Here is a 144179-nt window from a genome sequence, read left to right as displayed (position 1 = left end):
CTCACCACAGATCTGGAGGTTCATTCATTTTGATCTTGTGCTTTTATGGATCTAAACTCTTGATCTCTGTCAGTGATATGTCTCTGCTTTAGTCTAGTAGAACTTCAAGCATTTTCAAACCTCCCCTTGACTTTCTCAGCATATTAGCATGTAAATAAAAGGAAATGATGTGTGCAGACTGGCAAACCCAAGAGTGAGACTGATGTGTGTTTGAGGATTTTTTTCCCCATTACACCGTAAAAATAACCTTTCTCATCTCCATAAAGCAGAACAGATGTGAATAGGTCACTGCTTGGATGGCGTACAGTATGTCTCTGTGTCAAAGCAAACACATTAGCAATGCTTTTGGCCACATACAGTATGTTCCGACCAGACAAAAACTGGAAGTGTCCAATGCCCGGGACTACCCATTCGTAAAATGTATGCATGCATGACTGGAAGTCGCTTTGGATTAAAAAAAGTCTGCTAAATGGCATATATTATATTATTATGCCCAAGTCTGTGAATACAGTGGTCTATCCCACTTTCAAACAGAAATGAATGAATCATGCCCAGATTGAGAAGTTGAATGAGAAAACAGGACTTTGTTTGTTGTCTTTCTTATAGCATATTGGATGACTTTAATGGTAAAGGCATTGAATACAAATCATGTTTTGTTGGTCCTCTCTGTGAACTGGGCTAGTAAATCTTCCCCAAATGGCCAGGTATAGCAGGGTGCTGTCATCTCTGAAGTAAAACGCAATGAGTCACGCTGAGCAGTGACAGCTTTCTACTCATCTCCTCATTCTCTGACATAAAAAGAGATTAGCAACATACAATATATTTCAGATGACAATGACCATTTTATGAGAGGAGACTTGTTTTTGTAGAATTGATCAGCAAATAGAGAATTTTTGTACTGAGAAGACCATATTTTCTTTTACTTTAATGAGTTTGAGTGATTCGAGGGTACTCCCAGTGAGGCATTTGCATTGTAAAACCCATTAGATTTGAAAGAAAGACAATGGACATCTAAACATTGCCCTTAGTTTATTAGAAATTAACTGAATAATTAATGCCTTTAATGTAACATCATATGAGCGGAGTATGATAAAATATCAATTAAACTTCACTTTTAAGTCTGGTTAAGAACCATACTGTAGAATATTTTGCGCAGTATTATTCAGATCCAATACAGCATCTTTCCTGCCAGGGTAGCATCAACATAAACCACATGAAACAACAGGCTGGCAATGATCAGGCCAGGAGTCTGAGCAGTTAACTTATTTTCCAGAGAATCACATTGTGTGTGTGAGGTAATATCTCATTCTTTGAGCATTTTGTACCTAATCTAATTGGTACTTAATGGTACTTTCAAAATTTGCATATCAAGGACTTGCATAACTGCTTCTTCAACTCCCAGTCTCTTGAACATCAACCGTGAATGCTGTAATGATCATATAGGCATGTTGGCCATTTGCAAACCTATATATCACTATTTATGAGCCTATGATCATCACTTTACTGTGTATTGTTGTGCTACTTTATGCCCCAGGGAGGCACAGGATATTATGAAGGAATGTGCTTCTGATGAGATTCTATTCCATAATATCCTCTTTGAGAAAAGGTATTTTATCTTCTATATCCACAGATTATGTCACCCATAAAAGCAGGTGTCTGGTACAATGTCCTCACAGAGATGTAGAAAGCTTTGTAATATTGTCTCATTAAACCCTCAGAGAAATATTTAGCTGTTTATACAAAGAGCATATTGCAATATCTTCTCTACTTGTGCATACAATTTCAACAATGCATCATTGTTTTCTCTGCTGTATTTCAGTTTGGACATCCAGAAAATAATCAAGAAATGAGGCAAATATAATACGCACTCTCATTCCCTGAATGGCAATTCTTGTATCATCGCAAATTGTACCTGTTTCCACATAAAACATGATAAAATGCAGTATTGCACATGCACGCTGAGGCGTTCACATAAAATTTAATTGAACCAACACTTTAATCTCTGTATGCTAGATTGAGTCACCTACGCATATATGCGGTTTTGTGCGCCAACGCAGTCCTAGGAAAGCTGCCACCAAGCCATCAGTTATTTAAATGGAAAAGACTCGTTCCATAAATATCTCTCTCTCTCTCTCTCTCTCTCTCTCTCTCTCTCTCTCTCTCTCTCTCTCTCTCTCTCTCTCTCTCTCTCTCTCTCTCTCTCTCTCTCTCTCTCTCTCTCTCTCTCTCTCTCTCTCTCTCTCTCTCTCTCTCTCTCTCTCTCTCTCTCTCTCTCTCTCTCTCTCTCTCTCTCTCTCTCTCTCTCTCTCTCTCTCTCTCTCTCTCTCTCTCTCTCTCTCTCTCTCTCTCTCTCTCTCTCTCTCTCTCTCTCTCTCTCTCTCTCTCTCTCTCTCTCTCTCTCTCTCTCTCTCTCTCTCTCTCTCTCCTCTCTCTCTCTCTCTCTCTCTCTCTCTCTCTCTCTCTCTCTCTCTCTCTCTCTCTCTCTCTCTCTCTCTCTCTCTCTCTCTCTCTCTCTCTCTCTCTCAAAGACAACGAACAGAGTGCCAAAAAAGCTGGGACTAGTCAAGCCGACAGATGCCCTTGTAACAGAGTACATAAACTGTGCCAAACAACTTGGATCTAAACTAACCCACAATTAGAGGAGGAGGCCTTATCAGAGAAAAGGAATTGGCATGTTGTGCCCTGAAATTAACAACAATAGTGGCAGTAATTTAAAACACCATTGCACTTTGGGAATAATTTAGTTGTTTATATGCAAAATATAATTTACCAAGATAATCTTTGATTCAAAGTGGTGTTGTTAAAGTGGAGATTAAAATAAGGCCTCCAGGCACTAGGAAAAAAATTATGTCTTTGCCTTTCTCACGAAGAGAAATACGTTGAGATGATAGATAGCGTACAGCCTGAAGTGAAATGTATCTTTCATTTGGCGGAATTGCTATGAGCATCAATCAACTGATGTAATTCAATAAAACAGCATCAATTTAAAAAAAAAATGTTTATAAGGACTTTGGTTGCCTTAACAGTTATTTTCCGGTTCATGTTCTAGGGAGGCCATTTTCCCAACAGAGAAAAGTGTTTGACTGTGATACAGTTTCAAATCCTTCATTAATATACAAGACCTGTTACTGGAGACTCCCAAGTGTAACCAATCATGATCCAGTTGTATGGAATGGGTGCAATTAAATACTAGAGCCTTTCGTCAAAGGTGCCTGCAGGAGTAACCTGATGAAATAATTGTTTTGCCAGAGCGACACTGACAACACTGCATATTCTCCTAAGTGTGGACACCCAAAGAGCCAAGAGAACCCCGGCTCTGCTTATTGTTTCCTCCGGTCCTCACCCTTGAATGATGATTTGGGGGGATCTGGGGGCATGCATGAGAACATGGAGCCTCTCAAGGTTCCTTTCTAGTATTATCGTGGTCAGATAATTTTTTTCAACAAGGCTGAATGGATGCGTTTTGATTGCTCCGCTTTATCCCTGTTGTAAATGCATGAGGTTGAATCACTTGCTTTGTATGCTCTCTTATTCCCTACCAACACGGAGAGGGGAAGACGACACAATTGCCTCTGGGCCCGTTCCATCAGGAATTGTTATTTAATGCACATGCTCTGTTATATCTCTTAGCAGGCTGTTAGGAAAGAATTTAGTCACTGCAGGTTCTATAAAATCCCTACATATGGGTTTGTCATTTGTGTCCCATGCATGAGAGTGGGTAGAGCTTTCAGCTAAACGCACGCTGTCCTGGTCCTTCTCTTCCTCACCATAAAAACCCACACTTCCCTCAATATACGTGCTCCTCTACCAGTCACATCTCTCTCCATGCCTCTGATGACTTCCATGTGTTGTCCTCCTGAGACACACCGTCTCTAAGTCATTGTCTCCGACCGTGTCTACGCGCACTTCATCTTATGGATTCCGGAAAATTCCGGGCCAAGGTTGATTCACCCCATCTTTCCGCTTGTCCATGTGGCCATAGCTCACTTTAGATCCACATCTTGATCCAGAGACATGGATCGTTATCCTCTCCTCCACTGGAGGGTTTGGTGTGAAGATGTCCATTTCATGTGGCTGTAACTCTATACAGTAAATGTTGTTAACGTATGAGTGTTATGTCATCCTATATCCTAGCTACCCCAGTTTGTGTGTCTACTCTACTCTTACCATTTAAGTTAAAACATGAGGCAGGTAGCCTAGTGGTTAGGAGCATTGGGAAAGGTTGGAAAAGGTCGCTGGTTCGAATCCCGGAGCCGACTAGGTGAAGAGTTTGACGATGTGTCCTTGAGCAAAACACTTAACCCTAATTGCTCTTGATAAAAGTGTTGGCTAAATGACACAAATGTAATTGTATGGGGAGTTTAAAATATCTACAGTTGATGCAATTTATACTGCAAGCATGTCTGCGCATGTGTAATTGTGTACACAGCATGTGTGTACTGTAAATCATAGCTACATATTGTATGCACTGATGAGCAAATATGAACACAGCATATCAACCTGATGCAGGATTGTGTGTAATCAAATTATTCATTCTCACAAAGGTGAGGTCACGTCAATTAACACATTGAAGTAATTGTGGAAAACAAGTCCACACAAACCTTTGGTGTTGCCACAAAAATTATTCTAATTAAAATAATGACTGTTGATGTGGATGACGTCTGTGGTCATAATGTGTGTACCACAAGCTTGTGGATAGACTCATAATAAATGTTCTTGGCCCTTTCATCCGCACATTTATTAACTGCCTACTCTGTTGTTTCAAAGGTGACAGCCTTAAAATGCCTTCCAGTGGTGAGAATAAAATCCTTTCATATTCATCCATTTTAGATGAGGAAAAGCTCACTCTTTCATTTATGCCTAGTCAAACCCCACTGTACTGTACAAGGAATTAACTCAAACAGATACAAGACTTGCAGATTCATTCATTCAGATTTGAGGTGCTCATGTTTTCAGTCACGTCATGCTTGTTCACATGAAAATACTGAACTCATATTATCTTGCATTCACTTATATTCACTCATATTAAGACGAGTTAATGCTTCCTAGTTTTTGAATGGTGAAAAACAGAGCTCTGCCCCAGTTCAGATGTTATCTCCTGGGTTGTACTCTGCACTCCTTCTAATGGGAGGGCTGCTAAAGTCATCATGTGTGATACATGATATCACTTAATCTCATCCACATGTTTTTTTAAATTCCACCCCCGACTCTGCATCCCAGGCCTGAGTGCTCTGGGGTTGATGTGTGAGTACTGGGAGTGCCAGAGAACTCTGATATGAAAACTTACACTGTTGGATATGAGAGCAATGCTCCTTATGCCACAGCCGTTCTGGTAACATACTGTAATCCATTTATCTTACAATAATTCATTTATCTTACAGTAATTCATTTATCTTACAGACAGTTTTATGAGCAGAGTTTGGGAGTTGAAATTAAACGTCATATCTTCAGATTTGCCAACTGCAGTGATCTGAGGAAAAGTGAAAAGTTCAGTAATTTCCACTTCAAGTCTTATTTTCAATTACAAGTTGTTGGATTTACCATCTACAGTACATAGAGAACATTATTGAGAGGATAATACTGTACTATACATGGTCCAAAAAAATATTTATCAGGGTTTATCTGGTGACTAATGACTAAGGAAATACCACATTTTAGGGGGATTGCATGCTTGAGAGAAAATCATAGTCATCCTGATAACCTCATGGCCAACTATTCAAACTATTCCATTTCGATTTTGCTGGGCAGCAGAAGATATAAAAAGAGCTTTGGAAAAAAATGGCGCACCCTGCTGGAACGGATCATGGACCATACCAGGGCTTGACACAGCGGAGAGAAACACCTGCTTGAGTTTAACCAGGAACTATTTCTTGTTGCATTTTGTTGCAAGTTGCATTTTGCTTTTCACAATTTAGAAAAAAATCTAATAAGGTCATAGATGACTTGTAAATGGACTAGTTTGCTTTGATGAGTCAATTCGTGTCAATGTAAAACTCTGTGAACTTGAAAACCAAAGTGTCACTTTATACCATCTCTATGTACTTGAAATTACAAACTGATGGAGTTTCAAAATGATTAGCATATTGTCACAAACACAAATAAAAAATATTGAAGGCTACTTCATACATACAATGCCATCTGTGAGAAGATTTATATCTGTTACCTCTCGATTATGATATGTTATATCAACATTTCCAAATTGTTAATATATTTAGCATGTTTAACGCCTATCAACCCCAATAGTCTGTAATATTCGTGCTCCATTCTATCTCTCCAAAGTCAAATAAATATCTGGTGTGTGTTCTTGGAAGGCTATGCTATATTCTGGTCTCCCATGCTGGTGTATAAAGACCTGGAAGCTATTTCTGGCTGCTGTATATAGATAGCTAATTTAGAACACATGGTGACAGAAGGGGAGCAATCGTAAAAGACCCTACACAAAAGCATCCATCTTGGAGGATGTGTGAATTATGTTCTGCATTATGGGATTTTGTTTACAAAAACACTACCACTGTTTTCAGCCTAGAAACAAGGACAGAAACATGGCATGGAATACTTTGCTCTTCCCTGTAATTACTGAAGACACAAAATACACAAAATCACTATAGCCCTATCCAATTACTTGAAGTTATAAGATGCTGAACAACTCCAGGACCATCTCAATCAGAACAACCTATTTGAGAAGATCAAGTCAGGTTTTCGTCTGGCCCACAAAACTGAAACAGCCCTACTCAGGATCACCAATGACCTGGAGTAGTGGCTGATGCTGTCTCCTGATCCTCCTGGACTTTAGAGCAGTCTGTAACGATTCTCTCCTTGTGAAGTAGAGGCGGACCAAAGCGCAGCGTGGTGGTTGTTCATTGTAATTTATTGACGACACTATACATGAACAAACTAACGAAAAAACAAGAAACGTGAGAACTCAAAACAGCCCTGTCTGGTGCAAACACAAAAACAGGAACAATCACCCACAAACACACAGTGAAACCCAGGCTACCTAAGTATGATTCTCAATCAGAGACAACTAATGACACCTGCCTCTGATTGAGAACCATACTAGGCCGAAAACATAGAAATGCCCCAAAACATAGAAAAACAAACATAGACTGCCCACCCAACTCACGCCCTGACCATACTAAATAAATACAAAACAACAGAAATAGAGGTCAGAACGTGACACAGTCGGCATTGAAATCTCATTCCTGTATTTTATGCACTTTGATGTTATTTTGTACAATGAAAAGTGCTTTACAAATGTAATACATTATTATCAATTATTATTATTAAGTATTATTATTATTACTTTATATGAATTATTATTATTAAGAATAGTATTGTTAATAATAAGATTCATATGCATTTCTACATTCACATAACTTCAATTACATAAACTACTGTACAATCATCACACAACATTAAAATGTTTTTTTTTTTACATGTGCCATTAACTTGTAATAATCAAAAGGTGAAAATCTATTATCCTCAAAGTACTGTAATTAAAAGGAGAAAATCAATGTCCTTGGTTTTCTGCAGTGCAATAGACTTGAGATGTCATCTTCTGCCTCTGAAAGATCATGAAAGATGCAGTTGCAGCAGGGGACCCCAAAACTTTTTGAAGCCCCATATGGCAGGCACTCTGACAAACCATGAAGGACATACATTATTACCCCTGCTCCTCTCTAACACACAGACACAATAATGCACACGTGCACTGAGAGAGGGGGGGGGGGGGCAAGAGAGAGACACATACACCTGGCATGTCCTTCATGCTGGTGTCCTAGCACGTCTGAGAACAGTTTAATTAAGTGTCAGTCTGATCATGTTCACGTTCAACTGTGTTGAACCTATTTTGGCATGTCAACAAAACCGTTTACCTCTCTGTATTGACGTGTTGAGGTGAATGCAATGTAGCTCTCCCATCACAACAATTAAAGCCTCAAAGGACATTATCTTCAAGTGCGTGTTTTGGTTGTTCACTACCACTATACTCATTCAGCTAACATCAACCATACTGTCCATCACCTGCACATAAAAGAATAAACATGTTAGAAATACCTCTGAAACAAAGTCTATATTTGTAGGTATAGTTACGTACAAATTGGAAAGTGAAACAATTTGGCTAATTCATGTGGTGGTTGTGGATGAGTCTGTAATGCATCATCAGTCAGTCTGCTGCTGCACAATATCCAGGAGAAAGTGGAAAGCACATTATCATATATACAGGCAGAGACCTCCGGAAATTATCGTGTGATGAACAATACGGTGCAGCAATTTGTGGGCTGTGTCACAGTATTCCACACATGATGTGAATGTCCCAGATAAGCTTCTGATTTTTGTTCAAGCCATCAAGGCACAAGGTTCTAGACGAGAAAGTGTTAATGGATCCTATTCAATGTGATATGCATTGTGAAATGATGTACTACAGTTGAATAAAATATACTGTAAGAAAGAAGGCTGTGAAAAACGGAAAGAATCTCACACTTATGATCACACACACACACACACACACACACACATAAACACACTTAATTCACAAGAAAGCAACTTTTCCTGCCCTGCAATTGGAGCTGTAAAAACGTTTTTTTTTCTTGGTCATTTTTTTGTTCTTTCTCCCCCGTATATAATGTCTGCAAAGCTCCCTGACAGACGTTCTGGTTATTTGTCTTAAGCCAAGGCTATTTTGCTCCGGTCGAGAGTAGGAAGGCAATATTAAACCTGACATTCCCAAACATCCTCCCTCATCGCTTTGTGCGTGTGTGTGTGTGTGTGTGTATGCATGAGTGTGTGTGTGTGTGTGTGTGTGTATGCATGAGTGTGTGTGTGTGTGTGTGTGTGTGTGTGTGTGTGTGTATGCATGAGTGTGTGTGTATGCATGAGTGTGTGTGTGTGTATGCATGAGTGTGTGTGTATGCATGAGTGTGTGTGTGTGTGTGCATGAGTGTGTGTGTATGCATGAGTGTGTGTGTGTGTGTGTGTGTGTGTGTGTGTGTGTGTGTGTGTGTGTGTGTGTGAGTGTGTGTATGCATGAGTGTGTGTGTATGCATGAGTGTGTGTGTATGCATGAGTGTGTGTGTATGCATGAGTGTGTGTGTGTGTGTGTGTGTGTGCATGAGTGTGTGTGTATGCATGAGTGTGTGTGTATGCATGAGTGTGTGTGTGTGTGTGTGTGTGTGTGTGTGTGTGTGTGTGTGTGTATGCATGAGTGTGTGTGTGTGTGTGTGTGTGTGTGTATGCATGAGTGTGTGTGTGTGTGTGTGTATGCATGAGTATGTGTGTGTGTGTGTGTGTGTGTGTGTATGGGGGGGGGGGTGTGTGTGTATGCATGAGTATGTGTGTGTGTGTGTGTGTGTGTGTGTGTGTGTGTGTGTGTGTGTGTGTGTGTGTGTGTGTGTGTATGCATGAGTGTGTGTGTGTGTGTGTGTGTGTGCATGAGTGTGTGTGTGTGTGTGTGTGTGTGTGTGTGTGTGTGTGTGTCTGTGTCTGTGTATGCATGAGTGTGTGTGTGTGTGTGTGTGTGTGTGTGTGTGTGTCCGTGCGCGTGACAGAGGGAGAGATAAAAAGAAAGTGACAACCTACAAACCTCATAATACAATGGCTGTTAAGCAGCAGGCTGTTTGGGCGGCAGGTAGTGTTGGGTCAGTAAACAATAGGTTGTTGGTTTGAATCCCTGAGCCGACTACGTGAAAAATCTGTCGATGTGCCCTTGAGTAAGGCACTAATTTGTCCTGTAAGTCGCTCTAGATAAGAGTGTCTGCTAAATGACTTAAATGTAAATACTAAGACAACAAATGGGACATTTTTCACACACTGGGACTTTTAACGATGTGTGTATGTGTTCAGTAAATGTGTCAAAGCTTGCTAATCGTAACAGGTTTCCAAGAGCCTCAGGCACCTTAGTGTTAGTGTTTCTGTGGGGAAAACTCCCATGAATAAGCTTTTCGAGGTTTGTTTTTTATGCAAGAAGTAAGTGTGGGATATTTAGCTACTGTACATAATTCCTCCCAAACCAATGAGAAATATTTTAATTGATACCAAATGTTAGTGTGCAGAGATGAATTGATTGAAATGGTGAGGCTTATTGAGCGGCTTGGATAAGGGGCCTGGGAATGTCAGAGGTTAAGTCTAATTGTCTGCAGATGTAGTCATGATGCAGGGTTCATAAGCTAAAACCAACTGAATGCCCTTGGTTTTTAGTTGCATTTAAATAATCTAACGCTGCAGGTTCTCTATCAGAGAGTTAGTTAGTTGTTTATGAGAATCCTAGAGGGAAACATTTGTGGTTTATTTAGGGTCATTCAAGGTGTATTATCTTCTCAAACACACACACACACACACACACACACACACACACACATAACTGGAGGACTGTCTCACACATTAGCTAAAGGCTTGAGTAAACCACGACTGTCTTATTTCTCAATGTCTGGTTGACTCACAGAGGAAGCATACTGTTAGGAGTAAATTGCCATTTTGTTTAAATATTCTGAATAACATGACAGTCAGCCCTCTTGGCAGCGTTGATTTTGATTTCTCAGGGCGTGTACTTTATTGTCATGGGATTTATAATGAACCATTAACATTGTCATTCCACTGTCATCTGTAAAGGACCTCCCATCTGCAATAGCTTTAACGCTAGTATTTAAGTTATGAATACAGTACATGGAGATTACTCTGAGCTGAGACGAATGGGGTGTGGGACAGACTTGCTTTCTTTTTCCAACATGAATATTTACTTTATCTTCATTTTCAGGCGGAGTGGAGGGTTGCGTATGGCTACTGTTGCTTGATAGAAAACAAATGGTTTCACTGTATATGAAGTGAAAAGACACGTGAAAAAAATATATGAATCTCCTGTATACCTTTTTTAACAAACATATACTGTATACCAGTATACACTGGGTCACACTTCATTCAGATAGTCCGGATAGTCCATCTGTAGATGTTCTACAGATAGCTTGTTGATAATATGACCATCTGTTGATAAGCAACTGCTTGCTAGGATTACGGTTTGGTTTAGAATAAAGGTTAGGGCAAGGGTTAAGCCTAGGCTTGGGGTAAGGGTTAAGTTTAGGGTTAAGGTTAGGGTTAGGGTTAGTAGATAGTTAGTTGAAATGTTACTGCAGGTCACAAACATATACTGTATGCTTTTCACATTGCTATGGTCTTTGATCAGATCGCACCATTTTAGCTGTAGCTTTAGCTAGCTGTATTAAGAGCCGTGGAGGCCCCTTGCTCTGGCCCTGGGGTAGAGGCACCATTGAATGGGCAGTGGTCCAGGTCCTAAAGCCATGACTGTGCATGATATTCAAATTACCATTTCCCTCTGCTCTCTCTTAAGATTGTAGGATAACATTGCTTAGCCTTAACCAAATCAACCCGCCTCCCTTCACAAAAAAGAACATGTACAAAATCGCAGACTAAATGATTCCAGTTCTACTGTAGTTAGCATCCCAAAAGTAGATCCCAAATATAGATAATAACATATTAAAGCCAGAGAACGGATGATTTATCTTTCTGCACAGAGACACTCGAATCAGAAGCAATGATTCAAACCACACGAAAATAAACATCTGAAGTAGAATGGACATGTTTCCACTCATTGTCCAACATACTGTGCCCATCTTCTATAAAAACCAAGAAAGAGCTGCAAATGTGTTTCCTCTTCACTACATATTTCTAAATACAAAGGAAGGTGTCACAATAGATTAAATACTGTACCTTTTCCATCTAGACTTGAGTGATGGCCATCAGATATGAAGATTGGCATTTATTGAGATGACTCATGTACTGGAGGCCGCTCTGCAGAGTGGTCACTAGCTGGAACAGCCACAAAGTCATAAAATCTGATTTTAAACCTAACCCTAACCTTAACCACACTGCTAACCCTAATGCCTATCCTTAACCTTAAAATAAGACTTAAAAGCACATTTTTGTTTTAATACGTTTTTACGATGCATCTGGCTCTTCTAGCGAAAATCGCTAAGTTCTGCCTCAACCTGAATGAGATATGGGGGATGTCGCCTTTGTGACAGTGAGTGGGAGTGCTGTAGGTTGGTGATGTGTTTAGATGGTATTACAGTCTCCTCCGCCCTACCTCTGCCCCTACTCTGCCACCGTCTGCACATGGCTCCTAGACTTAGGTCATGACTCAGATATCGGGGCTGCCGCTTCGCACTTTTCACATGACACAATTGACAGTGATAGAACTGCACTGTACATTATGTACGAGGGTGAGGGGATTTTGGTAGCAGTTATGCAATGCTCAGTCTATGAAGCGTTAGACAACCCCTTCAATGGCTGTTTGATGATGTTTACTTTACAGCTAAAAAATAGTAGTTCACATTTTGCATTCAGAGAGTATTCACACCCCTTGACTTTTTACACATTTTGTTGTGTTTAAGCCTGAATTTAAAATGTATTAACTTGAGATTTTGTGTCACTGGCCTACACTCAATACCCCATATTGTCAAAGTGGAATTATGTTTTTCAGAAATGTTTACAAATTAATACAATACTAAAAGCTTAAAGTCTTGAGTCAATAAGTATTCAACCCCTTTGTTATGGCAAGCCTAAATAGGAGTAGAAATGTGCTTAACAAGTCGCATATTAAATTGCACGGACTCACTCTGTTTGCAATAATAGTTTTTAACATGATTTTTTAATGACTACCTCATCTCTGTACCTGTACCCCACACATACAATTATCTTTAAGGTTCCTCAGTTGAGCAATGAATTTCAAACACAGATTCAACCACAAACACCAGGGAGGTTTTCCAATGCCTTGCAAAGAAGGGCACCTATTGGTAGATGGGTACACATTATAAAAATATTGATATTGAATATCCATGAGCATGGTGAAGTTATTAATTACACGTTGATGGTGTGTCAATACACCCAGTCAATACAAAGATACAAGCGTCCTTTGTAACTCAATTGCCGGGGAGGAAGGAAACCGCTCAGGGATTTCACCATGAGGCCAATGGTGAATTTAAAACAGTTACAGATTTGAATGGTTGTGATGGGAGAAAACTGAGGATGTGGAACAACATTGTAGTTACTCCACAATACTAACCTAAATGACAGAGTGAAAAGAAGGAAGCCTGTACAGAATACAAATACTACCAGAACATGCAACCTGTTTGCAATAAGGCTCTAAAGTAAAACTGCAATAAATGTGACAAAGAAATTAACTTTATGCCTTAAAATAGAAAGTGTTATGTTTGAGACAAATCCAACACAACTCAGCACTGAGTTGGGCTTAGTTGGTAGAGCATAATGGGCTTAGTTGGTAGAGCATAGTGCTTGCAATGCCAGGATTGTGGGTTCAATTCCCATGGGGAACCAGTGTATAACAATGTAGGCACCCACTACTGTAAGTTGCTCTGGATAAAAGTGTCTGCTAAATGACTAAAATGTCATGGGAGTATTTGTCATTGACAAGGACTGGGGAGTTTTCTTGGATAAAAACAACAGAAAAAGCTAAGCACAGGCAAAATCCTAGAGGAAAACCTGGTTCAGTCTCCTTTCCAACAGACTGTTAGACAAATTCACCTTTCAGCAGGACAATAACCTGAAACACAAGGCCAAATATACACTGGAGTTGCTTACCAAGATTACTTTGAGTGGCCTAGTTACGGTTTTGACTTAAATCGGCTTGAAAATCTATGGCAAGACTTGAAAATGGCTGTCTAGTAATGATTAACGGTAACGCTTGTCGTCTGGGGAAGGAGAGGAGGACCAAGGTGCAGCGTGGTAAGTGTTCATATTTTAAATATTTTAATGAACACTGAAAACAAAAACAAAAACAATAAACAACCAACGAACAGTCCTGTAAGGTGCACCACAACACTAAACAGAAAATAACCACCCACAAAACACAATGGAAAACAGGCTACCAAAATATGGTTCTCAATCAGGGACAACGATTGACAGCTGCCTCTAATTGAGAACCATACCAGGCCAAACACAGAAATAGAAAATCATAGACAAACTAACATAGACAACCCACCCAACTCACGCCCTGACCATACTAAAACAAAAGACAAAACAAAGGAACTAAGGTCAGAGCGTGACATTAACAACCAACGGAGATCTTTGTGGGCTATACTCAGCCTTGTCTCAGGATGGTAAGTTGGTGGTTGAAGATATCCCTCTAGTGGTGTGGGGGCTGTGCTTTGGCAAAGTGGGTGGGGTTATATCCTTCCTGTTTGGCCCTGTCCGGGGGTGTCCTCGGATGGGGCCACAGTGTCTCCTGACCCCTCCTGTCTCAGCCTCCAGTATTTATGCTGCAGTAGTTTATGTGTCGGGGGCTAGGGTCAGTTTGTTATATCTGGAGTACTTCTCCTGTCCTATTCGGTGTCCTGTGTGAATTTAAGTGTGCTCTCTCTAATTCTCTCTTTCTTTCTCTCTCGGAGGACCTGAGCCCTAGGACCATGCCTCAGGACTACCTGACATGATGACTCCTTGCTGTCCCCAGTCCACCTGGCCGTGCTGCTGCTCCAGTTTCAACTGTTCTGCCTTATTATTATTGGACCATGCTGGTCATTTATGAACATTTGAACATCTTGGCCATGTTCTGTTATAATCTCCACCCGGCACAGCCAGAAGAGGACTGGCCACCCCACATAGCCTGGTTCCTCTCTAGGTTTCTTCCTAGGTTTTGGCCTTTCTAGGGAGTTTTTCCTAGCCACCGTGCTTCTACACCTGCATTGCTTGCTGTTTGGGGTTTTAGGCTAGGTTTCTGTACAGCACTTTGAGATATCAGCTGATGTACGAAGGGCTATATAAATACATTTGATTTGATTTTGATTTAACTTGACAGAGCTTGAATCATTTTTAAAAGATTAATGTGGAAATACTGAAAATTCCAGGTGTGCAAATTCCTTAGATACTTACTCAGAAAGACTGACAACTTCCAAAGGTGATTCTAACATGTAGTGACTCAGGTGTTGCTGTATTTCTGTATTTAATTTTCAATAAATACATGTTTTCCCTTTCTCGTTATGTGGTATTGTGTGTAGATTGGTGAGAAAAACATAGATTTAAGCCATCTTGAATTCAGGCTGTAACACAACAAAAAGTGGAATAATTTAAGGGGTGTGAATACTTTCTGAAGGCACTGTAAACACATTTAGCCCCCACCCCCAAAAAATATGGGCATATTTTATATCGGTGTTACCATATGATTTGATTCACAGTAACAAAAATAATTCAATAAGTAGGCCAACAGTGAAACATGGAGAATCATGAGACTAGCACTTTGTATCATTTATCATGTGCAATTTGAGATGATGGGACAGGGATTAGAGCACATGTTTGTCCTCATATGTTGTCCTCAAAAACATTTAATATGTTTTTTTAGAATTTCCCGTCATGATGTAAAGTAATCTAATAGACAAAACTATTAAACCATCAGAATGTTTTATTTCCTTTGAGTATTCAGTATCGGCTGTGTTTTGGCCCATAAACCCAAATTTACAAAAATTCTATCTTATTTTTCCATTTCATGACATAAGCCCATTTCCTGGACATATTCACTGAATTTAGTCTTCAGAAATAACGCCAGGGTTTGATTTTTTTTTTTATGCTGTTGGAATTTCAGGGTTCCCATGTCCACCAACAAGGTAATAGTGTAAAACAAACCACAACCTGTCTTCATCTCCACACTTATAAAACAATCCGGTGGCTTTTCCAAAGACATGTATCAGCCAGCCTGTCATGTACTGTACCCAGCTATCAGATGGCCGGAGGAGATATGTGTAGCCAGTAAAGGTTTGAAACTGGCAGAAAAATGTAGTGCTCTCAGCCATGATGTACATGCCTTATCATTTTCAAGGTTATAGGAAAATGAGCTGACTCACCTTAATATAATTAGCAGTTTAATCTGGAACACCATATGAATCTTTAACATGAGCATCTCCTGTGTTGGTTAGTATTCACCCCATGCAGTGACAGAGTGTGTGTTAGGATCCGGTCCAGTGCATTACCTAGACTGTGGATTGGTCTGTTGAGGCTTCCAGGGGAAGCAGTGGAAACTCAGATTTGTCTGCAATTGTTTATCTCACCTGTAATGTGAAAGGATTCACATTATTTGTCAGTAAATTACAGTAACTACACTCATTATGGCATCCTGTCCTGTGTATCTTGAATATATGTATATCACAAGTATCAACACAAGTATCAACACCTGCAATTTATTGATGTATTCAATCATTTAAATGTTGGTTTAACAGAAATTAAAGGGCAGTAATGATTAAATGGTTTATAAATCTCAAAGTATGATATTATGGGGGTAAATTAGACACATTTCTTAGTGATAACTAAGAATAATAATTATTTTATTAATCCAGAAATTAATTATTTTATTAATCCAGAAATTATGAATCATTACTGCATCACCAAGATGGCATAGCAGTCAAACGTCTTTTGTCCTGTCATGTCGTGTCCCGTATATATATATATATATTTACAACTTTCTTAGCATACCATTTATATATATTTTTTTATTTTCCATAAACTCATCTTCAAAACACTCTCCTGCAACCCGTCTCACCAATTTATATTTTATTTTAAAAAAGAAAGTATTATTTACCTCATTTCTGTAATCCTCCATAGAAACTAACCAGAAGCTAGCCAGAAGCTAACCAGAAGCTAGCCAGAAGCTAGTTAGCTTCTTTACTGGCTAATCGTCAGTATTCAGCTAACCACGGTTTGTGGTCATCAGCTATCCTTTAGCTCGAAAATCTATCGCCAGTTTTGTTAGGCGAGGCTCGTACCGGAACATACCGGATCTATTTTTCTCTCCATGTCCCCGGATTTCAACCGCAAGCGCTGGACATTTATACCAGGATCTCGCAGCTGCTATCCGTGTGATTATCCGTTTACGTCGATTCCGGAGCAAACATCAATTTTTCCGGAGCTAGCCAGCTGAAGGGTTCCATCAGTCACTCCTGGGCTATAATCACCTATCCGGGCCCGTTTTACTGCCAACGCGGAGCCCCACCGGGCCTTCACAACTGGACTACCGATGTTATCTGCCTGAGGGAGTTATCCAGCTGGCTCCTCCGTCGCGACGTTACCTGAACGCCCATCTGCGGTACGCTAATCGTTAGCTGTCTTATCGGCTGCTATCTGAATAGACCTATCGGACAATTTATTTTTCTTTTTTCTTGGGCCTCTTTAACTTGATCTATTTATTTTTTGTTTTTTGCGAATTGGATTGATCCCCTCTACCACACGGAACCCCACTAATCCTACCGACGGAAACGCACGAGGTGGCTAAAAACAGACCTCCATCCTATGCTAGCTTGCTACCGATGGCCCGGTTAGCTGTCCATTGCTGTTCTGGTTAGTGTTTATTGGCTTATTTCACTGTAGATCCTCTAGTCCTGCTCACTATACGTTATCCAACCTATTAGTTCCACCACCCACACATGCGATGACATCTCCTGGTTTCAATGTTTCTAGAGACAATATCTCTCTCATCATCACTCAATACCTAGGTTTACCTCCACTGTATTCACATCCTACCATACCTTTGTCTGTACATTATGCCTTGAAGCTATTTTATCACCACCTCCTTTTACTCCCTTATCCTACTCCTCCTATTTTCCTCTGGTGATGTAGAGGTGAATCCAGGTCCTGCAGTGCCTAGCTCCACTCCTATTCCCCAGGCGCTCTCTTTTGATGACTTCTGTAACCGTAATAGCCTTGGTTTCATGCATGTTAACATTAGAAGCCTCCTCCCTAAGTTTGTTTTATTCACTGCTTTAGCACACTCTGCCAACCCGGATGTTCTAGCTGTGTCTGAATCCTGGCTTAGGAAGACCAGCAAAAATTCTGAAATTTTCATCTCTAACTACAACATTTTCAGACAAGACAGAACTGCCAAAGGAGGCGGTGTTGTAATCTACTGCAAAGATAGCCTGCAGAGTTCTGTCCTACTATCCAGGTCTGTACCCAAACAATTTGAACTTCTTCTTTTAAAAATCCACCTATCTAAAAACAAGTCTCTCACCGTTGCCACCTGCTATAGACCACCCTCTGCTCCCAGCTGTGCTCTGGACACCATATGTGAACTGATTGCCCCCCATCTATCTTCAGCGCTCGTGCTGCTAGGCGACCTAAACTGGAACATGCTTAACACCCCAGCCATCCTACAATCTAAGCTTGATGCCCTCAATCTCAAACAAATTATCAATGAACCTACCAGGTACCTCCCCAAAGTCGTAAACACGGGCACCCTCATAGATATCATCCTAACCAACTTGCCCTCTAAATACACCTCTGCTGTCTTGAACCAAGATCTCAGCGATCACTGCCTCATTGCCTGCATCCGTAATGGGTCAGCGGTCAAACGACCTCCACTCATCACTGTCAAACGCTCCCTGAAACACTTCAGCGAGCAGGCCTTTCTAATCGACCTGGCCGGGGTATCCTGGAAGGATATTGATCTCATCACGTCAGTAGAGGATGCCTGTTTTTTTTTAAATGCCTTCCTAACCATAAGCATGCCCCATTCAATAAATTTAGAACCAGGAACAGATATAGCCCTTGGTTCTCCCCAGACCTGACTGCCCTTAACCAACACAAAAACATCCTATGGCGTTCTGCATTAGCATCGAACAGCCCCCGTGATATGCAGCTTTTCAGGGAAGCTAGAAACCATTATAAACAGGCAGTTAGAAAAGCCAAGGCCAGCTTTTTCCATCAGAAATTTGCTTCCTGCAACACTAACTCAAAAAAGTTCTGGGACACTGTAAAGTCCATGGCGAATAAGAACACCTCCTCCCAGCTTCCCACTGCACTGAAGATAGGAAACACGGTCACCACTGATAAATCCACTATAATTGAGAATTTCAATAAGCATTTTTCTACAGCTTGCCATGCTTTCCACCTGGCTACCCCTACCCCGGTCAACAGCACTGCATTTCTCCTCCCAGCTGATCTTCTGAAAGAGCTGCAAAATCTGGACCCTTACAAATCAGCCGGGCTAGACAATCTGGACCCTTTCTAAAATTATCTGCCAAAATTGTTGCCACCCCTATTACTAGCCTGTTCAACCTCTCTTTCGTGTCGTCTGAGATTCCCAAAGATTGGAAAGCAGCTGCGGTCATCCCCCTCTTCAAAGGGGGGGACACTCTTGACCCAAACTGCTACAGACCTATATCTATCCTACCCTGCCATTCTAAGGTCTTCGAAAGCCAAGTCAACAAACAGATTACCGACCATTTCGAATCTCACCATACCCTCTCTGCTATGCAATCTGGTTTCAGAGCTGGTCATGGGTGCACCTTAGCCACGCTCAAGGTCCTAAACGATATCTTAACTGCCTTCGATAAGAAACATTACTGAGGAGCCGTATTCATTGATCTGGCCAAGGCTTTTGACTCTGTCAATCACCACATCCTCATCGGCAGACTCGACAGCCTTGGTTTCTCAAATGATTTCCTCACCAACTACTTCTCTGATAGAGTTCAATGTGTCAAATTGGAGGGTCTGCTGTCCGGACCTCTGGCAGTCTCTATGGGGGTACCACAGGGTTCAAATCTTGGACGGACTCTCTTCTCTGTATACATCAATGATGTCGCTCTTGCTGCTGGTGAGTCTCTGATCCACCTCTACGCAGATGACACCATTCTGTATACTTCTGGCCATTCTTTGGACACTGTGTTAACAACCCTCCAGGCAAGCTTCAATGCCATACAACTCTCCTTCCGTGGCCTCCAATTGCTCTTAAATACAAGTAAAACTAAATGCATGCTCTTCAACCGATCGCTGCCTGCACCTGCCCGCCTGTCCAACATCACTACTCTGGACGGCTCTGACTTAGAATACGTGGACAACTACAAATACCTAGGTGTCTGGTTAGACTGTAAACTCTCCTTCCAGACCCACATCAAGCATCTCCAATCCAAAGTTAAATCTAGAATTGGCTTCCAATTTCTTAACAAAGCATCCTTCACTCATGCTGCCAAACATACCCTTGCAAAACTGACCATCCTACCAATCCTCGACTTCGGCGATGTCATTTACAAAATAGCCTCCAATACCCTACTCAACAAATTGGATGCAGTCTATCACAGTGCCATCAGTTTTGTCACCAAAGCCCCACATACTACCCACCATTGCGACCTGTACACTCTCGTTGGCTGGCCCTCGCTTCATACTCGTCGCCAAACCCACTGGCTCCATGTCATCTACAAGACCCTGTTAGGTAAAGTCCCCCCTTATCTCAGCTCGCTGGTCACCACCCACCTGTAGCACGTGCTCCAGCAGGTATATCTCTCTGGTCACCCCCAAAACCAATTCTTTCTTTGGCTGCCTCTTCTTCCAGTTCTCTGCTGCCAATGACTGGAACGAACTACAAAAATCTCTGAAACTGGAAACACTTATCTCCCTCACTAGCTTTAAGCACCAGCTGTCAGAGCAGCTCACAGATTACTGCACCTGTACGTAGCCCACCCATAATTTAGCCCAAACAACTACCTCTTTCCCTACTGTATTTATTTATTTTATTTATTTATTTTGCTCCTTTGCACCCCATTATTTTTATTTCTACTTTGCACATTCTTCCACTGCAAATCTACCATTCCAGTGTTTTAATTGCTATATTGTATTTACTTTGCCACCATGGCCTTTTTTTTGCCTTTACCTCCCTTATCTCACCTCATTTGCTCACATCGTATATAGACTTGTTTCTACTGTATTATTGACTGTATGTTTGTTTTACTCCATGTGTAACTCTGTGTCGTTGTATGTGTCGAACTGCTTTGCTTTATCTTGGCCAGGTCGCAATTGTAAATGAGAACTTGTTCTCAACTTGCCTAACTGGTTAAATAAAGGTGAAATAAATTTAAAAAATCAAATCAAGTGTGGTTTATACAACACATTTCAGACATGGAATGCAATATGCTTTACAGGAAAAAATATTGAAAAAATGATTAAAATAAAAGCTGAAATATTAACTACATAACAAACATAAGATTGAAAACAAAAGAATGACAGAAACTAAGCAACTAAAAAGCACCATAAGGAAAAACAAAGCTAAAAATGTGTTTTAAAAGTTCTTTTAAATGTGTCCACAGTTTTAGCCCCTCTCAGGTTTTCTGGCAGGCTACTCCAGAGGCTTGGGGTATAATAATTAAAGCCTGCCTCTCCATGCCTCTTGGTCCTAGGCTTTGGGATAGTTAAAAGGCCAGTGCCAGAGGATCTGAGGGACCTACTGGGTGCATAACTTAAAAGCATGTCTGACATTTATTGTGTTGCACAATCGTGAATTGATTCAAAAACTCACAGGTATCCAGTGCAGAGACCTTACACACCGGTGTAATGTCTGCTCTCCGTATGGTCTTGGTCAGTACCCGTGCTGCAACATTCTGTATGTTTTGCAGTTGACCAATGGTTTCTTGGGTAGACCAGACAGGAGAGCATTACAGTAGTCAAGCCTGCTTGTAATAAAAGCATGGATGAATCTCTCTGTATCAGCCTGAAAGAGAAATGGCCGCACCTTGGCAATGTTCCTCAGGTGGTAAAAAAAACTATTTTGTTCACATTCTAAAGCAAAACATTCTATTTTGTTCATATCCTAAAGCGTGATTCGAAATTTAGTTTTCTACCTGGTGTTTTGTCCATTAATTCAAATGTGTGGCTAGATTCTCTCTCTGTGCTTTGGCTCCAACAATAAGTCTTGTCTTGATTTAGCTGGAGGAAGTTGTGAGCCATCCAAGTATTTAAATCACTAATTCAGTCTAATAATTTATCCGTGGAGGAAAAATCATCTGGTGACACAGAAATGCAAAGGTGTGTATCGTCTGCGTAGCAGTGAAAATCAATGTTGTGCTTTCTGATTACGCTTCCAAGGGGTAACATATATGAACTCAACAGTAACAGACTCAAAATCCAACCTTGTCGAACATATGATATGTATTTTCTCTGGGTTATGTTCACCAAAGGTGACAAAAACTCTTGACTGGTAAAATAAGTCCTAAACCATTATAGAACTGGACCGGAGAGGCCAACCCACCTCTCCAGTCTGCCCAGAAGGACATCATGGTCAACAGTGTTGAATGCAGCACTTAAATCAGAGAGCAGTTTGGCATCTGTGTTGGCTCTAAGATAATTTATCACTTTAACTAAGGCTGTCTCACAAAAACCAGATTGGAATTTTTCTAAAATACAGTTTGCAAAATAATTTAGCAGTTTGAACACCAATTTCTCCAGAATTTTGCTGGAGAATGGAAGGTTGGAGAATGGCTGAAAATTGCTAAAAGCTTAAGAATCCAAATGACTTTTCTTCAGAAGGGGTTTCACCAAAGCAGTTTTTAGTGTAGTAGGGAAAGTGCCTGTGAACAGGTAGTGATTATAGCTTGAACTTCTTCAGATACACAATTAAATATTGTTTTGAGGAAGGTGATGGGGACAGGATTGAGAAGGCAGGTAGAAGGCTTAAATTGTGATGTCACTTTCCGGAGCATGTCTGTGTCAACCAGGGGAAATAAATCCATCATGCCTTTGCATGGTAGCTAGGGCGCATATCATGAAACTTCTCATGAGGTCTTACTTGACTGACACCCAGCCTAATGTTGGTTATCTTATCTCTGAAATATTCCTCAAACTCATCATATTTAGAGGTGGAGGAAAGTTCACATAGGTTTGCTGGGGTAGGATTTATCAGGCCATCAATGGTCGAAAAGAGCACTCTCTAATTATTTTGATTAAGAGTGATCAAGAGAGGCCGTCTGGCATTTCTAATTGTGTAGGAGTGTGCGTTAAGACCACCCCTACAGTCTTTAAAAAAGGGTTATTCATTCGGGTGTCCCTATAGGATAACCCTTTTTGGTTTCAGGTAAAACTCTTTTGGGTTCCATGTACAACCCTCTGTGGAAAGGGTTCTACCTGGTAACCAAAATGGTTCTACTTGGAACCAAAAGGGTTCCACCCGGAACCAAAGATGGATCTTCAAAGAGTTCTCCTATGGGGACAGCCGAAGAACCATTTAGGTTCTAGATATCACCTTTTTCTCTAAGAGTGTAACATGCAGCTCGCTGAGTGATGTCATGAGGGGGTAAAGGTCGAGAGTCAGCCCTTTTCATGTCACAGGAAGTGGTTATTTTTTGTTCCAGTCGCAGCACAAACATTCATGATATGTATGAGAATTCACAGTGATGGGGAGATCAAACACTCCGTCATACAGGAGAGGGGGGGGGGGGGGGACTACTTTTCCTCATGACATTAAAATGCACTTCAGAGTGTCTGCAACAAACTTTCCACAGAAAAGTAATTTCACTGTGAATTTGAGCACCAGTATGACAGCACAAGCCAGATAATCAGAATTTGTGGGCAGAGTGTTATCTCTGCAGGCAGTGTCAGGAAATTTACTGCTGAAAACATTCAGTGGTAATACATTTGTTGCTTATGGTCATTCCTAAAAGAGTGTTTCTTCCTCCTCACTGACCAGATCTCTGTCTCTCCACTTTCATCTTTGATGAGAAAATCAAGCCAAAGAGAGAAATGTCCTCCACACTCTATATTACAGACATGATGATATACAATCATGAATGCGTGGCTTGCAATGTGAAAAGTTGAAGGAGAACTGTATATGAAAGTAATACTGTCTAGATGAGTATCATCTAGAAAGTATCATGAGTATCATTAAAGCTCTTATGATGTTAAAATAATTAATGACTTCTACCGTCTCCTCCATGATGTTAGTACACTACTGTTCAAAAGTTTGGGGTCACTTAGAAATGTCCTGGTTTTTTAAAGAAAAGCTGATTTTTTTGTCCATTAAAATAACATCAAATTGATCAAAACCACCTTTGTAGACATTGTTAATGTTGTAAATGACTATTGTAGCTGGAAACAGCTGATTTTTTATGGAATATCTACATATGCATACAGAGGCCCATTATCAGCAACCATCACTCCTGTGTTCCAATGGCATGTTGTGTTAGTTAATCCAAGTGTATCATTTTAAAAGGTTAATTGATCATTAGAAAACCATTTTGCAATTACATTAGCACAGCTGAAAAATGTTGTTCTGATTAAAGTTGCAATAAAACTGGCATTCTTTAGACTAGTTGAGTATCTGGAGCATCAGCAGATGCTTGTGGGTTCGATTACAGGCTCAAAATGGCAAGAAACAAAGAGCTTTCTTCTAAAACTCGTCAGTTTTACTATAACTATTCTTGTTCTGAGAAATGAAGGCTATGCCACACGAGAAATTTCCAAGAAACTGAAGATCTCGTACAAAGTTGTGTACTACTCCCTTCATGGAAGAGAGCAAACTGTCTCTAACCAGAATAGAAAGAAGAGTGGGAGACCCCGGTGCACAACTGGGCAAGAGCACAAGTACATTAGAATGTCTAGTTTGAGAAAGAGACGCCTCACAAGTCCTCAACTGGCAGCTTCATTAAATAGTACCCGTGAACACCAGTCTCAACATCAATAGTGAAGAGGCGACTCCGGGATGCTGGCCTAGGCAGAGTTGCAAAGAAAAAGCCATATCTTAGACTGGCCAATAAAAAGAAAAGATTAAGATGGGCAAAATAACATAGCAACTGGACAGAGGAAGATTGGAAAAAAGTGTTATGGCCAGACAAATCAAGTTTGAGGTGTTCAGATCACAAAGAAGAACATCCGTGAGATGCATAAAAAATTGAAAGATGCTGGAGGAGTGCTTGACGCCATCTTTCAAGCATGGTGGAGGCAATGTGATGGTCTGGGGTGCTTTGGTGGTAGTAAAGTGGGAGATTTGTACAGGGATTTCAAGGGAGCTTGAAGAAGGAAGGCTATCACTCCATTTTGCAACGCCATACCATGTGGACGGCGCTTAATTGGAGCCAATTTCCTCCTACAACAGGACAATGACCCAAAGCACTGTTCCAAACTGTGCAAGAATTATTTAGGGAAGAAGCAGTCAGCTGGTATTTTGTCTATAATGGAGTGGCCAGCTTGACCGTATGGTATGTAAGAAGTGCCCATCAAGCAAATCCAACTTGTGGGAGGTGCTTCAGGAAGCATGGGGTGAAATCTCTTCAGATTACCTAAACAAATTGACAACTAGAGTGCCAAAGGTCTGCAAGGCCGAAATTGCAGCAAATGGAGGATTCTTTGACGAAAGCAAAGTTTGAAGGACACAATTATTATTTCAATTAAAAAACATTATTTATAACCTTGTCAACGTCTTGACTATATTTCCAAATCATTTTGCAACTCATTTCATGTATATTTTCATGGAAAACACTGACATTTCTAAGTGACCCCAAACTTTTTAACGGAAGTTTACATACACCTTAGCCAAATACATTTAATCTCAGTTTTTCACAATTCCTGACATTTAATCTGAGTACAATTTCCTGTCTTAGGTCAGTTAGGATCACCACTTTATTTTAAGAATGTGAAATGTCAGAATAGTAGTAGAGAGAATTATTTATTTCAGCTTTTGTTTATTTCATCACATTCCCAGTGGGTCAGAAGTTTACATACAGTCAATTAGTATTTGGTAGCATTGCCTTTAAATTCTTTAACTTGGGTCAAATGTTTTGGGTAGCCTTCCACAAGCTTCCCACAATAAGTTGGGTGAATTTTGTCCCGTTCCTCCTGACAAAGCTGGTGTAACTGAGTCAGGTTTGTTGGCCTCCTTGCTCGCACACGCTTTCTCAGTTCTGCCCACAAATTTTCTATAGGATCGAGGTCAGGGCTTTGTGATGGCCACTCCAATACCGAGACTTTGTTGACCTTAAGCCATTTTGCCAGAACCTTGCGGTCATTGTCCATTTGGAAGACCCATTTGCGACCAAGCTTTAACTTCCAGACTGATGTCTTGAGATGTTGCTTGAATATATCCACATAATTTTCACCCCTCATGATGCCATCTATTTTGTGAAGTGCACCAGTCCCTCCTGCAGCAAAGCTCCCCACAACATGATGCTGCCACCCCCGTGCTTCATGGTTGGGATGGTGTTCTTTGGCTTGCAAGCCTCCCCATTTTTCCTCCAAAACATAATGACAGTTCTCTTTTTGTTTCATCAGACCAGAGAACATTTCTCCAAAAAGTACAATCTTTGTCCCCTTGTGCAGTTGCAAACCGTAGTCTGGCTTTTGTATGGCTGTTTTGGAGCAATGGCTTCTTCCTTGCTGAGTGGCCTTTCAGGTTATGTCGATATAGGACTCGTTTTACTGTGGATATAGATACTTTTGTACCTGTTTCCTCCAGCATCTTCACAAGGTCCTTTGCTGTTGTTCTGGGATTGATTTGCACTTTTCGCACCAAAGTATGTTCATCTGTAGGAGAGAGAACGTATCTCCTTCCTGAGCGGTATGTAGGCTGTGTGGTCCCATGGTGTTTCTACTTGCGTACTATTGTTTGTACAGATGAACGTGGTACCTTCAGGCATTTGGAAATTGCTCCCAAGGATGAACCAGACTTGTGGAGGTCTACAAATCTTTTTCAGAGGTCTTGGCTGATTTCTTTTGATTTTCCTATGACGTCAAGCAAAGAGGCACCGAGTTTGAAGGTAGGCCTTGAAATACATCCACATGTACACCTCCAATTGACTCAAATTATGTCAATTAGCCTATCAGAAGCTTCTAAAGCCATGACATCATTTTCAGGAATTTCCCAAGCTGTTTAAAGGCACAGTCAACTTAGTGTATGTAAACTTCTGACCCACTGGAATTGTGATACAGTGAATTATGAAATAATGAAATAAAAATAAGTTAAATAATCTGTCTGTCAACAATTGTTGGAAAAATGACTTGTGTCATGCACAAAGTAGATGTCTTAACCGACTTAACAAAACATTTGTGGAGTGGTTGAAAAACAAGTTTTAATGACTCCAACCTAAGTGTATGTAAACTTTCGACTACAACTGTATATATTTAAGCAAAATGGCATGAGGGGGTGTGGTATATGGCCAATATACCACTCGTTTTTCAACCACTCTACAAATTTCTTGTTAACAAATTATAGTTTTGGCAAGTCGGTTAGGACATCTACTTTGTGCATGACACAAGTCATTTTTCCAACAATTGTTATATGGCCAATATACCACGGCTAAGGGCTGTGCTTAGGCACAACGCATCGCGGCACAGCCCTTAGCCGTGGTATATTGGCCATATACCACAAACCCCTGAGGTGTCTTATTGCTATTATAAACTGGTTACCAACGTAATTAGAGCAGTACAAATACATGTTTAGTCATATTTGTGGTATACTGTTTGGTATACTGTTTGATCTCCAACAGTAGTGGAGAGGGTAGCAAGTTTTAAGTTCCTCGGCATACACATCACAGACAAACTGAATTGGTCCACTCACACAGACAGCATCGTGAAGAAGGCGCAGCAGCGCCTCTTCAACCTCAGGAGGCTGAAGAAATTCGGCTTGTCACCAAAAGCACTCACAAACTTCTACAGATGCTCAATCGAGAGCATCCTGGCGGGCTGTATCACCGCCTGGTATGGCAACTGCACTGCCCTCAACCGTAAGGCTCTCCAGAGGGTAGTGAGGTCTGCACAACGCATCATCGGGGGCAAACTACCTGCCCTCCAGGACACCTACACCACCCGATGTCACAGGAAGGCCATAAAGATCATCAAGGACATCAACCACCCGAGCCACTGCCTGTTCACCCCGCTATCATCCAGAAGGCGAGGTCAGTACAGGTGCATCAAAGCTGGGACCGAGAGACTGAAAAACAGCTTCTATCTCAAGGCCATCAGACTGTTAAACAGCCACCACTAACACTGACACTGACTCAACTCCAGCCACTTTAATAATGGGAATTAATGGGAAATGACGTAAATATATCACTAGCCACTTTAAACAATGCTACCTTATATAAATGTTACTTACCCTACATTATTCATCTCATATGCATACGTATATACTGTACTCTATATCATCGACGGTATCCTTATGTAATACATGTATCACTAGCCACTTTATACTATACTATGCCACTTTGTTTACATACTCATCTCATTTGTACATACTGTACTCGATACCATCTACTGTATCTTGCCTATGCTGCTCTGTACCATCACTCATTCATATATCCTTATGTACATATTCTTTATCCCCTTACACTGTGTACAAGACAGTAGTTTTGGAATTGTTAGTTAGATTACTTGTTATTACTGCATTGTCGGAACTAGGAGCACAAGCATTTCGCTACACTCGCACTAACATCTGCTAACCATGTGTATGTGACAAATAAAATTTGATTTGATTTGATATACCACAGCTGTCAGCCAATCAGCATTCAGGGCTTAAACCACCCAGTTTCCAAATATATATAAATAAATGTTTGTATCACATTATTGGTCTTCCTGTGAATCCATTGGTTGTTGTCTTATTGAGTCTTTCACAGTATTTAAGAATATATATACATTTGACCTTTATTTAACTAGGCAAGTCAGTTAAGAACACATTTCTAGTGTCAACAAAGGCCTAGTAACAGTGGGTTAACTGCCTTGTTCAGGGGCAGAACGACAGATTTTTACCTTGTAAGCTTGGGGATTCGATCTTGCAACTTTTCGGTTACAAGTCCAACACTCTAACCACTACGCTTCCTGCCGCCTAGTGTAAGTAAAAGCAGACCAGATTCTCTCAAACACTAGATAATACATGTCCCTCCTGAGATGTGGCCCTCCTGGATTAGTTTTATAACAGCATAGATCTCTTTATTCTAGTTCTCATATTGAAGTGAGGGGTCATGAGAGGTGCAACCCTTTCTCTAATGGGAAGTCGGCTGCCTTTCCAGATCACATGGCCCAGCACCACTCTCTAGCTCTGCTGTTCTGTTCCTAGATAAACAAATTAAAGTGGCAGGAAAGAGCGGAAAGTTTCCAAGTTATCAGCGTTAGCATTTACTTTTCACTTGAAGGGGTTGCATGAAACGATTTGTCCCTCCAGTTTTTTTCACTCCTTAAAGCACTAAAAATATTTTTTTTTAATATTCATGACAAGATATTCGCTGACAGTGGCTTTTATGAAACTTTTGAGACGCCAAAGAAATATGTGCTGAATTTTCACAAACTGAGTGTTAGAAAGAGTTGAGGATGAAATACGTTTTGTGGGGTGCCTTTGCTGACAACCAGTACCCCTGGTACTGTTTAAGAGGCAATTCAATGCTTCGTACAAACATCTAGCAAACCATATGAGAGGCAGGATACTATACAATTCAGGTCATATTGTGAAAAGGGAGGAGAAACATTGTTTTATATTTTTCATTCCAATTAATACCATCCAAAACTTGTGTTTGATTGGATTTCGATTTGAAGTGATTGTGTTTTAGATTAAAATAATCAGCAATATCTAAATAAATGATCACCTTGGAGAATTTTTTAAAATGCTACCGTATACAGTAGAAATAATTGTTGTGGAAACTGAGGACTTCAGGGAGCTAATAAGGATCACCACAACAACACATGATTTGTTCATTTGGATCAATCTGCAGTTAGGTTGACAAAAAGCCAGGATTTCAAATGACAGGATTTCTCAACAGCATTGCTATACATACAGTAGTTAGCGACCAACATGCAAATACACATTCATTACATGACCTCCTGTACTAGTTCCAGCCACGAGTACAACATTTGCTCATTACATGTGTGCTATGCGCTGAAGCTCAGAACAAATGGATAGCATCAAAGAAGCAGTCAGTGGAGAGGAAATGTACAATAAAACTCTCTCTTTCACTTTCTGTCTCTCTCTCATCGGCCCTGCGATCTGTGCTGGCTGGAATTGTGTGGAATACCAGCGTTAGCCTACGTATGCCGGCCAAAGTTCAAAAAGTTTGGAGTAATGGAGAGGACAGTGTTTCACTATCACAGGTGCGTGATCTTTTAAATCACCAACATGATGTCTACAAGCAATTGTAACTGCAACAGGAAAATAGCTTCAAAAGCTTTGTCCAAATACTGGTGGACTTAACTAACAAAATAATGGATCTGAACAGAGAAGGCCAAGACCTTTGTAACAGTTTGCAGTTCTCCAAGGGGAAGGTGGATGTCATGAAAGAGACTAGCAGCAAGATGGCAACAAACTGTAAGTCTACATGAGATGACAATAGCACTGTCTGTGAATCATTATTAGAGATGACGTAAAATAGACTAGAGCCCTCAAACTCAACTCTGGACCTTGAAGCCAGTTCCAATGCATTTTTTCATTGTTCCCTTCTAAAAGCATCAGCATGCTTCAGTTCGGCTTACGGCTGGCCGAGGTCGGCTAGGCGAACATAATGAGTGTTCTCAAATACTCCCTTTAAAGATCTTCACTTGAAAGAAGAAAAAAAGCAGCAATAGTACTGTTTGTCTAGTAGTACTGAGATTCCGTAGCATAGTCAGAATGAATCTAAGATAACTCAAGAAATCTAACATTAATTGTGACATTTCTGCTGAGGAGATCTTAGTCGCTCAATTTTACATCTAACTAAGATTTTTGAATGGAGTATTTCTCAATAACAATAACAAATTGCACGAAAATCAGTCTCTCACTGGCAACAAAGGCTTTATTGAAGAATCCCTACAGTTGAACAATCACAGGCGAAGGAGCGTCGACGTCGGCTCCCAAACTTTGGCTGGCCTAGAGTAAAAATCTGTGCCCGAACAACCGAAAAAAACTCTTACCAAAGTCAAAAAAAACTAACAAAAACTAACAAAATGTTGTCATAATATATGCATAAACTCTTCCGAACTCTTTCAGCTGGGATGCATGCGGACGCCTTAATCAGGGACTGATTTAGGCCTGGAACACCAGGTGGGTGCAATTAATTATCAGGTAGAATGCAACACCAGCAGGCTCTGGACCCCGTAGGGTAAGAGTTGAATATCCCTGATCTAGAGGGACAATCCAGCAGGAATAACATAATTATGGATGGCATACCAGCCTCCAAATGAGACCTTATGACGGAGAAGTCCTTCATTGGCCGCAGGTAGCATTTGGTATGATAACACACCCGCACACACATGCTCATCACCCCTCCCTGCTCCGTTCAAGTTCACCTAGCGATCTCAGTTCATACATTGTGCACATTATTCTTACCTCTCTTCAGTAACCGTTGGGTATGGTTTAAACCAGTGGTTCCCAAACTTTTTTAGTCCCATACTCGGTCAAAAATTCAACCTCAAGCTGTGTACCCCCTCTAGCACCAGGGTCAGAGCAGTCTCAAATGTTGTTTTTTACCATCATTGTAAGCCTGGCACACACACACTATACAATACATTTATTAAACATAAGAATGAGTGTGAGTTGTCGTCACAACCCGGCTCGTCGGAAGTGACAAAGAGCTCTTATAGGACCAGGGCACAAATAATAATATAATAATAATCAATCATTTTGCTCTTTCTTTAACCATCTTACATATAAAACCTTATTTGTTCATCGTCAATTGTGAATAACTCACCACAGGTTTAATGAGAAGGGTGTGCTTGAAAGGATGCACATAACTCTGCAATGTTGGGTTGTATTGGAGAGAGTCTCAGTCTTAAAACCTCTTGAAACTAGGGGGCACTATTTTTATTTTTGGAAAAATAACATTCCCAAAGGAAACCGCCTATTTCTCAGGACCAGATGCTAGAATATGCATATAATTGACAGCTTAGGATAGAAAACACTCTAAAGTTTCCAAAACGGTCAAAATATTGTCTGTGAGAATAACAGAACTGATATTGCAGGCGAAAGCCTAAGAAAAATCCAATCAGGAAGTGACTCATGTTTTGAAACCGTTGTGTTCCTATGCACCCCTATTGGCCACTGAAAGGGATATCAACCAGATTCCTTTTTCTACGTATTCCCTAAGGTGTCTACAGCACTGTGACATAGTTTCACGCCTTGATGTTGAAGAATGAGCGTAAACGACTACATTGCGTAAGTGGCCAGCTGAGGGCTCTCAGAGTGATTCTTGCGTAAAAGACAGTCATAGGTAGTCATTTTTCCTTTCACTCCTACTGAAAAGCCAATTTTCCCAGTTGATATATTATCAAATAGATATTTGAAAAACACCTTGAGGATTGATTATAAAAAAGTTTGCCATGCTTCTGTCAATATTGGATATAATTAGATTTGTTTTCCGCCGTTGTCGTGACCGCTATTTCCGGTGGATTTCTGAACATAACGTGACAAACTAACAGAGGAATTTTGGGTATAAAAATAATCTTTATGGAACAAAAGGAACATTTGCTGTCTAACTGGGAGTCTCGTCAGTGAAAACATCCGAAGATAAACGGTTAATTTGATTGCTTTTCTGATTTTCGCGACCAAGCTTCCTGCTGCTAGCTGGACATAATGCTATGCTAGGCTATCGATAAACTTACACAAACGCTTGTCTTGCTTTGGCTGTAAAGCATAATTTCAAAATCTGAGATGACAGGGTGAGTAACAAATGGCTAAGCTGTGTTTCACTATATTTTACTTGTGATTTCATGAATATGAATATTTTCTAGCAATATCTTTTGACCGTTGCGCTATGCTAATTAGTGTAGTTGATGACAATTCTCCCAGATCCGGGATGGGTAGTTCCAAGTTAAATAATTTTCCACACAGTCTGTGCATGTATTTAGTTTTCATGCCAGTGAGGGCCGAGAATCCACTCTCACATACTGTAGGTATGTGGATGCAAAGGGCATCAGGGTCTTAACAGGGTCTTAACAGCGTGATTTGCCAAGGCAGGATACTCTGATACTCTCAATCCAGAAATCTGGCAGTGGCTTCTGATTAAATTCAATTTTCACAGAACCGCTTGTTGCAATTTCGATGAGGCTCTCTTGTTCAGATATCGGTAAGTGGACTGGAGGCAGGGCATGAAAGGGATAACGAATCCAGTTGTTTGTGTCATTCAGGCGAGAAAAATAGGCCAGTCGTGTGAGAAACACATCATCATGCAAGCTGTCAGACAAGTGAAAATTGTGGTCAGTAAAGAAAACTTTAAGCTCGTCTCTCAATTAAAAAAAACGTGTCAATACTTTGCCCCTTGAAAACCAGCGTACTTCTGTATGTTATAAAAGCGTTACATGGTCTCTGCCCATATCAATGCAGAAAATACACGGGAGTTCAGGGGCCTTGCTTTAACAAAGTTAACCATTTTCACTGTAGTGTCCAAAACATCTTTCAAGCTGTCAGGCATTCCCTTGGCAGCAAGAGCCTCTTTGTGGATGCTGCAATGTACGCAAGTAGCGTCGGGAGCAACTGCTTGCACGCACGTTACCACTCCACTATGTCTCCCTGTCATGGCTTTTGCGCCATCAGTACAGGTACCAACATGAGCAGCAGTTACATTTGGCTACATACGGACCGTTAGTGGAATTCCCATGAGAGAGTAATGGTTAATGTGATTGGATGTTAATTATTTGACTAGGCTACCTGTATTGGACATTGTGTTGTTATTTCACTGAACACTAGATGGTTTAATTGTATTTTTGGCAGTGAAACGAGGCTACTCAGGCGAGAAAGAAACCTCACCCAAATGTATAGCCCCGTTGGAAAATATAAATGGACTATTTTATCAATTTTTTAAATGTGAATCACATTTTTATCTGGTGTACCCTGAAGACATTGCTTGTACCCCAGTTGGGGAATACCTGGTATAAAGAATACGCATACAAGCTTTGATGTTTCATTTAAGGATGTTTATTGTACTTTTGGATGAGCACTCTGTTTGTTTCTGTTCCCCTCTCTCCGGCTCTGTAGCTTCCGGGTATGCTGGAATCGGGCTGGCTTTGTATTGCCTGTCCCTAATTGCATGTTCATTGTCCTCCCTCCCTCCCAAAAGCCAGAGAGGACTGAGAGAGCCAAGCTTCCGGGTCAGTAGCTTCAGCCCAACATCACATATACACACAAAAATACACCAACTGACACTCACAAACACCTGATTGACTGACTCTATTACTGTAGCTAAACAATGTTTTTATTTATTCATTTTATATTATGTCTATCTCAGATAAGTTACCCAGGAAAGGGCTAAGAATAACCCATATTAATATATCTAGCCTTATAAATATGCTTCATGAAATCAATAACTTGCAAACATCGGATAAGATTCATATACTGGCCATTTCGAAACTCATTTAGATAATTCCTTTTGATAATACAGCAGTAGCAATGCAAGGATATAACATCTACAGAAAAGACAGGAATGCCTATGGGTAGGTGTTGCAGCAAACAGCGCCTTAAAAAGTATTCGCACCCCTTGACTTTTTTTACATTTTGTGTTACAGCCTGAATTTAAAATTGATTAAATATAAATTGTGTGTCACTGAGCTACAAACAATACCCCATAATGTCAAAGTGGAATTGTGTTTTTTTATTTTCTTTATTGACATAACAGAAAAAATGAAATGTCTTCAAGCCTAAATAAGTTTAGAAATAAAACAATTCAAAACAATTAAAGTCACACAATATGTTGCATGGACTCACTCTGTGTGTAATAAGTGTTCAACATAATTTTTTCATGACTACCTAGCTTCAAAATGATGTATAATTTCATTTTACTGTGGATATAGATACTTTTGTACCTGTTTCCTCCAGCATCTTCACAAGGTTGCTGTTGTTCTGGGATTGAATGAACCAGACTTGTGGAGGTCCACCATTTTTCTTCGGAGGTCTTGGCTGATTTCTTTTGATTTTCCCATGATGTCAAGAAAAGAGGCACCGAGTTTGAAGGTAGGCCTTGAAATACATCCACAGGTACACCTCCAATTGACTCAAATTATGTCAATTAGCCTATCAGAAGCTTCTAAAGCCATGACATTATTTTCTGGAATTTCCCAAGCTGCTTAAAGGCACAGTCAACTTAGTGTATGTAAACTTCTGACCCACTGGAATTGTAATACAGTGAATTATAAGTAAAATAATCTCTGTCAACAATTGCTGGAAAAATGACTTGTGTCATGCACAAAGTAGATGTCCTAACCGACTGGCCAAAACTACAGTTTGTTATTAACAAGAAATTTGTGGAGTGGTTGAAAAATGTGTTTTAATGACTCCAACCTAAGTGTATGTAAACTTCCGACTTCAACTGTATGTCTGTTATTAAAAGATGTTCTGAGTTTTACACAAAAATCATCTGTACTAGTTGTTCAGGCTCTGATCTTGATTACTGTCCTGTAATATGGTGTAGCAAAGAAAGACCTAGCAAAGATACAGCTGGCTCAAAACAGAGCAGCACGCCTTGCCCTTAACTGCACATACAGAGCTAACATAAACAACATGCATGCCAGTCTTTCCTGGTTGAGGGTTGAAGAGAGATTAATTGCTTCTGATCTACTTTTTATGATTAGTATTACTGTAATGAAAATTCCAGATTGTCTGCAATTCATATCCCACAAGACATGCCACCAGGGGTCTCTTCACAGTCCCCAAGTCTAAAACGAATTCATGGCAATGCACAGTATTATACAGAGCCACAATCGCACTGAACTCCCTTTCACCTCCAATTACTCACGCAAACAGCAAGATTACCTTAAAAACAAAATCCAACAACATCTCATGGAACAGCGGGACTGTGAGGCGACAAACACACACAATTTTTTTATTTTTTTTATTATTTGTAAATAATAATTTATTTATTTTCATATTGTTTGTATATCACGGTATTTAAAGTTTGTGTTACTGCCCTTGTCTAAAAGTGTATCAGTGTTTTGTTACTTGTCATGTTTTGTGTTTTTTTGTGGACCACAGGAAGAATAGATGCGGCCTCTACAAAAGCTAATGGGAATCCAAATAAACAAACAAACTCTCTCTGGACTTAGTGGCAGATGAGCATATCTTCCCCCAGGCTGTTGCCTATATTGCATTGCTCTCAGATAGAGGTTGGGAATCTCATTCCATGCATGCCGTCCAAGTGCCACTCCATGGTTGCAAGATGTCTGGAGTATCTCTCAGAGAACATCCTGAGTTATTGAATCCCTGGCACAGGGCAAATGACATGCCATATGTGCTTCATATTGGACCCAGTCAAGTATTTACTAAATGTTTTGCATGTTAAAGAGGAGAGAAACAGAGGATCTGTGAATCCAGCAGCACTCTCTAAGCCATCGATTTAAAACATAGGCTTCAGATGGAATGCCTGTCTTACAGAGACAGATCAAAGTTTTGGATGTAAAATAATGATAACCTACATTTATTTTGTTCAGCTAAGAAATGTGGCTGTTGAAATATACACTGTATGTACAAAATATTAGGAACACCTTCCTAATATTGAGTTGCACCCCCTTTTTCCCTCAGAACAGCCTCAATTCATCAGGGCATGGACTACAAAGTGTCGAAAGCGTTCCACAGGGATGCTGGCCCATGTTGACTCCAATGCTTCCCACAGTTGTGTCAAGTTGGTTGGATGTCCGGTGGGAGATGGACCATTCTTGATACACACAGGAAACTGTTGAGCGTGAAACACTCAGTAGCATTGCAGTTCTTGACACATTCAAACCAGTGCACCTGGCACCTACTACCATACCTCGTTCAAAAGCACTTAAATCTTTTGTCTTTCCTACTCACCCTCTGAATGGCACACATACACAATCCATGTCTCAATTGTCTCAAGGCTTTAAAAAATCATTCTTTAACATATCTCCTCCTCTTCATCTACGCTGATTGAAGTGTATTTAACAGGTGACATCAATAAGGGATCATAGCTCTCACCTCGTCAGTCTGTCAGGTGCTCCTAATGTTTTGTACACACAGTGGTGCCTTGCATAAGACACACATTCTACTGTGCAGGGTCAATGCACCATATGCTATCGATTTTTCTAATAAAAGACGACACCAGATAAATCCATAGGAAAAATTTATTTATCAATATGCAATATCAGGATTTCAAACTTGGCTCATGGAATTTCCATTCCATAGTAACTGGTTATGTTGAACGTGGGTTGAAGCTGTGTGTGAATGAAAGGCGAAATATATGAACATGGAGCAGACGCAAAAAAAAATAATTCACTGGGATTGCATACATGTACATTGAAAATAATACTGAATCATGAACAGAAATAAAACAATGACAATAATGACTTACTGAGGGCAGGGAAAGTGAGCAACCAGCCACACTGAACAAGTCATTAGTGTTTAAACTGTATTGAGCAGGAAAACCAAACCAAATAATGTAGATATTTTCCTTCTTACTCCAATAGCATGGAGATGTTCACACACTTCAGCTTTCAGGTTGCTAAGCACTGCTGTAATATTTTTCAACTATGCGAGTGGCCTGGCCTCCATACACAGCACAGCAGAGGTGGGCTGAATTTGGCTGTGTGGCTGATGGCTGAGGAAATGTCTGGGGCTTGAGCTGCTTTCTCATTACAGCGAGCCAGAGATAATATCGTGATAATCTGTGGAGGTCAAGAGAGCGTGTCCATTTCACCTTGAGGGGTGTCGAAGGACTGAGATAGAGCCATGTATGTTGGCCTTATTTATTTCCCAAAGTCGCAAGCTCAGCAGACCTCCTCCAAGCACGATGCTTCTTATTCACCTTGGATTCTCACGACTAGAGATGGAATTACTGTATCCTTAGTCAGTGAGACCATACAGAGTTCAGGGAAACTTGCATGGAAAGATGCCCGGAATAATGTATTGCTCATCTGACTATTTCTAATCAGCATGGGTAAAACATTTTTTTTTTACCTTTGTAGCATCGTATTATACTCAGACTCATCTTGATCAAAACATCAAGGCATCAAGTATTTAGTTGGTTGCTCACCATACCCTGTTTTTAAGATCACTAACATATCCATCGATTTTAAGAGGTGACTGTGTCACAGAGAACATCTATAAAATGTATAGGAGAGTATCTGGCCCTTCTCCCAATCCAGTCCCCCACCCACCCACAAACAGTCTGTGACAGCAAGAATGAAACTGAGGGGAAATAATGTTTCTCATGTTGTATGTATGTGGTGAACAATGATACAATTGTCTTCTTTCCTTGCAAGGCCTGGCACTTAAAACACCTGCTCTAAGAGATTTGTGTCTATAAAAAAATCAAGATTTATACAAAATGTCTTTCCAGAAACACACCTATTTACAAAATTCTGCATAAAAAAAAAACACATTATGCTCATAAATGGGTCTCTATTAAATGTAACTTTAAAATGGTACTTTTTCACATATTTACATTATTTTAGGCCACTGTATTACCAAAAATAAAACAAACAATAAACAAGCAGTAAAGGGACATCACATGTTACTTCTAGGACTACAGGGTATTGTGTTACTGTAAATAATTGAAGATCACACAGTGGTGTACACATTATCCTTAAACATTGTGAAGATGATCATTGTGTAATAAACTATACCTTTACCCAATGACAAACAACACACAACAATAAAACAATGCTTGTTCAATAGCTAAAGAATTAGGATTCTGTTTGTCACCAGTTTGTCATTGACTTAATTTGAGCTTTATTCTTAACACGTTTTTTTATAAAACTTAGTTACAGTATAATTCAGTTCAAAACAAACAAAATATGTTTAAAAAATTTCAAATCATGGTTAGAGTCATATTTGCATATGTTGTAGACATAATTTATTTATGCAATGTAAGTGATAATGTACAAGACACCGGGAAGGCAAAAGTCAACTTTGAGGCTATTTTTCAGCGAAACAATGTTAATTTATCCAAATAAATCCAGACTGAAAAAAATATTTATATAATGTTTCAAAAGAAGAGTCAATCTGCTCTAACCCTCAAAGCAGAGAAATATGTCAGTATACAGTCACATCCATCTAAATAACAGTGAATCTGCTCTCTTATCTGAAACAATGCCAACAAACTGGTGTCCTGCTCTCGCTGATAAACTTCTTAATAACTTAAAATAATCTCAATGTTATCAACATGAAAAGTATGCCAGAGTAATTCTACTGTAAATACATGACAGTATCTATCTTGTTTCAAAATAAACACACAGGACTAGACTATGGGACCCACTTAAGTACATGGAGATAAGATATTGAAACAGAAAACATGTGTGATGATTCATATTGAAAATTGATTTGGTACCAGTGTAATCTTGCCTGGTCTTTGAGGATGCCAGGTGATAGGAATGGTAAATCATTAGTCCTCCTCCTGAAGACACCAGAGATGTTTTAGCGCCATCCCGTTGCGGTTGTAACAAGGGTAAAACTCTTTAGGAATTAAAAAAGCCTTTTTGTGAGTAGGAACAGTTTAAGATAAATATGTACTGTACTGCAATTATGTTTGTACAACAATTTATAATGGAGCAGAATCATGACTTACTTTAAGTGTCCACTCTGTACCTCTCTTGTCTGCGCTGTATTTACATTTATTTTAAAGGTTTGGTTTTCCCATCATCGCACAGCTGAGGAGAATAGGGATTGGAGCTGGTTGCCAAACTCTTTCCATTGTCCTCAAACAAGCTTTTATGGAGATGCACAGCACGTTGGACATTACCTGCATTCCTTCTCATTCTGAGCACACGACTGATCCAGGCTCCATGCCTAAGTGGCTATGAATGAATTCAGACTCAAACATGAATGTGGCAAACAATAAAACCATCCCTAGTATTCCACTGTCTCCAGGAGCAGAACTATCACTACAAATGTCATACCGTTAGGTGAACGCAAATCATTCCCTCCGAAGTCATCCAATTCTTCTGAGAACACGGCCTTTAGGTGGGAGCAAAAGGCTCTGCTCCTTTGATAACATCTTAATTGCTTCCACACTTTTTTCTACTCAAACAAATTTGATCTTGTTATTCTTTTTCACAAAGGGGAAAACTCGGAGTGAAAACCCTCGAGGCCGCTCAGACACAGAAGTGACCTGTCATTTTGAAACATAACCTTTTAGTTTTCTTTAAATTTATTTCAGTCATGATGACCTCTCACCGCAATTGAGTATGAGCTATTTGTCTTTCATTAATTCACATCCAGGGTGAGACATGTTCATTGCTAGTTTTTTCCCACCACAGTTGCATACCTGACTTTGCCTGTTTGGACACGCTTAAAGAAGTATAACAGGAGACACATACTGAACACAATTATGAGACCTACATATGTAAGTGTTTGTTTCTTTTATAAACAGAAAGTGGACAACCTCAAAATAGCCATTAATGACACAGATCCTCCTACATGTGACAAAGTATCAGTAAAGGATACATGAAAAATATTAATATTTACCATAATATAGTATGTTTTAACTAGATATTCAGTAGAAATATTAATATTTACCATAATATAGAATGTATTAACTAGATATTCAGTAGAAAAGAAACACAATGTTGAAGGAGCAGACACTGGTGAAAAGGAAGCTACTGTAGGTGACTGATAAAAAACAATAGCGCAGGTAAAACACATTTGTTGTGAAAGGGAAGTGTATTTTGCTGTCATCACACTGTGCCTTTTTCTGTCTCTGAGCAAACAATGGAGGCTTCATTACAGGAATGGAGCCCATGAGTGACAGCCCTATTGCAGGGTCCTTTGTTTGTGTAGTATACCCTGTTTGCAACTTGTCTCCATTGTCAGAGTGAAGGCATCTCTACGCCATAGGCTTTACCGTCTTACAGTCTTCTCAGACACAGAGTATAGCAAAACTTGGGTGAATTAAAATTTCTAGCTTGAAGCAGGAAGAGAAGATGACACAATCTCTCCAAAACCTGCCTTTGGCCTATCCGGAAACATGTTTCATGTTTTATGTTTCAACTACTGTATCCAGGACAACCTTCTTTCATTTCTGTTCTTGTGTCACTATTTTGAACATCAAAAGTGTCTTTCAACATCAGACGGACAAGGTAGTAAAAGGTAGGCCAGAATTCTCCCCTACAGCAAGCATCCTAGACATAGTCGTTGCCTCAGACCTTGTAGTAGATGTTGGCTGGGCTTTGCGCTGGCATCTCTTGGACTATATAAACCGGATGGCCATATTCCCCGCTCACCTTCTCGTAATGGGGACAGTAGTTGTTTTCTGTAGTCCGTAGCGGGATGATGATGTCACTGGGTTCGGAGCCGGCGTTCCCAGAGCACTTGGGGCTGGCCAGCGTGCTGAGTGACAGAGCGGTGGTCCGCTGCTGGGTGTGCTTACGGTTCCTCTTCTTCAGCTTGATCAGCAGGACGATGAGGATGATGATGATCAGGAGGAAGATGACGCATCCCGCCCCGATGACTGCAAACAGCGCTGGCTTGGAGGCAAAGAAACCCTCCGCTGAGTCGGACGAGTCTGACTTGTTGTCCTGGTTCATGGTGTCTGTTGATGGAAAAAAAAGGAATCAGTTAGCAGCAGGGAAAGAACGAGCGGTGGTCTGCTTGGCAGACTGTCAGACAAAGCTGTACTGTTGCTGATCATGATAGAGGTGGAACCCTGCGAGTGTGCAAATGGGTTCTCAAAGAGAAAAAAGGCTTCTTCCATTATTTCTCTGAATTGAGTGAGTAACTAGGGGCTTCCTGACTGTGTGGCCTTTGTGAGCATGTGGGGGTGTCAGTTTTAGACAGATGATAGCTCATTTCTTCTTGGCATGCATCTTGAGAGCGAGGGGAGGATTAAACTGTGTATGTTTAGCCATATGTTATAACTCCACATGAGGGGGTAAAGGAAGAGAAACTGTTTAAATGTATATTACCGGCTTGAGGGAAAAGAAAACACCAGTCTCTCATTAGACACAGAGGATGAGGACTGAGTCCAATTAGAGTGGCATGCCTATTTCCTGTGTGGTCCTGAAGCCTCCCTCCCTAACCCTCCCTCCCTTTCTTCACTATTTATACTCCACTGCATCCCAGCTCTGCCTGCCTGGAAGCACAGTTTCCACTGCTGCCTGGGAGCATAGTGTCCATTGCTGCCTGTCTGCCTGGGAGCATAGCTTCCGCTGCTGCCTGTCTGCCTGGGAGCATAGCTTCCGCTGCTGCCTGTCTGCCTGGGAGCATAGCTTCCACTGCTGCCTGTCTGCCTGGGAGCATAGCTTCCACTGCTGCCTGTCTGCCTGGGAGCATAGCTTCCACTGCTGCCTGCCTGCCTGGGAGCACAGCTTTGAGGGCTGCCTGCCTGGGAGCATGGCTTCCACTGCTGACTGCCTGCCCAATGCTGCTGCCGCACTGTCAAACCGGAGGCTGCTAGCTACAGTGCCTTGCAAAAGTATTCATCCCCCTTGCCGTTTTTCCTATTTTGTTGCCTTACAACCTGTAATTTAAATTGATTTTATTTGGATTTCATGTAATGGACTTACACAAAATAGTCCAAATTGGTGAAGTGAAATGAAAAAAATTACTTCTTTAAAAAAATTCAAAAAATGAAAAGGTGGTGCGTGCATATGTATTCACTCCCTTTGATATGAAGCCCCTAAATAAGATCTGGTGCAACAAATTACCTTCAGAAGTCACATAATTAGTTAAATAAATTCCACCTGTGTGCAATCTAAGTGTCACATGATCTCAGTATATATACAAACCTGTTCCGAAAGGCCCCAGAGTCTGCAACACCACCAAGCAAGCGGAACCATGAAGACCAAGGAGCTCTCCAAACAGGTCAGGGGCAAAGTTGTGGAGAAGTACAGATCAGGGTTAGGTTATAAAAAAATATCTGAAGCTTTGAACATCCCACGGAGCACCATTAAATCCATTATTAAAAAATGGAAAGAGTATGGCACCACAACAAACCTGCAAAGAGAGGGTTGCCCACCAAAACTCATGGACCAGGCAAGGAGGGCATTAATCAGAAAGGCAACAAAGAGACCAAAGATAACCCTGAAGGAACTGCAAAGCTCCACAGCGGAGATTGGAGTATCTGTCCATAGGACCACTTTAAGCCGTACACTCCACAGAGCTGGGCTTTACAGAAGAGTGACCAGAAAAAAAGCCATTGCTTAAAGAAAAAAATAATCAAACACATTTGGTGTTCGCCAAAAGGCATGTGGGAGACTCCACAAACATGTGGAAGAAGGTACTCTGGTCAGATGAGACAAAAATTTTGCTTTTTGGCCATCAAGGAAAACGCTATGTCTGGCGCAAACCCAACACCTCTCAGCACCCCGAGAACACCATCCCCACAATTAAGCATGGTGGTGGCAGCATCATGCTGGCAGGGACTGGGAAACTGGTCAGAAATGAAGGAACAATGGATGGTGCTAAATACAGGTAAATTCTTGAAGGAAACCTGTTTCAGTCTTCCAGAGATTTGCTGGTGGTTCACCTTCCAGCAGGACAATGACCCTAAGCATACTGATAAAGCAACACTTGAGTGGTTTAAGGGGAAACATTTAAATGTCTTGGAATGGCCTAGTCAAAGCCTAGACCCCAATCCAATTGAGAATCTGTGGTATGACTTAAAGATTGCTGTACACCAGAGGAACCCATCCAATGAAGGAGCTGGAGCAGTTTTGCCTTGAAGAATGGGCAAAAATCCCAGTGGCTAGATTTGCCAAGCTTAGAGGCATACCCCAAGAGACTTGCAGCTGTAATTGCTGCAAAAGGTGGCTCTACAAAGTTCAGACTTTTTGTTTTATTTCTTGTTTGTTTCTTTGCATCTTCAAAGTGGTAGGCATGTTGTGTAAATTGAATGATACAAACCCCCCCCCCCCCCCCCCCCTAAAAATCAATTTTAATTCCAGGTTGTAAGGCAACAAAATAGGAAAAAATGCCAAGGGGGTGAATACTTCCGTAAGCCACTGTATGTTTACACTGGGGATGGAGGGATGGATTCCACAGTGAACCAAATCTCAGCTCTTATTATTTGTTCATTTATTTGGCAGGGTAAGATGACCTTGATGAAAGCGGAAGGAAATCCCATTTCAAAGTTGGCAGATGGAAAACAACAGACTATTGATCGTACATGAGACCATAGAGCCCAATGTGTGTGTTGAAGGCAATGGAAGTCTGTCGGTCCCCACTGCTTTTATTTTCCTGCTTGTCAAAAATATGTTGAGTGAACAAAAGACTAGTTTGTTCTCACTCACATTAATGAAGACCACCTGCCAGTTAATAAGAGGACGTTATCGTGACACGGAACATTGGCTTTCCTCAAGATCGTCTGAATGATTATGAAACACTAGAATTATTCAAATTACTTCTGGGTGAACAAATTTTCACATTTGCACCTAACTGTAGGCCCATGCCAACACTTCAGATTGTTCTGAATAATTTATAGAAATCTATTCTGGCTATCTCTCTACCCAGTTTAATTTAGATGTTGAGCATGAATGACTGTACAGAACGTGTTATTTATCATGTGTTTTCCTCACATTCTACGGAGACCGCTTCTGCTTCCAAAGAACTTAATTGCTCAGGAAAAATGTGCATACAAATTAAAGAGGTTTAACCTCTTTGTATTACAGAGAAAACAACATTTTACATTTAAATCGATTGAATGATTGGCAGAAGGAAGCAGTTTCCCTTGTTAAAAGCATTTTTCTGAATGCTTAGTCCCCTCTTGTACTCCCTGTTCACCCACAACTGTGTGGCCGCACACGACTCCAACACCATCCATAAGTTTGCTGATGACCAGATGGTGGCAGGGTCTACAGTCAATCACAGATTACAAAAAGAAAACCAGCCCCGTCACAGACCAGGATGTCTTGCTCCCAGGCAAGTTAACTTTTTTGCCCACTTTGAAGACAATACAGTGCCACTGACACGGCCTGCTACCAAAACATGCGGACTCTCCTTTACTGCAGCCGACGTGAGTAAAACATTTAAACGTGTTAACCCTCGCAAGGCTGCAGGCCCAGACGGCATCCCCAGCCGCACCCTCAGAGCATGCGCAAACCAGCTGGCTGGTGTGTTTACGGATATATTCAATCAATCCTTATCCCAGTCTGCTGTTCCCACATGCTTCAAGAGGGCCACCATTGTTCCTGTTCCCAAGAAAGCTAAGGTAACTGAGTTAAACGACTACCGCCCCCCGTAGCACTCACTTCCGTCATCATGAAGTGCTTTGAGAGACTAGTCAAGGACCATATCACCTCCACCCTACCTGACACTCTAGACCCACTCCAATTTGCTTACCGCCCAAATAGGTCCACAGACGATGCAATCTCAACCACACTGCACACTGCCCTAATCCATCTGGACAAGAGGAATACCTATGTGAGAATGCTGTTCATCGACTACAGCTCAGCATTTAACACCATAGTACCCTCCAAACTCGTCATCAAGCTCGAGACCCTGGGTTTCGACCCCGCCCTGTGCAACTGGGTACTGGACTTCCTGACGGGCCGCCCCCAGGTGGTGAGGGTAGGTAACAACATCTCCACCCCGCTGATCCTCAACACTGGGGCCCCACAAGGGTGCGTTCTGAGCCCTCTCCTGTACTCCCTGTTCACCCACGACTGCGTGGCCAAGCACGTCTCCAACTCAATCATCAAGTTTGCGGTGACACTACAGTGGTAGGCTTGATTACCAACAACGACGAGACGGCCTTCAGGGAGGAGGTGAGGGCCCTCGGAGTGTGGTGTCAGGAAAATAACCTCACACTCAACGTCAACAAAACTAAGGAGATGATTGTGGACTTCAGGAAACAGCAGAGGGAGCACCCCCCTATCCACATCGATAGGACAGTAGTGGAGAGGGTAGTAAGTTTTAAGTTCCACGGCATACACATCACATACAAACTGAATTGGTCCACCCACACAGACAGCATCGTGAAGAAGGCGCAGCAGCGCCTCTTCAACCTCAGGAGGCTGAAGAAATTTGGCTTGTCACCAAAAACACTCACAAACTTCTACAGATGCACAATCGAGAGCATCCTGTCGGGCTGTATCACCGCCTGGTACGGCAACTGCTCCGCCCACAACCGTAAGGCTCTCCAGAGGGTAGTGAGGTCTGCACAATGCATCACCGGGGGCAAACTACCTGCCCTCCAGGACACCTACACCACCCGATGTCACAGGAAGGCCATAAAGATCATCAAGGACAACAACCACCCGAGCCACTGCCTGTTCACCCCGCTATAATCCAGAAGGCGAGGTCAGTACAGGTGCATCAAAGCTGGGACCAAGAGACTGAAAAACAGCTTCTATCTCAAGGCCATCAGACTGTTAAACAGCCACCACTAACATTGAGTGGCTGCTGCCAACACACTGACTCAACTCCAGCCACTTTAATAATGGGAATTGATGGAAATTGATGTAAAATATATCACTAGCCACTTTAAACAATGCTACTTAATATAATGTTTACATACCCTACGTTATTCATCTCATATGTATATGTATATACTGTACTCTATCATCTACTGCATCTTTACGTAATACATGTATCACTAGCCACTTTAAACTATGCCACTTTGTTTACATACCCTACATTACTCATCTCATGTATATACTGTACTCGATACCATCTACTGCATCTTGCCTATGCCATTCTGTACCATCACTCATTCATATATCTTTATGTACATATTCTTTATCCCTTTACACATGTGTATATAAGGTAGTAGTTTTGGAATTGTTAGGTTAGATTACTCGTTGGTTATTACTGTATTGTCGGAACTAGAAGCACAAGCATTTCGCTACACTCGCATTAACATCTGCTAACCATGTGTATGTGACAAATACATTTGATTTGATTTGATTTGGTAGGCCTGATCACCAACGACGATGAGACAGCATATAGGGAGGAAGTCAGTTACCTGGTAGTGTGGTGCCAGGACAACAACCTCTCCCTCAACGTTATCAGGGCAAAGGAGCTGATCGTGGACTACAGGAAACGGAGATCAGAGCACGCCCCCATCCACATCAACGGGGCTGTAGTGGAGCGGGTCGAAAGCTTCAAGTTCCTCAGTGTCCACATAATTAAGAAATTAACATGGTCCACAATCACCAACACAGTCGTGAAGAAGGCATGACAACGCCTCTAACCCCTCAAGAGGCTGAAAAGATTTGGCATGGGCCCTCAGATCCTCAAAAATGTGTACAGCTACACCATTGAGAGCATCTTGATTGGCTGCATCACCGCTTGGTATGGCAACTAACTGTTTGGCATCTGACCACAAGGCGCTAAAGAGGGTGGTGTAGACAGCCCAGTACATCACTAGGGCCGAGCTCCCTGCAATCCAGGACCTCTATACCAGGCGGTGTCAGAGGAAGGCCGGAAAATTGTCAAAGACCCCAGCCACCCAAGCCATAGACTGTTCACTCTGCTACAGCATGGCAAGCGGTACCGGAGCGCCAAGTCTGGAACCAAAAGGCTCCTGAACAGCTTCTACCCCCAAACCATAAGACAACTGAACATTTAATCAAATGGCCACCGGACTATTACATTGACCCTTTTTTGCACTGAATCTCTTACACTGAATCTATGCACAATCACTGCACTCACACACTCAGACATTATTATACTGACACTCCAACACACACTACATATGCTCACACCCACACACACACATGCACATTGATGCCACACACACTCACACACACTTTCACATGCTTCACATACACTGCTGCTACTCTGATTATTATCTATCCTGACTGCCTAGTCACTTTTACCCCTACCTACATGTACATATTACCTCAACTACTTCGTACCCCTGCACATTGACTTGGTACAGGTACTCCTTCTATAAAGCCTCATTATTTATTACGTTACTATTTCTTACTTTTTAACTGTGCAATGTTGGGAAAGGACTTGTAAGTAAGCATTTCATGGTAAAGTCTACACCTGTTGTATTTGGTGCATGTGACAAATAAAATTTGATTGGATTTACCTATGATATCTGTGCTCCTCTGTCAAAGCAGCGCGATGCTTCAACACAACAAAGGCAAAGCATTGTAACAAATATCTCACAGTTTCTTTTAACTTTATAGCAGAGGGATACATCTCCCAAAAGTATCCCTAAATGTTTAAATGATGAAGCATTTGTAAGTTGAAACGTATCATTTTGGTCCTGCTGGCAGCTCTGACAATAAACCCATGCATATTTTGTCTGCTGTCCTGATTGGCTTTGGATCAGTTGTGTACGTTTGGCCGCGTTCAGCTGTGGAGCTGTGCAGACAGGCATGATAAACCATCGACCTTTATTACATTCCTTTTCACCCGAGGTATGAGAGCTCTCGGGTAAGTCTGACTCAACAGGTTGTTATGGCGGCGCTCTTCTTCCTTCTATGCAGTTAAAGGAATAGGACAGAAACAAAAGTTCAAAGAAACACACATCAAGAAAAATGTCTGCCAAACCTTCATATTGAAAGAAAACCGCACTGTGGGAGACTTGGCAGCTGTCCATGATGTGAGGGAAGGCCACTTTTTCCAGAACATCTGATTTTATTTTGTCCTGCAGCAGAGCCAGAACCCTTGGGCCCAAATGACTTTCTAAACCTATATAAACTTCAGCATTTTCTGCTTCCCCGTAAAAAAATACCATTCTGGTGACTGAAACCCTAGCAAAATAAATACAAATGGATCTATCCAATATGCAGAAATCCTGCTCTTTATCTGCGGCTTGATCTCAGCCTAACAGCTAGGATTTTAATTTTTCATTGCCACACTTGAGCACCGTGTCTATCCACATTACTACTCAGCATAATTAAAAAAGTGGTTCAGTGTAACTTTCTCAAACCAAAAGGGAAAAACATAATGTGTGTGTGTGTGTGTGTGTGTGTGTGTGTGTGTGTGTGTGTGTGTGTGTGTGTGTGTGTGTGTGTGTGTGTGTGCATGAGTGTGTGTGTGTGTGTGTGTGTGTGTGTGTGTGTGTGTGTGTGTGTGTGTGTCTGTGTCTGTGTATGCATGAGTGTGTGTGTGTGTGTGTGTTTATGTGTGTGTGTTTATATGTGTGTGTGTTTATGTATGTGTGTGTGTGTGTGTGTGTCCACAAAAATTGTAAAGGCACTAACATTGTGTTAGTCCCCACAAGGTCAAATGCTATTTCTAGTGGGTTTAGGGTTAAGGTTAGAATTAGTGTTAAGCTTAGAATTAGGGTTAGGTGCTAGGGTTAGGTTAAAGGTTAGGGTTAAGGTTAAGGTTAGGTTTGGGGGTTAGGGAAAATAGGATTTTGAATGGGACTGAATTGGGTTTCCCCACAAGTTTAGTAATACAATACTGTGTGTGTGTGTGTGTGTGTGTGTGTGTGTGTGTGTGTGTGTGTGTGTGTGTGTGCGTGCGTGCGTGTGTGTGTGTGGTGGAGCATTGTACAGAGAACAATGGTTTCACAGAGTAGGATACAGTATTGGAAGCAAAACGATGACCTTTTGGCATTGAAGGTTACAGTCAAATCTTGAACACTGATAATAAAGACTAGAGCACAAAACCAGGAAACAGGGGTCATACTGTGGCAAATACTCCTTTTCCCACAAGTCTGAGCATCCTCACCTTTGTTGCCTGGCTCCACGGCCCCACCACTGCCCCCCTTCTTATTTGGTTTTGTGGTAGTCTCCTTCACAACGTTTTCCTCTTGGCTGGGCTTCTCTGTTATCACTGGGTCCGGTACAACTGTGTTCGGGTCTGCAATTTGGACGAAGAACGTTAACAAAGTTAGATTCCAATGTGAATATTGTAAATGCTGTTGGTCCTTTTAGTATCATTTTCCAATAAAGATTTGAAATGGGGCGTGGAATGGGAGCCATAGTAATCAGTTCCTTTGACCCCAATTTTATGTCCTAATTAAAGCCAATGAATATAAAGTCTGAGGCATGCATGACAGTGTCTGCTATAACCTGACAAATGAAGCTATAAAATGACATTAGTCGTTTTTTGCGGTAACACTTTAATTGACACATAGCTTCATAACACGTTATGACACGATCATAACCATGTCATAATATGTCATAACAGCTGACAACCTGTTATAATGTGGTCATAACAATGTCACGACACATATTTAGACCTATTGTGACACACAGTATATTGTGTTATTTTATGGCTGGTTATGACACCTACATAAGAGTGTCAAAACCAAAAAAAACTACCACACAAGGCAAAATATTCCATTACACCATAGCCTACGTGTCAACTGTATATTTATGTTTGTTTTTTATTGACCATATTCAATTATATTAATTGCACACAGATTGATGTCAGACACGCACCTACCCCAATGTTCTGTTGCTGATGACTGGGATGAATGCAGGAGCAGATTTCAGGAGCAGGACAAGACACCCTCTTTTTGACTGATATAACGGCATGCAGGTGATAGGCCTATCTGGCTTATATGATTATATTGGCCATAATGCTTCTTGAAACTGTCACAAAGTGAATTTTCTTAGTCCAAGTAAAGTGACACAGGATGGTCATAATGCTTCTTGACAGTGTCATAAAGTGTATTTTCTTAGTCCAAGTAAAGTGACACAGGATGGTCATAATGCTTCTTGACAGTGTCATAAAGTGTATTTTCTTAGTCCAAGTAAAGTGACACAGGATGGTCATAATGCTTCTTGACAGTGTCATAAAGTGTTTTTTCTTAGTCCAAGTAAAGTGACACAGGATGGTCATAATGCTTCTTGAAAGTGTCATAAAGTGTATTTTCTTAGTCCAAGTAAAGTGACACAGGATGGTCATAATGCTTCTTGAAAGTGTCATAAAGTGTTTTTTCTTAATCCAAGTAAAGTGATACAGGATGGCCATAATGCTTCTTGACAGTGTCATAAAGTGTATTTTCTTAGTCCAAGTAAAGTGACACAGGATGGTCATAATGCTTCATGACAGTGTCATAAAGTGTATTTTCTTAGTCCAAGTAAAGTGACAAAGGATGGTCATAATGATTTTTGACAGTGTCATATTTTCTACAAGTTATTTAAAATATGATGGGAAAAAAACATGACTGTAAAGAATTCATTACAAACAAAGGATTTTATAAACAAACTTTTGAACAAAAGGAAACTTCTTAGCAGGGAAAACAATTATCTGAATAAATAATTTGAATAAATGTAGGTCTCATAACCAGCCATAAAATAATGTAATATACTGTATGTCACCACACGTGTAAATATGGGTCATGACAGTGTTATGACCATATTATGACATGTTATGTCAGCTGTTGTGACATATTATGACATGGTTATGAGTGGTGTCAAGTAAAGTGTTACCCTTTTTGCATTGTTCCCCTGAGTGCCATCAATGTAGAAGCATAAGGGGAGTAGTCTGAATACACTGGCATTAAGGGAGATTTCATCGACTGGAAAATCATTGAAGTGTACATGGGAGGCTGTTGGTAGGAGTTAAAGGAGGACAGGCTCATTGTAATGGCTGGAATGGAGTACATGGAACAGAGTCAATACAATATATAGAACAGAGTTTCTATATGCTTGATGTGTTTGATACCGTTCCATTTATTCCATTCTAGTCTTTACAATCAGACTTTAAAATGTAATCTGGAAAACTATTTTTTATACTAGATTGATAGTAAATGTACCAATTATATGACAAGGGAACAACAGTCCCAACTTTTTCATTGTCAATAATTCCATTTTGCCCATATTCTTGATAAAGAATGTTAAGCTCTCTGGCTTGAGACCACAAAAATCAACCAAATCTGTGAAATAGCACTGCTAATAATAACTATCTTGAAAATACTGTGATTGAAAAAAAATTTGTTTAGAGGTTAAATTATAAACAAATATAGGTTCATTATAATTTCTACACACTTTCTACCTGGTTTTAGTCGCTACCCATTCAAAACCTAATTTGGGTCGATACCCACCAGTTGAGAATCACTGATCGAAATGGCACCCTCAGTTTTCTCAGTTTGATTACAGTTAAAATAACTATTGTGCCAGAAGCATTGGTGGTGTGACGTCTGCTACTGCTGACTGCTGGTTCCTAATGTGCAGCACAACATATGGGGCTGTCAACAACAACTGAAGTATCTCCACCCCCAAAACAATATCACACATCTTAAAATGACAGCCTGTTTAAAAACTAAATGTCACATCCATAGCTATAAATATCAAAGTGGTCAATTCAGCAGTTTCAAACATCGACAGGCCTTGCTCTAGCTCATTATACTAACATTGTAAAAGCTTTGGTTAGAGATGAGAGAGAGGCCATCAAAGCCATCAGCCTCCATTTAAACTAACCAGCATTCGGTGCCACACCATCTAATTTCATGGGTTAATTGACATCTGATAATTACATAAAATTCAATGTTCACACACAAATCAATAAATTAAATCTCAGTGTGCAGTAATACAAGAGTGACTCAGTATGAGGAAGTGCATCAGCTGACTCTGACACAGTCTGTTGTTACATGGAAAAGTCTAAACGGGGTCCTTGGGACATCCCAACTCTGAAGTCATCCCATTGAAGTTGACATTACAAAGGGTTAGGTAAGATATATGGTTAGGGTTAAGGTTAGGTTTATGGTTTAGGGTAGGGACGTCTCAAGGATTCCGGATAGCACTAACTGTCGTTACATATTCAGATATTAGTCATAATCTTCTCCAATCATTGACATTTTGGTTAACAAATGCATTTTGTTAGAGACAAAGTTCTCTCCATGAAAAATATATGCATACCATTATTCTTTATTTTTACCAAGGGATTAGTACTGTGCTGTATATCATCTTCTAATAATATGTTGTTTTGTTCATTGTTTTGTGTGTTGTTTACAATCATACTTTAGTGACAGTTGTCCTGGATGAGTCAGTGTAATAAAAACAAAGGGGCGATACTATTTCCTCATTACTTCATTGTATGTGATTTGTTTCTCTGTGTCCACATTATTTGTGGCAATAGAGTTTCTATGACTCACTGGTTGAAAATAAGACACAATCCTTCAGCAAACACACAGCTGAATGTACTATGACCTAGCGTCAGTAACGTCATTGCTCCAAATCATAAAGAAATAAACCGTTGCATTCCAACCGTAACAGCCTGCACAAGACAGCAATGTTAATGACATAGCCTATTTAATCTTTTAACTGTTTCCTAGCTCCTATCATAGTGGTTACCGTGTATTAAACACAGCTTTACGCAAACAAGTCTTGAGAAAGACAAAAGGAATGTCAAACCAATGATGATAATTATTATCTCAAGTCAGCTATAAAAATAATCCCCAGCCTATTTCTTAACAGCCCATATGTGTAGAATCAGAGTCTTATCGGCGGACCCTCTCTTTGTGGTTTGTTTGTTTTGGATGTGACGGGGACTAGGGCAGGGTTTTAGACCGACCTTGACACTCCTAGCCTGACGCCAGACCCAGATGAGTGGGCCAATATACCAGTGAGGGGTTAAGGAGAGGGAGAGTGCACGTGATGATTGATGGTATCTATATGGGGACCCCCGTTTTTTTCTCCAATGGTCTCATCTGTTTTACACGGCTGATAGTGCATTCGGTATATGTCTTTATTCCTTCATCACATTGATTTCTGCTGAAATGGTTTGTGTTGGCCTCGTAATACACTGTCAGTGTGGTAATGTATTGAGACAAATGCGTATACATGTTGCACAGTGTTATTTATAAAAGCTAGTGGGGGCATGCCATGGCAGATTAGACAGCCCACATCACATCAATGTAGAATGCCTGGGAACTCTTGCCCCACTTATCTCAATGCATTGACATTCTGTTAAGGAGCACTCGGAGGTTGCTGCCTCATTTGGATAACAATGTCAACACTTATTTGAGTTTGTGACACTGTGTGAGAGACGAGGTTTAAATATGTTAAAGAGAGTGACAGTGTGTGAGAAACCTGGACTCTTCAGGCAAAGCAATCTCATTCATGTTAGACCGACAGGCTGTCTAAGTAATAGGACAACAGGTAGCCTGTAACATGCTCTCCGAGAATGTCCTGAATATTTTCCACAGCTTTCATTTTCTCATTGTGTGAGCGAGTTCTTTTGATATGTGTGAGAAAGTCTTCAGTGTGTCTCTGTCTGTATTTGCACAAGAGCTTTTCTTTATTTTCATCTTTCCCTTCTCAAAAAAAGAAAAGTAAAGAATGGAGTGAAATGTGATGTCTGAGGCCCTTATTTTATGAGCGATGAAGTCACTAGACGACTCTCCACACACTGTGAGTAGCAGAGCGGAGTAGCCCACTGTAAAAAACAATGTCTGGTTGTCTGGCTAGATAAACAATAGTTAATGAAATGCTCCTCGTAATGACATTCCCCGTACAAAGCTTTCATTATCACTCATCCATAGTTATATCCTGCCTGGCTCTATTGTGACTACCTTTTACTCTTTTTCTGGTGTTCCAGCCAGTCCACAGAGACGCTTACTTACCCTGGCCCACTTTCATGACGATCTTCATGGAGAGGGTGTTGCAGACCCCTCCTTCCCTGTTCTCCAGGCCCTCCAGGGTCCCATTGGAAGTGGCTGTGATGAGAGACAGGAAACAGCATTGGAACATAAATAATAATTACAGACACTCAGAATTAATGTACAGCTTGATTGTTCATTCATGAAGAGATCTCTATAAATCTATATATATGGCTATATCACCGCACACTGATGGATGCAATTATTTAATAGATAATTCTAAAAACTAGACAATGGTTGCTGTCCATGCCTCATAAGATATCATCTAACCACTTGTGCTGAGAAAACACTTTTCTAACCCCATAATATAGATACAGGTATAAACCTGTTGATGCTTACAACAGGTTTTCATATTTTAACTGCACACTGGTAATGTCCGCTTGGGTTGTAGTTTGAGCACCACATAAATACAAGGCTCTTTATACATTCTTCTTGTGTGCGCTGCGTATATCTGTACACGAGGAAGGAAATGGATGATGAAAATGGATGATGAAAAGCCCTTGAGTGGGCTCTCATCTTACTAAGACATGGCTGTGATAGTAATCTGATCCCAGGGGAATGTGGTGCTTTCAAAACACTGCTGAAATCATACATGTGGAGAGAGGAAGGTGTACACACTGCACAGTTCAACATTTTTACGTGTGGTAATCACATTTTTACCCACCTTCCCCCCCTGACTCTCTACCCCTCCTCTCCAAAGCTTAAAGAGGTTTTTGTTCTTTCCTTTTTGCTGAAGAAATGTACCAAACATTTGGCAAGGCAAGTTATGCCAGAAGCAATTATGGCGAGCTGCAAATGCCAGGGGCTTAGCTTTCTCTTTCGGCATGCCCTGTAATTAGAGACTGGGTGGCACAGTGGCCTGCAGCCCTTATCTCGGAGGGGCTTTCCTTCAAATCAATACCCACTGAGGGGAGCTGAGGAGGCCAGGGGAAAGGGGAAGCCAATAGGGTCTCTGTCTCCCTGTGTTGCTCCTGTCAGCTCTGCTTCCCAAGGACTTAAGTCACAGAAACGGGGCGCAATTGGAACTCTCTAGTCTAAGTTGGGACAGAAAAGACCAAGGAGTGTGAATATGGATCGGGTTCTGGATAATTCTCTCAGCCCATAGATACAAGGGGGCGGTTTCCATGCCAGTGAAAGCCGGTGCCCCGCCCTGCCCCGTTTGATTCTTTTCAGACCTGCTCCGTGGGTATTTTCACCTTCAGAAACCTCCGCTTTTTTCTCCATCTGCTCCATTCTCCTCCTCACAAGGCACTAAAGGAACGGCCACCTTATTAGCTGGTCCAGATTCCCCCCTCATTAAGAGTCATGAATGAGTTGCCATGTAGGAGAGTGTTTGACTAATAAGGTCCCTCTCCAGGAGAATCAAAGCCCCTCTCAGTGGAGCCCAGTCACAATGGCGGTGGGCCGGTGAGAATGGGGCATGTGGCGCTGCTCCAGCAGAGGTATCCCACCACACCACTGGCTCAAATCACCAACTGCTCAACAACACAGAATGGGAGGCCTGTGAACCTGATTTCTCTCTTTCTTTCCCACATTTAGTTTTTCATTCTTCAAGGATGCAATTAGAAGACAGAGGACAAACCAAACTGGGTTCATTACAAACATTTTGGATTAGCAAATCATTCTTATGGCGTAGCCAGATAGAACAAACGGAGAATGAGTTATTTTGTTTTACAGGCAAAGCTTAAAAGGAGCTTACATTGACGCCAATGTACTAATGAGACCCTGCATATATTGGCAGAAACATTATAATGGAAACTGATTCATTAAGGTATGGAGCTTGAGAGGTATAGTGAGAAGACAATCTCATTGACTATTGGCCCATGCAGGGATTAAACGTGGAACCTAGCCTTATCAATCTACAAGCCTTGACCTTAGCTGATTACATTACCTGCCTGTCTCCTTCACATTTCATGCTCTATCATGCAGGGTAATTTCTGTTACTCTCTCTCACTACTACTACCAATTGAGACCTCTCCATCAGCCGAGAGAGGCCCCAGCAAACTAATGTCGGCTTTAAATAAAAGTGACAAGCTAACCTTGAATGGTTTGATGGAGCAAGGGAAGAAAAACCCTAGACAATTCATTAGTCTTTTCTGATTGCATTGACCACGAAATAGACTCAGCATGTTTCTCAGAAACCAACTGTTTCAGACATCCTATAGTTGTCCTGTATTCCACAAATAGAACCCTTCACTTGATAGGTCAACTTTTAAATAAGGTTCAATGGGAATTCTGTCATCGAACATGTGGAATTGTCTTATTAGGTTAAGAGCACTCATGAAGTGAGAACGGATGCGTTAGAAACAGGAGCAATCAATAGCTTACAGCACTTAACCCGAAGAACAAATTGTGTTTTAGTTTACAGAATGGATCCTTAACACTCTGTTAGTGGAAGGTTGAGGCGGTGAGTGGAAGAGAGCTCTGCTGCCTTGAATGATGTCACAACTATTAAGATGCATAGGCCTGGGAGAGGTGCCAGGCTCCGACCGAGTCATCATGCACAGTGTGAGCATGCCACCGTGCCCGCGAGAAGCAGGGCAGAGAGACAGACAAGACAACTCTATCCAACAAGGCCTCCAAATATGGCCCACTCTGCTGCCCATCAGAGGAACACTTTGTTAGATTCTAGGAAAGGAAATCACAGCATCACTGAGGAAGGATAAGGGAATTATATAACATGCAATAACAGTTGTCTGCTATTGTTGCAAACACTGTATACTGTTGTTCACCATTGCAATGAGGAAACAATTAGTTGGTTCAAGGACAACCTTTGAACTGAGAAAACATCATTTAACACAGGATATGAAGCAGGGTGTGGTCATCAGCAGTCCCATCTCTTCCACAGCTGCTGATACTGACTTCTGTTTTCAAGTGAACTATGGGGTCCTGTTTCACAACTTATGGGGCTCTGAGATGTTGGAAAGATATCTCTGTCTTGCAACAACACCGTTCTCTATGATTCACCTTCAGCAAAGCTACTGCTCTCGTGCAACGAAACAGTCTGGAAAAATAGTAATAAGGACAATACTCAAACTCGTCCGTTTTGGGGGTACTAGGAAAATGTAGTCGTTTGTCCCTAACTGTATTGTAGTGTACCAAAAACATATTGAGGATATCTTGAGATGAACAGATTAGTTTAGGGACTGGGGACACGTCTTGCCTGACAGCCTGTAGACAAAAAGATCCCTTCTTATCCAATAGATCGATGATTTAAGTTTATTAAAACACCTCTTTTCCGTTATCTGTAACATTACTAAACTACTGGTATTTTACTACCTCAAATTATCAGGACAAATGTTTATTTATATGTACAGAATGTGGATCAAATAGTGCATAGTCCAGATCTGAGAATTATTTTAATTCTACTATTATAGCTTTTTCAATTCCATTGTGTGAGACCCCAACTAATGTATAACACAATCTAAAAATGATCTACTTCGGTTTAGATAGAAGCATCATGAAACCTCTACCCCAACAACTTGGTGTAATCATTGTTTTGGACCCATCTTCCTTCACAGACTCAATGAAATGATGACCTCTTCCCCACTCTCCCTACTGTATAGCTACCACAAGATAAGGACACAAATGATAAAAAAATACCCTTCCGTTTGAATCATAGCATGGTTGTTTGGCTCCTTACCACTGGGGGAGGAAAGCAACTGGCATTAGCACATAATTAATTTGCCAAGAATATGCGCTATATGCTTTAGTGTGTTGCTCTGAGGTAGGCTTCTGTCATGACTGTAAAATAAATGGTGTGCCGTTCTAGGTTTTTTCCTTTAGCACCTCTAATTAACTCCAACATGTTTCCTCTTGAATTATGGTTTCTGTCTTCACTCCGAGGACAAAAAGTCCCAGACAAGCATGCATCATCTAGCAGGCTATCATACAGTACTTGTATGCAACTGCAACAGCACGGATACTGTGCTGCTTGTTTAAACGTAAGCCAATCTGAAGGGAGACTTGTTTACTCATTGTAAGACTGTGGGTGAGGTTATGAAGCAAGACAGTTTGTTATAGGGTTGACATTCTCTGTGGTTTATCCTCATTTAGCCAACAAACAACATACGGAGATATCTCCAAGCTTAACTGTCATTTCAGTTTGTATGGATGTTCCTCTGAGTGCAGCCAATACCACATCACCACATATACACCAATGCACGTAATATTTAGAAGCAAACACGATGCATCCAAAAATGGATCTTCTGTGTGTACGTAGATCAAATAACAAAGACACCGTCCAAAAACAAAAAATCATGCAATCCATTTTGAATTCTCAATGTGCTCTGTAGCATGCTTCTAAAAATGCGTAGACAGGCACATGTACAAGGTCCTGTACAAGTGTTCACTGAGCAAGAACATGTACTCATGCATGCATGAATCAGCATGTGGCATACAAGGTCCATATGTACTGTAATTATTAAACATTTGCAAAAATGTCAAAAATGTCTCAATAAACAATGTTTTATTACATATTAATTTAGGGGTATTACAGAACTCTCCTATATACTGGACCACATGCCAATAATGTTTAGGCCACAGCTTCTGTATTATTTCCTGTAACTTACTGTAACTACTAGTGGCATCTTTGCCCCAAACACCATCTGAGATGTTTGAGTTCTGCCCCATCTGACAGAAACACAGTTAATCTGTTCCAGTGGTGACAGGACCTTCACTGACCCATCGCTTTAAAACCTTGGGACAAACGGCCAGGAAAGGCACAGAGAAAACAAAGCAAGCAGATAGGTGATAGGCTTAGGGGATAGAATGGGTCGTTGTAAACTCAACTCCCAGATGAGCACTGACAACTGTGTTCCAAGGACTACGCCAGGCAGCCACCCTGACAGAAACTGGAGTGGGATTCAGCATTCTGAGACAAGGACACAGCTACTCTGACCCACATCATACAGACACACAGGGGACACTGGAAACATTGGCAGCTAGCTACTCTGTCCATATAGAAAAACATATGAAAATCTGGAAAAATAAGAAACTGGTATGTTATGCAGATTATAATTATAATTATATGCTTGTGAAATGTTGAGAAAATTTTGGACTCACTCTATCTTTAGGGAGAAGCTTGGTTTTGGCCGTGTTTACGGTCAGTAAGATATTAAGATGCTAAAGATTTGGGTTAGGACTGGAAGCAGTTATTTTAGGGCTTCAATGGAGAGTGGCTAAGGCCTAAGGCTGTCCCATCAGATCAGGCACAGTTGACCAGCCTGCTGCCAAATTAAGCTGAGGGTCTGGAGGGGAGATTTCAGCGCTGTTGTGAGATTACAGCACACTCAGCTCCGCCAATGATATTAAGGACGACCTTTAAATCCCGGGTGCCAGCTGCACCATGGGAGCTGGGAGTCCCAGACCAGGAAGGGGGAGGGGGAGATCAGCTGCGCCGCTGCCACCGTCTCCCTGCCTCACATCAGAATGCGACCGCAGGCTCACTACTAGACATCAGAACCAAAGCAGGGCTTTGAAAGAAATTAAGGGAGAGACATTTTTTATTTCTCCCGCTGAACCTGTCAGCAGGATCTGTGAGGGTCCCCATGGCTGCTAAGATGGCTGTAGGTGTATAGAGGGCGCCTGAGAGGGTGCCAGTGTTTGAACAGACATTTAATTGTGGGTTATGAGTGTTGTCTTTCAAGCACATCCGGGAGAGACATGTGCTCAATATTTCCACAACAAGGTTCTGTATGACTATAAACACTCCAGCAAGGTAGCAATAATGAAAAGCCCTCAGATGTGTCTTTTTTTCATTTTGACAGCAGTCAAGTGTAAATTGAAAAGTCAACATTTACTTCGGTTCCATGTGACTTCATTTATGTATTGGGTTGGTTGTCTGAGCTTGACAGGGACCAGGGAATGACTAGTTTTGCCCAAATCCCCAGTTTAACGGGCATAGCTGTAATTACACACAGAGCACAGATCAAAGCTGTAACCCATGTTTAAAGATGATGCACAGGCACTGTAATTGTTTACCGTTGGTGAGGCAGCGTTTTTCACAGAAATAGTGAGTTGGAGAGACCCCAAAAGACTTGTTCTGGGTAACTCTCTACCACTGTTCACTGAAACCCAAACTCGGGTGCTGCAGAGTGACAGAGGAGACGATGCCTCGAAGGCTCATCCTGCAAGCTGTGATTATTTGATTTCGCTCAAAGGAAACTACAGAGATAATATACAAGCCTTCAAGAGACACCAGAAGGGATTCATTTGAAAACTACTGAAAACTAACATTTGATACTGCTGAATACAGCTTTCAAAGATCCTTCATTCTCAAGGTCATACTAAAATAGGGATTTTACAAGGTTTACAATGGTTGAGAGGGGATGTCATTTTTAATTCTTGTCCAAACTGATTCACGTCGAGTGGGATCAAATAGAATGGGATCAAAACAGTTTCAGATGTAATTAAAACAGAAATCGTGACGTGAAAAGTAGAACGTAATGGCAACATGTTTATTTAACCTATTATTTTCTGTGCACATATTTATCTCCGTGCTGCATACTTCCAAACAAGATGAAATCCCTCAAATGAAAAATGAAACAAAAGATTTTCTTTAAGTAGGCAGAATTTAGGTGTACACAAGAACCTTTGACTTAGGTTGTGTTCTCTAGGGACAAAGTTAGATCTTTCTTTCTTTTCTTTTCCTACAGAAATCTTGGCGCAATGTAGGGATGGAAATGGCATATTACTTGAATGGTGTAGCCTCACATATCGCTTTTCCTCCAGTGGAGAGAAGCCTGCCAGCATTCTAACACTGGAACTGAAGTGCTTTAGCGTCTATTCACTCCCTCTCCAATGCGCAGATGTGATATTTAGTGTACTGTGGGACTTTGTAGCTAATTTGGTAGAGCATTGCTAGAGCACTGCGCTTGTAACGCCAGGGTTGTGAGTTTGATTCCCGGGACAACCCTTAAATAAAATGTATGCTTGCATAACTGTAAGTAGATTTGGATAAAAGCATCTGCTAAATGCCATATATTATACCGTCAGATGGACTTTACACTCTCCAAACTCTTTTTCCATGGGACAACTCAAATATGGGGACAACCCCCATCCTACTGTATATACAGCATAATTGTAGCGCCATGCCTCACCACATCACATCCTGTGAACATACTGCAGTTCATCTTCAGTATAACAGGTGAGACAAACGTTAAAAAAAGCCTTCAGATGTATAGCTTTATGGTACACGTATATAACTTGGTACTACCACAGGCTAGAACACCTACAATATTTCATCACACACACACTCACAAACACATTTGTATTACTATCCTTATGGAGACCAAACGATTGATTCGCATTCAAAATCCTATTTTCCATAACCCCTAACCCTAACCTAAACCCTAGCCCCAAACCTAACCCTAAGTCTAACCCCAGCCCTAAACCTAACCCCTAAGCCTAAAATAGCCTTTTTCCTTGTGGGGACTTGCAAAATGTCCCCACTTGTCCGAACTTTCCTTGTTTTACTATCCTTGTGAGGATTTCAGGGATATCCGTGTGAGTTAAATAAAGGTTAAATAAATAAAACAATTCTGGTCGCCACAAGTATAGTAAAACCCCCCAAAAACACACTGCTATCCACCGATATATGGGTTCTTCAAACATTTGTGTCCTCACTCCTCCTCAACTACTGTGCTGCAGAGTGTTTGTCATTTGAACTCATGCATCGTCTATGATAGGAAACACATAAAAGTGTCATGCAGTCCCCCACCCGGCAGGAGGTTCATCGAACCAATAGACTCCACTAATTTCCATAGACAAATCACAGCCTCCCAGGACTGTGGTCCGGACTATATCCTTATCTTTTATTTATGTTAAAGTGATGAATGTTTAAATGAGAAAAATGGCATCTTAACTTGCTCCCTGTAAAGTCACACCATCCATTCTGTACAGGATTGACAGCCCTGGGACTAAACAGCCCCCTTACAATCCAATAGATGTCAGGAGCATTTATGGATCAGTGCAAATGGTGCAATGAGATAGCAGTGGGACAAACCTTATCAGACCCTTATACACTGGACAAGATGGAGCTGCTCCCAAACTGGTATAAGGAATACATGGGGTAGAACTTAGGACATATTACATAGTTTGGTGGTGTGTATATGTACTTGGTTGTGCTTGTTGGGTGGGCGTGATAGATATGTTTTGTTTCTCTCACTGGGCTTCTCTACTTTTCTTGATGTTTTCTATTTCTAATAAAACAAATGGTCTTTTGAAGGACAAAGTACTTACCACACAAGAGACACTGTAAAAGCAGCTCAACGTGTATTCCCACAGCAGCCTGTACCAGGTCTCTGGACACAGAAGTACCACTTAATATTGATTGTCTAACTGTGTGGGTGGTATACAAGCCACTCCCTATCATACAGCCTGAGAAGCCAGGAAACCTGACATGGCTGGTTTTCCAGCACACAGAACACACAAGGAAATTCATGATGAAGCATATTTTCACAATTATCTCATAGTTATTCTTGTCTGAGTGACTCTGAGGTCTGAGTAAACATATCTCAAATATCTTCTCCAAGGACACGCTATCATCTACTCTACAGGGATATCTAACACTTTGAATTACTGTTCCAAGACGAACTCCAGTATATTATGATAACGTCAACAGAAACTTCAACTTAAGACATTTTACTCATATCAATGATATACAAAACAAATCATGGCTCTTAGCACCATGTCGTTTTTTAAAAAATATTTCTAAATATTTCTACTATTTTCTAAACAACTTTGAGAAGTAGATTCATAGAATGAAAGGTGGAATGCCCACTGAGTGTTTGCTTATAGTTTTATCTCAGATGTAATGAGAAAGGAAGACAACATTAATATTTGTAAGGACCTGTGGAGAGGTGTTAGACATTTTCAAATTGAGAGCGACTAGCAATATCCATGTTAGCGCATCTATTTGTTTTAGAGCATCAATAGAGAGTTTGCTGAGACATCAAAGACTGGGAGAAAGGCTAGTTAGGAGGATGTTTTGCTTCCACACTCTATTGTTGCTCATAACCAAAGACAAATGACAGTAGATTGAAGAAAACTAGGCACGCCCCAATGTGCAGCCCTGTCTATGATGGATCTGACAGCACCAGCACTGACCTTTTCATAGTGCCCTTCTGATTTCATCGATTGATGGTTAAAGTCAACAGTGACTTGTGAAACCCTAACACATGAAATACTTTCCACAACAACCGATCCTTTACCCAGGACTGAGATGGATGGTTTAAAAAGAGGAATTTCGCATCCAGCTAGAAATCCCATTAGCAGCAACACTTTTCTCTGATTATGATTGCTCTCATTTATCTTAATGATATATAAGTGAACACAACTACTGCAGTCATTTTCAAATTTCAGATCTTAATGGACTATTATTCAAAATTACATTGTTCCAAAATAGTGAACTGTAGCCTACCATTTATAATCGCGGTGCGTGTTCTAAGGCTTCTCCTAGCAATTTTATTTAAATGTTTTAAAAAATATATCTAGGATTTTTGGCCAGTTTGTTGGAACACTGCAAGCTTGATCTTACATGGTGAGCTTTCTGAAAGAACATTGACTTAATACCCTCTCTCCTCAGCTCCCTAAAAGCAGGAATTGGTGTTAAATTAGCCTTAGTTTCAGCTGTGTATGCACAGGGAGCAGGGGGCGCACTCATTACCCTACATAACACGCATCATCACTACGTCCCATCATGCCTCACTCTATGGCCCCCAAAGGCCAAGGTGACTACCTTAGGGACATCGCTATGGCAACAGGTAGAGGATCTGATCCATGTGGAGGCGCAGATGGTTCAGTGTTTTGAAGAAGCAGAGACTGACCAATAACTGAAAAAACAGCTACTCTCTGAAGAAGCAAAGGTCAACTTTAATAATCTCCACAGCTCCACACAGGAATCTCATAAAAAGCTAAACAACGCTAGTTCATTCTCATCTTCACCCCTACACAAGTGAAAGGAGAGAAGAGGGTAAAAGTAAAACAGAACTGCTCTAAAGACTAGTAATGTCGAAAGTAGTTTGCTGATTGGGCCCCTTTTAAGAAATTCAAGCTTTCAATGAGGTCAGTTCATAATTTTTTATTTTTTTTTAAATGATCTAAGATTGGATGTATACCACGAAAGCAGAGGCTTCTGGAAACAAAAGGAAAGCTTGGCTTATGATCTAGACAGCGCCTATGTTTGCAATTAGATAAAAAATCAAAAGCACATGCTTTGTTGGAACTCCAAAGCCTGCGATCAAATGTGTTGTCTGGAGAGCGAACGATAAATATGCGTCTTCTAACCAAAACGCCCATTACATTCACATCAAGAGAGTAAACAAGTCAAGAACAGGGAAGTGGATAAACCAAAAAATGCAGATCTGGTAGATATACGTTGCTATTTAACACACAGGATCACACTATTTTATGGGACAACTGACTCCTTTACATTTCATATGACTGACAACTCTATGACTGATTTCTATTTTCAGTTTAAAAAAAGGTTATTCACTGCACACTGATTCTGTCTGATATAACTCAAGCTGTTGACACTGTGGGTCACACAGAGATTTAGGAGTTTAGTTACCACCTCACATCATTTGAATAAACATCTGAATAGGATGTTCTCAACACTATAACAGCGACCACTATGGAAAGCCCCTTGGTTCCACCTCAGGGAAACTTGACCCCTCTCACATGGCAGCCACTGTAAAAGAAAATGAACCCGGTAATTCTCATTCTTCATCTGTGGCATATGAAAAATGTTGGCTCGGGCCAGCTCCAAAAGCTGTGGCTGCATAGCGGTACATCAAAGCCAGGGTTATGTCCTCAAAATCAGAATCATCTGTTCTTTATTCCAAAGTGACCGGCTATTCAACTTCCTTATGCATCCCAGTCAGCTTCGGAAGGGCTCTGATCTCACCCTCAAGGTGCAGTCTAGGCCTGCGATAACTATCAATAAATAATCAGAGGCTCTTTTAGAATAAACCAGGCCCTAGATAATTAAACCCCGAGCAAAAGTCCTACACTCCAGCACCATTGTTGTGACATGTGCAACACAATACACTTAGGCATTACAATTTTCATTACGCCTACATTTGGATCTATTCCTGATTTTTTAAAAAACATTAGGAGTATCCAGGGACCAGTTGAACTAGTGATAAAAAGAGAACCTTTCAAATGTAAATTTCCTGTTCTTCATTTTTCAGTCTTTTCCAGCTTTTTAATACTTCTCTAGAGAGCATGACATTAATGTTTCCAGGATCATGCTTTTCACATTATCTTCTCTCTTAGACAATACCAGACCCTTTTTTTTCTTTTTTCTCACATTTACGCCTTTCAAAAGTCAAGGGAAAGCCAATTTCATTTGATGCCAAATGACAGTAATTACACTGTATAAGACATGACAATTAACTCCCAAGTTTCGCAAGGAGACATGCATATTCTCCCATGGCCTACAGCCCGCACTGCATACATATGAAGAATATTGGCCCAGTTGTGTATCTCTCGTTGCATCTTGGCCCGTGTGCGATGAGAGACTGTCACTTTAAGGTCTTAGACTGGTAGACAGTGGAGATGTCATGGTGTGTCAGAGGTAAGATGGAGCGCAGCAGATGACATCATTCCTGGGGCTGGGCTGAAGATTAGAGTCAGCTGTCGGAGGGAGCCTCCATGACAAATCTCCCCCTTCCCCTCCTGCATCCACAGTGCTCAGGGGGGAAATGGTGCTATATCTGGCCCAATTACACTGTGATTCCCTCTAACCTCAGTGACAAGGCTCATGCAGCTCTCTGGCTGCTTCCTGACTAAACTGCTATGAAGGACACCTCGAGAGAGGGTTTACGCCGGGAATGGAAGACCAAGAGGAATCAGGACAATAGATACGAGGCAACATGGGGAATATATGATCGGTGCAGTCTGTCATAAAAATGGAGTAATGCCTAAGCAGCTGTTTTGCTGTGTTTGTGTTTCACATTGATTTAAATTCCTAGAGGAAGGCTTTTGAGTCAAGCTCAGTTAGCGAGCTGGACCAGTAACAGAGACCAGTTAACTGGATACACAAGTAACATGGCCTTGTGATAGAAACCAGTTCACCAAGCAGCAAGCCACGGAGTCAAAATTAACAAGAGACTAGTCAGCCTGTTGAACCAATGACTAAGCATCAGTGATGTTCTGCTTGAATAGCTCATTTCTGTCATCTTTTTCTTGATAGACAGATTTTTTGTGTGTAACGTATTCTAATGTTGCGAGTACTATAATCAAGGTTCCCAGTGGGTGTAACATTTTAGAGAAGTTATGGCAGCGAGAGAGGATGCTAGCGGAACATGATGAAAGAGTTTAATTGTAATCGGGCCCAGGATTGAAGATCTTCAAAGCTACTGTGAATTCTACAGACACAGAGCTTTATGAACTGAATCGAGAAGAGGCAGATTATGGGAGAAGCAAATGCACTACACATGGTGTGAGAGCCATGGAAGTAACAGATCCAGGAAGACGCTGCTTCGGAAGGCTTTGTTGTGTTTTTCTGGAACAGCAGGGGCCATATCAAATGACTCGGGAGACATAATGTGGATAACTAGTCACATTTTAATGTTGAAAATCATTCAAATGGTTTGTTTGCTTGAAATTGTACTCATTATATTTATGTAATTGTTCAAATCTGTGGTTTTCTGAGGAGCTTCAAGCATTTCTTTCACAATACCTCGCTTGTAAGTGTACTATAGTGCATAAGGTCTTGTTTTTATTATCTTGTAACATCTCCATACTCAGCTTTTCTTGCACACATGTCCTCTTCTGCCCCTACAATGCACTGGATGGAAATTCAGGCTGTGGTGCCAATCAGCTCAGTTTCCAGAGACATTTAGTAGATTATGGCCATGTCCTGCCAACAGCCCACCATCCCACCCAGTACACACACACACTCTCCCACTTACACACACAATTACATATGCACACACGTACGCATGCAGACTCACGTACTATATGTGCACACCCCCACACACACTCACACAAACAACACCACGCACATCTCGGTCTCTCTTTCTCAAACCCACTCATGGGCCTCCAATCCCCCACCGAAACTGGAGTGGCAGCTGTCACAATGTGTCACCATCAGCCGTGGCGGGTAACAGGGAATCAATCAGTGTGCAGATTAGAAAATAGGTTCTCCCAACAAAAAACCTCCATAGACATACACATTGTTCAAAGTAGGGGGATGTGTTGTCTTTTGAAAAGAGCATGAGATGATTAGCATGGAAGAACTCCATGCTAAAATGGATTTTTGTTTGGGGGATTGTTTTTTTTCTATCTGGGAGTATAATCACTTCAGTATGTCTGTTTCTTTCTACTGCAGCCCTGTGGTCTGGCCGACTGGCCCTGCTGCCAAATGGTGGTCAGGCTGGAGTTGACATCAGTGGGTTATCACTGACACCCCTCCTGCTGAGACTCGCTGACCCTCTGCACAGGGGCACACAGGGAAAGACCCACCACCACAGGGAGGGGGGTAGGTGACCACCACAGGCCCATACGGATCATGTCGTATGTTTACTGTGGGGATGAACTATGTGGTGCAGCCAGTGCAAGAACTGACTCCCAAAGCACGGCATATGAGAAAGCTATACCAGTGTGCATACAGTCAACAAAGATAATCCTCTCCATGTCCGTGTACACAGTGTGAGGGAACTATACCAAAGAGCATATCTTTTGATTCTGAGGTGAGAGTGAGATAAAAAGTTTATGCTTAGCCTCCTCCGTGTGTTGCATTCCCACCCATCACTGGAGCAAATTAGAGGCATTATCTCTGGTCTAATGATGTTTACAGAGGAGTATAAAAAAATGTGATGAAGCACTATGGCTCCTCTGCCACAGAGCAATAACAAGTATGTCATAGAGCAACAGTTATTCTGAGCGACAGAGTTAAAATGCACACAGAGCTGGAGCAGCTGGGTCACATTGCCTTGAGACATTTATATAAAAGTGCCAAGGAAGTTTAATCTTATCAGCAGAGTGATACCTAATAGAAAAATCGTTATCCCAGAGTTAGATTGAGACGTTTTGGCATACCAATTGAATATAGTGTATGATGAATCTGTTCTGTCTGAGGAGTTTTCATGGTCAGCTGTTTTGAGTCAAAGGAAACAAAGATCTGACCTCAATAGGGAAACTCTTCAAGGTACTTTATTTTCCCTAACGTCATAAGAACTACTTGGGCCCATAAAACAGCTTTATATGTCCTTGATACAGTCTAAATGTAACCCCTAAGATATCTCACAATTTTCTGGTGAAAGAAAATGCAGATATTTTTCACATTTTTGATTCAATGGTATTTGACGGTATTTTATGTTTTTAAATAATACAAGTTTTCAATATGCATTATGACTAGTAAATTACCCTAGGCTGGCAACAAATACATTATAAGTGGTTTCAATGGGGCTTTCTCTATTCTGACTGTTCTATACTGTTCAATCCAACTTAATTTTCAGCATTTTCATAAATGTCAGCATTTCCTGCACTTTTGTTATCATTTCCAAACGGTGCCACGCAGGGCTGCATGATATGGGAAAACAAATCTTGGCATAGTTAACTGGTGAACTGCTGGAATCATGGAAATACAATTATTATTCAAATTCTTTAGTTGGAATTAGGGTTGCAAAGCCACCAGTATTTACCAAAGTTACCAGAATCTTCAGTAATTAACAGACAATCTATGGCAAACTATCGTAACTTTGGTCATTTATACTTGAATAACTTTTAAAAAATGTATTCATATCTACTTTTATTGGTTATATATGTGTCCATATTGTCCGTGAGTTTGTAGTAGAAAGAACCTTTGGTTAAAGAGAAAATAGCCTAATTAATGCAAACAAGCATCTAATCAACAACAGGATTATTTTCTATTAACTCTTCCAAATATTGACTTTTCTTCACAACTGCCACCAGTTTGACGCCAAAACATTGACAAAAAATACATATTGACATAGTAAAATAAATGTGCGTCAACAAAAGGAATGCTGAAACCCTCATAATAAACACTAATTGTATTCACTAAATAGATGGTTTATATTTAGGATAATGTTTTACAGCTTTGTCATTAAATATTTTGTCATTCGCCAAACATGTTTTTTTATCATCTTACTTAATTATTTTATATATTTTACATGTGATAAGGCCACACAGAGGACCTGAGATAATTAGACAACTGTGCTCATCTGAAGCACCCAAAAGGCCACTAGATGTCTTGTTATAGATTACATAAAATCCTTAAAAGTAGCAAAATTCTGGTAGTGTACTGATAACTTCGAAAGTTTCCAGTAATATATCCTCCCTTTGTAACCCTAGTTGGACTGTAGTGGGCCGCACCTTGAATACACTGAGTATGTTTACATGCACACTAATAATTCGATATTAAACTGATTATACCAGTAGGCAAAGTATCATAATAGTAATGTAAACACCTTACTCTGCTAATTGATTTAACCTTCATTCCATTTTATCAGAGAGTCATACTGAGACCAAGGTTAATTTTACATATGAGCCCTGAATTACATAAACTACAGAAGATACACACATCAGAATATAAATACAAAATGCAAGCAGGAAGAAAAACATGGTCATAAAAACAAACACATTCTTCAGTAATAAGGTCCTCAATCAACTTTCTGAATTGCCCTAGAGGCACCAGAGCATCAAATTTAAGAACATTTTGAAGATAGTTCCACAAATAAGGTGCAAGAAAACTAAACGCTGATTTACCTAACTCAGTAGAGACCAAAGGAATTTCCTTTTTCTATCCCTGAGACCGGCTTTTTAAATGAAAACATGGCAATGTATCAACCCACGTGACATCAGAGGGACAACCAACTTTCTGCTAGAGAATGCAGTGATGAGTACTAAAATTGTCTCCCGTAATGAAGCGCAATGTGCTATGATAAACTGCATCTAAGGGCTTAAATGAAGTGGCAGCTGTGTTCATATACAGTCGATGATGTTGCCATAGTCTAGGAACGTAAACGGAATGATCTGCTTTCTACTATTTAGCGAGAGGCAGAAGAAACCCATTTTTATTCTCAGCTTCTTAACTAACTCATCAATATGCTTTTTTAAAGACAGCTTTTCATCTATACAGATTTTCAGATATTTGTAAGCAGGGACACGATCAATATGGACACTATCCAAAGTACACATGCTTAAATCATCATACTTATATTTACATATACTTAGGTTTACCTGCATTCAGTACTAATTTCAGGTCAATAAAGTTTTTCTGTAATACAATGACCTTATCTTAATCGGTGTAAGGTGAAAATCAAAGTAAGCACTTGCCAATTAAAACACTTGGTTTTCTGAGCAATCTTTCAAATTATTAGGACATGCAAATAGCTTAATCGGCGTTCCAGTGGTGTATTTTATCTGCGCATGTGCAAACACAGGTAGCGCAAAACTCTCTCTCATGCGCAAGTGAAGTGGGTTCGGATAAACTGAAAGTGAACATTTTAGAAATAGTTGTTCAAACACAAAAACAAATAGGCTTTGCAAAAATAACATGGTCACTGTGGTAGAAAGTTTCTTTTGATTGCTGATTTTCTGCATTTATTTAAGTCCCATCAGGTAGCCTGATTTCAGATATGTCCATGTAAACAGGATTATTAGGAAAATAGTTATTCTCGCAAAGCATGCAAACATTTTAATCTAAACATTATATTAATCTGATTATCCACAATAATCATATTATTGTGTACATGTAACCGGGCTCATTGTTGTTCGACGTAACAACATAACAACCAAAATTGTTGGCCAGTGTTTCCAGGTGACACTAATTAGATGTTACATTAGACGTTTTCTTACCTCATGTAGCTAGCTAACATATACATGCTTCGCCTATTCCTCTCTGATTTAGAAGACACTGCCACAGATAGAACAACGAGACAGCATGTTCTGTCTCGTGTATAAATGTGAAGCATCTGGTTGGCGTTTCCACTCACTACCAAACTAGGTGATGAGAGGATGCCCAGTGGCCCTTAGTGGGAGAAGATGGAGTGAGATGAATTTTGGCCGACATTCTTCTAATTTTCTCATCGATGAAACATTTGATTTCCATACAGTTTTCTGTTTCCAAAATTATAATCTGTAACAAACAGAGTGGACTGCGTTTTTGTAGACTTTACCCTTTGCCAAAGTTTACAAAACCGGTGTTGTTTAGAAGGAGTGCAAAGGCAAATTGAGTTATTGCACACGCGTACTTCACAGAGTAGTGATGGGTCGTTCACGAACGAGTCGGCTCTAAGAGCCAGCACTTGTAGGTGAACGTTGGGAGCCGACTCGCATATCAAAAGAGTCAAATATATTTATAAAAATATTTTAAAAATTAAGATCTGAATAATCAAAAGATTTAAATGAATAGAATTAACTAATTCAAAGAACAAAAAAAGAAATAAAATAATATAGGCCTAAATGCTCAAGCGCACACACATTCATTCTGACTGTCTGCTCAGACTAACAGCCTCACCTGTTGTTCCTGTCAATCAGACACGCATTGTCAACCAATGAACCAAAGATGCGTGAGGGAGGGCCGAGCCAACTCACTCACAATCACACACTTAGCAGCCGAGGAGAGAGATGAAGGACAGCTGTGAAAACAACAGCTGGAAAATGAGTCGGAAGCACAGTAGCATTTGGATGCATTTTAATAATGTACACAATGTTAGAGCACAGTGTAGAATTTGCCAAAACAAAATCTCATATAAAGCCGGTTCTACGCACAACCTACACCAGGATATGTGAACTGTGCACCCAACTGTGAAGCTAGCTGTAGCGGAGCTTCGAGAAACTAACGGGCCTGCTAGTGATAGTGCTGGAGCCAGCACCTCCACACGTGGAGATGTATCCACTCAGTCAAGTAGGCCTATTCCGCGACCCACAGCAACGCAGTCTTCTATGGACCAGTTTATGCCAAGGTCTATGTCTGTAGCAAAACAAGGCCAAATTGATATTGCATTGGCTAAAATGATTGCCACCGATTTCCAGCCATTTTCGATCGTGGAAGACAGAGGTTTTAGAATTTATAGCAATAGTCTAAATCCAATGTACATAATTCCAAGCAGGAAAACCCTTTCAAAATCACTTATTCCACAACTGTACGAGAGCACACAGGTTTCAGTACGGGAAAGAGTCCAAAAAGTTGCAGTTTTCCTTACCACTGACTGCTGGATATCAAGGGTAACCACGTCTTACATGTTGGTTACATGTCACTTCATTGAAGATTTTTCGATGTCTAGCTGTCTTCTGGACTGCTTTGAGTTCAGCGATAGACACACCTCAGAGAACTTGGGAGAGGAACTGTTGAGAGTGGCAAGTAGATGGAAATGCCGCTAACAATGCCGCTAACATGACCAAAGCCATGAACATTTTAAAATGGACCCATCATCCATGTCTTGCCCACACAATCAACCTGATTGTAAGAGATGCTCTGAAGGTGATGAAGCCCACTGTGGACAAAGTGAAAGCAGCTGTAGAATACTTCCACAGGGGCACAGTAGGTGCTGAAAAACTAAAAAGTCTACACAACGCCAGATGGGGATGCCTGAGCTGGGGCCTAAACAATGGACAATGGTGGAATTCAGCATTTTATATGTTGAAGCAGTTTCTTGAGTCAAAGAATGCCATCATCTCTACCCTGGACATTGTCAATCCACCTGTTGATGCTCTGACCCAAGAGGAATGGGAGGTGGTGGAGGAGGTGTGCAGAGTCCTGGAACCCTTTGAGCAGGTCACTATGGAGATCAGTGGAGAGAGGTACAGTAAGCAGTTATTACTACATCATTACTACATCAATCCAGTATTATATATGTATATGACCGGTAGATGAGAATGTAGTATCAGTCGACAAAACATGAACCTGAACTAATAAGTTACTGATCTCTCTTTTCAGCTATGCGACAGCTTCAGAAATGATACTCCTGTGTAAGGGTCTGCAGCGAATCACAGCCAGTCGCCAGAGAGAAGCAAATGTAACCACAGGACATGTGACAGAGTTGATGGACACACTATGTTCATCAATGGACCGAAAGATCCACAGAATGGAATATAATCACGTGCTATAAGAAACCGCTGCACTTGACCCCAGGTTTAAGAAGTTAGCCTTCAGTGATGCCAGAGCGATTGATGAGGCTCTTCAAAGAATAACCTCAGCAGCAGGGAGGGACAGCCCCAGCAGTCAGTTGGCTCAGGCACCAGGGCAGCAGGAAGAAGAGGGATCAGATGGAGCAGAAGCACCAGCAGTAGTGCCACAAACGTCTGCTGTTTGGATGCTGTTTGACGAGAGAGCAACTGGGGATGCAGCACGAAGGAATCCCTCAGCAGATGCCATAAAGGAGGTCCGTCCCTATTTGGAGGAGCCCCTCCAAAGGTCTGCAGATCCTCTGCGCTGGTGGAAGAACAAGGCCTCTGTCTACCCATGGCTTACTAAAGTCATGACAGGGAGACTCTGCATAGTGGCCACATCTGTTCCCTCTGAGAGGGTCTTCTTAAAAACGGGACAAATAATTACTGAGTGAAGAAACCGCGAACGCCCCTCGAAAGTGAGGTAGCTTGCATTTCTGAATACAAATTTCTCATAAAAGCTAAATATGGTCAGCATTGCTGTGTGCTGCTGGTTATAACATAAATAATAAGAGCGGGAAAAGATGGACCAGTTTAATGTTTTAAGTCGGATGCTGCAGTTTTACACATTGTTATTTATTTTTCTTTGATATGGTGAAATATTCTATTATTGTGTTGTTCAGATTCGTTTTGAATTGTTACATTTATATGCACTTTGTTTATATACATTACAAAAGTAATTTGGAAATGTGCAAATAAATTCTAGAACACGCCAATAGGATCTCACTAGCTCATGCTTGGCTCTGCCCACCTCCTTGCTTGTTCTGCCCACTATGATTAATTTATTTGATATCGTTGCACAAATAACATACTTATCTATAGTATGCATACACTATTACTGGTACCATGCTGTATTCGATAGCTATGTTTGCTCTGACTCTTACTACATTTAGCAAGCTAGCTAGCCAGCTTACTAGCGGTTAACAAGATTTATTTGAGCCACAACTTGCTATGAAAAGACAAACTAGCAGACAGTAGTTTGCAGACAGTAAGATACACTAACTAATAGTGTAATAGTGGAAAGCAGCGTGTCACCAACATCTTGTTGCATCTATCTGACCATGCAGGCTGCAGAATGAACAGCAAGAAAGTGGTTGTGATTCTGTGGTCGAGCAACTTGAGTGACAGGGAGCAGGGCTTTGTGTGGGAAGTAGCATGCACCAGGATAGAGAGAAAGATGATTCAAGTAGAAAACGTAGTAAAATATAAAAGCGGACATTACACGCACCTTTGCGTTTCAAATGTAACAAACCAAACATGGAAAGACTGTTACAGAGGGTAAAGTAAGGACCGAGTTTTGGAGACCCTGGATTAGATCAAAGACAAAGTCAGTCAGATCTCAGAGAGATATTCTCACAGACAGCAGCACTCTTGGCAATGGAAGTTGTGCGTTTTTATCAAACCTCTCTTTGATTTATGAAGAAACAAGTGAATCAGCAGTGTAGAGTGCACTGTGCCTTGCCTCTCATCTTCATCACTAATCCACCAATACTCAGAGAGCTGCAGAGTTCACTAATTAAACAAGCGCTTGAGCTCATTTCCCCTTTAAAAAGAGTCACTGTCACAAGAATACCGGATACCTTATCCAACGTTCTGTACGTGTGTGGCTGGGACTGCTCTTACACATTCAGTCTGCACACATGTTTTGATAAATGTGGCCCATTTACTCTTGCAACCACATCATAAATTGTTCTTTTTGGAACAGGACTAAAGAACATGAGGAAAATATACAGACTACTTTCAAGGATAATCAGAAATGTAATCAGTTTGTGGCAAAGACACAATATGTTTGCTTTCCTATTAGAGAAGTGTCAAAGCTGGAAGCACTTTTTCATGCTTCACCAGTCATTCAGTGTGTTTTTATGGGCCATCCACGTTGGGTTGAAGACCAGTTATCATTGAGACTGGACATTATGGTGTCATTGATGTTCTGATGCTAGATCTGGACAATAGCAGAGCTCCTTCCCCAGCCAGCCACCGGTGATGATCTAAAGACATACCATGTGGATCAAAGGGTTAAAGAAAAGAAGCCTTGGGCCTGTGGACCTGTGGAGTCGGGTGAAGTCGATTATGTGCTGGTGTTAGGGTGTCAGAGCCAATGGGCTCGGCTCAGCGATGTGTAACAGAACAAATCAGGCCTGCTTGACTGGAGCTGACCCCTCTGCCAGAGTTTAAGTGTTATTGCAACTGACCGGATCTGACAGAAACGATTTCGCCTCAGAAAATTCAGAGACCCCTCTGCGCTTAGAGTCGTGCTGAGCAGGGAGAACTAGGCTAGTAGTGGCTGCACTTAAAAACAACGGGTCAAAAGATACTCAAGGACGCTCAGGCATTCCCGACCAAGGACTACCTGATAAGATTTTCATTCAACATACATTATAGTCAGATGACCTTAAGAAAATGTTCATGTTGTGCTGAGGGAGTTTAATGTGAGCTGTAACGATTTCAGGCTCAGCAGAAGGATAATCAATTCAGTTGTACTAGACAGGTCTCTTTCAGATCACAGCAAATATTTCAGAAGCCTTGTATTCCAAGAAAAAGAGCCAGTATCTATATATGGCATACTAAGGAACGTTAAAGGGATACTTCAGGATTTTGGCAATGAAGCCCTTGATCTACTTCTCCAGAGTCAGATGAATTCACGGATACCATTTTTATGTCTCTGCATCCAGTATGAAGGAAGTTAGAGGTAGTTTCGCAAGCCAATGCTAACTAGTGTTAACGTAATAGCTGGAAGTCTATGGCATCTACTACCCTGTTAGCAGTTACCATAGACTTCCAGTCATTGCGCTAACACTAGTTAGCAATTGCGCTAACTCTAGTTAGCAACTTCCTTCAAACTGCACGCAGAGACATACAAATGGTATCCCAAGACTCACGAGTTCATCTTACTCTGGGGAAGTAGATAAAGGGCTTCATTGCCAAAATCATGAAGTATCCCTTTAAGCTCATGGAAAATACAACTGTTTGATCTTATCGCAGCACTACAATACCCATTTCTAAATGACAGATTAAGGAAAAGCCTTGTGAATTGTTCGCAATTCTATTCCATGTCGGGGCTGTATTAAACTATGAATAATCTAGGAACAATCGTGTTGTAATTTCTAAGCATCAATACAAAGTTTATAGATGGTATAAAATAAGATGCATCGGTGTGGTTAAATACCACATACTCACATGTGATGTAGTAATTGACGTTCTTTTTGAACTCCAGGCCCATGTAGTTTGGACTGAACTCCTGAAACTTGATGGTGAATTTGATGTCCTTCTCAGGCTTGTTGCAGTTCACCAACACATTGGGGTCCATGACTGTGCTGCATTGGTCTGCCTGCTCCTTCTTCACCAGGTATAGTTTGTAAAACTCATACGGCCGCCCCATGTCTGCCTTTGGGCAGATAATGTCCAGCTTGTCTCCTATCTCGGGATACATCACCAAGCCCTTCCCATACTGAAATCTGAAACAGACAAAATATGACAGAGAAAGTTAAGAATATCAAATACTCTAATAACAGCAATACATATAAGGTCTGGACATACATCACATGCACTGCATAACAGTGTGTTATAACTCTCTATAAAATGTGATTCTTCTCTACCCAATACACTAGTATTGTCCGTGTCTGTCTGGCAGTTGCTTGAGCAACAGTGACTAATTTAAAGTAAATTGTTTGTTATTTCACTTCACTTAAAGCCGGTGCAAAACAAATCATGGGTGAATGAATTGTAAGGAACAGGTTAAGGGAAGCGGGGGCGGGTGATTACAACGCCACATAAACATGGCCGACAGTCGAGGACAGCTTTGGGACATGCTTTTACATCTGGGGTTGATAACATCAAACACACAGATAACAACCAAGAGCCCAAGCTGTTATAATGTAAACACTTGCATTCATTTACATGAATGCCCATTGATTTAAAACACTGTAAACAAAGCAGACATCTCATATCTTTACCTCAGCAAACATACAGCACAATACCAGGGCAGATGTCAATAGGAAATCAGTATGACAGAGGGCTGCCCGGGCCCTGATTGAGCTTAATCTGCGGCAAGTGAGGAGAGAGTACAGATAAACACAAAGCGCTGATGGACAGATGGCATGCATGCCTTATCTAGATGCTCCATGCCTTATCTTTCACAAATTCATTTTGATATCTTCTCTCTCTAACTCAAAGCAACAGGCCCTGCTGAATTCTATTTGAGGATTTAGACCTGCTGATTGCCTTTGATGCATCATACTTCTCAAGTGGTTTCTTTTTCTTTTTTTGATAAGAACCCTTCGGTCTGCTGACGTGCTTAATCCAAAATGAGAGAAGAGCTGATGTTGTCTGTTTTTGATCTGGTCCTGTAGAAGTCAAACAAATCGGTATTGTGATGAATGTGTTTTTGTTCAGCTTAAAGTCCAAACAACCTTGTCCTAGTTACCAGAGAGATGCTGCTCAGTTTGATGATGATGATGTGTTTGGTTGCGATGGAGACGGAAATGTACAACTTGATCCTTATTTACATTTCATTTGCATACACACTGTTCCCAACCACTTTCAACATGGTTTAATAGACAAGAAAACAGCTTTCATGACTCATTCATCTTAAGGCCCTGGTGGATAGAAGGAGGCCGACTAATTCTCCCGACACTAAAATGAATCAACAGTAAGCTATGTCTGTCTGTATGTCAGTCAGTCTGCCTGTCTGTGGGAAACCTTAGTAACTAAGGTATGCTAGTATGATATCTTAGACAAAAGTATGTGCCCTGGTTCCACTATGTCAAACCGTCATGGCTCGTTTAGTATCCAGTCTGCAACAACCCGGTCTCTCTACTTGCTGTATTCACTCACTAGTAATTAGTCTCTCCTTCTCTCGTCCCTTCGTCATGATGTTCTATGTGGATTTACAGATCTTTGCCCTGCATGATGGGACTCATGATTTGTAACATAAAAAAGGGTCCCTTGCGTTCGCTAACAGCTTAGGAGATGTGATGATGCATTATTATTCACTATATACTGAAGTGGAACTGTATGACAGCATTCTATTACTGTACATAAAGACGAAGTAGAGTGCACAGCCTGGAGTGAGCACAGCTTGCCTGGCCCTGCGGTTAGATTGGTGTTGTCTTTGTCTCTCAGACACTGGGTCCTCTGTTTGGCTTCCCAAACCTGTTTGATTTGCCCTTATCCTCAGGCTTCTTCAGAGACTGATCAGGTGTCTGGCTTTAGTTTCCGTATTGTCTCCAAAGTGTTTCTGAGCCAATGGAAATGCCTTCTTCAAAGTGTGTATATAATGTAGCTCTGTTAGCAAACTTTCTCAAACTAACACTCAATCCTCCACAAAGCAGCAATGCTCTCTCTGTTATAATCCTCTGTATTTACGGTCATGGGATCCTCAGAGGATAAGGTAAACGGCCAGGGGCCAGCATAAAGTCATGCAGCTAACAAAGCATTCACTGCATTTGAGGTAGCTGCCGACTAGCAGTATATAAAAAAGAAATAAAAACCAACTGTATTTTACTAAAGTGAGCAACACATAACTCATGGCTGTCTGCAACACCGACCCTGACTGCCTCATTCTGTTGTCTCTCAGTAGCCCCCTCTTCAGTTCACAGTTATGGTCTGACACAAGCACCTCAAAATAGAGTACATCAATAGAACAATATGACAAAAGCCATGTTAGGTATTTCTCTATAAACTGTGTCAGAGCAACTTGTGTTGATGGTTGCCTGCAGTACCCTGTGTGGTCCAACAAAAATAGAGAATGATACACCTACAAAAACACAACCCTGACTAAATGCACAACAACAATGATCGAGTAGCTATACATGTCAGAGAAGGATATAAGACAAGGATACCTTGAAAACAACACAATACCCTGTCTGCTGCTCCTCTGTGCCGATTAGGATGTCTCAGGTTTTGTAAAGCTTTGACTGCCTATTACTACTCCATCTACCAATTACTACTCCATCTACCAATTACTACTCCATCTACCAAAGGGATGCCCAAACAGATCCTCCATTCCCTTTGTGCTGATCAAACAGGACTGCTGCTCTGTTGAGCTAAGAAGCAAAGACAGTGTTCAAATTCCAGACTGAACACTGGAAATTACAGGTCATCTTCACGATTAGGGCTTTGAGCTCTGAATATCCTCCCACCACTTTCCACAGGAAATGCGGTTTAAAGAGTGACAATTTGACATGGAAGGCAAGAGTTTTCACTATTATTTTCAGGGACAGAAATCAGCAGACACAGTGGGGTATTATGTGAGTTTTAAAGCGTAATGAATATTAATGAGATTGATTAGCATATTCATCAGGGGTGCTAAATGATTGCCATTTCATTCAGTTTGCCATCTTACAAATCCTTTCAATGGTCATTTTTCATCAGAGAAAGAATGGTGTTATTACTGCTTTCTCCACTGTCAGTAGGGTTTTAAAGTGATGTTACATGCAGCTAGCACACCAGGATCTTTTTGTAATACATAAACATTCAGTTTAGGATGCATGGTGATCCTCAAATAAAATGCATTATATATCATATGGTTACAAGCATGTCCGAATCACCATAACTCATTGTTATAACAAGTAACCTGCATTTACATAATAAACTATCACAGACAATACTGGGGGAAAACAGTGAGTGGTCAGTCCTTTTACTGGATAATGATACAATGATGGTGAGCACAATAACTAGCAAGTATAACATCTGCAACTATCTGCAATTAAATTTTTAGGGTCTTCCAGGGCAGGGACAAATAGCAATATTGCACTGAGCACATTTATGAAAACAGATTTTTAAAAATAACAGTGGATTTGGTTTCAATATTGAGCTAATCCTCCATAGCCATGTTGCCTCATCTCCTGCCATAAGTTGCCACCCTGGACCTGACAGGCCTGATGCTGCCTCCACTCCAAGGCCCCTGGGATACTGTTTAACATAATTAGGTACCTTATCTCAGCCTCACATGCTAAATAAAAATCACTGGGGTCCCACAGAGACACAGTCCCAAATACATATTGTGACTGCTGCTCTCAATCTCAAGACACAGCCCCTCAAAGTCTATAATCTAGTAATCATTAGAAAAACACCCTTTTAAGCCGTGGGGAATGATTACTTATAGATAAGGGGCCGCCGGATTAATCCAGCTTCTGTTATCGTTTTACAACATTGTTATCTTAGTTTCATCATTATAAAAACATTGAGTGAGTGATAAACCAAATTAACCAACCTTTAAGGCCTTATTTTGCAAGAAAAACAAGTGAAGACAATATTTTATTCAAATCTTAAATTGGATGGTTTAGGAGTCAACATATTTGCATTAAAATCAGCTTCCTAAGGTTACAACCTCTGGCAGACATTTGGCTCCATTATACCAGGAAACTAACGTGGTCAAACACTGAATCAGAGACATTCATTCAGCCTGTCAATGAAGACATCAACTTCTGTGAACTGTCACTGATGCACGTTTTTGCTTGAACAAACCAAGTAGGCATAAAAATTTAATAAAATGCAAATGTCCCAGTATCTTTCCCACTGCTAGGAAAACGACAATCAAATATGTGTCAAATATACCAGGTGCAAGGGGACAAGCTCAAGCAATATGGGAAACTTGAAGAAGCAAACTCATCTCCATTGTCTGCGCTGCTCATTATCAACTGTGAAAGACTGAAAAAATAGCCCTCCTTTGTTCTTCACTCATTTGGGCCTCCTACACACTTAGAGCCTGGGCAGTTCCTTTCAGGCTTTGGAGGAGACAAGGCCTCATTCTCTCGCCAATCGGATTTACAAGATGCACCAGTCGGGCATAAACAAGTTTCCATAGAAACGTTATGATTTCTGTGCAATTTTTCCCGCTTCCTCTCTCCCTTTCCCACATTCTCTCGCTCCAACCATCATCTCTGATTAAAAATGATTACATAGTCTACAGGGAGAGGAGAGCAAATATTTTCTAATCTTATTCAAAATGAAGGTAAATACTTTTTTTCTGTGAATAAAACTAAAGTCAATTTATTTATAATATAAAGTGTAAGTTTTAATTTGCATTGTAGTCACACACAATTATTTTCAGTTGCATTTGTTACTGATTATATTTATTAATCAACAGCACTGTAATTCATGTGATTGAATGGAACACCCCCCCATCCCCACTTATAGAGTGAGCTCAGAATCGCCCCTCCCCAAGGCGTGCTCAGACGAACGATAAACTTCACAGTGCATCATTATCACAGCGGTCTGCTTTCCTATTTTAACATTACGCACATGACTTAAACTCTCTCCCTGCCTCTCTCTATCACACACACACACACACACACACACACACACACACACACACACACACACACACACACACACACACACACACACACAAACACACACACACTTTTAAACAACTGAACACAGACTTAAGACTGGCTTGAATGCAACCAATTAAAGAGCTGCTATACGTAGTCCATGCAAATGAAGGTTATTCATTCACATGCTCTCACAATGCTACTGAGATCTTCACACAGCCAACGGGGGAAAGATCTCTCATGAGTGGCATGGCCACACTCTCCCCACCCCACCTCCCCTTCACACATTCCAAGGGGGAATTCAAGCACATGACTTGGCAGACCCTTCCATCCCACAATGCCCCGTTGCTGGAGGATTTAGGCTATCCAATGGAATATTAGAGAGGGGTGCAACTAGTCTGGGACTCTAAAGCCGTCACCATTCATACAACTCCATCAATAGGCCTCAGGCTAGCTAGAGGGCAGGATACACTCTAAACATTCAAACGTGCACGTTGAATACTTAGTTATTTAACAATTACAATTATCAGTCAATTCCAGTTGAAGACAAAATTGACAAATGCAAACTTGCTCATAATTGTGTTGCAGTTGAAGGACTGGGGCTCTTTGAATAATATCTGTTGTTTATTTCACCAGAAGTAGTTTTCCTGTGGTCCTAGTTTTTAAGGTTGGATAAAAATGGATATTGGCAGGTATTATTTTCCTTCAAGCCTGCAAATCATTAACTAACAGAAAAACATTTTCTTGCTCTGACAGTAATTTGAGGGTAAGGTAACCGCAACCCAAACAAGCTGTTATGCAGTGAGAGAAGAAAAATAAATGCCTCAAAAAAGCAAATCAACACGCTCTAAACATTGCATCCAATCTTTAAAACTCTTCCTACAAGTCTGTGATTGTGTTAAAATACAATATTTTACAACATGATATGGATGTTGCAACCCTGTCCAAAAGATAGACAACTGCAGCTGAAACTGTTGGTACTGGTCAATAAATTATTAGTGTAGCATTATTAAACCATTGCCATATTGTACACATTTTTATTTATTCAAATCAGGTTGATTGTGTTTTAACTTCATATAATTGCCAAAAATAACATAACTTTTTTGTATCTTTAACAGCAAATACACATTAACACGGGTATATTTACGTCCATTAATGGGGTACAGTATAAAAAAGACCTGTGATAGCATTCACACCAAACCAATTCCTTGGTTAATGTTGCTCAAATACAGACTGTTCATTGTTTAGTGAGTTCAGTGTGGAATAATGGCATTTGTGTCAATGAGCTACAGTCTGATTTACAGAGGCGCTCAAGGCACGTGCATCACAGTGCTCTGCTGTAAGTATCATAGCAATTTCAATACATTTTACCTTCAACCCGGCTTTGAAAAGCAAATGGGCAGTTAGTACGTAGACAGAGGATCAGGCACACATAAACAGTTAGAAGGGTGTTAATGTGTTATCTTAAAGTTGCAATACCCTCACAGAAATGTTCAATTACATATCGAAGGGGACACGGCGACTCTGTGAGCCCAGGGGCAACAGCGACAGATGCCCCCTACAGGTAGAGAGAAATAATCACCCTCCTTACTATCTCCATTACATCTGCTTTGCTTTGACGTCTATTTTGGTCTGTAGTGCATGGAGCTGCCTGAGATTACCAGGGATACAGTAATTGGCAACATGGCTGTGACTCCTCCAGATCAAGAGCCCAGTTTGGAGTATATCAGTTCTCAGTTCTCGTGGGCTGGAGACTGCAGCCCAGGGCTGGCTGTGTGAATGATCTCATTATCCCAATTACCTTCAAACAGGCTGAGGATTCTGTGGCAGTATGAAGAGTTGTGTCACTGTGACTGGGGTTTGGTTCACTGTAGTAGCATTTTACTACATATCGGAAAGTAACCAATGGCTTAACCTAATAATTCACTGGATAATTATCAGTCACATCATAGAAGTGCACTGCAGACTGTAGTTGAATACGAAGAAATCATATCAGAGTCTCCTACACAGTGCTTACACACTAATAAACTTGCAGAAAACACTAACTATAGGGAATCAGCCACAGAAGCAGTAAAGTACTGTATCTGCAGCATGACTAATTTAGACACTCCCTTTTCCACTGAAGATTTTCCACACATCCTTCCTGCTGCCTGTATGACTAAATATGTCTCAGCCTACGCTGTAGAATACCAACAAGATTGCTAAATTATGAATTCCGCCTAGGAATGAGGGTGGGATTCATCACAAAAAAATGTACCACCGTAAAAATGCCATTTGGCAAGCGAAGCCAGCATGAGCATCAATGGACTGTTAGGGCCTACATCTGAGTGTTGGCAACTCTTAACTATGCAACTTTGACCACAAAGACCTCATACTGAACATTTTGCTTTAATATTTTTTGCTGAGATGTGAAAATACTGATCGTTACCTACACTCCTCAATTTAGATGTACAAATTTGTACCATAAATCAATCAAATCTAGGTCCATTCTAAGTTGTCTGGAGACAGAGACATACCAGCGTCACTGTGGTTCTGAGAGACATGTTTCCAGTCCTGGATGAAGCCCAACCCCAGATGGACCCTGATCAGCTGAGGAAACCCACTACAGACCCAGGGGGCTAGTGGCAGCCCAGCCAGCCCAGCCCTGATCTGAACGGTGGCCAAAACATAGGTCCTCAGGGAAGGATGCTCCTTAAATGGGTTTAATTTGGGCGTCTGCCTCTGACTGTAATACTGTATGTGCTTCTAATGAGGATATATCAGTGTGGATGGAGATGGGGATGACATGATGAGACATTCTGTGATATAAGGTTCAGAGGAAGGCAGGCGATTGGAGATAAAGGTGTGGATGGAGGGTGTAAATTAAGACTAGTGCTACATTTATCTGACATCCCCTGCTACTCGATAAGGGCTTTAACAAAATTTCTCTGTAATGTGTTTCTGAGGCAGGTGCCCTGAAGAACATACCACATATATATTTGGCTGCATGGCACATGGACATAAATGTATCACAAATTTACAAGAGGAAATACTAGCTAGCACTAGTTATGGACAGACATTTGAATCAGGGGCATATAATAAATGTTCAACCACTCAGTGTTCATTGTTTGGGCTTATCTGTGATATCAAAGAGGGCAAAACTAAAGCAACCAAATGTTTTCAATATACTCCTACACAGTGGCTGCCATTCATCAGAAATGCTCAACTAAAACCGCCATAAAGATGTTCTGATTGTGTCTCTTCTGCTGTTTTATCCCTTCAAGGCCACTAGGAAAAAGCTAATTGAAAAATAAAACAATACAAACCAATGGTACACATAAGCAGTGTTGGAAAAAGTACCCAAATATCATACTTGAGTAAAAGTAAAGACACCTTAATAGAAAATTACTCAAGTAAAAGTGAAAGTCACCCAGTAAAATACTACTTGAGTAAAAGTCTAAACGTATTTGGTTTTAAATATATGTAAGTATCAAAAGTAAATGTAATTGCTAAAATATACTTAAGTATCAAAAATTAAAAGTATCAAAAAGTATTAAAAATAAGTATCAAAAATACAATAAAATAATTTCAAATCGCTTATATTAACCAAACCAGACGGCTACATTTTCTTGTTTTTCACTGATAGCCAGGACCACACTCCAACACTCAGACATCATTTACAAAGAAAGCATGTGTTCTGTGAGTTCGCCAGATCAGAGACAGTAGGGATGACCAGGTTTGTTCTCTTGATATGTGCACGCATTGGACCATTTTCCTTTCCTGCTAAGCATTCAAAATGTAACGAGAACTTTTGGATGTCAGGGAAAATGTATGGAGCAAAAAGTACATTATTTTCTTTAGGAATGTAGTGAAGTAAAAGTAAGAGTACAGTTACCCCCAAAAAATTAACTTAAGTAGTACTTTCAAGTATTTTTACTTAAGTACTTTACACCACTGCATATAAGAGACAAAACTTGTGTTTTCTTTTACTAAACTTATTTTTAAAAGTCGCCTCCTCAATACTGCTTTCAAGTCATGTGTTCTCTGCTTCTTTCCCAGTTTTGCCTTGGTTTGGGGAAGATAATTAGCTACTTCGACTCCAGCAAGGCAGCATAATTTGTCTTGCTCATGCCCGGCAGCACAGAAGCAAGTCCTTGCCGGTAATAAGTCTAAAGAACACATATGACCTTAGGACAGTTCCCATATGCAAAAGCATGGCAACAGTAGTTCAGGACAAAACCTGACAGGGAGACAAGATTTCTGATCCAACTGAACAAACTATGGGAGGTATAATGGTTTTTATTTATTCTCTACCCCCTTGTAACAGTGTTCAATATTTATCGTTCTTTGTTAGGAAATGAACCATCACAACTATTGTCCAAGACTCAATTGGACAAGCGGAGCATTCCTGGGGCAGGTTCCCCAGATACGTCCATGACTTCTGCCCACATTCCCATCGCTTTGGTTAGGAGGAAAGAATGCCACAGGTCAGAGGAATGAGACGATGAGGCTGGCTCCTTCCATCCCCCTTTAGCGTTGACATGGAATGCGTGATTGGCAGCTCTCTTTATGTTTCTGACTGGGGGGAAAGTCTCTCAATAATACAATCTCTAACCGGCCCACTGGCAACAGGTTACTTACTCCTATAAACTCCTATAACCTTGAGACTCATAAGAACATTTTCCAAATGATTTTGAGCTAATACATTAGCAATGTACATACTCCTTTAAGCTGCATTTGTCAACAAATAATATTATTCATGGTATTTCTCAATGCTATACTCTATATTTCCTATCAGAGAGACTGCAGTCTCGCTCGAGGGGAAAACAAACCTTGCAGTTAATGCAAAATATTGTTCACTGACATTCTCATGCAGAATTTGATGTGATTGAGGGTGATCTGAATTCAGCGGGAATTTCCATAGACTTACTGTTACAGGAAGGACTTAATGAGGATCTGGCACCGCAATGGTGTTGCTGATCAGGTTACAGACTGAGAACTGATTACCCTCTGCCCAAACAACCAGCAAATAAACAGGTTTTACTCAGCAGACTGGAAGAACGCATAACCTGAGTAGCCTGAGAGACCCATGTCAATAATTGTAATATAACTTCCATTAACGTGAATAAAGAGAACTGGCCAAAAAAAGTCCCTTGCCTTGGATTTAAAACAGACGGAAAATGTGATTAGTTGATTCGCTCAGTGGGCTGCATTGGCATGAATAGTGTCTTCTATCCTACAAGAGGAATCAGTAGCACTAATTCACCATTACAGTAGACAGAACTAATTAATTTGGCAGTAAGAGCTGATATCGAAGCTGCCGTCTCCATGCTAACCCTATGTAGACAAGTAAGAATGTAACTAGTCTGTCTAGCTAACACCTCTCCAAGGAAAAAGCCTTGTATGCTCACAAAATACCTGGCTCAGAGCAAGTTCAAACATCTATGACAACAACCATTTCATTGTCAAGACTTGTCCCAGGTGCATAGTAAGACTGCATTAATCAAAAACAGATCATTTTCTAGAGAAGTATTACACCACTTCACACGTTGAGCCCTGCACAACCGAGAAGTCATTTCTAATGGGTTTAACCAAAACCCACTAAACGCACACATAAATCAAAATAAGTGCATGTCTTGGCCTGACCAGATTTGCATCTGACTGCCCCTACTCCCTTTTATTAACTACCACACCAAAGAGACTCCTTTCAGAGTCACGTCGGGATGAGAAAAAAACACAGGGTAATAGTAGGCGAGGGGAACCAAAAAGGATCGAATGACAGCCTGTCATTGGGAAAGACAACTCAATCTCATATTGTTTAATTGAGAGTAGCACAATGTAACAATTCCACTGCTGGTGATCACAGTATTTCTGATTAGAGGGCATAGTCTGTGATGTATTATATCAACATATCACACCACAGGTCTGTCTTGAAAAACCTGTTGACCGCAACAATGTCAGTTAACAAGAGAGATAGAGCCAGCCACATCTATATAAATGCAAATAGAATCTCCACCCAACACATTTCTTGGGGGTTTTACCTTTATTTAACTAGGCAAGTCAGTTAAGAAGAAATTCTTATTTTCAATGATGGCCTAGGAACAGTGGGTTAACTGCCTTGTTCAGGGGCAGAATGACAGATTTTTACCTTGTCAGCTCAGGGATTTGATCTTGCAACCTTTTGGTTACTAGTCTAACGCTCTAACCACTAGGCTACCTGCCGCCCCAACATGATGGGAACCTTCTGTTTACTGTAAGGATAGGAAGCAAGGATAAAACAACTTATTGAAGTTTGACCTTTTCAACACTTTGTGTGATTCCTTGTCATGCTGGTTGGAAACAAGTTAGGCCGACCACAGAACAATGCTAAATAAGGGTGAATAATCTCAATATTAACAACTCACTCAGATGAAAGGTCAACCAGTAAACTAAAATATACACTGAGTGTACAAAACATTAAGAACATGTTCTTTCCATGACATAGACTGACCAGGTGGATCCAGGTGAAAGCTATGATTCCTTATTGGTGTCACTTGTTAACTCCGCACAATCCGTGTAGATGAAGGGGAGGAGACAGGTTAAATAATGATTTTTAAGCCTTGAGAAATTGAATTGAAACATGGGTTGTGTATGTGTGTCATTCCAAGGATGAATGGACAAGACAAAATAGTTAAGGTGTACCGGTTTGTGTCAAGAACTCCAACGCTGCTGGGTTTTACATACTCAACAGTTTCCTGTGTGTACCAAGAATGGTCCACCACCCAAAGGACATCCAGACAGCTTGACACAACTGTGGGAAGAATTAGAGTCAACATGGGCCAGCATCCCTGTGGAATGCCCTTGACACCTTGTAGAGTCCATGCCCCGACGAATTGAGGCTCGTCTGAAGGAAAAGGGGGGTTGCCACTCAACATTAGGAAGGTGTTCCTAATGTTTTGTACACTCAGTATAGGTTAAAACTAGACATACAGACTATTTGTATGGAACATACTAAACTTGCTGCTGCATCATTTCATTTAAATAGCTAATTGCAAAAAGGCAAATCTCTCTCTTGTGAAACCAAAGTTTCAACAACAGTTGTCAGGAGCAACAAGAAAAAGGAGAAATCCAAACAAAGCTGTTGTGATAAGGTTGGAACAGGTCTGTTTTAGTGCCTGGGGCGTGTATTACAGCTCTGGTCTGACAGACAGAAAGATGACAGTCCAGTTATTCCGTTTTTGATGCAGTAGGGTTATTTCCTTTTTAATTATAGTCTTCTCAAGACACCATTTGGTTTTGCTTTTGAGGAACAGCTGGCTAATAGCTTAAGACAGCAGGGGGAAAGACACGCTATTAGGGAAGCTATATTATCACCAAGCTATATTACTACCATCTGCAACAGATACTGTGCCTTAATCTCACTGAGTTTGGCCACACTGACACCGGAGACTCCCTCTACCCAACAAGTCTTCCCTTTTGTGGAGACAGCTGCAACCTTGCCTTGCAATGTGACTGTGGACACGCACTGTTCATCTAGCACTTGACCAGAACACAGATAGAAAGTGGTTGATGTGCTTGAGCAGACACAATGCTAAATGGAGAAGACCACCACAGCCATATTGTCCAATCACAGCAAGTTTCCTCTTTGGCAACTTTTTCTTCCCAGGAAAAAAAGTCTTAATGGAATATTGCATAAGACTAGTTCATTATCTTTATTGGGATTTAGAAATTAAACTATTCTAACCATGTGATATTTTCTACATTTGATTCTTGATGATTTAATTCTTCCAACAGAGAATAAGAAATACATTAAAAATCCTGAATAGACTTTCTGGGTGCTAAGCCAGGCTATTTTTCAAACCTCACTCTGAGGGGATAAATGCTGACACACTATAATAACACTTGTCACGCAGCTGGCAACCTTAATGCCAACACAATGCACCAGAGGACTGCTGTTTTCAGAGCTTCCTCCTACCTCTTCTTTCAGCAGATTATTCAGACCGACTAAATTTGGGAACACTGGAATCATCGGAATCGAGCACAGCAGCTCCCCTGATATGTCAGAGAGAAGTCTAATGCTTGGATATTGTTGCCTGTATTAAATAACCATTAGGACTTGGGTATTGCATGTTGGATGCTTTAGTATGGCAGATGTTGAGCTGAAGGAGCTGTTTGAAGTGTCAAGTGCTCCAACTCCCCCCTCCCATCGAGCTCCTTGCCTTTGCCTTAGATTTACAATACATCTGTTAGTTTACATAATCACGTTTAATTTCCCCTACAGCTACGTATGGGCACCAGCCAGCACTCATGACAAATGCTCCAAGACTAATTGCTTTAAGACAGTTTTAGTGTGGAGAAAATTCAAACTCAAATATTAGGTTAAATCAGTCACTGGAGTATACATTTCATTACACATAATCTAAACTCAGTAAATCAGTGTCCCACTATTCCTATAACAGTGGCTGTCAAGCGATCAAGTTCCAGCCAATACAGTCACATGATAACAATGACCACCCTATTGAAAAAATTGCTTGAAAAATCTGAATCAAAACATTTGTCTCTTATTACTGTTTTAGTAAGAGGCATTACTGAGGCAAGATGATAAAAGGTGCATATATGTTGATGCTATTATGACAAACAAGCTTCAGAGATGCATAGCCTGAGGTTTCTCAGTCCCATTTTACTTCAGAGTGCCTTTAAACTTTTTAAGCTGCCAGATCCATAAAGGCCATTCCGGTGGGAAGAAGCGGTGGCTTATGTCACAGCCTCATCATCAGTCAGAGCCTCAGCGGGGTGACCTGCGGCCACACTGTAACCTCACTGCAGGCAGACAATGGCCCAGTCCCCCGGAGGAGTACCTGGTCTCCAAACAATGTCATTTTTAATGTGAAAGGCCACACTGGGAGGAATTTCAATTTGGACTTCATTGTCCTCTTTTCTCTCTGAAACTTTAACCTGACAGCTCACCGCCTCTTTTCAAAACAAATGCTTTTGTCTGTAGGATTAATCCTCTATTGCTATGCCTGCATTGTCTTCAATATTCTCCATATCCCTGACTGTCAGGTAAAATAATTACATCAGGGTCATAAAAAGAGAAAATGTGCACGAAATCTGTGACTATCTGACTTAATCATTCAAACCTGCAATGAAAACAATTCATTAATAGACCTGAAATCCCACTTGCTTTAAGCCGCTGTGGATTTAACTGCAGCCTAACAGAAGGTTTATAAAGATCAAAACCACTATTCGCAGAATCTCTAAAAATAAAAACTATGTACTTTTATATTTACAAATAAATCCACATGGTAAAAAGTTATATGCAAAACAAATGATTTAAAAATATATATATATATTTCACCTTTATTTAACCAGGTAGGCTAGTTGAGAACAAGTTCTCATTTGCAACTGCGACCTGGCCAAGATAAAGCGTAGCAATTCGACACATACAACAACACAGAGTTACACATGGAATAAACAAAACATACAGTCAATAATACAGAAGAACAAAAGAAAACAAAAAGTCTATATACAGTGAGTGCAAATGAGGTAAATTAAGGAAATAAATAGGCTATGGTGGCGAAGTAATTACAATATAGCAATTAAACACTGGAATGGTAGATCGGCAGAAGATGAATGTGGAGAATGATCTACTATGGGCTGTCTATAGTTTGCCTAAACTCTGTCAGAAATGTGAGAAAAGGGGGTTGTTTTTTCCCCTCTGTGTATGTGCAGATTCCTTAGCAGCCTCCTGTAAAGAGCGGGAGAGAATGCTTCCCGGCGTGGGGCTTTTGAGCTGGCCTCTCCAGCTGCCAGGGCACTCGGCGGTTTGAGGGTCCGCCAATCCTTGGGAGCTGTACCGTTAACAGCGTGACTTTTAATCCACCCCCCTCCTCCCCCAAACTCTGTGCAGTGGACTAGGGAATCCTTTCATGCTGGTCATTCACATAGCAACGCCTTGAGAGGGCCTTCAAGGAGCCCCAGTAGAATGGGTTAAAGGTGGCATGGAGAAAGCCCTGGTTTACAGACACATTGGATCACTAGCCTTCATAGAGCTGGACGGCCAGACAAAGGAGAGAGGAAAACCTCAGCAAACCTCAAGGCGGCTCTCATCTGACGTGCACCCTCAGAGAGGGAGAAAAATCATGTTCATGAAATTTGAAAGGTGGCTGTTATCTATTTGTCACAGTCAGGGTCTATATAGTTATAATCACTCTGTCTGTGTTATGCCATTTCTGCTGTGTGATTTCTTTCATGATGCACGGTACAAATTAAAGGGTCTGTTTCATAATTAATAATAAAATGTATTCTAGCAAAGAGTCCATCTGGCGCAGTGACACACTTACGGAAGACTCGGCCTATCAGGCTCACGGCATCAGCCATTTAGTTAAATCTATTCTGAAACGCCAGTTCTAATGGGCTTTGGAATGGCTGTCACATCCATCCGTTCCAGAGCCAGGAACTAGATTTGGAATGCAGAGAGACACAAGGGTTTCCCTACTGCTGTCCTCTCCATGAAGAAGATCAAACCACTTGCTTCCCTGTTTGGGATCCTGCTCAATACATAAGTGTAACTAATGGAGTCAGATCCGATCAGAGTATCTGTGTGTGTGTGTGTGTGTGTGTGTGTGTGTGTGTGTGTGTGTGTGTGTGTGTGTGTGTGTGTGTGTGTGTGTGTGTGTGTGTGTGTGTGTGTGTGTGTGTGTGTGTGTGTGTGTGTGTGTGTGTGTGTGTGTGCGTGTATAACATTGATTTTAAGATACAAGATAATACAAGAAGAGACATAGCATGTCTATACATGACCGCACCTTTAGCCGTCCTTACCATTAAAACAAAACGATTTAAAACAACTTTTAAGAAAACCTGTGCATACTATTAACACAGACCACCATAAGTTAAATAAGTTCTGCTACAAACTGTGAATGCAAAAACCAATATGGAACCATATGCATTTGTGGAAAGCAATATCTGTATCCAAATCTCACAGTTGGTTGGGGCGATGTGTATGCTGAGTTCCAAGGTGAGAGTGTTCGGTGGAATACCCTTTGTGTGATCTGTGCCTCTGATATCTAACATCTGTTCTTCTCCCCTTGTGCTACACAATCCCCATTCTGTACAGTAACCTCTTTGCCATTTTTGTGCAAGCATGAGCTAGGCATGTAGAACTGACAACCCCCAACCGCATTATCCCAAGCCCTTGATTGTTTAGTAGAGTTAAATGAATGTTGTAGTTAACTTAGGAATGGTCATGGATCGAGGGTGCCAAACAATGCCGTTCTTGTGGCGCTCAACAATGACTCAGCCTACTCTGCCAATAAATATGAACTCAATGGTTTTCAGTCAACTGCATGTAACGGCTGTGACGAGAGATGGAAAAACGCATGCATCCATTTTCTCATGCAACTTTATACAAAATGTCGGTAATGAAAATATAACCTTTCCGAACCACACATCACTGGCTATTTTATATAATTTTCTATAGGACTACCACTAATGTACTACGCTTCTGAATGTGCCTTTCAAATATATCCAGAAACTTGAAATAACTGATTTCTACTTCTCAGCTTCCTTTGTCTACATGTGAGCCCCTTTGTAACGGTAACTGCTTTGGGGTCCAATCTAATGACACATGTTCAACAATCAGACATTAACAGACAACATGAATTATTAGTTGCCCCTTAAGCATTTGGGTATCTTTCATTGCATTAGAGAGCACAGTATTTCATTTAAAAGGGCTGTGAATGCATGAGTCAGTGCTAAGGAACTTTACATCCGGACTGTCAACAGATTCATAAAAGGTCCAGCACATACTAGTCGTCACATGAAAAAAAAATGTAATTGTAACAGCTAGAAAATACATATGTTAGTGCAAGAGATTTGGGTCGTCCATTAACAGTGCATTTGGGTGGAAAGCTCACTCCCCAGTGTAGCCTTGAGAAAACATGCTGTAAAACATTCCCCTGAATATTCCCTTTTCATGTATTGATTTAAATAAGTAACTAAAAGGGAAAGGCCACTTAAAGTGACCTTATCAGTCAGTTACAGAGCACTCAGAGAGGAGAATGTGGCCCACATGAGAATGGTGATACATCGATCTTTTCATAGACATAAGATGAGGTAACAGTTCTCAAGTCTTCATCTCAAAATGTCTAATCTCTCGTGGGCAGAAAACATACACACAAATGGACATGAACCTTCTTATGATGGGATAAAGGTCAGACACTTTGGTCAATCATGGTTTTCCAGTTATGTGATAAGATATTATGTAAAATAATTAATTGTAATAATTTATCTGCACTGTATGTTTGTTAGCCAGACAGAGGAATGGTTCCATTTTTTTATTTTTTTATTATTAAAGTTCCAATATGCAACTTTTTGGGCAATCTGACTAAAGTCATATAGAAATGTGAGTTATAGATCTGTCATTCTCATTGAAAGAAAGTCTAAGAAGCGGTGGATCTGTCCTATGTGCGCTATTTCTATGCTTCCTGTTCTTAAAGATGCACTATGTAGAATTAGCTCATCCATCTCCTGGTTGCTAAAATTCTTATAGTTCATCAAATGTCACTTTATGTGACCTAAACAAGCAAATATAGTGTGGAGAATCATTGTATCATCTAAACCGCTGTAAAATATATTTTCCATAACCCAAATTATTGTATTTTCAGCTGTTTGAAGCTGGTGTACAAAACCCGAAAGCAAAAGATGCCAAAACTTGAAAACAGGAAGCATAAAAATAGCACATATAGAACTGATCTAACATTTGTAGACTTGCTTTCAATGAGACTTACATATATAAAATACGTCACATTTCTAAATTTACATATTGATGCTTTAGGTTTCGTTTTTGCGTCTTTTACTTTCGGTTTTGTACACCAGCTGAAAATACAATATTTTGGGTTATGGAAAATATATTTCACATCGGTTTAGATGGTACAATAATTCTAAACACTATACTTGCTTGTTTTGTCACATAAACTGAAATTAGGTAACTATTAGAATTTTTGCAACCAGGAAATGGCCGAGCGATTTCTGCATAGTGCACCTTTAAACTGCCAATATGCCAACATTACATTCAAACAATAGTCCCGATCGGTATTAAATAGAATGCCCGCCTGTTGGGAAAACAACCTGTGGTTACCTAGGTTACCCCATTAACTCACAGCAAAAACATGACCCTTTTCAAACACAATTTTCTTGTTGTCTTCTTGTTTTAGTCAATTACAAAAGTACAACACGTCTAAAGATTACCTTTCAACATTGCCTGTTCTCACTACTTAGAAAAACATAATATTGCAGGGCTTCCCTCATGCCCCTATTCATGACGGTGCTAGGAGCCGAGTGAGTTAGCTAGCTACGGACCGGAACATTAAGCTAGCCAAGCCCTAGAACACAAACAAATTGACTATACAGCTAGAAATAGTGAGTGGCGTTATAAATGAACTATACTAAACAAGATATATGCCTTACCTGTGATTAAATGTTTTCCACACACATAGTAACGTGTAGCCTAATTGGACACAGAGTCCGCACATTTCCCACTCTACAAAGGCGAATAGCGTGAAGTCACAGGGCTCTTCTCGCATGCTCTATTTTTTCCTACATAGGAGCATTGCGATCCATAGGTCGGGATTTTTGACTTGGTTACATGTACATTGAACAACACATCAACATTTCGGCATGTTTTGTTATTTCTGTATAACTAAAAACCAACAAAGAAGTTGTCTCTTTTACAATGGGGGTGAATGGGAAGGAATGTTGTTTTCCCAAATTTGTGGGCGTGGTCGAGGGCAATTCCTTCTTATGTCGTGAATATTGACTCTGCGTTTAATGGTTGTCATTTTCACCTTATTCTGGAACTTTGAGGGTTTATGACATAGCCCCTCTAGTAATTTCATAGAATCTCTTTTACCGTAGATCTGTCATGATACAACGGGATGCGTGAGATGAGCAGCATTAGTCCCAGGTTGGGTTTTTCTTCACTGGTTATTCGGACAAATCACAATTTTGCAGGTGTTAGCTTCTGGATGGGACATTTGGCCCATAGACTTGCCTGAAACTTGCAAAGAGAGAGATAGTGGAGCTATTTGTTCCAGTTCCGATCTTTGTTCTATCTTCTCTTAACACGTACAGTTGAAGTCGGAAGTTTACATACACTTAGGTTGGAGTCATTAAAACTCATTTTTCAACCACTCCACAAATTTCTTGTTAACAAACTATAATTTTGGCAAGTCGGTTAGGACAAGGATATCTACTTTGTGCATGACACAAGTAAGTTTTCCAACAATTGTTTACATACAGATTATTTCCATTATAAATCCCTGTATCATAATTCTAGTGGGTCAGAAGTTTACATACACTAAATTGACTGTGCCTTTAAACAGCTTGGAAAATTCCAGAAAATTATGTCATGGCTTTAGAAGCTTCTGATAGGCTAATTGACACCATTTGAGTCAATTAGAGGTGCACCTCTGGAGGTATTTCAAGGCCTACCTTCAAACTCAGTAACTCTTTGTGTAACAGTATAGCTTCTGTCCCTCTCCTCGCCCCTACCTGGGCTCGAACCAGGGACCCTCTTCTGTACACATAGACAACAGCTACCCTCAGCATCGTTACCCATCGCTCCATAAAAGCCACGGCCCTTGCAGAGCAAGGGGAACAACTACTTCAAGTTCTCAGAGCGAGTGACTCCGATTGAAACGCTATTAGCGTGCAGCCCGCGAACTAGCTAGCCATTTCACATCGGTTACATTTGCTTGACATCATGGAAAAATCAAAAGAAATCAGCCAAAAAATTATAGACCTCCACAAGTCTGGTTCTTCCTTAGGAGCAATTTACAAACACCTGAAGGTACCACGTTCATCTGTACAAACAATAGTATGCAAGTATAAACACCATGGGACCACGCAGGCGTCATACCGCTCAGGAAAGAGACGCACTCTGTTTCCTGGAGATGAACGTACTTTGGTGCGAAAAGTGCAAATCAATCCCAGAACAACATCAAAGGACCTTGTGAAGATGCTGGAGGAAACAGGTACAAAAGTATCTATATCCACAGTAAAATGAGTCCTATATCGACATAACCTGAAAGGCCACTCAGCAAGGAAGAAGCCACTACTCCAAAACCACCATAAAAAAAGCCAGCCTACGGTTTGTAACTACACATGGGAACAAAGATCGTACTTTTTGAAGAAATGTCCTTTGGTCTGATGGAACAAAATATAACTTTTTGGCCATAATGACCATCGTTATGCTTGGAGGAAAAAGGGGGAGGCTTGCAAGCCGAAGAGCACCATCCCAACGTGAAGCACGGGGGTGGCAGCATCATGTTGTGGGGGTGCTTTGCTGCAGGAGGGACTGGTGCACTTCACAAAATAGATGGCATCATGTGGTAGGACAATTATATGGATATATTGAAGCAACACCTCAAAACATCAGTCAGGAAGTTAAAACTTGGTCGCAAATGGGTCTTCCAAATGGACAATGACCCCAAGCATACTTCCAAAGTTGTGGTAAAATGGCTTAAGGACAACAAAATCAAGGTATTGGAGTGGCCATTACAAAGCCCTGACATCAATCGTATAGAGAATTTCTGGACAGAACTGAAAAAGTGTGTGCCAGCAAGGAGGCCTACAAACCTGACTCAGTTACACCAGCTCTGTCAGGAGGAATGGGCCTAAATTCACCCAACATATTGTGGGAAGCTTGTGGAAGGCTACCCGAAACATTCGATCCAAGTTAAACAATTTAAAGGTAATGCTACCAAATACTAATTGAGTGTATGTAAACTTCTGACCCACTGGGAATGTGATGAATTAAATAAAAGCTGAAATAAATCATTCTCTGTACAATTATTCTGACATTTCACATTCTTAAAATAAAGTGGTTATCCTAACTGACCTAAGACAGGGAATTTGTACTTGGATTAAATGTCAGGAATTGTGAAAAAACTTAATTTAAATGTATTTGGCTAAGGTGTATGTAAATTTCCAACTTCAAATGTATGTACCCAGAACTTAATTGAGAATCTAACCAATTACGCAATACTTTAGTTCTGGGTTAACCAAGATAATAAAATGTCTAAAACCATGCCTTGTATATCTCACAATGGTATGTACGTACAATGACCTTCCTCAGGTGCTCAGTTGATCAGAATCAAGCCATTAATGGCTGAAAAAGGTAGACTCAGACAACTGTCTGGAATAGTAGCTCCACTACTTTCTAAAAGTGGAATATTAGAGTGCCTAATGACACAATGACTGCTTTTACTTTCCTTTCATTTTTGTGTTAAGCCGTCCTGAGGTGGCTCTAAGTCTCTCCTCTTTGTGATGGGGTCTGGGTTTCTGTGAAACGTTATCAGAACCAGCATGAAGGGATGAGGGCAGGAAGAGAACAAAACCACTCCTGTGACACTTCTCAAAGGAATCTCTTTCTTGTGTAAACTACGGCTGAAACCTAGGGAGCAGGGGCATGGGTGGGTTTATTAAAGGCTGGAGGGTTGGCACAGCCTATTTAAACAGTGACAGAGTTAATCTCTAGACTGTCAGTTTTAATCACAGGCGCATTGATCATGATGGCACAGTCAAGCAAAGCTTGAGCTACTCCACTTGGCTCTAATGTATTAAACACACAGGACACTCGATATCTTCTCCATTTATTATACGCTGCTGAATCTCCGGACCAAACTATATCCGTAAATGTCTATATGTGACTTTGTGAAAATAATTAAAACACAAATCAAATGCAATGTTTTCTCACGTTTTACAACATCATGTCGAACTGTTGACATAACCATAAACCAGTCACTGAAGACAGATAGTCTCTCGTATTGGTCTTCACCGTGTGAGATTTCAGAGGTTTCACTCCCTAATTGATAACTTTAATAATACATTAACTGGATAGTTAAAACATTAACCTTTGGTGTCTCCTTTCTCATTTTTGACTGAGGATTTAATATGGGATTAGTTAAATTACCTAGTTAGAGGGTCTGATTTCAAGATAGCGCACTGAGCACAGACAAAAATAATACTCCCTGGCTTTAAAAGGCAAAGATCATTTCTGAATCATTGACTACAGTGTAATTATGGTATGAAGTGCACCATCAAATGGAATGATACTGCATTCAAATGTTTTTTCTTCTTAATTAACAGCCTGTTGTCCTGTTATCCTATCATAACCTCCGCGAGGAGACCTTAACAACATTATGAAACTAGTATTGTTAGTGTGTAAATGCAAGTTGTCTAAAAGCTTGCCTTTGCCTGTATTTCACATGCACCAATGGTTAAAAACAGCACATCTAGTCTCTTGAAGACATACAGTAGGACTAACTGGCCACCACCTGCTTGGCTCTATCTGACACATAACCCATAATCTTGGGAAATACAGGACAGGATTACATTGCTATTGTTCTCACAAGGGAGAGAGATGACAGGGTGAATTTATGAGGTCCAGCAGTGATGGGTCTCAAAAGCACAACAACATCCTACATGTAGTACAATGCCTATCATACGTATTCACCCCGCTTGGATTTCTTCACATTTTATTGTGTTACAAAGTTACAAAATCACTGATCACATCTATACTGACCACATCTACAATATATAGACAAACTGACATGGTACGTCTATGGAATAGACTAATAAATATGCCAGAACACAGAATCACAAAAACAAATTGGACTGGGACCTTACTCATAACTATCCATGGGCTAGAGAATTATCTATTTGTTGTATGGTAATTTCGGGAACAAATTTCCATGTGGTGTTAACCAAATCAAGGACAAGCCTTTTCTGATCCAAAAGGAAAATTGAGCAGCTGATATTTGGTTTAAACCTAAACTTAGAATGTACACTCTCATCAAAGAGAACTACATCACTGAACCATATGTCCACCTGAACCTAACAAAAAGCCGAAGGTCAGTTAGCGCACAACTCAGACCCCCCCCCCCCCCCCCCCCCCCCGGTTATAAAGACGTGTAGATTTAACAGAGTGCCTGAAGATAATTTTTAGAACATGCCTACTGTGTGATCTTGAAGAAATCAATTTAGTGTTTTATAGCCCCTCTGTATGACGATCTGAGACATGTTCTTTTTTGTATATAAAAAAAAATGTGGCAATAACCCTGAAGTATTCTGCTTACAGGGCGAGCAGAGGCTTGAATTTTGTTTCAGACAGGGCGTGTTTGAGATTGCTCCGATTGTTCACAGTGCCTGGAGGAGAAGGAGAAATGTACTGTTTGTGTAGTGTGGCTAGATGGTAGCTGTTCTGGCCATGATTATTATACGCATATAATTTGTTAAATGTATTTTGTTTTGAGTACAAGAAAAATGATAGTGTGTTTAGTAGTGTCTTGTAAGCCCATGTGGGCTGGGCACCAGTAGGTGTATGACACTTAAATAAATCATATCAATCACTCAATCAACAATAACAAAAAAGATCTACACACAACACTATGCAATGTCAGTGGAAGATTAAGATTAATGTCAAATAAAACACTAATATATCTTGATTAGATAAGTATTCACCCCTGTGAGTCTTATTAGATAAGTCAATTAAAAATATTTGCCCATAATTGTTTTCAAAATTCTTCAAGTTCGGTCAAGGTGTTAGGGATCATGGCTAGACAGCCATTTTCAAGTCTTGCCATAGATTTTCAAGCAGATTAAGTCAAAACTGCAACTTGGACACTCAGGAACATTCACTGTCTTCCAGGTAAACAACTCCAGTGTAGATTTGACCTTCTGTTGTAGATTATTGTCCTGCTGAAAAGTGAACTCCTCTCCCAGTGTCTGCTATAAAGCAGAATTAAGCAGGTTTTCCTCTAGGATTTTGTCTGTGCTTAGCTCCATCCCGTTTCTTTTTGTCCTGAAAACCTCCCCAGTCATTGCCGGTGTCAAGCATACCCATGCCATGATGCAGCCACCACCATGCTTGAAAAGTAGGAGGCAGTTACTCAGTGACGTGAGATTTTGGATTCGCCCCAAACATAAGGCTTTGCATTTAGGTCAAAAAGTGTATTCCTTTGCAGTGTTTTTTGCAGTATTGCACTAAGCCTTGTTGCATACATGTGCATGTTTTGGATTCTGTTTGTTTTTATTCTTCTTTTTACTCTGTCATTTAGGTCATTATTGTGGAGTCACTACAATGTTGTTGGTCCATCCTCAGTTTTCTCCCATCACAGCCATTGATCTCATTTCTAAAATAATAGCCTTGTGGTGACATCCCTGAGCAGTTTCCTACCTGTCCTGCAGCTCAGTTCAGAAGGATGACTATATCTTTGATGTGTCTGGTTGGTTTAATACATAATCCACAGCCTAATTATTAACTTGACCATGCTTAAAGAGATACTCAATGTCTGATTTGTTATTGTTACCCATCTACTAATCACTGCCCTTCTTTATGAGGCTTTCAGAAAGTTTGGTCTTTGTAGTTGAATCTGTGCTTGAAATTCAATACTCGACTGAGGGATATTACAGATGCTGTATGTTTGGGGGAGAGAATAAGGGGTAGTCATTAAAAAAATAATGTCAACCACACAGAGTGAGTCCAAATAACTTATTATGTGATTTGTTACTCCTGAATTAATTTAGGCTTGCCTAAACAAAGGGGGTAAATACTTGTGCAATGACTGCATTTAAGTTATTGAATTTGCATTCATTTGTAAAAATGCGTAGAGTTTTTTTCACTTTGACATTATGGAGCATGTTGTGTAGATCAATGACAAAAAAGCACAATTAAATCTATTTCAATCTCACTTTGTAATGCAACAAAATGTGAAAAACATGTATGATAACCACTGTCAATCTAGGTGACAAACTACTATATTCTTTCTCAATGTTTGTGTGGGATATCAGTGAGCCCAACATGGAAATTGCTACAACAAACTACATTTTAAGATGACAAATATGATATGAAGTATTTTTTCTACGGCTTAGAACAAGATGCTCATATAACAAAATAAAGAAAGGTTTGTCATAATATATTTGCTTATACTTTGAACAAAATATTCTCTATTTTTTTCATGGTAGATCTACAATATAGTAAATGCAGGTAAACCTATCTTAAGTTGCCAGTGAGCTCACTTCTCAGAGGAACTTAGAGAAATCTCCTTTGTTAATGAAAGACAGATTTTCAATTACCTACTAATTTTATTCCCTCCTGAGAAATTAGAAAGGAACAAGTTTGTTCAATATCAATAAATCCAATTACCAACTATATCCCCTTCTTTCTCTTAGGTAGAAAAAATGTATTGGAAAATATAATCTATGCTTATCCATCCCTCTTGTAAAAAAACAACAACAACAATACTCCTACAGTAATATCACAGAAAAAAATACAAATCTACTGGTTGTAAAAGTAAATATTTGTAAATATTTGCCTGAAATAGAATTTGGAATAGCTTTATCTATTGTGCATTTGAACATATAAATTAGAAGTCTGCAAGAAACAACTTTTCCAAAATGTTAACAATATCTTAAAATGTTGACTTGTGATCAAAGAACAACTGCATTTATATGCAATAATCTTTGTATTGTGTCTATTGTTTACACTCTTACGCATTCTGTGAAGTTCCCTGGTCTACCACAAGCAGTTCCTCATGTACCCAATCACTAGATCTGCTTTTCAATGCTGTACGAGTTTGATCTCTGTATCACAGTAGGCCTATCTACGTGTTAGAGTGTGACTTCATGTGATTACATGAATGGAGTACTTTTCTTAAGTGTATAGCTGTCAAATTAGTGTGGGCTATTCACGCCAGTGTTCTGGTACTGGGGAGGAATCAGCAGACAGTGTGTCTGAAGTGCGTATGACTCAATGTGGTGGACCGGCTACATAATTTTAATAAGGGAAAATAATAAAGAGTGGAGAAGGGAATAGTAGCAACCCTAAAGCCTTCCTCACTCGTAGAGTCTGTTACTCTGAACGAGTAACAGAAATACTGAGTGTCAAAATAAAAGTCCCAACATACAGTACGTCTTAGCTAAGTTCAGTGTTGATCCATCAATATTGGCTATATGTCCTATTTGAAACTGTATGCAGACAATTTGAGTCAACATTGACAGAGACGTCAAGTATCGTATTGAGACAAAATTGGAAATCACAGAATCGTAAATGATATTTAACATGTAATAAGAAGTGCTGTCGAACATGCACAACTAACAGACAAAAAAGTATATACCAGGGGCCTTTGCGTAAATGTGTCTTAAAAAAAATTGTGAGTCGATCTGCCTGGAATTACTGTGGAAAGCCCTGTAAGCTGCTTTACAGAGTGATTTGCCTGCGCTTGCATGGGGGTAGTGTTATTCCATATGTCCGAGTTAGACATCTATTAAGCCTATTTCTGGGCCATCACCTCGAGTCATAAAATCATTACAGTCAACAAGAACTCAAACAATGTTTATTTTAGCGTCCCTGAAAAGACTTGCTTTGGCCTGTTTTGTTATAAGGCAATATTAAACACTTGAGACAATGTCTTCTTCGAAATACATTACTTATGTTGAGATTTTGTGTGGTCTCTGATCATTTGAGAACTGAAGTTTGAGTTTACATCCACACTGAACACACAATGAAACTCATCCGAACTACTGACAAATTTGTTTGACATACAATGTCTTGATACAAAATGGCTGCTACATTCCAATTCAAAAACCACAGGTGCAGTTGGAGCAAACTTAGTCTGAACCAATTCAGCAAAATAAACCAAATAAACGTGCCTCAGCTCTGAATAAAATGAAAAGGTTTAGTTTAAACATTGGAAAGAAAATATATCTATTATGCTTTGAAGTTAGCTTCTCTGGAGGTGCAATCATCAATATTTTTTGTGTGAATTCAATTTATAACATATCAATTAACTTATTTTGATGCCTGTATGAACATCATCAAGTCTTCATGTCCTCATGGCCCAATAGATCTGTAATCAGCTTTTAAGTGGCTGGCTGCACTCTGGACGACCTAGCTACCAGCATTGTAGGCAAAGCAAAGCAAAGCAATACCACTCGGTAGATAAGTAAACAAACATTAACTTACTTGAGAAAACAGCCACCAACTGTTGTAAAACAAAACAGCCCTTTTTTAACAACTGCTCAACGGCAATTAAAGACTTGTCTCTGTCAGCACTTTTACGTTGTTCCGTGTCGTGACTTATTTTAAAATGTGTACTGTTGAGTGAACAAGCTCAGGACTAGGCCACTTCACTTAACTCCATCCACGGCTGGTGTTTAAATCCTGAATACCGAGGCCCTCGGTTATTGCTTTCAAGAATAATAGAGATGTGTTCTCAATATTTCCGATTTTTAAGTTAATTATAAAAAGGTGTGATTCACCTTATCAGCTTAATTGAATGCTTGGATAATATAATGAATATATTTTATAAAAAATATATGCAATAGACATCACTCACTGCTACCTTGTGGTAACACTTAAATTTGTTCCCTTATATTACTTTAATCTTTACTGATTGAAAAGATTTTGCCCAAGGGTTATATATACACACACACATATACTGTTATTGTTATTTTATACACTATAGCATTATTAAAGACAGACAGGCCTCAACAGCCAGAAACTACCCATGGAATCTATTGGAGACTCGGTATTGCAGGATCAGAAATGATTCCAGGAATAACTTGGATTGACATGCATATGAAACATATAGATGTTTGATATGTCTTCATCTAGATCAAATAACAAAATACCACTAAAGGCCTATATATTCAAAAAATCCCTGTTACGCTCTGAGGACTGAAGTATGTTGAGTGGGGATGTTATATTAGGCAATGTATCTATCCTCAAAGCCAGAAAGATAAGGGTTAAACTTGGAAAACACATTTATAAATGTGTCAATCCATCCAGAGGAGAGCACCTGAAAACCCCCACACACACACACACGCACAAGCACACACACTTACACACAAACACACACACACACACACACACACACACACACCAGGAGCAGTTGCTGCCTCTCACTTGATTATAGAGACCAATCTGCTGCAGTAGATGTAGGCTTCCCTAACAGTAAATGATGGGGCCTGGGTGATTCTAGGTGAATTTGGGCATCTCATAAATGTTGGTTGGAAGTTGAATAATGACAAACACGAGTTAATGAATCCTATCTAAATAACGAACATAGCTTGAATGAAATACATTTACCATAACATCTAGAAATCCATGAATGACTCACTAGGCAGAACTGAACTATGCTTATTATTGATGGTTTAAAATATGGCCTTTATGATGTATCATATATCAACCATGTCTAGCTTTCCCCATGACTCCACTTCATATTGTTTTACAGTAGACCTATGCTTTTCCATTCAACACTGTGTGAGGCATCAGAGCCAGCACCTTACAGAGCCCTGAATGTCATTCAGCGCAAATAGTAGTTGGAAACATGTCCAGGCGCCTATTCATATGTATTGACCATTAGCATCTTTACGCATGCTAATAGAATAGCATGAGCGTTATGTTCTATTCAATGCATGATAATACAGATATAGGCTAATACAGATATATGTCTAATATATCCTAGATTAGCACATTTAACACTTACTTTGGGTTTTGTGAGTTCCAAACCACCGATTCCAACGTTTTGGCCACGGGCAACAGCGACCTGCACAAGACTGTCAAAAACCAAAGGTAGTACTTCCAATTGGAACAGGAGCCTGCCATTTCCACGCTTATTCAGTGATGCAAATGAATCAACGGCACGATGAAATCATAAAACAAAAATGGATACAGTGTAAATGTACAATTCTAGATCCCATTCGCTAGTGTCGCATGTAGATCATGCGTAAAATCACGTTTAAAATGACAAATGATAACCATCACTGAATAGATATCGTGAAATCCTGTTTCCTCTGTTCCGTGCAGGCTATGCAAGCAGAACAAGAGTATATTGCAGGTAAAACAATGTTCTGGATTCTTTATCTCATCACCTTCCAGTGTCGAATAGATTTGTAAGGTATGCGTACGTTTAACTCCTTGGTATAACAAGTTTCAAAATGTCACTGGTCAGAAAATAATGTTGAGTCGGTTAACAAGTGGAGTCTTCGCCCGCGAACCCGTGCGCTGAAGTGTGTTTTACAGTTGCTGATGCACATTTAACAATCCGATACTGTAAATGTGACCCCTTTGTCCTTGCTTCAGGAAAGATCTCTGGCACGTCTGTTTTCTTATACTCTTCTTTGTATGGTGAACCCGTTGTCTATAGATAAGTCAATTTCATTGTATCGTCTATAATAACGCTCTAACAGAAAACATTTTGCGTATCTCCAAAATAGCCTACTCCATATGTGTAGTAGCAGACTCCAAAACACTCGCGATAAAATGCGCAAAATCCTTATTTCAGGTGGAAATTACTCTCCCGTGCATTGAAATTCCAATCCACTTGAGATGTTACAGTGTGCCTGTATATTGGAGACACCAACTCATGTTCGAAGTCCGTTCTGAACTGCTTCATCCAAAGTGCATGAATCACGACATTGATAGGCTACGGGTGAATAATCCAGTTTAGAATCTATAAAAAAAAGAAAACAGCTGGGAAATAAAGTGAAATATTGTGCCTATTTAACTTGAACTCGCAAGGAGTTTTTCCAGTGATAGTTCCAGCGTACAGTGCACACTCCAAACTGGCATACAATACTCCTTCGCACACACTGCTGCGTACGTAATGCAACGCTTGGATAGCCCTGACCTCCCAACCAATCAAGGCAGTTTGGCGGAGTCCTCTCATTATTCAGTTGTTCATCATTCCCTTGACCGAAGGGACTCGGCATAGTACAGTCTGGGCCCTTTACAGTGAATACATGGCAATTAAGAGATACTTATCATTTTCAACATATGTGCGGACTATTTTGTATAAATATGCGTTGATTAGACATGGTGAATATGTTGGCCTGCACCGGGAATGTCTCCACAATCAACACAGGTAATACATTTTGCCTTTATAAGGTTTAATATAGCAGCTCATGATACATTTATTACAGGATGTTGCTCACTACATGGACTACTTATAAGGTGTTTGATATAGTCAAAAACATATATTTTTGATGAGTCTCTCATTAATTAAAGATGGTAGTCTGTGACTCTTGTAGGTCTAATATGGCTCATATTACTATTGACAATGTTGCCCTCTATCGGAAAGGGTGGAAACGTTGTGGGAAAACAGAAAGCATTATCACGAGTGGATCTTGCTGCATCTATTCTTATTTTATTATTTTCTATTCTAGGCTATTATCTTCTATCCTAAAACGTTTCTCTGACAGTAATATATGTGATGCATTTGAATTCAAATGATGTATATTATCAAAGTTATGGCAGCCCGTTGCAAAGCCATTATTGGTCAGACTTGCTCTTACAAATCAAAAATCAAATGTTATTAGTCACAAGCGCCGAATACAACAGGTTTAGACCTTACAGTGAAATGCTTACTTACAAGCCCCTAACCAACAATGCAGTTTAAAATAAATAAATAAAATAAGTATAAGAATAAGGAATAAAAGTAACACGTAATTAAAGAGCAAAACAGATGTTTCCAAGTTTGTTGCCTTTTAGGAACTCGTTATTGATTAACATCTCGATATTGTTCAAATGTAAATTATGGGGTAAATTATGTTATTCTTATATCTAATTCCAACACAAGGCTAAACACACTGATGGAGATAGTAAAAAAAAAAGAAGCATTAAATGTAGGCTATTATGGAAATAAACATGAATAGAAATATACTGATCATTTCCTGCTTTAAATCAAATCACAGGTAAAACTATCTTCCTTTGGCCTTCTTTGGTCCCTTGGGATCTCTTTATGAACATGCCAATGTAGGGGTGGACTGGGACCTAAAATGTCCCTGGCATTTCTAACACACTGGCCCGTTTTTTCCCCTTGAGGCCCCTACACCTACCCATTTCTTTCCTTGAGGCCCCCATACCAGCCCATTTGTTTCCTTAAGGCCCCCATTATTAGGCAGACAATTATAATTTTGTGCTAAAAACCCAAGTTAGACAGGCCCACTGGACTAAAAATGTACCAGCCGAAATGCCAGATGGCCAATCCACTCCTGCTTGAATGGCAGAAAAGTGCTGAAATATTTCTGTATATAGCCAAAAGTAATATAGAAAAATAAATAAATGTATCTCCATTTCCCTTTGCCTCTTAACCAAAGCTACCTAGTAAGATTGTGCTTATACACCAAAAAAACTAACTAATACAAATCATTGTGAGTAAAAGCACAGCTGTTTTCATAGTTGTGTTTCATACCATGGTTGGCGTTCAATGCATCTCTGCAAAGTCAGGAATATGTGACCTTTTCATATTGCTGTGGCTTCATCCAAGGAAGGTCTCTAAAAATAGCTCCTCGCTCTAAACTAGATGTTTGATTTATTTGTGACCTACTTAGGATAGACACATAATAGCAACTTTACATTGCAGTTTGCTTATTTGATCTAACCTGATATCATAATGTGACAGTAGACTATGTAGAATATTCTCTAACCTCCTTAACAAAGCATGTATGTCAACATTTGTAATAAGGGAGGAAAATACAAAAAGGTCTTAATTTGAATATGACACTCATTGAAAATACCTTTCAGGCATATAGTGAAATGCTCAGGGGATCCAGTGGTAAAATGGAGTAGCAATGGAGGATGGGCATGTGGCCAGAGGGTGTGCAGGTTTAATTCCCAGGTGTAGACACTGCTGTTTTGCCCTTGAGAAAGGCACGGCTTCACTGAATATAATCAGCTGTATAATTCTATGTCAAGTGGAAAATGTGGAGTTACTCTCAGATTGCAATTGCCATCACATAACCAGACACATATTGTAAATTATTGTTTGTATGCTCATCAGTTCAAGGCATTTTTGCCATCCAGTAAGAGGTAGACTGATACAGAGGACAGCACTGGCAACATGGAATGGAATGTCCGTAAATTTGTTTGCTGCTAAAGGATGGACTATTTTCACTTACTAAGAAGCCATTTTTAGACAGTCCTATCGTACAGCTGACTGTTTAGACTGACGGTTCCAAATCCATATCCAATGAAAGGCAGCCACTGTGACTAGATATTTTCATTTAGATTATTCTTGGCTGTAGATTTCCCTTTCATTTTAGCTGGTTATCGATGCACAGCCAGATGACCTCAACAACTGGCTGAGGTGGTAGATGAATACTGTAATAAATGGTCTAATAGAAAACATAGTTTCTGAGCATTTTAACCATTTGTGTGGCAATCCTGTACCTGCTGGTGTCATACTGTGCCCTTTCAGTAAAGGTACTGTATGACATCGGCATCACATTCTTACATTCCCCTAAAAAGCCCCTTACTAGCTGCCTCGCTGTACCGATTTAGACTATCAAAAAAGTGTTGTTGATGTTAGAAAGGATAGTGTGTGAATTAGCTTTATCTATAATTCAGTAACTATTTAAAGTTGCTGTGGGAAGGAATAAAAAAAATATAGCCTCTCACCATATCAGCATTGATTATGAAATGATTGCATATGTTTGGCCTCATAACTCAGTTATGAAACTGAATGGCTCCCACTTGGTTTTAGAATGTGGCGGTGAGTCTACTGGAAAGATATCAGAAGTTGTTGTTTTCCCTCAGAATGTGAGCCAGTGAGTTTAGTCAAAACACAAACCTGTCCAAATATAAGCAGTGACCGCATTTGCAAAACACTCAGAGAGAGGGAGAGAGGAAGAGAGAGAGCTAAAGCAACATCACACAGGTGACTTATGGCCCTGATGTTAGTAGCTCTTTAGAGACGCTGAAAGCCATGGATGTGCCTCTGATGTCATTAGAGAACTCTCCTACTGGAAATTAGCCTTTGGTGCAGTCAACTCTGATGAATAATTTATGATACAATCTACAACTTAGATAACTGAAAGAGAATGCAGAGATATAATTTGTGTCTACAGCTTTCATTTAGTTTTAATTCATTGAGTGGTTTTGTGTCTATCCAAATTAATAAGGGGTTCTATCTGGGAAAATATAATATTCCAAAGGGCAATCATAGACCACATTACTCAAGAAGAGCACATAACTCGGTGTGTGTCTGAGCAAAGGAAAGAGTGGTGTTGTTTTGGATAGGAGTTTACGTGAGTAAAACTAAAGGGCTTACTGCAGTGTGTCGTTCCAGCTTAGGGCCTGTGTAATTATAGGGTCTAAAATGTGTCATCAATTATTTATAAAACTGTAAGAATTAGCAATTTGCTTGTCATCCAATATTTAAAATGTTGCTTCAAATGGAGCCATTGTGTCCCACTAATGCTTGGCTTTCAGGAAGATTGAACAATACCACGACATCGGCATTATAGAATCAATGACAGAATGTTTTAATGGGATTTTTATGGAACTAGAGGCACAATTATGGTTGCTTTTGTGTTTATCTGCTATGACAGTAAAGGCGAGCACTCCTCTCAAGGAGAGAGCTTATTGCTGAATATGCATAACCCACAATAGGAGAGAGAACAAGAGGACCCCCTCCCTCCTGAGTGCTCTCAGGGCTGTGAGAATGGAACAATAATAACTTAAGAAAGCTTCATTTAAACTACTCTCCAGAAACTACTCTGCCTTGAAATATCATAAATCAGCCATGGCTAGATGAGACAGGGGAAACGGCTATCGACTCACAGGAGAGAATAAGTCAATTTAATTAAGGCTGTTGCACCATGAGAAATATTGTGTTTTTCTAGTCCATAAGGGCAGGTTTCCTCTAACCTTAAAGCAATGTTCTTGCAGTTTTGACTTGCCTCAGCAGAGGTTTGATTTTCCCACTAAAATAAAGTTGCAGGAGTTGATAATATGATTATATCTAGGTCACACACTTCTAGGAATGTATTTAGATGATTCTTTGAGATTCTCCGTCATTGCGTTCAGCTACCTTGACGTGGTCTGACTCTGATCTCTGATTAACACTTATCATTTCATGAAAAGCCAGACACATTCTGTGGGGATACAGAAAGCTTGTAAAAACCTCCAATAAAAAGCAGCTGCTCCTGGTGCAGCTGCTGCATGAGGCATGTGGACATGTGGATTGCTGCAACCTGGTCTCGGAGCATTTCGTATTATTCTGTATGTAAATACAAGACTACATTTAGTATGATATGTAACATTTGGTATGGTATGTATTCATTTGTGGATGTCCATCACCCATTTCATATGATATTTTACGAAGTACAATTCGTATTATATGTTATGAATTGGCAAAACGTACAATATGTTATGAATTTGACAAACGCACAATATGTTACAAATTTGCAGGTGGCTAATATTAGCTAGGCTAGTGATTATGGTTAGGGGTTAAGGTTAGGGTTACATTTAGGAGTTAGGTTAAAGGGTTAAGGTTAGGGTTGGGGAAGGGTTAGCTAAAAGTGTTAAGGTTAGGGTTATGGGAACGGTTAGCTAACATGCTAAGTAGTTGCAAAGTGACTAAATCAAATCAAATGTATTTATATAGCCCTTCTTACATCAGCTGATATCTCAAAGTGCTGTACAGAAACCCAGCCTAAAACCCCAAACAGCAAGCAATGCAGGTGTAGAAGCACAGTGGCTAGGAAAAACTCCCTAGAAAGACCAAAACCTAGGGAGAAACTTAAAGAGGAACCAGGCTATGAGGGGTGGCCTGTCCTCTTCTGGCTGTGCCGGGTGGAGATTATAACAGAACATGGCCAAGATGTTCAAATGTACATAAATGACCAGCATGGTCAAATAATAATAATCACAGTAGTTGTCGAGGGTGCAACAAGTCAGCACCTCAGGAGTAAATGTCAGTTGGCTTTTCATAGCCGATCATTGAGAGTATCTCTACCGCTCCTGCTGTCTCTAGAGAGTTGAAAACAGCAGGTCTGGGACAGGTAGCATGTCCTGTGAACAGGTCAGGGTTCCATAGCCGCAGGCAGAACAGTTGAAACTGGAGTAGCTGCACGATCAGGTGGACTGGACAACAAGGAGTCATCATGCCAGGTAGTCCTGAGACATGGTTCTAGAGCTCAGGTCATTCGAGAGAGATAAAGAAAGAAAGAGAGAATTAGAGAGAGCATACTTAAATTCACACAGGACACCGGATAAGACAGGAGAAGTACTCTAGATATAACAGACTGATCCTAGCCCCCCGACACATAAACTACTGCAGCATAAATACTGGAGGCTGAGACAGGAGGGGTCAGGAGACACTGTGGCCCCATCCGATGACACCCCCGGACAGGGCCAAACAGGCAGGATATAACCCCACCCACTTTGCCAAAGCACAGCCCCCACACCACTAGATGGATATCTTCAACCACCAACTTACCATCCTGAGACAAGGCCGAGTATAGCCCACAAAGATATCCGCCACGGCACAACCCAAGGGGGGGCGCCAACCCAGACAGGAAGATCACGTCAGTGACTCAACCCACTCAAGTGATGCACCGCTCCTAGGGACGGCATGGAAGAGCACCAGTAAGCCAGTGACTCAGCCCCAATAGGTTTAGAGGCAGAGAATCCCAGTGGAGAGAGGGGAACCAGCCAGGCAGAGACAGCAAGGGCGGTTTGTTGCTCTAGAGGCTTTCCGTTCACCTTCACACTCTAAAGTAGTTGAAAAGTTGTTGAAAAGTTGCTAATTAGCTAAAATGCTAAAGTTGGCCATGGTTAGATTCAAACTTGCAACCTTTGGGTTGCTAGATGTTTGCGTTATACACCCACCCACCCATCCACCCCACTTTAGTTTTTGCCTTAAGTAACCATCTGTCTTGAGTAACAACACCAAACGTAACATAGTCCCTAGCTGTGTGTTGCCGCTTTCCATGTTGTCTGTTGTCTGTAGCTTGTGAGGTGTGGAAACACTTTGTTGCTTTTATGAATTTTGTCTTGCTGCTTTTTATTTTATGTTGCTCTGTCTGTATGCTGCGTCTTGCTTGTCCTATGTTGCTCTGTCTGTATGCTATGTCTTGCTTGTCCTATGTTGCTATGTCTTGCTTGTTCTATGCTGCTATTGTCTATATTGTAATTGTTTTTAATAACCTGCCCAGGGACTGCGGTTGAAAATTAGCCGGCTGGCTAAAACCGGCACTTTTACTGAAACGTTGATTAATGTGCACTGTCCCTGTAAAAATAAAAAATAAACTCAAACTCAAACTCAACATATCATACTAATTTGAATGTCCCGTATTTACCTTTACTATGTTACGTCTGGTCTATGAGACCAGGCTGGTAGATCGCATGACCCACGTGAATTTCATATGCAGTACATAGGCAACAGTACAGTATGATTTCTATGGGAAAGGGGTAAAGCTGATGGAATGTCAGACAAGGCCATGTGAGCATGGACAGCACTTTTCTCCACCACAAAAAAAGCAGCACAAACAATGCCACGTATAGCATAGTGCAGACCAACGTCGATTTAAAAGTTTAACACTTAAAATAAACTAATCGGTGCCTTCAAACCTGTCATGCATACAGAAACTGATCATACAGACTAAGTTACATCAGTTTATGTTTGTATCAAACCCATAATGCGGTTTCGTAGCCTCATGTCCCAGAATGTGCACTATAATCGGCAGTGGATTAGATTGCACATTAGCTAGTTAGAGAATCATCCACTCAACATGGCTTAATCTTTACCTAACACTATTTATTATGAGACCAAGGGCTAAGAAACAATCAAGGTACATCAAGTTATTTTTTCTGATCACATTAACACTCTCCTTATTAACAGACTTGCCCTGACATGAATATCTCTCAGATATATAGTCATTCTATCAGTTGAATATCTCAGTCTGAGTTTCAATCTCTGTGTTTATTTCAATTTCAAATCTCACATGGATGTAGCGTCTTTTCTCAGACGAGTACAGTATCTCAAATGAGTTCAGTGTATCCTTAAAGCACCACATGTCTTCAAGACCTTTTGACAGACTTGCAGAACATAACAGGCATTCAGACCATGGCTCATGTGATTCAGTGTAAGCTGTTGGGTGGGGGTTTAAAAATAAAGAATAAGAGGAAGCTCTCTGTCATTTATCTTCACCTTGCAGGCCCTTACATCAGTTTGCCTTCCGTATGTGTAATTGTGAGCCCACGACCCCTGCGCTGGTGTGCCGGTGTGTAACAATGCTTTCAAGTTTCCTCCCTGATTAGACATTTCCCCGCTTGTGTTGAGGTTGGGCATGGTCCAACATGGGCAAAAGCCATCCAACAATTCAGACGTAAAATAGAACATTTTGGAATACAGTTGAAGTCAGAAGTTTACATCCACTTAGGTTGGAGTCATTAAAACTCATTTTTCAACCACTTCACAAATTTCTTGTTAACAAACTATAGTTTTAGCAAGTCGGTTAGGACATCTACTTTGTGCATGACACAAGTAATATTTACAACAATTGTTTACAGACAGATCATTTCAATTAAAATTCACTGTATCACAATTCCAGTGGGTCAGAAGTTTACATACACTAAATTGACTGTGCACTTAAACAGCTTGGAAAATTCCAGGAAATGATGTCATGGCTTTAGAAGCTTCTGATAGGCTAATTGACATAATTTGAGTCAATTGGAGGTGTACCTGTGGATGTATTTCAAGGCCTACCTTCAAACTCAGTGCCTCTTTTCTTGACATCATGGGAAAATCAAAAGAAATCAGCCAAGACCTCCACAAGTCTGGTTCAATGTGTAGACCTCCACAAGTCTGGTTCATCCTTGCGACCAATTTCCAAATGCCTGAAGATACCACGTTCATCTGTATAAACAAGAGTATGCAAGTATAAACACCATAGGACCATGCAGCCGTCATACCGCTCAGGAAGGAGACGCATTTTGCTAAGAAAAGTGCAAATCAATCCCAGAACAACAGCAAAGGACCTTGTGAAGATGCTGGAGGAAACAGGTACAAAAGTATCTATTTCCACAGTAAAACAAGTCCTATATCGACATAACCTGAAAGGCGGCTCAGCAAGGAAAAAGCCACTGCTCCAAAACCGACATAAAAAGCCAGCCTACGGTTTGCAACTGCACATGGGGACAAAAATTGCACTTTTTGGCAATGTCCTCTGGTCTGATGAAACAAAAATAGAACTGTTTGGCCATAATGACCATTGTTATGTTTGGAGGAAAAAGGGGGAGGCTTGCAAGCCGAAGAACACCATCCCAACGTGAAGCACGGGGGAGGCAGCATCATGTTGTGGAGGTGCTTTACCGCAGGAGGGACTGGTGCAGTTCACAAAATAGATGGCTTCATGAGGTAGGACAATTATATGGATATATTGAAGCAACATCTCAAGACATCAGTCAAGTTAAAGCTTTGTCACAAATGGGTCTTCCAAATGGACAATGATCCCAAGCATACTTCCCAAGTTGTGGCGAAATGGCTTAAGGACAACAAAGTCAAAGTTTTCGACTGGCCATCACAAAGCCCTGACCTCAATTTCATAAAAAAATTGTGGGCAGAACTGAAAAAGTGTGTGTGAGCAGGGAGGCCTACAAACCTGACTCCGTTACACCAGCTCTGTCAGGAGGAATGGACAAAATTCACCCAACTTCTGGAAGGCTACCTGAAACATTTGATCCAAGTTAAACAATTTAAAGGCAATGCTACCAAATACTAATTGAGTGTATGTAAACTTCTGGCCCACTGAAAATGTGATGAAAGAAAGAAAAGCTGAAATAAATTATTCTCTCTGCTATTATTCTGACATTTCACATTCTTAAAATAAAGTGGTGATCCTAACTGACCTAAGACAGGGAATATTTACTCTGATTAAATGTCAGGACTTGTGGAAAACTGAGTTTAATCATCACATCACTCCAGTGTTAATCTGCATAATTGTAATTATTTGCCTACCTTCTCATGCCTTTTGCACACAATGTATATATATAGACTCCCCTTTTTTCTACTGTGTTATTGACTTGTTAATTGTTTACTCCATGTGTAACTCTGTGTTGTCTGTTCACACTGCTATGCCTTATCTTGGCCAGGTCGCAGTTGCAAATGAGAACTTGTTCTCAACTAGCCTACCTGGTTAAATAAAGGTGAAATAAAATTTAAAAAAATTCAATGAATTTGGCTAAGGTGTATGTAAACTTCCGACTTCAACTGTACATTTAAAGAGATAACTTTTGGGAAAGGGCTAAACCATTGAGCAAGAAGACATGAGTCGTAAGAGACTGTGTGTAATTAACATGTTTATTCTCTGTGATGTGTTGTTTATTTAATCTGCTACCCAGTAATTATCCCTGGAAATGTACAGTCCATTGAGGCCATTGTCAAGGCAGTGGATCCCATGAAGAATGACTTATTCATAGTTTGGGTGGAAAAACATCAGAGCGCGAGAGCCTTTTGTGTTTAGTGTTAGTTTATTGGTTTTATTCGATTCAATCAGAAGTATGTGTTCCCTGATTGAAATTAATTTTCTTTACACAAGAGTCCTCAGATAATACATTTTTAAAAATCGGTCTTTGGTGAAAACTTTGTGTCTGAAAGGTGTATGTCTCAGCACTTCAGACTTTGTTTAATGATGGGGAACAGGTCACCTAGTATTAATAGACTTCGAAAAATTGAAATCACTACCTTTCTCAGGACACCTCTCTGGACTGTGAGGAGGACAGCTTTTGGACGAAGGGTGACACAGGGGTATTCTTGGTTAATGGACAAATTTCACACCTCCACCTCTAAGATCCATTTAGAGTTTAACCCCTTTCCTCTGAGATTTTTTTGTTGTTGAGAACATGAATATGAGTCCCCAAAAGTCCCAGCAGTGAACGCCCTGAAAAACATCATTCAGAAGGGAGTGCTGAGCACCTTAGCACCCTCTCTACATGAAGGACTCTTTCTTCCTCTTTCTCTATCACTCTCTTTGTCACTTCAGTCCCACTGCTTCTCACTGGAAAGACAGGAGACAGACAGAAGTGAGCTGATGCTGCTGCTATTGGGGAGTTTGAGATGCGTTTCTCATATAGTTGATGGACTGATAGAACAAACACATAAAATACAAAAAGTACTATAAAAAAAGGATGACGTAAACTGTGACTATTTCACCTAACTACACTGTTCCCAACTCCTTCAGTACCCCAAACAGTACACATTTTTATTGTATCCCCAGACAAGCACACCTGATTCCACTTTTCAGCTAATCATCAAGCCCTTGATGAGTTGAATGAAGCATGTTTGTCCAGGGCTACAATGGAAATGTGTACCGTTGGGGGTACTTGAGGACCGAAGTTAGGAACACTGGCCTAATAGACTGATGCATCTCCGTCAACCTAAGACGATACAGACCCGACTCCACGAAGTACAGAATCAGTTCAGCTGGAGCATCAGTCATGTCAGCTCACGCAGAGAGGGGGACCCTCTACCACGTTGCTCTGGATGTTATATTCCCTGACTTATTTCAGATCTTGTCCTGGGATCATGCCTCCTTTTTGAAGTTGAGCATGCATTTCCCCTGGGCATGCAGCGGGAGCGCAGCCACAAGCAAATCATTCTTTTTCACTGTGAAATGGGGACTCGGGAGAGAATTAGGATCTTTGTTGTCAGCCCAAGCGGTGGCTGATGGTGATGTGGGACGATGGGGGTCCAGTACAGTTTCCAGCCCTTATGTTGATAGATGAGGTTTCACTGTCAAGTCATCATAGTTATGTATTAGCTCTACAATACAGCATGAAGTGAAAAGGGACTAGACACTGAACACTGGTGTAAAGAACTTTCCTCAACAAAACAGTATTTGATTTAACGATTAAAAAGTCCATTAGCACTGACATACGGATGTTCAAACAACTAATTAGGTGAAATGTTGCGCTAAATTGGAGTCCCCTGACAGAATTGTTATTGCTCTGCTTTCAATGACTGCCGATTTACACTCTGAGAATTGAAATCAAGGCTCTTAGGCCAGCATGTATTCATTGCTCTTAGCAATTCACTGTGCACAAAAAGTTACCAACCTCTATATTGATTTAACGTTGGCAGTCAACACCTCCAATATAGCATGAACAAATCTGAGAGAAATTGCATTGTAGAAATGTTTATGCACAATCATTGAACTCTGGCCTCATTTTGTAACCATGAGCGTGAGTTGATGGAGTTGGATAAGCATAGTTCAGGAACATTCGTCAAGAAAGATTTGTTGGAATCAGCTGATAGATATTTTGAATGAAAACAAAAACATACAATGTGATGAATACAGGGTCAAACACTGAGAATGCTAAACAAGCTGACAGGGGATATAGCAATATTGAAAGTTTATTTTTTCTGGGTTCTCACTGGGTTATTATTACTGCAATTAGTTACTGTTAGCAATGAACTACAGCATATTTTTATTTGATCGAAGAGGTGACTATGTGTACTTTTCAAGTTTGATTCCCACTAGAAGCAATTGCCTATTTGCCCCATGTTTACTTATTTGTATTTATTTTATTTAACCTTTATTTAACCAGGTAGGCCAGTTGAGAACAAGTTCTAAATTACAACTGCGACCTGGCCAAGATAAAGCAAAGCAGTGTGACAAAAAAACAGAGAGTTACACATAAACAAACATACAGTCAATAACACAACAGAAAAATGTATGTACAGTGTGTGCAAATGTAGAAGAGTAGGGAGGTAAGGCAATAAATAAGCCATAGAGGCAAAATCATTACAATTTAGCATTAATACTGGAGTGATAGATATGCAGATTTTTAATTTAAAAAATAAATATATATTTAACCTTTATTTAAGCAGGTAGGCAAGTTGAGAACAAGTTCTCACTTACAATTGCGACCTGGCCAAGATAAAGCAAAGCAGTTCGACACATACAACAACACAGAGTTACACATGGAGTAAAATAAACATACAGTCAGTAATACAGTAGAAACAAGTCTATATACGATGTGAGCAAATGAGGTGAGAAGGGAGGTAAAGGCAAAAAAAAGGCCATGGTGGCAAAGTAAATACAATATAGCAAGTAAAACACTGGAATGGTAGATTTGCAGTGGAAGAATGTGCAAAGTAGAAATAAAAATAATGGGGTGCAAAGGAGCAAAATAAAGAAATAAATAAAATAAAATAAATACAGTAGGGAAAGGGGTAGTTGTTTGGGCTAAATTATAGATGGGCTATGTACAGGTACAGTAATCTGTGAGCTGCTCTGACAACTGGTGCTTAAAGCTAGTGAGGGAGATAAGTGTTTCCAGTTTCAGAGATTTTTGTAGTTTGTTCCAGTCATTGGCAGCAGAGAACTGGAAAGAGAGGCAGCCAAAGAAAGAATTGGTTTTGGGGGTGACCAGAGAGATATACCTGCTGGAGCGCGTGCTACAGGTGGGTGATGCTATGGTGACCAGCGAGCTGAGATAAGGGGGGACTTTACCTAGCAGGGTCTTGTAGATGACATGGAGCCAGTGGGTTTGGTGACGAGTATGAAGCGAGGGCCAGCCAACGAGAGTGTACAGGTCGCAATGGTGGGTAGTATGTGGGGCTTTGGTGACAAAACGTATGGCACTGTGATAGACTGCATCCAATTTGTTGAGTAGGGTATTGGAGGCTATTTTGTAAATGACATCGCCGAAGTCGAGGATTGGTAGGATGGTCAGTTTTACAAGGGTATGTTTGGCAGCATGAGTGAAGGATGCTTTGTTGCGAAATAGGAAGCCAATTCTAGATTTCAATTTGGATTGGAGATGTTTGATGTGGGTCTGGAGTTTACAGTCTAACCAGACACCTAGGTATTTATAGTTGTCCACGTATTCTAAGTCAGAGCCGTCCAGAGTAGTGATGCTGGACAGGCAGGCAGGTGCAGGCAGCGATCAGTTGAAGAGCATGCATTTAGTTTTACTTGTATTTAAGAGCAATTGGAGGCGACGGAAGGAGAATTGTATGGCATTGAAGCATGCCTGGAGGGTTGTTAACACAGTGTCCAAAGAAGGGTCAGAAGTATACAGAATGGTGTCGTCTGCGTAGAGGTGGATCAGAGACTCACCAGCAGCAAAAGCGACATCATTAATGTATACAGAGAAGAGAGTCGGTCCAAGAATTGAACTCTGTGGCACCCCCATAGAGACTGCCAGAGGTCCGGACAACAGACCCTCCGATTTGACACACTAAACAGCATGAGTGAAGGAGGCTTTGTTGTGAAATAGGAAGCCGATTCTAGATTTAATTTTGGATTGGAGATGCTTAGTGTGAGTCTGGAAGGAGAGTTTACAGTCTAACCAGAAACCTAGGTATTTGTAGTTGTAGTGATTATTATTCTGTGAGGGTTAAGTGTGAATGGCAGAGTGATTGACAGAGGAGGGTTGAAAGTCCAGAGTAGGGGACTGAGAACTGGAAAGTTAAGGATGTTGACTTTACAGTGCATGAGTGGAGACTGAAGTGTTTAACTGGTGGCAAGGGACAATGGAGATGGAATGACTCTTTAGTTCAGTGATCATATGTATTTGTATGACAGACTATAAGGAGGAGGTGAGAGCCCTGGCGGAGTGGAGCCAGGAAAATAACCTCTCCCTCAATGTCAACAAAAAAAATAGCTGATCGTGGACTACAGAAGACAGCAGAGTGAGCACGCCCCCAATCAACATCGACGATGCCGAGGTGGAGTGTCAAAAGCTTCAAGTTCCTCAGCGTGCACATCACTGATGACCTGAAATGGCCCCTTCACACAAACAGTGCCTCTTCAACCTCAGGAGGATGAAGAAATTTGGCTTGGTCCGTAAGACCTACACAAACTTCTACAGATTAACCATTGAGAGCCTCCTGTTGGGCTGTATCGCCGCCTGGTACGGCAATTGCACCGTCCGCAACCGCAGGGCTCTCCAGAGGGTGGTGCGGTCAGCCCAACGCATCACCGGGGCCACACTGCCTGCCCTCCAGGACATCTGCAGCAGCCAGTGTCACAGGAAGGCCAAGAAGATAATCAAAGACCTCAGTCACCTTAGCCACGACCTGTTCACCCTGCTACCATCTAGAAGGCGGAGTCAGTACAGGTGCATCAAAGCTGGGACCGAGAGACTGAGAAACAGCTTCTATCTCCATGCCATCAGACTGTTATTCAACAGGCACTACTAGCCAGCCTCTGCTCAGTACCCTGCCCTGAACCTTAGTCACTGTTACTAGCCAGCTGCCACCCGATACTCTACCCTGCACTTTAGAGACTGATTCCTTATGTACATAGAGTCATTGAACATTGGTAACTTTAATAATGTTTAGTACTGTTTTACTCACTTTATATGTATATACTGTATTCTAGTCATGGTTTATCCTATATAACAACTGATGTACACACTTTTCTATTCCTATACTGTCTTTACACACCATTATATATGTGTATGTACACTCAGCGGCCTGTTTATTAGGTACACCCATCTAGTACCAGGTCTAACGTTGGCAGTCAACACCTCCAATATACCATGAACAAATCTGAGAGAAATTGTATTGCAGACATTTTACCCACTACCATTGAACTCTGGCCTCATTGTGCAACCATGAGCGTGAGTTGATGGAGTTGGATAAGCATAGTTCAGGAACATTCGTCAAGAAAGATTTGTTGGAAGCAGCTGATAGATATTTTGAATGAAAACAAAAACATACAATGTGATGAATACAGTGTCAAACACTGAGAATGCAAAACAAACTGACAAGGGATACAACAATATTGAAAGTTTCATTTTTCTGGGTTCTCACTGGGTTATTATTACTTGAATTAGTTATTGTTAGCAATGAACTACAGTATATTTTTATTTGATCGAAGAGGTGAATATGTGTACATTTCAATTTTCATTCCCATGAGAATCAATTGCCTATGTGCCCCATGTAAATAAAAGTTGTTTTTTTAACACTTCTTTTCAATGGGAAGTGACAAAGTGATTAGTATTTTGTGAGGATTACGTGTAATTGGCAGAGTGATTGACAGAGGAGTGCTAACAGTCCAGAGTAGGGGACTGAGAACTGGAAGGTTAAGGATGTTGACTTTACAGTGCATGAGTGGAGACTGAAGTGTTTAACTGGTGGAAAGGAACACAGGAGTTGGAATGACCCTTTGGTTCAGTGATCATATGTATTTGTATGACAGGCTACAAGGAGGAGGTGAGAGCCCTGGCAGAGTGGTGCCAGGAAAATAACCTCTCCCTCAACGTCAACAAAACAAAAGAGTTGATCGTGGACTATGGAGGACAGCAGAGAGTGCACGCCCCAATCAACATCGACAGGGCCGCAGTGGAGAGTGTCAAAAGCTTCAAGTTCCTCGGCGTGCACATCACTGACGACCTGAAATGGCCCCTTCACACAAAGGGCTTGGGGGAACACTGCCTGCCCTCCAGGAGATCTACAGCACCTGGTGTCAGAGGAAGACCAAGAAGATCATCAAGTACCTCAGCCACCTTAGCCACAGACTGTTCAACCCGCTACCATCTAGAAGGCGGAGACAGTACAGGTGCATCAAAGCTGGGACCGAGAGACTGAGAAACAGCTTCTATCTCCATGCCATCAGACTGTTATTCAACAGGCACTACTAGCCAGCCTCTGCTCAGTACCCTGCCCTGAACCTTAGTCACTGTTACTAGCCAGCTGCCACCCGATACTCTACCCTGCACTTTAGAGACTGATGCCTTATGTACATAGAGTCATTGAACATTGGTCACTTTAATAATGTTTAGTACTGTTTTACTCACTTTATATGTATATACTGTATTCTAGTCATGGTTCATTCTATATAACAACTGATGTACACACTTTTCTATTCCTATACTGTCTTTACACACCATTATATATGTGTATGTACACTCAGCGGCCTGTTTATTAGGTACACCCATCTAGTACCAGGTCTAACGTTAGCAGTCAACACCTCCAATATACCATGAACAAATCTGAGAGAAATTGCATTGCAGACATTTTATGTGCTCTCGTTGAACTCTGGCCTCATTGTGTAACCATGAGCGTGAGTTGATGGAGTTGGATAAGCATAGTTCAGGAACATTCGTCAAGAAAGATTTGTTGGAAGCAGCTGATAGATATTTTGAATGAAAACAAAAACATACAATGTGATGAATACAGTGTCAAACACTGAGAATGCTAAACAAGCAGACAAGGAATACAACAATATTGAATGTTAGTTTTTTAATGTTCTCACTTGGTTATTATTACTTCAATTAGTTACTGTTAGCAATGAACTACAGTATATATTTATTTGATCGAAGAGGTGAATATGTGTACTTTTCCATTTTCATTCCCATGAGAATCAATTGCCTATGTGCCCCATGTAAATAAACGTTTTTTTAACACTTCTTTTCAATGGGAAGTGACAAAGTGATGAGTATTTTGTGAGGATTAAGTGTAACTGGAAGGTTAAGGATGTTGACTTTACAGTGCATGAGTGGAGACTGAAGTGTTTAACTGGTGGCAAGGAACAAGGGAGATGGAATGACTCTTTTGTTCAGTGATCATATGTATTTGTATGACAAACTACAAGGAGGAGGTGAGGGCCCTGGTGGAGTGATGCCAGGAAAATAACCTCTCCCTCAACGTCAACAAAATGAAGGAACTGATCTTGTACTACAGAAGACAGCAGAGAGAGCACTCCCCCATCAACATCGACGGGGCTTGGGGGAACACTGCCTGCCCTCCAGGAGATCTACAGCACCTGGTGTCACAGGAAGGCCAAGAAGATCATCAAGGACATCAGCCACCCAAGCCAAGACCTGTTCACCCAGATACCATACAGCACCTGGTGTCACAGGAAGGCCAAGAAGATCTTCAAGGACATCAGCCACCCAAGCCAAGACCTGTTCACCCAGCTACCATCTAGAAGGCGGAGACAGTACAGGTGCATCAAAGCTGGGACCAAGAGACTGAGAAGCAGGCTTCTAGCTCCAGGCCATTTGACAGTCACCACTAGCCGGCCTCCAACCAGTACCCTGCCCTAAACCTTAGTCACTGTTACTATTGAATACTCGTCACTTTAATAATGTTTACATACTGTTTTACTCACTTCATATGTATATACTGTATTCTAGTCATAGCTCATCCTATATAAATACTGATGTACACACATTTTCTATTCCTATACTGTCCATACTGTCTATACACACCATTATGTGTACATACACTGAGTGTACAAAACATTGCTCTTTCCATGACATAGACTGACCAGGGGAATCCATCTAAAAGCTATGATCCCTTGTTGATGTCAACTGTTAAATCTACTTCAGTCAGTGTAGATGAAGGGGAGGAGACATGTTAAGGAAGGATATTTAAGCTTTGAGATATGGATTGTGTATGTGTGCCATTTAGAGTGTAAATGGGCAAGAAAAAATATTTCAATGTCTTTGAACAGGGTATGGTAGTAGGTGCCAGGCACACCGGTTTGAGTGTGTCAAGAACTGCAACGCTGCTGGGTCTTTCATGCTCAACAGTTTCCGGTGTGTATCAAGAATGGTCCACCACCCAAAGGATATCCAGCAAACTTGACACAACTGCTTTAATTGACAATTACATGAAGTTGACGCAAATAGTCAATATTTGCAGTGTTGACCCTTCTTTTCAAGACCTCTGTAATCCGCCCTGGAATGCTGTCAATTAACTTCTGGGCCACATCCTGACTGATGGCAGCCCATTCTTGCATAATCAATGCTTGGAGTTTGTCAGAATTTGTGGGTTTTTATTTATCCACCCGCCTCTTGAGGATTGACCACAAATTCTCAATGGGATTAAGATCTGGGGAGTTTCCTGGCCATGGACCCAAAATATCAATGTTTTGTTCCCCGAGCCACTTAGTTATCACTTTTGCCTTATGGAAAGGTGCTCCGTCATGCTGGAAAAGGCATAGTTCATCACCAAACTGTTCCTGGATGGTTGGGAGAAGTTGCTCTTGGACGATGTGTTGGTACCATTCTTTATTCATAGGTCTGTTCTTAGGCAAAATGGTGAGTGAGCCCACTCCCTTGGCTGAGAAGCAACCCCACACATGAATGTTCTCAGGATGCTTAACTGTTGGCATGACACAGGACTGATGGTAGCGCTCACCTTGTCTTCTCCGGACAAGCTTTTTTCCGGATGCCCCAAACAATCGGAAAGGGGATTCATCAGAGAAAATGACTTTACCCCAGTCATCAGCAGTCCAATCCCTGTACCTTTTGTAGAATATCAGTCTGTCCCTGATGTTGTTCCTGGAGAGAAGTGGCTTCTTTGCTGCCCTTCTTGACACCAGGCCATCTTCCAAAAGTCTTTGCCGCATTGTGCGTGCAGATGCACTCACACCTGCCTGCTGCCATTCCTGAGCAAGCTCTCTACTGGTGGTGCCCTGATCCCGCAGCTGAATCAACTTTAGTAGATGGTCCTGGCGCTTGCTGGACTTTCTTGGGTGCCCTGTAGCCTTCTTCACAACAATGGAACCACTCTCCACGAAGTTCTTGATGATCCGATAAATGCTTGATTTAGGTGCAATCTTACTGGCAGCAATATCCTTGCCTGTGAAGCCCTTTTTGTGCAAAGCAATGATGATGGCACGTGTTTCCTTGCAGGTAACCATGATTGACAGAGGAAGAACAATGACTCCAAGCACCAGCCTCCTTTTAAAGCTTCAAGTCTGTTATTCGAACTCAATCAGCATGACAGAGTGATCTCCAGCCTTGTCCTCGTCACAGTTGTGTTAACGAGAGAATCACTGACATGATGTCAGCTGGTCCTTTTGTGGCAGGGCTGAAATGCAGTGGAAATGTTTTTGGGGGATTCAGTTCATTTGCATGCAAAGAGGGACTTTGCAATTAATTGCAATTCATCTGATCACTCTTCATAACATTCTGGAGTATATGCAAATTGCCATCATACAAATTGAGGCAGCAGACTTTGTGAAAATTAATATTTGTGTTATTCTCAAAACTTTTGGCCATGACTGTACATTCATTTTTTCTAACAATTAGATACTTAATTGCTTTAAACTAGTAGCTGGCTCATCTTGATCATGTCTTGTTCTTCTCTCTTTGTTACATGCAAAAAGACAGATTGAGGCCTTCAATCAAACTGAGGACAGAAAAGTATGTGTGTATCAGTTCAAGGCTTCTTGCATGCATGGCTTTGAGATGTAAGTTAAAACTTCTTAGGGCTGCAATCCCGTTAACGGGATGATATTTCAACAGCCAGTGAAAGTGCAGGATGCCAAATTCAAAACAACAGAAATCTCATAATTAAAACTCCACAAACATACATGTATTTTATAAAGGTAAAGGTAATCTTGTTGTTAATCCCACCACCGTGTCCGATTTCAAATAGGCTTTACAGCGAAAACACCACAAATGATTATGTTAGGTCACCACCAAGCCAAAGAAAAACTCATTTTTCCAGCCAAAGAGAGGAGTCACAAAAAGCACAAATAGAGATAAAATGAATCACTAACCTTTGATGATCTTCATCAGATGACGCTCATAGAATTTCATGTTACACAATACATGTATGTTTTGTTTGATAAAGTTTATATGTACCTCTCCTTAATGCAACCGCTGTGTCAGATTTCAAAAAAACTTTATGGAAAAAGCAAACCATGCAATAATCTGAGATGACGCTCAGAAAATAAATACAAAAAAACAGAATTCACATTATAAATATTCCCTTACCTTTGATGATCTTCATCAGAATGCACTCCCAGGAATCCTAGTTCCACAATAAATGCTTGATTTGTTCGATAATGTCCATTATTTATGTCCAAGTAGCTACTTTTGTTAGCACGTTAGGTACACATATCCAAACGCTCGTGCAGGTCCTGCATAACTTCGGACAAAAACTTCAAAAAGTTATATTACAGGTCGAAGAAACATTTCAAACTAAGTATAGAATCAATCTTTAGGGTGTTGTTATGATAAATCTTCAATAAAGTTCCAACCGGAGAATTCCTTTGTGTCTAGAGAAGCAATGGAACGCAGATCAATATCATGTGGAATGCGCGTCACCAGGAAATGGCTCTCTGCCAGTAACATGGCTCATTCAACTCTTATTCAGGCCCACAACATAGTAGAAGCCTCATTCAAGTTTCTAAAGATGGTTGACATCTAGTGGAAGCCCTAGGAAGTGCAACTTCATTCATATCCCACTGTGAATTCAATAGGGCCTGGGTTGAAAATCGACCAACCTCAGATTTCTCACTCCCTGTTTGGATTTCTTCTCAGGTTTTTGCCTGCCATATGAGTTCTGTTATACTCACAGACATCATTCAAACAGTTTTAGAAACTGTTAAGAGTGTTTTCTATCCAATACTAATAATAATATGCATATATTAGCAACTGAGACTGAGGAGCAGGCCGTTTACTCTGGGCACCCCTGGGCACCTTTCATCCAAGCTACTCAATACTGCCCCTGCAATAAGAAGTTTTAACAATAATTAATTTTGGAAAAATAATATGAATTGCCATATTAGGCATAATTCAATTTGATGTTGCTTTTCTTCCACCCAAGCCTTATACACCTGAGTCAGGAAGAAGAGATCACTAGTAGACAACTGTCTCTTAATGATGAAATCCCCAGTCTAGATTGAATATCATAATTAGTTCATTAGTCAAATGAGTTGAGGCTTGGCTGGAGAAACATCTTGTATACTGTGGATCTCTAGGAACAGTTGGCTACACATATCAAGTTAGATTTAGAAGGCCTATTCCAAGTTTATGATAGCTTCATCATTTGTTTATACAGTGGGGCAAAAAAGTATTTAGTCAGCCACAAATTGTGCAAGTTCTCCCACTTAAAAAGATGAGAGAGGCCTGTAATTTTCAACATAGGTACATTTAAGGTACACACAAAATGCGAGAAAAAAAATCCAGAAAATCACATTGTAGGGTTTTTAATGAATTTATTTGCAAATTATGGTGGAAAATAAGTATTTGGTCACCTAAAAGCAAGCAAGATTTCTGGCTCTCACAGACCTGTAACTTCTTATTTAAGAGGCTCCTCTGTCCTCCACTCGTTACCTGTATTAATGGCACCTGTTTGAACTTGTTATCAGTATAAAAGACACCTGTCCACAACCTCAAACAGTCACACTCCAAACTCCACTATGGCCAAGACCAAAGAGCTGTCAAAGGACACCAGAAACAAAATTGTAGACCTACACCAGGCTGGGAAGACTGAATACTTTTTTTGCCCCACTGTATATCATTTATACAAGGCAGAAACATTGTTTCCTTGCTTAAAAATATATAGAATGCCAGTTTCAGTGAGAATCATAGCAGCATCAAGGCACCTTTGTAACAGCTGACCCTGTTTCTCCAAAGCCATTAGCTTAGCCTATGTCTACCTTTTAAGATGCCAAAATAGAACATGTTTTCAGTACCATCATTTTGTTTTTGTTTTGTGTATTCTGATTGTTTCAATGAATGCTCTCAACAAGCGTTGAACAAAGGACTTCCACATCTCCAAAGTTCACTCAAAAAGGTAATAGTTCTGACCTGGGTTTGATTTAGTTTTTGTTGTTTTAATTGTTACAATTTTTTAAATTATATTTTAAACTTTCATTGGTTGAAAGCTATTGCTTAGTTATCACTTGGCTCGGGTCAATTCTGTAGTTGCTCCTTTAAACATCCTACGGTGAACATCCTCATAGTGTTCACATTTCTCTCATGTAAATGTTGTAACTACATACATTTTTTTAATAAACAATGTATTTGGGAAATATCCCGTATCTGCTATTTTATTTATTAGCATGCTGATGATTTCAAGTTGTTTGGATTTATTTGTATCTGTTAAGACATTAAATGCATGTTGTTTAGTATATGTAGAACATGTATTACTTGTTTGGAAAGTTTTCAGACCCCTTGACTTTTTCCACATTTTGTTACATTACAGCCATGTTCTAAAATGGATTCAATATAAAAACAATCTCAGCAATCTACACACAATACCCCATAATGACAAAGCAAAAAAATTGTTTTTTTAAACAGTAATACCTTTTTTATATATGTATTCAGACCCACTTCTATGAGACTCGAAATTAAGCTCAGGTGCATCCTGTTTCAATTGACCGTCCTTGAGATGTTTCTACAACTTGATTGGGGCCCACCTGTGGTAAATTCAATTGATTGGACATGATTTGGAAAGGCACACGCCTGTCTACATAAGGTCCCACAGTTTACAGTGCATGTCAGAGCAAAGACCAAGCCATGAGGTCAAAGGAATTGTCCTTAGAGCTCCAAGACTGGATTGTGTCGAGGCACAGATCTGGGGAAAGATACCAAAAATAGGCTACAGCATTGAAGGTCCCCAAGAACACTGTGGCCTAATGAAAGAAGTTTGGAAGCAACAAGACACTTCCTAGAGCTGACTGCCTGGCCAAACTGAGCAATCGGGGGAGAAGGGTCATGGTCAGGGAGGTGACAGAGCACTGACAGAGCTCTAGAGTTCCTCTGTGGAGATGGGAGAACCTTCCAGAAGGACAACCATCTCTGCAGCACTCCACCAATCAGGCCTTTATGGTAGAGTGGCCAGACGGAAGCCACTCCTCAGTAAAAGGCACATGACAGCCTGCTTGGAGTTTGCCAAAAGGCACCTAAAGACTCTCAGACCATGAGAATCAAGATCCTCTGATCTGATGAAACCAAGATTGAACTCTTTGGCCTAAATGCCAAGTCTGTTTTTTAGCGTCAGGGACTGGGAGACTAGTCTTGATCGAGGCAAAGAGGAACGGAGCACAGTACAGAGAGATACTTAATGAAAACCAGCTCCAGACCTCAGACTGGGGGCAAAGGTTCCCCTTCTAACAGGACAATGACCGTAAGCACACAGCCAAGACAATGCAGGAGTGGCTTCAGGACAAATCTCTGAATGTCCTTGAGTGGCCCAGCCAGAGCCCGGACTTGAACCCGATCCAACAATTCTGGAGAGATCTGAAAATAGCATTGCAGCTTTACTGTAAATTAATGTTCTAAATTTTTGTCTCAGTGTTGATTCTGTCTCTGAAGCATGTATTCATTGGAAGTTAGATCCAAATTCCAGAACCCTTACAGGAAACCTTCCCTATTTAGTTACCAGCAGCTGTGTTAGAAAAGACACAGAAACTTGAAAACATCTCACACTACATTCTGCATCCTGTCTTCATCCTCATTTATATGGTCCATCATAAAGTTACAAAGTAATACATACTGCAAGGCCTGGGTTGCTTGTTCTGTATATTGACTACCATAAGGAATTCCTCAATTTAAAGATTTTCCTATTCTTCTTCTTGGCACGAAAGATGGAGCTCTCGCCTCACTGGGAATTGAAAGGAATTTTTCTCCTGTGGGCGAAAAAAGGCTCCATTGTATGTTGTCCTGCAGAACACACGTTAATGAATTGTAAGTAGCCCTGCTTTTTGTCATTATAACTGGAAAATAACCACTTTAGTCACAGTCAGCTGAGACTTACTCAGTCTAGTTTTGGAATCGTCTACTTTCCATTATGGAATGGCAAACTAATTATAGAAACATTGTTGAAAGTTATACTAGACATACCATATAGGGCAAAACAAATGTCATAATGCTTAGCTGTTGAAGTTAACTCTTTGCTTGGTGGGCATCCATCTTACTCTGGCACATAGAAAGCGCTTTCAGTACTCTGTAAATTTTAACTTTCCGCAGGGAACAGCAGTCATTTGATACTCTCCTGGCTGTAATGTCAATAAAAGTGCAGGCGAAGCCTTCAGAACCACTGCATGACTAGGTAGGCAGCCTACTGTATAATCACCCCAAACTCCCTGTTGAGTGTCTATATGTCTGAACAGGAACAGTTTGAGAGGCCTCTCTGGCTCTCTCCGCCTGCAGCAACATTTTGTCTATGTTCAAACTGGAACTCCCTCTAGCCTAGCCTAGCCCATTCTAAGAAAATACCACTGAGAAGTCTTTTTATAGATGTAGCTTGGCGTTATGTGCCTGCTTCGTGCTTTCTATGTGAGAATGCAGCGCTCTCCCTGTAGAGGCACAAGAGTTGTAAATATTTATATCAATAGCGACTCTTTGATATCTCTGTCACTTTAAAGTTATTTTGTTTCATTCAGCATGCATGGTAGAAAACAATGTATGTTTTCTATTGTTTGTTTCACTGACAAATAAACAATTACCACCGGTTATCTGCATGTAGACCGTCAAACACAATGATTCTTCTTCTACTGCATACAGCATGACTGCCAGCCGATGATAGCCAATGTCTTTTCAATGACAGAGTCACAGCTAATCATCAAGTGCTTGTAGAGTTGTCTGTAACATTCCTACTAGAACACACTTGGGTGCAGTAACTGTAACTATCCCTGACCACTGCAGGTGCTTCAGAATGCCCCTGGTCTGTAACCTGAACTGACTGACTGTCCCATTTTTTCAGCAGCTGTCACTCAAACAGGACTTGGTTGAGTAATGTGAACCTGTCAGCTCTGCAAAACCTTAAAATCAATGACTTACAGGGCAGCGTAGAAGTCACATAGCCTGTAAAAACACCGTCACATTCCTCACTCAACACTCAATCACAATAGGGCAAACCGGTCTGTAATATGACAGCACTTGAACCAATACAGAATAGTAACATATGGAAAAAATAATGTACAGCAAAGTATGTTTTGATTGTGTGTTGTTAGGTTTATTTTGGCACTCTTTGTTGTTATAAAGACAAAAATGTTTAAACATGTAACATTTAAATGCTGTAACAACATTTCCTCAAATAGTATCTTTTTAACATACCTTAGACTTAGAGAGACTCAGCCTCTTCCATGTTTCTAGTATTTACATAAATTCTGAGAACAGTCTAGAGGGGACTTAGTCTTCATTAACCTACTTCGAAGTTCATTTGGGCATGTATTGACCCACTTCTAAGTGATGGTGATATGAGTAAATGACACTAGACAGACTGTAGGCCAGAGTCCAAGGTCTGTTAGTAGAGACGCAGTCTGATAATTGGCTTGCTGGTTGGCTGTATCTGAACTGTAGAGTGATGCTTCCAAGGAGGGACGTTAATGTGCTGAAAAGGAGACCATTTACCAGACACAAGCAAGAAGCACAATAGAAGTTTGAGAACGAAAAGAAAGCTCTCACAGTCATCCAGGGAAAAATGGCGGAGTGCTTGAATCAGTCTGAAAGATGATGGGGTGTCCTAACCACTGTGTTCATGTATAGTCTCAATCATGAGAGATATGTTGCGCTTATTCCAGAGCATGAATACAATGATTTAATATGTTGCTCTTTCTCTGAATAACTGCAGGGCAGATGTCACTGAGTCTCCAGACTAGAGCGACCTCCCCCGGCACCCCCTGCTGTTCCCCTCTGCTATCAAAAACCAGGGAGTGGAGTGGTGAAGTGGTGTGGTTCTGCACTCATCAATCATCCTGAGGGGAGTGGAGTGACGGCAGAGGGCGGGGCCACCATTGTCTACACTTGTAATGTCACTGGTAGGACATAGCAAGACCATTATACAGATAAAGACACTTTTATCTTGCCTGGCTCGCCTGGCATGTCCAGAGGTGGGGGAAGGGGGGTTAAAACATTACGTACTGACTGCAAAGTTTCTAACATTTCTAGATCTGCTCTATTCCCTCCTCTCGCTTTACATCATTTATGAGAAGACACGATAGTTTCAGGATTTCTTGCCCTACATTCCAGGTTAATGTTGTAGATTATTTATCTTCATGGACTCAAGTGTGCTTCTTAGCACAAAGCACCGTACAGTTGCTTAACAAGGTCCTCCTCAATTTCTGAGAGAACAGCTGATGTATAAGAGCAGCAGTATAATTATTTGGAGACATAGAACACATGATATACTCTGTTAACTCTAGATGGATGAGATAAAGTATCTTAAGACAAATTAACAAAGGGCAGGCAGAGTGGTCATGCTCCAGGGGGCAGAGAGGAAGAGTCTAATGCGTACAGTGTTCTGTGTGTAGAGGACAATTACCAGGTCTTTATCATCCCTGCATGCAGACACTTGTTTCCCAGGCCTCCCCTACATTTGAGTGCACTGGAGTGCAACAGCATATGGCCAACAACAGCATAAGTAATCTGTAGCTATGTTCAATTAGACCCCTGTCACCACTGGCTCTGGCTCTTGGGAAGAGAGAACGGCCACGTTTGAGTGTGCAGAGCACACTTCAGTCTCTCATCCATGCTTTATATCTATCTCCTTCACTATCCCAGCTAGCCAAGTGCTGCTGGGGCATATCAATTTTTACAACTTATATGAACGGACCCATAATTCTCCGTACAATAATGTTGTCCAACCAGCAGGTTGAGTTTGGCAGAAAATGGGGGGTGAATGTAGGAAAATGGGGAGTGAACGGACGCTGACTTTAGAAATGGAGATAATGTTTCTCTGGGCCATGACACTGTAATGCCTCAGAGCACACCAGGATGGGTTTCTGTTGGGAGGAAAAAGACAAGGAGAGAGGAGGACTTAGGAGGGACGGGGCGGTCATGCGGAAATTATTGCCTGCAGGATAGCAAAAGTAATTTCATGCAATGAACATTTTGTGACCTTCGAAATCAAATGTATCATCACCTATTTTTTATGTGAATTAATATGTCTGCAAGTTGGATAGCAACCATTTTGAATTACTTGTCACATGCCTGTTCAGTGTGCTAACAAGGAAAACATTTCCAATGACAGAAGAGTGTTGCAGACAACCATTTTGGATTACTCATCACATACTGTACCTTTCGGAATCAGAATGAGAATCACCTTTACGGATGTAGGATCTTAATTTGATCACTCTTTTGTTGATGATAATTTTCCCACACGGCAGGAAATACTAACTTGTAGTGTATTTGAGTTTTTAAAAGATTTCTAAAGTTTGTAATTTCCACTTGATTTCCAGACTTATTTTGCCCTAACGAACAATGTATCACCCCCTACAAAAATGTCCATTAATTATAATCCACATATTGCTGCTCGCAATAGACAATATACAGACAGAATTACACATAATTTACACATCATCTGCAAACAATAAATACAAGTGGATATAATAAACATAGAACAATTACACATGAAGGAGAGTATGGCAAATTTACAGTTGAGAATACACTGAGATATACTGAATATACAATTTAGAATGTACAGGGGAAATGTATACAATTTATATTGCAATGGGAATGCAGTCAATAGGTGTACAGTTCAAATTCAGTTCAAGTGTGCAGTTCAGTTCAAGTTCAGTTTACACTGTGTATGCTATGACAGAAGATGTGAAACATGGGAGTGTAACAAACAACTATTTTGGATTACTCTTCACATACCGTTTAAGTGTGCTAACAAGGAAAATATTACTAATGACAGAAGGGAGTGTAGCAGCTTTGAGAAGTATATCACATTTCTCATGGAAATTGAAGTTAATATACTTTTCCCCAGAACATGAATTCCACAAATGAATGGTGCTGTATAGCAAATATGTGATGCGTAGTAAGAGAGGCTTTAGTTTGACTCATGATCCTTATAACCTTAACCACATTATTTTTCTAGCACCTAGGATTGTCCCCCTGTGGTGCCTTGGTTAAGTTATTTCTCAGGAATGTCTCATGACTGACATTATGATTTGATTTTACAAGCATCAGTGGTGAAAGAACCTCAATTTCTTCCTCTGGCATTTTAAAAGGAAACCACCTGTATGCAAAGGATTTACGATGAAAGACTAAGCGGTAATCATAAAAACAGACATTTATTTTTGTCCATTCTTATCTTTATTTGTATCATATACTAGTTATGCGTGTAATCTCAAAACCTGCTAAACCTGAAAATACCATAATGAGTCATAAAGCGACCAAATATTTCAGATAAAGTCAATAAAGAGATGTAATAGAGAAATACCATACATCGGGCTGCTTTTGTAAAATAGATGGACTTTTCGATCAATTCTTTATCTCTGCCTCACCTAGACATACAGGCTCCCTTCCTCATCATTGCTTTGTTAGAAAAGCACATCCCAGTGGTCTCTCACCTCTTTGAGATCATGGGAAGGTCGAGGAAGGGACAAGTACAATACTAGGAAGGCAAGATAAGTGGACAGAATCGATCAGAGAACAGAATGTGCTTCCTTTACAGACTTTTAGGAAATCAGCACTGTTGGTTTGATTTGTATTGCTTTTACTGTGAACTGTGTGGAATGTAGACAGGTGATGATCACAGACAGCAGATGAGGATGGCGGTGGAGTTAGCTGTCTGAAGGGGAGCAGCATATGTGTGTGACATGAATAAGAGATACTGTGGAGTGGAGGGGCTGAGTGCTTCTCACACTGAGACTATGTGCCTGCCGTTATGATCCATCTGAATCTGCCTTAATCAAATCTGCAGGGTCTGAAATTGCCCAGATCTGACACTGGTGTGGGAACAGCCCTTGTGACTTCTAATCCTGAGTCACTTACGGGACAAATGTATAACCAAATAAACTTTGTTAGAGTATGACTTCATGCAGCTGTTAAGACGAATTGTGTTAACAGTCCTCATTGCAGCTGCCAGCACATATCACTGGAGGGGTCAGTCCCAAGGGAATTAGACACATTGGTATTCAAAACATTCATTACAATCAGTCATACTATATGTCTGGTTGTTTTTAGCTGATGTTTTGCACTGAGACACTTGACATAATATAAGCTACTGTATCAGTAGGATCAGCGTGTGAAAATTAAGGAATTTACTGTGAAACGTGTCTGGGGCTTTGGCTCTCCCATAAGCTTCCATCACCTGAGTTCCCACTTATGGACAGAGGATGATGGACTACACAGTGTGTGTATCGCATGAGTGGTCAACTTGTATATCAATACACGCGGTCAACTTGTCTGTCAAATGTGCAAATAGACACCTCTCTCACTACAAGCCGCATGTCTCTTCTCTTGCAGGCCAGGACAAGGCCAGTCTGAAAGGGGGGATTAAAAACAAACAGAAATTCAAACCTTAATCCTGTTTAATTACAGGTCCATTTGTTTAATGGCTGATTGACAGCATCTATGCAAATACAGCCTCTCTTGAAGACCACGCCGCTCTTTGTGTGAATGCTAACTAGAGAGGTGCTTAAGAGCAGTAGCCCCGTGGTTGCAGAGAGCCCAATAACACCAGGGTGAGGAGAAAGAGAATGTCTTCACACTCCTGTTATCACTGTCGTGGGGGAGCCATGAATGGACGGGCCTTCAATGGCCACTGAGAGCATTCCTCTTGAAAGGAGGAGGAACCTAGCCAGCCCCACCATTCAACAGGGTCAGCACAGCATGGTCTGGCTCACTAGTCGTGCCACTAATGAAGAGTCATAAATTATTCTAAAATAACTCAACCTGTCAACTATGTCCAGGTGATGTCATTAATGATTTGTTTTAAACTTTGACATTCTTTAGTCTTGAATGTTTGCGAAGATTTAGCAATTTTACATATTTAACTTTTAAAATATATATACGATAGCATGACTTTAATGATAAAAGCTGAATTCAGGACAGCTGACATGTTGGTTGATGTATCTCCAGTTACTTCTAGATTACCATCAACCTTTACAGCCCTTCTTATATATTGTGCAGGTAGATTCCTGATTTTAAAATGCACATTAGTTAGTGGCTCAGAGCCAATGGAAATGCCTGCAGAGAAAAGGTGGAAGTGATGACTTGATATTCAACATCATCCTGTATCCTGCTTATTGAACAAAGAACAGAGATCTGGAAAAGCCATCACTGATGACACTGGTGATACTCCGTAAAAGCCCACTCACTGTTGCTTCAGTGTACATAAGGACACGAGGTGATGTTAATAGAGTCAGAGAGACAATCCCCAAGCCCAAACGTCCAACTCATTCAGTAGCCATGCTCTGCGTCATCAGTGATGATGACATCCAAACAGAGAGGATTGCTTCCAGTCTGTTATGTCTAGTACAGGTTGGCTGGCTCTCTAATCGAGTCTACCATCTGCAGTGACAGATCGCTCATTTCTCCCATTATTTATTTATACAGTGGAAGATAGAGTAGACTAAATATTGTACAAGCTGGACATTTTTTGTATGGAAGGGTCAGATTGGTCTAAATTATGCGCTATAAAATCAAACTAAACTGTTTGTCTTGTCCCATTTGTGATGGCAAGCATTACTTGTACTGTGTTTGTAAAACAACTACAGTATAATGGAATGGGATAACATACCTTGTGAACAATGCCTGGTTTGGGGAGAGGAAGGATGAGGTGCAAGTCTGGCGCTGTGTCAAATATGTGCTGCTGTGTTATTCTTGTTCTATTGTAACTTGTGGCTAGCATTCATATGGAATCTAAATGTTTAGCTCTATGCTTGAAGAGTCATGGATTGCTTTGTTGCTGGTCTTGTCCTGCTTCCAGGGCTCTTCCTCTTACTGGTTGTAGTATTTATTGTTGTGAATGTAGTGTTACTCTCATACTGCCCCCAATAAGTCAGGTATAACATACATTTGACCCATGTAAATCCATAGATGTCTCTTAATTTCACACTTTAATTCAGGGAAAGCTAGCCTGGCAGAATTATACAGATATGGTCATCTGAAAACATGTTTGGTATCTCAGATTGTTCTCGCAATTCTCACATAGAAACTTAATTGGGAGAAAGGGTGTTTGTGTGCTTTTTACATTTGTATCACAAACCATTTTGGAGAAAATCATGATGAAAGTGGCCATTTCAGGCACTTTTTTAGACCTACACATGTCTCCTGTAAGACCCTATGATCCGTGAATTGCACGTGACGCAAAGTTAAATTATTATTACAATTTTTTATAAAAAGTAACACTTGAAGAATAAAATACAAGGATGAAGGATGAAGCTATATAGCAGATTGACGTTTATTTTCTTACGTCTTGTCCTGGAGGCAGAACTGAGCAATTTCCCCTTAGATGGCCCAGCTGCAACGTCATTATTGGCAATATTGAAAAAATATATGAAAACAAAAACATGCTTTTTGGTCTTTATTTAAGGTTATGGTTAGACATTATAGTTAGCAGTGTGGTTAAGGTTAAGGTTATGGTTATGGTTAGGTTTAAAATCGGATTGTATCACTTTTTGGCTGTGCCAACTAGTGACCACTCCTCAAACCTGCCTCAAAACAAGATTCATGATGAAAAATGCTAACCTGCGCTATATACAGGGAGTACCAGCACCAGATCAATGTGCAGGTGTTAGAGGTATTTGAGGTAGATTTGTACATAAAGGCAGGGTAAAATGAATAGGCATCAGGATAGATAATAAAATATGAAAAATAAAGAACAGAGTAGCAGCAGCATATGGCATACATCACACTTTCACACTCATCATATGCTGCTGCTACATTATTCAGACCCCTTGACTTTTGTTACGTTACAATTCTAAAATGTATGAAATTATTGTTTTCCTCATCAATCTACACACAATACCCAATAATGACAAAGAGAAAACAGGTTTTTAGAAATTTTTTGAAAACACTGAAATGGAAAATAACTACCCACAAATCATAGTGGGAACACAGGCTAACTAAGTATGGTTCTCAATCAGAGACAACGATTGACAGCTGCCTCTGATTGGGAACCATACCAGGCCAAAAGCAGAAATACAAAACATAGAACAAAAACATAGAATACCCACCCCAACTCACGCCCTGACCAAACTAAAATAGAGACATGAAAAAGGAACTAAGGTCAGGACGTGACATGATCTATATACAGTACCAGTCAAAAGTTTGGACACACCTACTCATTCCAGGGTTTTTCTTTATTTTTACTATTTTCTACATTGTAGAATAATAGTGAAGATATCTAAACTATGAAATAACACCCATGGAATCATGTAGTAACTAAAAAAGAGTAAAACAAATCAAAATATATTTGAGATTTGAGATTATTCAAAGTAGCCACCCTTTGCCTTGATGACAGCTTTGCACACTCTTGGCATTCTCTCAACCAGCTTCATGAGGTATTCACCTGGAATGCATTTCAATTAACAGGTGTGCCTTGTTAAAATTTAATTTGTGGAATTTCTTTCCTTCTCAATGCGTTTGAGCCAATCAGTTGTGTTGTGACAAGGTAGGGGTGGTATACAGAAGAAAACCCTATTTAGTAAAATACCAAGTCCATATTATGGCAAGAACAGCGCAAATAAGCAAAGAGAAACGACAGTCCACCATAACTTTAAAATATGAAGGTCAGTCAATCCGGAAAATGTCAAGAACTTTAAAAGTTAGTTCAAGTGCAGTCGCAAAAACCATCAAGCGCTATGATGAAACTGGCTCTCATGCAGAGGATACGTTCATTAGAGTTACCAGCCTCAGAAATTGCAGCCCAAATAAATGCTTCACAAAGTTTAAGTAACAGACACATCTCAACATCAACTGTTCAGAAGAAACTGCATGAATCAGGCCTTCATGGTAGAATTGCTGCAAAGAAACCACTACTAAAAGACACCAATAAGAAGGAGAGACTTGCTTGGGCCAAGAAACACGAGCAATGGACATTAGACCGGTGGAAATTTGTCCATTGGTCTGATGAATCTAAATTTGAGATTTTTGGTTACAACCACTGTGTCTTTGTGAGATGCGTAGTAGGTGAACGGATGATCTCCGCTTGTGTGGTTCCCACCGTGAAGCATGGAGGAGGATTTGTGATGGTGAAGAGGTGCTTTGCTGGTAACACTCATTGATTTAAGGAACACTTAACCAGCATGGCTACCACAGCATTCTGCGCTTAGTGGGACTAGCATTTGTTTTCAACAGGACAATGACCCAACACACCTCCAGGCTGTATAAGGGCTTTTTGACCAAGAAGGAGATTGATGTAGTGCTGCATCAGATGACCTGGCCTCCACAATCACCCAACCTCAACCTAATTGAGATGGTTTGGGATGAGTTGGACCGCAGATTGAAGGAAAAGCAGCCAACAAGTGCTCAGCATATGTGGGAACTCCTTCAAGACTGTTGGAAAAGCATTCCAGATGAATCTGGTTGAGAGAATGCCAAGAGTTTATAAAGCTGTCATCAAGGCAAAGGACAGCCACATTGAAGAATCTAAAAGAAAAATGTTTTTAAATTGTACCTTTATTTAACCAGGTAAGTCAGTTAAGAACAAATTCTTATTTTTAAGGACGGCCTAGTGGGTTAACTGCCTGTTCAGGGTCAGAACAACAGATTTGTACCTTGTCAGCTCAGAGATTTGAACTTGCAACCTTCCGGTTACTAGTCCAACGCTCTAACCACTAGGCTACCCTGCAGCCCCATGTAAAAAAAATAACACTTTTTTGGTTACTAAATGATTCCATATGTGTTATTTCATAATGTTGATGTCTTCACTATTATTCTACAATGTAGAAAATAGTACAAAATTAAGAAAAACCCTTGAATAAGTAGGTGTGTCCAAACTTTTGACTGGTACTGTAAGTATTCTGATTTTTGCTGTGAGACTCGAAATTGAGCTCAGGTGCATACTGTTTCAATTGATCTTGCTTTAAATGTTTTTACAAATTGATTGTAATCCACCTGTGGTAAATTCAATTAATTGGACATGATTTGGAAAATGCACACACCTGTCTATATAAGGTTCCACAGTTGACAATGCATGTCAGAGCAGAAACAAAGCCATGAGGTTGAATGAATTGTCCGTAGAGCTCAGAGACAGGATTGTGTCGAGGCACAGATCTGGGGAAAGGTACCTAACAGTTTCTACATAACTGAAGGTCCCCAAGAACACAGTGGCCTCCATCATTCTTACATGAAAGAAGTTTGGAAGCACCAGGACTCTTCCTCGGTCAAAGTAAGCAATCAGGGGAGAAGGGCTTCAGTCAGGGAGGTGACAAAGAACCCGATAGTCACTCTGACAGAGCTCCACAGTTCCTCTGTGAAGATGGGAGAACCTTCCAGAAGGACAACCATCTCTGCAGCACTCCACCAATAAGGCTTTTATGGTAGAATGGCCAGACGGAAACCACTCCTCAGTAAAAGGTGCATGACAGCCCGCTTGGAGTTTGCCAAAAGGCACCTAAAAGACTCTCAGACCATGAGAAACAAGATTATCTGGTCTGTTGAAACCAAGATTGAACTCTTTGCCTGAATGCCAAGCGTCACCTCTGGAGGAAACCTGGCACCATCCCTACAGTGAAGCATGGTGTTGTTAACATCATGCTGTGGGAATGTTAGTCAGCAGCAGGGACTGGGTGTACAGAGATCCTTGCTGAAAACCAGCTCCAGAGCGCTCAGGACCTCAGACTGGGGCGAAGGTTCACCTTCCAACAGGACAATGACCCTAAGCACACAGCCAAGATAATGCAGGGGTGGCTTTGGGACAAGTCTCTGAATGTCCTTGAGTGGCCCAGCCAGAGCTGGAGAGACCTGAAAATAGCTGTACCACGTCTCTCCCCATCCAACCTGACAGAGCTTGAGAGGATCTGCAGAGAAGAATGGGAGAAACTCCCCAAATACAGGTGTGCCAAGCTTGTAGCATCATACCCAAGAAGACTTGAGGCTACAATTGCTGCCAAAGTAGCATCAACAAAGTACTGAGTAAAAGCTAATTACTATTTAATCAATTTTAGAATAAGGCTGTAATGTAACAGTGTGGAAAAAGTCAAGGGTCTGAGTACTTTCCGAATGCACTGTATCTTACCTAAAATACATTGTACCGCTGCACATTAATCTGGTACTGGTACTTCCTGTATACAGATTCAACCTTGTGTATTTTATTCCTCTTGTGTTACTATTTTGTATTTGTATTGTATTTTTTTTTTACTCTATTTGTTGGGAAGGGCTTCTAAGCAAGCATTTCCAGGTAAAGTCTACACCTGTTGTATTCGGAGCATGTGACAGACACTATTTTATTTTATTTGACTCCTTATACGGTCCTCTAAAATATGGAGTATGTCTAGATTCTGAAGTAAAAATATTCAGACAAATTGATTCAACATTAAAAATATTAATGTGAATATCTCAAAAGTACCCTTTTTGATGTAGCTTTTTTTTAGACATATTGTTTGAAACAATGTACTCTTCAAACACGTCAAATGTCCAGAGTGGGTGCCATGTTACTTTTGAAAATATGACCCATTTTATACATAAAAACTGACATTATAGGTCATTAACCAATCACATTCAGCAAAGCACCAGCAGAGGGAGTTCCCTTTGAATCCATGTTCCTATTCACTGTGTAGGTTGTGCTCATAAAATGTATCATCACTTCAAAAGTTGCAGAGCACCCGCTCTGGACATTTGATGTACATGTAGCGTATGTAGTTTAAAACAATACGTTTATAAATGAACAAAATCAAAAAGGGTACTTTTGAAATACTCATGTTAATATTTGCTATGTATAATAAATAGATGTGAAAATGTGTATTTCAGAATCTAAACATACTCCATATGTTAGAGCACACTATAAAGAATATAATTACACTGAGATATTGTCTGTGTTATCTACGGTTCACAGTTCACAGATCATAGGTTCCTACAAGAGGGCCTAAAATGGCCACTTTCATCATGATTTTCAAAAAAAAATGGTTTGTGATACAAATGTAAAAAGCATATCAAATGTCCTTTCTCCCATTGAAGTTTCTATGTGAGAATTGCCAGAACAATCTGAGATACCAAAAATATTTTTGGGCCATCCCAGTGGGGAATCGCCCATATCAAGAATTTAATGAGGAACTTTTAAACAAGATCAAACTCACAATTTCAGTGATGATTGCACAGGAATAATTATTGTCTGTCAAAATATGACCTGTCCTAAGGAATTAGATAATTGCACCTCCTAAATCGATTCTCTTCAAAGAGATACTGTATTATTGATCTTGCTACAGTAGTCCATTACTGTCAAGTGCAGGTGTAGCCCTTGACAGTTTTAGCAGTCTTTGAATACAGAAAGCAGGTGTCTTCTTTCCCTGGGACAATAGATTTGTCTGCTGTGTGACAGTAGAGGTTCCCAGTGTTATTTTAAGGCCTCATTAGTGGGATTCTTGTTTTAGCTTCTCAGCTGTATTTACCACCTGGTATGGGACTGATTTATGACATAAGGAACCCTGTCTGAAAACCAGCTGAAACCGGCTGCGCTTTAGAACGCTCTTATATTTATCTTGGAGGTTTTATCTCAAACAATGTGCACACTTCAAAGCCAACTCACAGGAAAAAAACATTCCATAGACCCTCAGCTTAAAGATTGTCCAGTTTCCTGTGTCGGTTTGGACTGAGTTTTCTCAGACAGTAACATTGAGGGATACACTGGAGGTTATCTCGATGACCAGCCACGGATATACATTCGGCACCGGACAAAGATACCTGCTAAATGACAGAAATAGAAAATAGTTTGTAAGTACATTTCTCTAAGGAAACCAAGCATTTGGACCAAAGCTATTGACAATTTTACTGGAAGCCTCCCAAGGTGGTTTGTGTCCCTGTTTCTGTGTCACAGAGTGATATTTGTGGCTAGTAGGACAGTGCTGATGACTTCCTAGACGGTACCTCTACTCTTAAGGTGTAAATTTAAGGTGAGCCTTATAATGCAGCAGGGGTGATTAGGTGCCACACAAAGTTCATCCAAGATCTGAACAGCACAACTCAGCAAAGCTATATGACTTTTAACGGCTAGAGGGTAAGTGTCAGAAAGCAGGTTTCTTAATCGTGCTACGACATCTTTAGCACCTTATAGAGTGAGCCTGAGAAGGAGGTGGGCATTGATGTGGCTGTGAAGGACAGTCCCTGCTGGATCCGGGGACAACGTGTGTGACAAGACAGCACTCTATTAACCCAGCAGCTGTCTTCACAGGGGTCCATGTCATTCTGGGTGTATAGGGGTGAGGTCTCTGCCCACCCCAGCATCCCCTCAATGAGAATCTGATACTCTGACTGCCACAGAAGGACATAAATCAATAACACAATCATTCAAACTACATACAAAGGCATATTGTAAGAAAGGGACACCCCCTGTGATGTTGAATATCAGACACATTTGTTCATCTGGTAGTCAGCAGAAATCTCAGGCAGGTCACTTGTGCTTCAAGTCAGTATTCAACGTCTATCCATGTCTGAGGGCATCAGGAGATGACTTGGAAACCAGTCACTAGAGGCAACAGTGGGTGCTGTTATCTTTAAGTAGGTTTCGGTTTTGCTATGGAGTTGTGGATGGGGATGGTGGATGGGTTCTAAAGATTGTATGTTCGAATCCAGCAATAGAAAGTTGTTTTTTATATTTTTGTTTTAAGCCTAAACTTAACCTTAAACACTTCGAAATGTAATGTTTGGAACAACTTAGAAATTTGACGTTTGAGAAACATGGATGAACATCTAATTCTGACGTGAGACTGGGAGAGCTTGTAGGAAATCTTGTCTGTATGAGTCTTTTATTGGTCAAAATCATTTCATGCTGATACAACCTGGTTGTAAAATGTATAGATCAAAACAATTTCCCGAAACAGTAACCATGTCCCATGGCATTTTGTTATTATGTTATGTTCCATAAATACATAATACTTTAGTAAAGTTCCTGAGCGTAAATTGCATATGTGCCATTCTCGCACTCTGGGTCATACCTCCCTGCCATGCTAGTGCTTCTCTCTGTTGACATACCAGCTGTCAATCACCACAAAGATCAGTGCCTCTGTCTGTCACCCCCTCCTGTTGCACTCCTCCCCTTGGTGAGTCCTGGACTCTTCCCAGCGTCCAGCATCCTTTGGGAGCTCCTTTTCTGCTCTCCTCTTATTTCTTCCTTCTTCCTATTCATTTGAGCAGAGATGTTCTTTACTGCTTTTGTTTGGAGAAGCTGGGCTGACCTGTTGTGGTGGAGGACCACCTGCCGCCACATATTCTCATGTTTCCAGAGCTCCCAGTGACGATGGCAGGGGGGCAGGG

The 144179-nt window shown here is 40.5% G+C and overlaps 2 protein-coding genes and 1 long non-coding RNA gene across 3 annotated transcripts; 2 read left to right on the top strand and 1 right to left on the bottom strand.

The window, feature by feature from the left end:
• Positions 1–29521: 29521 nt before the first annotated feature.
• LOC149979113 (uncharacterized) lies at positions 29522–36772 on the top strand. The gene is made up of 3 exons (XR_016484962.1): positions 29522–30052; positions 33692–34663; positions 35681–36772. It is a non-coding gene; the product is annotated as an uncharacterized LOC149979113 (long non-coding RNA).
• Positions 36773–106176, bottom strand: LOC110537279 (ephrin-B1). The gene is made up of 5 exons (XM_021623204.3): positions 105037–106176; positions 76431–76708; positions 54078–54170; positions 49232–49363; positions 36773–41189 (listed from the first exon to the last, which is right to left on the bottom strand). The coding sequence occupies exons 1-5, from the start codon at positions 105153–105155 to the stop codon at positions 40798–40800; spliced, it is 1014 nt and encodes a 337-aa protein (XP_021478879.1). The 5' UTR covers positions 105156–106176; the 3' UTR covers positions 36773–40797.
• Positions 106177–106221: 45 nt separating this feature from the next.
• LOC149979112 (uncharacterized) lies at positions 106222–128067 on the top strand. Its single transcript, XM_090192112.1, has 2 exons — positions 106222–106413; positions 121487–128067. Exons 1-2 carry the CDS (start codon positions 106365–106367, stop codon positions 121873–121875), a joined length of 438 nt encoding a protein of 145 aa, XP_090048238.1. The 5' UTR covers positions 106222–106364; the 3' UTR covers positions 121876–128067.
• Positions 128068–144179: the final 16112 nt, after the last annotated feature.

The sequence above is a fragment of the Oncorhynchus mykiss genome, chromosome 12 (genome assembly GCF_057628025.1).
Source record: "Oncorhynchus mykiss isolate SJ-2025 chromosome 12, ASM5762802v1, whole genome shotgun sequence".
NCBI classification, from domain to species: Eukaryota; Metazoa; Chordata; class Actinopteri; order Salmoniformes; family Salmonidae; genus Oncorhynchus; species Oncorhynchus mykiss.
The sequence above is the reverse complement of the archived record's forward strand: the minus strand, read 5'-3'. Positions and strand labels throughout refer to the sequence as shown.

Coding starts and splice junctions, on each gene's coding strand:
- LOC149979112 (XM_090192112.1), top strand. CDS start 106,365: ATGGTGAATATGTTGGCCTGCACCGGGAATGTCTCCACAATCAACACA. Junction 106,414..121,486: donor TGTCTCCACAATCAACACAG/GTAATACATTTT, acceptor TTTGTATGACAG/GCTACAAGGAGGAGGTGAGA.
- LOC110537279 (XM_021623204.3), bottom strand. CDS start 105,155: ATGGCAGGCTCCTGTTCCAATTGGAAGTACTACCTTTGGTTTTTGACA. Junction 76,709..105,036: donor TGGAACTCACAAAACCCAAA/GTAAGTGTTAAA, acceptor TGTCTGTTTCAG/ATTTCAGTATGGGAAGGGCT. Junction 54,171..76,430: donor CGTCAATTACTACATCACAT/GTGAGTATGTGG, acceptor CTCTCATCACAG/CCACTTCCAATGGGACCCTG.